This window comes from Xylocopa sonorina, chromosome 7 (assembly GCF_050948175.1).
Source record: "Xylocopa sonorina isolate GNS202 chromosome 7, iyXylSono1_principal, whole genome shotgun sequence".
NCBI lineage: Eukaryota > Metazoa > Arthropoda > Insecta > Hymenoptera > Apidae > Xylocopa > Xylocopa sonorina.
This window is the reverse complement of record NC_135199.1, coordinates 2,003,038-2,147,216: the sequence shown is the minus strand read 5'-3', so window position 1 is coordinate 2,147,216 and position 144,179 is coordinate 2,003,038. Positions and strand designations below refer to the sequence as shown.

The window sequence follows — 144,179 nt, the reverse complement described above, 5'->3', positions numbered from 1 at the left end:
GAGAGATTCACCACTGTTTCTACTGCCACCACTACCACCACCACCACCACCACCACCACCACCACCACCAGCACGGCCACCACCACCAGCACCACCACCACTGCTGTTGCTACTTTTCTTCGGAGCACTCGCGGGGAATCGGAACGCGCAACGTCCGCGTACTTACGCTCGCGAAAGCTGGCTCGTGCACACTGCCACGGCGAACACGAGCGGTGCGTGTCGCGTTCGCCACCGCGCACACACGTTCCTCGGCACCGTGCGCCCGCGAGTATGTACACCTGGATAAGGGAGCCGCTATATTTACTATCCACGATCGGTGATTCTTGCACCGAGCCTCTCGATATAGACGATCGTGGCCAACCACGACGACACGGATAAGAGAGAGAGAGAGAGAGAAAGTAAAACCGCTAACGAGACGTCGACGAACGAACGAATGAACGCACGCACGCTCGCGCGCGCGCGAGCGGGCGACACTCTGCCCGACGAGAGATGTGGTGGCCGCGAGAAAATTCGGTATCCCTCGTGGCCGCGGGTGAGTACGTCGTCGGGACACCCGTGGGTACGGTTCAACCACCGTCTCCGGGATGAGGCGCGAGAAAGCGTGGGTGTCGTTCGATACAGAAAGATGACGGACGAAGACCCGGTGGACCCGGTGAGATTTGGTAAATTTTTCGGTCGTCGATCGTTAATTGGCAATCACCCGGGTTCGAATCTGATCAGAGGCTCGATTTCAGGTGGTGCTGCTCGATTCGATGGAATCGTACGATCCGGCGTGGGTCGCGCAATGTCGTGATGCGTGACGACGGTATCTATTACTAGTTAGGCGATCGGGGGTAGTCCGGCGAATCGGTGGGGTTATCTGTTAGGTCGGATGGTGCCGGTGCGGCGTCCGAGAAACTACTGAACGAGTGCCGCGGTTCTCTTCTCCGGCTCGGTTCGGGCACGCTCCTCGGTTCGCTCTCGTAGAGAGATCGACACACCAGTACACGGGCCGGCAGCAGCCGAGAGTGAAACCAATACCAGCGCGCGGGGATCGACTCGACTCGCTACTCACACGGTCCCGCAGCATCCATCCCATCCCGTCCGGGTGGTTGTAGTAGTAGCCGTCGTCCCGTGTCGTCCCGTTTCGTCTCGTCTCGTCCCGTTCCGCTTCGTACCGTGTCGTCCCGATTCCATCCCATCCCAGAGCGACGCAGCACGCGACAGATCTGGATGCTCGCTCGCTCTCGTCCACTACCTCGCCACCACGACCACCACGCGCCTCTTCTTCTCCCTCTCTTCTATCTTCCCCCCCCCTCCTCCTCCTTCTCCTCCTCCTCCTCTTCCTCCTCCTCCTCTTCCTCCTCCTCCTCCTCCTCCTCCTCCTCCTCCTCCTCCACCTCTTCCTCCACCTCTTCCTCCACCTCCTCCCTTATATATACCGGGACTCTCTTATCTCTCTTTTTCGCTCACCCAGCGCACTCCTTTCTTCCTCTCTTTTTCTGCTCCCTCCGTGTCCCTCTTTCCTTTTCTCGCGCACGACCCGCTCCTCTACCTGTCTATACCTGTGTGCACCGCCTTACCTTCCTCTTGTCCTTCTTTCTCTCGATTTTCCCTTCTTTCGTCCCCTTTTCTCTCCCGTTCTTTTACCGTAACACCTCTTCTGCTCCGACTTTCCTCCTCTTCCTCCACTTCTTCTTCTTCTTCTTCTTCTTCTTCTTCTTCTTCTTCTTCTTCTTCTTCTTCTTCTTCTTCTTCTTCTTCCTCTTCTTCTTCTTCTTCTTCTTCTTCTTCTTCTTCGTCTTCCCTTTCTTTGCTCTTTTCCCGAGCCTTCTTCTTTCGCGTTCGTTCGTACGTCGCAATCCTTTCACAAATTCGACCGGCAAAAGTTAATCGTACACTTCGATTATTCCGAGGCTATTCGTGGCTACTATTTGCCCAGGCCACGGTGGTTTCCTTCCCTTGCCGTAAGGACGAAGGTCTTCGCCGGCTGTCCGGCTAGAGAAAGAGGAAGCCCGTTAACAAGGCCGCGAAGGACGCGCACGCGAACACCTGTGAACTTGACAAGATAGATCGCTCGGAAATCTCCTGTTGCACGTGCGTCCGTGTCACGATTCCTCCGGCTCGTCTCTTCCTTGCCGCTACGCTCCGTTTCCTCTTTCTTCCCTTTCGCCCGTTCCGAACCTGCGCCGATCCTCCGTCTGCCTCGGCCCAGTTCCGACTTATTTACTTCTTCTTACCTTATACCTCGCAAACCTCGCCGTCTCCTTTCCCTACTCCTCGTTTCGAGCCCTACCGATACTCCGCCGTCGTCTCTTTCACCCCCGTTCCGCCGCCTTCACGTGGCTCTTCGTGAACGCGCGATTGCTGCTGGATGAACCGCGACGCGCAATAGTACTCCTTTTCTTCGGCTCCTTCGTTTCTTTTTCATTATTCCGTAGACGGATCAGCGAAAGTCCTATCGAGGCCACTCTGCGTATCCGTACCTGTAAATAACAACAAGGTTGTCCTTTTAATATCCCGCCGAGATCGAACGTTTCCGACTTCCGTTCGATTACGGAAACCGCGTTACCGCGTCGCCACGCGTCGCCACGCGTCGCCTCGCGTTCGACCCTCACCGTGCTGTTTGCGAGTCGAGCACCGGTCGAGCGACACGCCGTCACGGTCTCGGTGCTTTTGTTCGGATCGTTGCCAGATTTCTAAGAATTTCGCGGAACGCGGGGAAGGTGGAACATGATTCGAGGGCGTGGCAGTGTTCTTACAACAGCGGGGTGTTTTCGTTAATCAACGTTTATCGTGAGGTTCCCCTATTTTCCCGCAAAATTTTTTAAATTAAACGCACTCGGAGTACGTTCCTTATGTAATTTCACCTCGCGGCTTTCACTTTCCGTATGATAGATTTGATTTATATAACTTTCTGATGATTCTAGTAGATAATTGCATCACTGAACTCTCGGTGCTGTTTACTTTCTTCAGCGTTTTTGCGACCAAAAAAAAAACAATGGAGCTTTGAAACGAAATGGGACGAGGAAGCCAGCGTAGCCAAATAAACGCGGAACCATGCGACAACAACTTGTTGCATGGAACGGGCCATTCGCCACGCAGTCCATTGTCATCGCGGCCAGCGCCAACGATACTTGCTTGGCTCACCGATACCTCAACAATACCCCGCCCCTATCGAGATTAAAAATTTTAGCGTTCTAAATGCGATCTTGTCTAGTTGAACAGCCCGATACTCCATCGGGGCGGACAAAGGGAGCGGGAAAAGATCGTGTACAAAGAAAACAGACGGGCAGGAGAGAAAAATAAACGAGGAGAGGATCACGCGTCGGGTATGCGTTTTTCGAAGATCCCTTAATAGCGAGTTTTTCGGGGAAAACTATCTCATCCGGTCTACGAACCACGCTTCTATGGCGCGTACGAAGATAAAAGGAAGATACCATTCATCGAGGATCGCCTCGCGACATACCTTCGGCCTTCGACATTTACGAGGAGCGTCAAATTTCCAGCGTTGTCGAACATCTCGTAGTTGCTCTGGAAGATAGCGGATAATAGTCGGACGGACGGTTTCTCAGGATTTCTCGTCTCGGCCACGAGTCTCACGGAAATATTTCCCGACCCGATACACAGTTGTGTACTTTACGCGGCGGTGCCACCCTCGGCTGTCGGCTGACCACGGACAACGTTTAACTTCTGTCCCATTGTTCGAGTCACTTAGGGAACATTTACCGCGCGCCTCGTAAATACGGGAGTAGAACACGGCCGATGACGGGTGCCTGAAAAAATGACGAAATGGACGTTGTTGCTACGGCTATCGATAATCGTATCGAGCCTAGAGGACACCTATGCGTGTGTCAGAGATTAGAAGGCGCCACGGTAATCCGCATTCTTCCGTTCACTTCGAAACCGTACTTTCCTTCTACTATTCCTTCGGCTAGTTGACACTTTTCTTGAGATCTTACGTTTTCCTACATTTTCAATAAAAATAAGTCAGACGAATTGTAAGCTATCATTCCGATTGTATAATCAATTGGATAATAAATGGATAATAAATGGATAATAAATTCGCTTTTTACAATGCCTTAATTAGCTTGTCAGGGCAAGATGTATATCATGCAGAATTTATCGCGGAAGTTGCCTTAAAACTAGCCTCCATTGAAATGAAGAGGTAAAAAAGGTTTTATTGAGAATTCGAGTATCCGAGTATCCGTTTTCACATGTACGTTGGCCGTGTCCAAGCGCTATTACCGCTTACGATAGTAATGTTTCATAGGAGATAAACACTTTACGCGCACCCTGTACGCGTACACGTGCCAAGTATTCATCGCGTTGTACAATATAACAATAAAGTATATCTGAGTGAAAGGGAGTACTTATACGCGTAGAAGTTTCCAGATTTAAATAAATCTAATAAACTCATAATCGCGAGACACTACTCGAAATGTCTAATCACAATGAGTGATAGTATAGCGGACGAGCGTAAGAGGCAACGATAAGGTTTATTATTTAAGAACATCGCGTGAATCAGCAGTGGAAATTCACTGAAAAATATCGATACGTTAAATTAACGAGTGATTCTATCTTCTCAATAATATTACACGTATGATGTGTATCCGTGATGAGAACGTGTCAAAATTATACAAAATTACTTTACTTTACTGTTTTATTTCCCCTATGAAAATTCATATGTTCGATTCGTTTGGTTCTCAGCGCGTTGCTCGATCTATTTTAAAATTCAGCCACGCGTTACATTATTGGCTGGGCATATTATTTAAATGAGAAAATTATTCACCATACGTTAAATATCGCTCCGGAGTGTAATATGAAAAATCATCAAACTATTAAAGGGACTTTCTTATAACGGTTAACAAATTACTCGGGTTTTTCACTTTTCCCAATCGCGTGTAGTTAACGACGAAACGAGTAACGATCCCGATTATATCGGCACGATACATTATTGGCAATGTTTCACAAACGTCCATCAAACTATGAGGTAAATTCATTTGTCCGGTGTAATTGATGCCGTCCGAAGCTGACCGTTCACGCGAAACATTAAGTATGTGTAATTGGTCGTAACGTGGGCTGCAATTCAGCGAACTATTAATTCGATCGTTGTAACCTCGATCGGTTCTCCCGCGTACGCTCATTACCGTTGAAACCCACACGTGGTAATTTCAGTCAAATTAACGTCGCGACCTATAGAAACGGCCAGGTTAAGCCGGCCTGCCGCAAATATTTAATGCGAACCTCTCTAGAATGAAACAAGCCGGTCGTAAAAGCTCGGCCATTAATGATACTTCATCAATTCAGAGCTGACGTATCAATTATCCGCATGAAGATTCAACAACGGTAGCCAGTGTTACACTTTCACTTACGAAAATCGTGTCTCTTATACGTATGTGTTTTATTTGCGCATTCAGAAATGTCGCCGTCAGATTGTCGAGTATTCGTGAAATGTTCAACTTCAATTTGACAATTGAGTAATAATTAATGATACGATTAAGCTGTGTTATATTATAACGTGCGTGTATATGTATATATAAGTATATATGCAAAAGGCGTTGAAAAAGGCAAAAAATATTGTAATTCGTACAAGTAAACATACAAGAGATAAAATAATTCAAACTAATAGGATATTTACGAAAGATCTCTTTGGCGCGATCTACAGGTGTACCTGGTGTAAATTACAATTTATAATATGAGGTAAAGCCTAATGAACAGAGATACCGCAGAAATTAGTTAACCCATCGGTAAACCAGAAATTGAAAAATAAAACTAATAAGGTAATAATTCATCTTGTTAACGCGAATTTTTAGCCGACCAATCCCGTTCGTGTTCAACGGATCATGAAATTCTACCACTCGTTCGGTAGATTCTCAAAGAAATTCGTTGCGGTAAGAACCGCGAGGGTCCAGCCAGTGAATAAATGCGGGGATCGCCCAATTAGTCGTTGAACGCGTGTTACCAGTGATTAGACGCGGTCAATTTATAACGCAGCGAATATCTAATTGCACGTGGCTAGTCAACACGGGCCGGGCCGGGCCGGGCCAATAAATATATCCGAATCGATACAAAAAGCAATAAGTAGGCGTAAATATATATTGGCCTAGCTTCCAAGCTAACTCGATTGTACATTCGAGCGAACCTGTCTCGACGCAATCATTAGATCGACGAATAACACTTAACTGAACGTCGCGCGAGAAATCCTCGACAGAGAGAGAGAGAGAGAGAGAGAGAGGGGAGAGTCAGTGTATTATTATGAAATTTCAATTCGCGTAATTATTGCCTCGAAAGCCGATAAGCGAGAGTCGATTCATAAATTACAATCGAGTTCCCTCCACCCATTTCTAACAGCTCGAAACCCACGCGTTCGCGGTTTCAATGCGAGTGAATTATCAAAGAGAAGAAAAAGGAGCAAAGCTTGCGCGGAATTGCGCAACCATCCGAGTCTTGTGGAACCTGGTCACGTTAAATGGGAGTACCATTACGCGTTACTGGCCGGTAATCTATCGAAATTTATATCTGTTTTTTTTTCATTACACGAAAAGCTTAATTTTAGGTGTGTTGATAAATCGATTTGGGAATGGTTTTGATTGAAGGTAGCTAGAATTGCTCGTACTTTAGATTGTTTATGGTATTACAGCGGATCGTTTAATTGGTTTATGATTTCCGAGCTATTAAGTGGAACATTTCGCTTGCACAATTATTTTTTCTTTCAGTAAATTTGCAGGGTAAATGCACACACTTGTGATGGTCTCTTTAAAAACAGCAGGGAAGAATAAGGGAAATGGAAATGGAAAAATTAAACGATAATTGTACAAGCGATGATAATTACTACTCTATTGGATTTAATAGAACTCAGTTTCGATTAACTTCGAAGATTGTCGAAGGAAACAAAGTGCGAGGCGACGCGACATGGTGTCCGTATTGCTACCGAGAGGGGGGGTTTAGCGGAAGAAATAGACGAGGGTAATAAAATAATACGAAGCGAGTACGTGCGGAGAAGCGATCGTGAGCAATCGGCGGCTGATTCTCGATCGTCGGCGATCTTCTTGGTGATCGGTCAAGCGCCACGATTTTATCTCTAACACTGGCTGAAATTTATCGAACCGGACGGCGTTCAGGGTTTTTTTTTTCTTTTTGCACTTAACCGCCTTCGTTCACGCTTAACAGCGAACTGCTCTTCATTAGACGCGTCGTTCTGTGTCAAACCAAGCGGCGGCAATTACATCGAGTGGGGCTATTTTAACGCAAAAACGGTAAGAGAAAAAGAAACGTACGCTTCGGATGTTTCATTTTGCCTCCAGCTTGCACACCGATTGGTACAGTATAAACTTCCGAGAGCTTGCACCTGTGCTTAATTCTGTGGTTCGTCGTGGCATATTCAATTCTTTGTTGATAATGTGTAGTAAAATTTGTGACCGTTCGAGGGACTTAATTTGGTCCTTACAGTACAGCGAAATTTTAGGGTCAAGATCTTGGAACGTCTTGGGATGAGACGAGTCAAATTGTAAAGTGTAATTGAGCGATCTTGTGAAAAATAACTTGAAACGTCAAGAGGTTCGGAAATTAAGAATCCAAGTTTGAAGATTGGAGATATATTCAAAGAAAAATGTCTATGTAGATATAAAATTTTATTTTACGAGAATTCGAAATCATGCGTGGCATTCCTTACAATTGATACTTTGCGACAGTAGCGATCTTGCAAATACATACACTTTGGAGCACGGTTCCAATTTTGACGAAAAGCAAATTTCGAATTGAGCAGACTGACTTATGTCATAACATTTGTGTCGAGCTACAATGAGATAAATTGTGCGCGAGTGCACCCACAGTTTAAAAATTTATTTTTAGCTTTGGTCGCTCCAAGAATGCCTGCGTATCCTACGTTAGATTAAACAGGAAAATACGAGCCAAAATAGAAATGAGGCTATTTAAAAAAAGAAACCAATGCATTCCGATATACAAATGGAACTTAAAACCCTTTTGACAGTACGTGCGATACAAGTAAATGTGGTGGAAGCAGTCTATATTTGAAGCATAACAATTAGTGCGCTATTAAAAATACTGAAAATACTGCGATACTAAACTATCGTTTTGAATTTTTAATGTATCGCTAATATAATTTTAATATGTATCCTTATATGGACTTTTTTTTTTTTTAAATAGTCGACATCATACTTGAAATTGATAGACATGTCAATAGTTGGTGTTGGAATACCTTGAAGAAAGCGTTATTACCTTTGACATGGTTTTGATAATTAAAAGAACATATAACTAAAAAATGTATTTTGCCGAAAATAACAAAATGAAATTCGCCCAACGTGGGGCTCGAACCCACGACCCTGAGATTAAGAGTCTCATGCTCTACCGACTGAGCTAGTCGGGCCATTGGAATCCGTTTTTAAGAAATTTTTTCTAAATTAACTGTTCCGTTAAATATATTCTTTTTACTGAAATGTTAAAGGAAATCTTATACCCGTATACTACCAAATAAAATTACAGTACATGCACGTATTTGCTCTTGAAAATCCTCGAACAATAACGTCGTCTACCATTAGAAATAATCCCTAGAACGAACGAGGGGAAACACCCCCTCGTTAACTGTTCTAGGTAAATGTGCAGAGTATAAGATGATCTACAGTCGGCTTGGTCGGGTCCGTCTCGATGAAGTGGTTAACAAGGATTTCGAGATTGGAAAATGAGGACGGTAAGCGGCGTCGTTACCGGTTATCTGGTAGTTGCTTAAGGAGCAGTTGCACAGTTGCTTATGGCTTGTCTGTTTGTTTGGCTCGTGTAACGTTGACCGAACTTCTGAACTGAGATCGGTTACACATGGTCGTTTTACAACAGACCAGATTTCCCTCTCTCAAGTTTTAGTGGCTGCAATTCTACGCCAATTTTCAGTGAAAGGCCAACGCCGACGAATATAACTACGGTCGGAGCGACGATGGTCCTCCTCCAGCTGGGCCGCGAGGCTCGTAACTCGTAATTTACCGGTGGTACCGATGAGAATTTATTCTAGGCCGGCTGCAACCGTTGTTCCGGTTTACGCGTTCAAGCTTGCTCGCTATTCTAATTCAGGTAGGAGGAACGTTTTATTGCGGTATCACGCCAGGTGGATTACCGTTAAGGAAACATTTAACGTGTCCGAGCCCTGTTTGTTTGACGATCGTTCAATAAAGCTGCCAAGGGCTATCGTCTAGGTAAGAAGGCGCGAACAACACTGCCTTCGTCGCTATTGTCCGTTTTCTATTTACGAAAGGAACCGATGTATGCATTGCACGTTAATAACGGTATTCCCCGATCGTAGCTGAATTTCATCGCTTGTCGGCTCTGTTTCGATTAGTTTGTTGACCGAATAACTTGGAACGTCAGGACAGGATTTCTCGCGTTTATTAGAAACGAGAGATGGCTGAACCTGCTGTTACCATACTGCTCACCGTACCATGTAATAACGGTGGGTGGCAGGTCGGTCTCTACTAACTTTGTTCGACAGGTAATCCTTTTATTATGGCTTCACGGCCATTTAATTGAAGGGGATCATTGTTCTACGCGGTATAATGAGCCTGTAGATTTTCGGCAGGATGATGTTATAATCATCCGTGGGGCAGCGGCGTTTGAACAAGGGCGTGACCAGGCTGCACCGGCAAAAGAATCAGCTACGAAAGAACAGACAGACCAATGGCGTGGCATTTGTTACGCTTAGTCGCGCGCAACTTTTAATTCTTATGCGTCGTTAACTCCAGACTTGACACTGGCTGTTCGTAACCTCGCGATAAACACACGTGTAAACACGCATAAATTTTACATAACATTTTTTCATGAAAAATTTACATAATAAACATAAAAAAATACTCATAAAGTACGAAGGAATTTACCTAAACAGATTTGCGTGAAATGATTATCGTCCTGATTCAAATCGCTTAATTTTTATGAAAAAGATTACCCTCGTCCCCCTTTTGTACGCCGTTACGACCTAATCCGTTGAATTTCTATCAAATATTCCGTGTTCGTCCCGTTCGCAGACGTCTCAATCAACTTGGCAACGCCACCGACCGGTCGAGCCTATCGATCGATCGTCGAAACTCGAACCGCGACCCATCGAACGTTCCGCGCCATTGGGACCGTCCGATTTTATAGTTTAATAATAGAGCGGCGCTGAAGAGTGTTTGCTTATCGCATCCCTGATTTTCGGTCGAAGACACGGGACGCCGTCGTCGTACGGCTTATAGGATAGAGGACCGCCAAGGAACGGGGACGAAGGTACGAAGAAAACGAGCAAACCGTGACCGAGAGGGTGAGAGAGCGAGAGAGATATGGGTCCAGGGAAAAAAGCATCATGGTAAAATAAGAGAAAGCCAATAGGGAGAGAAGAGCGGCATGGATCACGTGCAAAGAGGGTGGGTTGACTTGTGCGAAGCTGCTTAGCCAGGCTATGCCTCCCACCTGCGGCTCCATCTCCCTCGTCTACCGCGGCAGACACGAATAATCGAAGCATAATTTCAGCCCGTGGGCTGCCTCCTCGCGTATTTCGGACGTACCCTTTTTTATATCCCTATGTGCAAAACCTCTTTACTATACTATGGACAGCGTACCCTATCAGATTGCCGGGATTAGCCTATGCAAAAGTTGCAATTAGCAAGTCGCGGTGTTTTTTTCCCCCACGTCGTTATGCGCCGTTTTCTGATGCCTCTTTTTCGGATTCCCTACGATATCCTGTCGTTCACGGAATTAAGTATTAATGCGCGCCAAGATAACATATTGTATAAGAAGAGGATTTGAACAAATTACTGGTTAAATATGTATATTGATACAAACGTGCGTAAATCCGTCGACGGATGTGCTTGGTGAACCGTGTTACAGAAAAATGTATAAACGAATCAATTGATTAGTGTTCCAATGTTCCAATTTACGATATCAATTCGCATACAAATCAGAAATGTAAGGCTCACAGAAATGTAAAGTGCGGTATGAAATATTGACTCTTCTTAGGTGGTAATACGTAAGAAGATTTTTCGGTATTAAAAAATTTGAAAATCGTTTTCCACCAGGTCTCGTGGCAAAGAAGTCGTGGAAGAAGGTGATCAACGGAATTCTAGTTTCCCATATCTTATCATAGTAACAGAATTAGACTATGTAAATGTTCGAACTGCACCCTATCAGAACGGCAAGATTAAAGGCTACGAGCCTCTTTTTCAGCACGATTAGACACGCTAGTTCTGCGTTGTATTCGGCAGGAAACATTCGGCCAACGCATACTTCTAACTAATAGTTTCCGTTTGATATAATTAGTGAATTATTCAAATTGGTATACAATATGCGCAACAGAGTATCCTCGCCGCGCAGCTCAGCTGACTAAAATAATACGTTCTTTTACATAAGAGTAAAAGCTATTAAAAGTTTTCGTGCGTTAATCTCCTTTTACCCATAGCATAATTACAGGCGATTTAATCTCTGGCACGTTCATCGGTCAATTTATTTTTAGTAAAGATGAATTATCTAAGCCAAAAGTTCGATAACCGGGATTACCGGTCGCGTGTTTTCAGAAATTCGTCTTTCTACGATATTAGAAGCAATTTTAGCTCCCTACAATAATGACGTAATATATGGAAAATGACGTGACTAGAGTCGCAATTTTTTAACTAGAAATTGCTCGCCGTACGATCTTACGGAATCACATAATCTACTGCACATAATTTATAACGGCCACAGTAATATCATCCTGACTTCTTTACGACGTCGATCATCACTTTACAAGGTAAGCTAAGCTAAGCTAAGCCAAGCTAAGCCAAGCTAAGCTCATGCTCGATATTCAACTAGGAAAAGGAGGTGCCTTCGTAACGTTGTAGCAACGCGTAGGACAATAACTCATGAAACAGCGTCACGCATTTAGATTGAAACATTAAAGTGAAACACGTATAGCTGCAGAAAAAGTGCAACAAAAGTGTTGGATGCGCGGAAACGTGGGGCATGCCTGCACGCTCCTCTAGAATTTAATGTCGCTAGCCAAAGAGCATGGGACATTTTACGCCCAATGTTATTCATCACCGACTGAATAAAAATTAACGAGAAACCAGCGTCCGTGCGTATCATCGCTGCTCGATGATCGATTCGCGATACACCCTGTGTATAGAAAGAAGATCGTAGCACGGTTTCGGTGTACCGTATAGGTATAACAAACGATTATCATAATAACCGCTATTATACGTAAAGGGATTTTTATCAAACGCGGGCCATGCATCGAATCGTTTTGTCGGTCGGGGAATAAGGGAAAGCGAATTAATAATACAGTCGAATGAAAAATATGGTTCCGTCTACGGTTATTTCATTATGAAAATTCGCAAAATCCCCGGCCGTCTCGGCATTGCCCGGTTTACGGCCTTCCTATAAAAACGGTGCCGCGTTTCGGTTCAAAGTAAACCCGTGAACCAGGCGCAAACGCTTCTCGATGTACGAGGTGACAATTTGCATATTTAATCATTAATCGATGCGCAAGCTTACAATTTGCATACCTAACGATTTCGAAACTATCGAAATACCTTGTAATTACGGTTACCAAGAACGGAAAGAAATGCACGCGTGTATAAAAAAAAAAGAAAATAATAAAAAAGAGGAGGAGAAGGAGAAGAGAAAAGTCGATCGAGATGCCTTTCAATCGTTTGTACGATTGTTTCTCAGAGAGTCGACGTGATGGCCAACTGTTTTTGCCCCCGGAGTCGGATTGGAAAAGAAAATGTTTTCAAGGGTCGACGAAATATTAAAATTGAACATCAAACAGATCATATCGAGTATGTACAGATAACTATAAAAGTTTTCATCTTTTTTAAAAGTGTCTAGAAGTATCGAGAATTCATTCGATCAATTATTATGAAGTTAAATACTAATATTGAAAAATTGTTCGCATACATGACCGCATAAATTCATTTTGGGGGAATTAAATTTCTTTATCACCCGTTTCTTCGTTTATGATTATTGCGCCTCGATTACGAGGTGATTACACGGGAAAGTTCAGTGTGCTGCGATCCTAAAGTTTTCGAAGGAACTCTAAAATCTCTTCTCTTCTTCGATTAACTCTGGAAGTTTGTTGGCATTTGTGTCACGATAGTATAGTTCATTTACACAAGTATTTTGATCGTTTTGTCAAGTGTCCGATATACTACAACCTCTATCATACCGAACAAATAAGATAATGACCGCGTAATATATGCTATTTATATGGCACTTGGAATATCTTTTTGAATCACCGTTCTGTCATTAATATCTTGTTATTAGCCTGCAGGATGAACGTTACGCATAATGATATAAGATTGTATCATGTAATCACGGTTATCATTATAGTTGTAATCATATCGAAACTGAACGAAACGTATCAATTTTATTCCACAATGATTTTACATTTTTCGTATTATTATTATCGTTTCAAGTTGCGATAGAAGAAAAGAGATCGAATCAACTTGAAAATACCAAGCATTAAAATTAAAGCAATTAAATTCATCCCTTGAAAGGGGTAGACATCCCAGATGAAAACACGAATGGACGTAATATTTTGTACGGGCGTTGGCTGGTAAAAACTGGTCGTCCCCGAAAGCTCACGGGAAACCGAACCACCCGTGGTCATGGTAAGTCGAGTGCAACTGCAGGGTATATGTGTATATATAGTCACCTGTTTGACCGATTAGTTTCATCCATCATACGGCATAAAGGAAGTCGGAGGCTGAACAATATCTGATTTCGTGCCCACGACCTGTGTGGCGTTCTCCCGATTGTGGTGGGGCCTCTCGAGCTTCCCTTCCTTGGACAGAGAACGTAACCCCCTTTGTGGACCGCACGACCCTACCGCTAACCCTCCTCGAAGGGTACGACCGTAGGAGAATCGGCGCGCGACAACCTGCCCTTTTTACGACGCCTTGGCTCCCTCCTATTCAATAACCTTGTCCATGGATGATCGTGTAAACAGCCGCGTAAAACACGTGGGACGCACAATGAAACACCTTTATAGCGCGTTGTTCGTAGACCACAATTTTTCCTGGCCGTCGTAAACGACCGAACAATGCAAACAGGAAGAGTTCCACCGTCTATCTGAATTGCTAACGTCCTGCCAGGCTATTAGATTCGACGATGATAATTCCGTGGAAAATTACAGTTTTCAATCCGTAATGGCGGACTGAACGAGTTTGCATTTCGATTAAATCCGTCTGCGGCTTTAATCAAATCTCCGCGTGACGCTGCCGGAACAGATTTCTAGTTAGGATATTAATACGATGCTCGCCGACGTAGGGGCTTTATGTGACTTCGCTTACCCGTAATATGATTAAAGATCGCAACCTGATTAGGATCGTAGTAACAGGGTTAAGACGGTCTTTTGTGTTTCGAAAGATTCATATCCGAAGCAAATGAAACTAATATTTAATATGAAAGTTGCACAAAAAGGTAAATAGGTTATTTGGAAGCGTTTTAGAGAAAACGAGGCCAAATATAATACCAGATAAGCTTCCACAAATCCTAACGCGGTTCAATTCGAAGGAATTTAGGGCGGAAGGACCGAGTGGCACGATCCCAGCGAGAGAACAACAATTCCCTTGCCAACCCTTTCCACCGTGATTAATGTATGCAAAGATAACGCGTTCTGGAACAAGCCCGTTCCACGGATCGGTTGGAACGAGGAACCGAGACAAGCGAACGCAATTTCTCTGACGAGTTCACTTTTAACCACTGCTCACGATTGATAAAGTGTCCGTAGGCCTCTCGAATACCCTCCAGTTAAAGCAATAATGAATTTCGCCGATGCCACTCAATTGAAAATAATTTCAGCTTCTCCATCATCGTACGAGGTTTCCCGACGTTTTTTTTTTTCTTTTAGCGCTCTCGTTTAACATGTTACCGAAAGTAAAATATTATTCAAAGTAAATGTAAAACGCCTGGTTGGTGTACGGCAAACGGCAAACGGCAAACGGCGAACGGCGGTAAACACGAGATGACAAAAAGTAGGAGGAATCCACCTACAGAGAACGAGCGAGGAGAGCATTAAGTTTCAAATTCCAGGCTAACCGTGGCTTCGGGAACACCTCGTGGAGGGAAGACAATTCCCGTGGCAACCCTTTCAGCATGATTAATGCGCGTGAAGATAGCGCGTTCGAGCGCCAAGCCTCTATATCCCCGTGGGGGCGGGTATTAGTTTAAGGGAAAGAAAAAGAGGGACGCGTCGGAGGGATGGAGAGAAATAAAAGTTCTCACATCCGACCTCTTTCATTATAAATGCCCCTGTGTGTTTATTGTCCCTGGGCGAAACTCTCTAGGTGTGCTCCGAGGAACCCGTAAACTCTTTCACGGGCGTTCTTTGGGGGCTGGGTCCCCCGAAAACCGTAGGACGCCTTACCTTTTTACAAGATACACGCGGACCGATTTTCAGCATCGGGCTATAGATGCTGCTCAAAGATAAGAAACGTGTACGCCGATTTCTCGGATCGGGGATCGTAAGTCTGCTGCACTGTACATACCTGTGCAGCCTCGTGTCTAATGAAGCCACGGAATTTGGATCTACTTTACGAGCCGGTCTGAACATCTATACCGAGCCGGTCCCGTTGCAAGCCGTACGGTGATAGTCGCAGCTTCGAGGGTAGAGTTATCGCTACTTGCGGTGTAATGAGATGGACGTTTGCCTTGATGGCAGAAATTTAGTATTATGCCGTTCGACGGGTTCTTCACCTTTCGGATTGATCTTCGTTTTACCAGTAACCGGATGCGTTCTTTCAAACTTACATTGATACATTAACGAGAGTTGGTCAACTTTTTAATCCTCTCTTAATGTACGGAGGAGCCAGGTAATGAAGCGATCCTTCAACGTTCCCATGGCGAACTTACCGAAATTAAGATTCATGCCACCGCGAAGGAGTTCGTGACCGGTTGAGTAGCCAGGAAATCTCAGCTGAACGCTCTTCGAGATTGATTAATTGAAGGTTAAGGGTTTCGGGGCGTTAAGTGGTTCACTGAAATGTTTCTATGGGCTGACGACGGTGGGAGCCATAAGAGGCCGCGCGTGGTTTCAAAGTAGCCGTACGAAAGGACAAAGGAAAGAGGAGGAGAAGAATACGACCTCGACCAGTTGCCGCTTCTTTCGTGTCAAAACACGGCGCTAATACATCATTAAAAGAACGCGCCCCTAGCGTGTCGGCCTAGCGCCACTGAGAGGGCTACAAGGACACTTTATAATCGATTGGCTTTGTTTCGATGGATGCTACGCTCCTCTTATCATACGTTATTTATTGCTCGTCGATTTGAATACACGAGGTGCTCTTTCATTCGGTCCGCACGTTCGTTAATTTCCTTCCCATCTAGAGAGAGAGAGAGAGAGAGAGAGAGCTGTTCCGAATATAGAACAAGTTCAGCTAACTCCGAGTTTCACTGTTGAAGAACAGTAGAAAAAATATAGGATATTCGAATGTAATCATGCAAATTTTTCGACGGTTCCTCGCTTACTTGTATTCAGCGCAGGGAACAGGAATAAATCTCAGTTCGGGGAGTGCGTATAATGCGACTAAACTGTGAACACCGTCGACATCGTGGATCGGTGGTTACCGGTGGGTATGAATTAATATTATTTATTAGACTGCGATCTCAAATAACGGTTCACAGATATACATCTTGATTTATGGCAGTTACGCTAATTCAGTTAATAGAACACGGTATTGACTGGGAACCGTCGACGGCAGGCAGCATTAATCTTTATCCAGTGTGTTGATACACTTAATATAATTCGAATAGCGCCGTAATCACTGTTATAAATTCTTCCTATTTTCAATGCAAATTTCATACCGTTATCTAAATTAACCCTAAATTAACCCTAAACTCACCAATCATAATACATGTACACGCCATAAACGCGGCTACTATTTCCTAATAACCTTACTATCTCTTCTATCTCTGTTCCACCCTCTAATTCTGATTATTATACGGTATACATTAGAGATTATGGAGCGAAATCTATTTCGACTATTCGATCGAGAGAAGAGAATAACCGCCGAGAAATGAATCCCGCCCCGAGAACTCCCCCGCGTCACCGTACATTATAATATCGTGATATACGCCGCAGCAGATCGATACGGACGAAATACGGCTGTTTATCCATTTAAATATCGATCTTAAACACAGAGGGCGAGTTCGAAGGGGGAGGGCCGCCGGTCAATAAGGTAAATGACAAATTGATGCACTGTTAAATTGGCGGGCGAGCCGGTGCGTCCGTTGCAGGTAGATGCATTCGGAGATACACTCGTAACTTCTAGGTACGCGAGCCTGGGCTCGGACCCGCGCCGAATTTGCGACGCCTTCAGGCACGATCGTTATACATCGCAGTTTCTAAATTAGTCTCAACTCACTCTGATTAAGCACCGGCGCGGCAGGCCCTAACCGATCGAGCGCCCGCTCCGCTCCGATCGTCGATTTATCGCAGCTTGATCGTAAAAAGTTCACCATCACCCGCTCCGTCTCTCTCTCTCTCTCTCTCTCTCTCTCTCTCTCTCTCTCTCTCTCTCGGGACAGGAACAATATTTGACTTTTTTTAAAAGGAAAGTTCTGCGTCTAATCGATCCTCGACGAGTGCCATTTTCCGTCTCCGTCTCCGTCTCCCATTTCTCCGGCGTACGGGCAACAATCAGAAAAGAAGAATAGAGGGGAGCAGTCTTTTATTTTTGTTTTATTAAATACACTCATATCTGCCGGCGCCGTTTCATCGTGGCGTGGTATGTAGCATTTACGCATCGATCGAAGAAAAATCCGGCGGCGATGTTACACTTTTAACGAGCGTTCGCATGAGGAAATAGGCGCAAAAAGCGCACGACGATGGCCACGGATCCGGTGCAATTATACGCGATTCCTGAACGGCATTCCATGATAACATGGAGCTACCGCGGATCAACAATTTATGACAGTTCGATGAATACTTATTAAGGGCGAGTCCACTCGGTTATCGATTACTACAATTAGCGAGCATCAATTTAACATACCCTTACCTATTCACGTGTTATTATTTAGATAACAGCAATGTTGCCGTTAAACGCTTCGAAGTTCATAACATTGATACACGCGGAGGATACGAAGAAGGAATCTCAGAGATGGTTATTTGGGTAACGTCTACGAATGTACCTAGAATTTTTCTTCAGTTTGTAAACGAATTCTGATTACACAGAAGTATGTAGTATGCATGTGTATGTGTAGTGGAAAAATTTGATCGATTAACAAGAATATTATATCGGTCTGATGTCACCTATCGATGTTATTTCTAGGTTTCTTAGCAAGAACCACGGTCAACATATCGTAACCCCTTCAATCAGGGATTTATCACGAGTGTATCGATGCTTATTATTACGGTCATTAAGTTACCACAAGTTGGTCCCCGCGATCATTTGCATGAGATGAAGAGACTGATCGTTCCGGCTTCCTTAGAGCGCTGATTCCACGGTGCCAGTGGACAACATATTATTAATAAATATCGGCGAAATTGGTGTAACATGTCTCGTGATTTCCGATCGTAACCGTCCACAGTCAAATTACCGAGAGATTAAGTGACAAATTAATATCCGAAATTCGCACAGGGTATATATTTATTATTATATATATTTGATTTCGTTAAATCGACACTCGCACGGAGAGCCTTGGCCGGCTCACATTTTTCAAGTCGTCGTTGTAATTATGTCATAAATGCGCTCGGAACGTTTCCGGGAATAAATATTTTGCAAACTTGTTTGTATAGAAATTTATTTTTTTAATTGCTGGCATCGAGCTACCTAATATAGATTCTTATAAATGTACGTACGAATAGTGAATAGAAGTGAGCTTAAAGAGAACGAAGAAGAGCACTTAATCTGGAATCATTTCGAAGCTTATGCAATATCCTTTGGTATCAATTCTTCCAATAAAAAATTATTTATGAATGCTCGCCGCCATACTTTATCTTCGCAGCAATATCAACGGGCAGAAAAAGATGAAATCTGATTTATTATGTATTTACGTATTTTTTAAAAGCGGATTGTGTAAATTCACTATTATCCACGAGTACTCGTGCCCTCAGATAGAGGCACGCCGTTCGTCCTGATTTCAAGCAGCCGTCGCGCATCCTCGTCGTCAATTTGCCTTGGTGTATCACGCCATTAGCGGCAATTAAGCAGAAATCGGTGCGGGAAACGCGGAACACTCGACTCCGTAATCCACCACCCTCTCTCGTTACGTAATCCCGTATGCGAGCATCATCTCCCCCTCTTCGTGTGCCTGGTCGTTCGTGTGACACACAATCGCGTTTATTCTGTGATGTTTCCAAAGAGGCGACGCCCGCAAAAAATATCCTAAGGACTTGCTCCGTCTCCCCTCGTGGTCCCCGATTGACATGTAACATTCCGCAAAGGAGCCTGCGCCTCTTCTAATTCGCGCAGTCTCCACTGCGACGTAGTCGCGTCGGCACTTTCACGCTCTAAAAATAGTAATCCGCGCAGTGAGCTAATCCCATTGAATTCGCGCGAACGGTTAAACGCGACGGAATTCACGTTGGCCAGCGGGTGTAATGACATCTGGTCGAGAGACCGCGGCGACAAGGAAAACATTTCCCGTATAAAGCGCGTTGAATCATTCAGGCCGAGCTACGGCTGGTCTTTAAATATAGGTGATATCGTTGGATGTCGAGAACCGTTTTAACGAGCCAAAACTGAGCGTTCGAGAATTATTAGTAATTCGCGAATTTCCCGCAACTTCGTCAATTTTGAGGATATGAAATTTCTCAGATATTTCTCAGAATTCGTCGCGCCTGTTATTTCTTCGTTTGATTAGACTATCAACGCGATGCGCTTAAGCCGCGTTGCCTAACCCTCGTACAACCAGCGATGATGGTACGCTCGTCCTCTGGACAAACAGACCGATTACGCGCTCGTTAGACATCGTCCCTTCTTTTTTCTTTTCTTCCCCCCCCCCCCCCCCCTCTTTGTTGCTGTTAATTCACTGCGAAAACAGCGCGATAAAAACTTATTGACGTTAGATTCGAAGGAGAGAACCGAGAAGGAGAAACGATTCATTCACGTGGAGCCGGTCTGAATGGCTTCGCGCGCCATTCGGATTACAGTTTAATGCCTAACCTTGGTGGATGTCGTGTATTTTTGGACGATCGAAATAGTAACACGATTACCTTGCCTATCTCGGATACGGAACACGAATCGCGATGCCCGAACGATCGGAGGAAAGATACGTACGTATCTACGCGCGGTACGTGCACCGAGAGGACCATTTACATGAAGATCATGCGTTGTCAACGAGTGACCAAGGTTGGAGACGTTCTTTTACGACGCACGACGGAGAAAGGAAAGATGGACACAGTTCGGGGGTTTCTACTGAAAATATATTCCCGAGGGGAGAGTGCATCGAGCTGTAATTAATTTTTTACACACACACACACGCGCGCGCGCGCATTTATTTATTTATTTATTTATTTTTTTTTTTTTTTGCTTTTCTTCGGCTCTCCTGCGTGGCGACCTTAGCGTTTCAAATACAGCAAGGTTGTAATTAATACAACGAGACGTTTGATAATCAGTGTTACCATTAACTGGGACGTAAGCTTACATTTGAATATTTAAGCATGGAAAATTTACCGATAGAGTCAATAATAAATTTTGCAGTTGTGCAGATATAAAAAGTTTCTTTACGTGCAATCTTTACGTAAGGAATAAAAATTGAAAAGAATGTCACTAATAAAAATTGTCATCTTCTGCGTTTACGCTATTTTTCTACGAGAAACGAAAGGGCGGGCGACATAGTTTACGATCCTACCGTTTCACACAGAGAGCGAACCAGCGTCTTAGCAAAGCACATAATTTCCAGTACTATTCGTGTCCCCTACTGTTTTCCACGCATTTGTTCTCCACAAACTGTCACACTAAATGGTTTCTACGATACATTCCTGGAAAAAACTTTGGCTCTATTTCGTGCGATATAATAAGACACTACATGAATATTTAAGCTAGGACAATATAAATATTATTTTCAGAATCCTCCAACGATAATATAATACATTGAAGTTGGATATATGAAATAAGAGAGAAAAAGACACACTCTTACAAAATGACGTGTCACGTGCCCCTGACAAGCAACAAATGTTGCGCTACTCCATATATTCGTAATGCATATCACACAGGATGACTCGATGCCGTGCATTATTCGCTTGTGCAACGCGAATCCACCGTCTAATGAGAATATCGTGTCTGATAGATTATTTTATGGGATAAGCTCCTTAGCAAACCGAATTAAGGTGTGCGTTTTAGTTGGTGATGCTGTTAAATCCTTCCTGTAATCCCCGAGATTTAGACAAGACTCTCCTGCGAATTATGGTTTCAAATTCCCGCGTAACTCTGACAACAAGTTCTTTAATAAATATTCAGCGGTTGGTAACCTGACAAATTTTGTCATTAAATAATTTCACCATAGTTTCACATGAAATAATTTCTGAAATCGTTAGCCTGATGAAGTTATTTGAATCGAACGTTTTTACCTGAAAGCAAACATGCGTAAGTATTATATATGAGTCTTCGAATGCTCGCGTATTAGATTGCACGCGTCTAATCACCATTTAGAACGACGACACACGCGATAACACGAATTGAGCAAACATTAATGAGCTGACCGATATTCTGAATAATTAAACGCGCATCAATTGTAGATCTAGTTTCGCGATTTTGCAAGATCGTTCAACTCCAAACCTAATTCAATTGGAAGAAAAGCAATGACGAATATAAAATCAAGTTTAGTTAAAATACAAGCTACGAGCAATTATTGTAACTTGGCATTTTCTCGAATTCAGAAGAGATTATATAGAAAATAGGTAAAAAATGTAGTTAAGCATATTTACCAGGTAACAAACACCAACAAACCCGTTCCCTGTATAATATTCAAGCGAACGTGTTCAATTTTAAAGGAGAACAGACTCTATCTTCCATGAGGCCTAAACTTGTCGGGGCTCATTGAGCCGAGGTGCATGTAAATTTATTCCATTGAGGTGTGGTGCGACGTGCTGCACATATATCGTGCATGGACAGCGACGCTTCGTCTTGCCGCCTCCGCGTAAGTTATGTACCCGCCCGGTCGGTCATCCACGTCAGGCCCCTCACGGGCCTCCGGACCACTTTCGCTTTTGGCGTTCCGTTGCCGTCCACGAAAGAATAATTTCGATCAGTCACCAGTCCGTCGGCTTATACGCGTCTCGTTAGAGGCCTCTTTCTCCCCTTGACGTTAATATCTTTCTTCTGCGTCCTCGTATTTCAACGCGTGTGTTGTTTCTCCTCTAATGGTGAATTATGATGAATATCGAACACCGAAAGTGATGGACTCTCATAATACGTCTACGTATTCATCATATTCGGTACGAAAATCTTGAAAACATCCTTCGCAGTTCAATTTCGCAACACACGTACATAAATCGTGCGTTGCAAAACGGTGTCTTGCAAAACTACCCCGCAAAGCAGTTTCTATCGTTCGTGGTATATCGAGACCAGATTTTTCTCATTTCACAATCGTCGCGTTCCGGTATTATCAATGTCGCCTCGGCTGACAATAAACTAACTTCCAGTGTCAACACCCAGCATCTCTCCATTCACGATGACCACGCGTGATTTACATCTATTACAAGAGGAAGAAGCGACACAAAGTTCATATTTTGAAGAGAAAATTTCGTATTCACGATTCTCGGCTGTACGACGTCCTCGTGTTGTCCACGTAAGCAGTAATTCAACGTTAAGCCAGGATTAGTAGTTTCTGGATTTTCGAAATTCTACGCTAATCTCTGCGAGAATGGAAACTTTCCCAATAAAGCTAGAACTTTACGCGCCGCGCAGGAAGGTTGAAGCTCATTCAGTGAGATTCGGAAATAAATTGCATTGTTCATAGCTGAAGGAAGCCTGGAACGACGTAAGTACTAATTTCTGTACCCTATGCATACGTATGCTGCAAATCTCTCTCAAATAGTCCTCTTTCGAAATTCTTTCAGACACCTATCAAATTACGTAGAAGAAACGGTGCATGTTCGTGGCGTACAGTGACGTATGTATGAAAATCAATAATCGTCGGCGCCACATGGCGACCATTCGTTGACGCGGTGTGCGTGTGTGTGTGTTGTCCTGACCCGCTGGCTAGTTGAATTCTTTGATCTTCCTCGAAGGATCTGCGCAGCTTTTAAACGGTCCTCGCGAGCCGTAAAACCCGACACTGAAATCTGAAACGTGGCCCAAAGATCGATGGCGGACATCGTCGGACAGCGCGATGTGTAGGTGACGAAAAAGAAGTAAAACAGGGGGATTTGTGCGGGCTCCGTTTCGCGCCGGAAGTGGTGGGTGCAACCAACAACAGATCTGGGGGCGAAATTCGAGAGTGGTGGTGGATTCCTTTTTCGTAGATTTTTACTGTTTTTACGTTACACGCTCGTACACACCGTATTCACAGCAACACTGTGTAGATCTACCGGGTTGATACCACCACCGATTTATTGGCATTCTTAAAGCGGGAAAACGACCTCCTTCGTATAACCGTTTCACAGGTGTAAACGGCCGTTCTGTTTCGTCGCGATTGTAATTACGACGGAATCGAACTTAACTCCACGCGAATGTTACAATAGAATATGTACTGCAAACAGTCCTTCTTTTATTTCTTCCATCGTACTTTGTTCGACCGAGACATCGGTGATTTACAATTCAATGAAACTGTTTCGCGAGCTTGTAACTAGCCAAGGGATAACGTAAGAAATTGAATAAACTGAAGCAACAAAGATTTAATAACGAGTCGGGGATATTGTAGGGGTATATGTATTTATAGATGATAAATTTTCTCCAATTTTGTAACGTTGTAACGAGAGTATGTTCTCGCAAGTAAAGCAATGGGGATACGTCTACTCTGTAAACACAGTTTCGTTCCATTGCTGTTGCTATAAGTAGCAATTTATAGCTATAACCCTTTATACGTTACGAACCCACGTACCCGCTCGGTCCTCGAGCAACCACTCAATATGCGTTGCGATCCTACCTACCTATGTAAGTATAGGTCCGCGAACCACCATTCAATAACATAACAGTACAAACGGTAGTAACAAAGTGCTTCTGTACTTTACACTTCAGAAATTTCCTTTGCATCGCAATTTAGCAATCATTGCGGATACACTCGCATTACATACGTTTAATACATATGTACGAAGGCTTAAATGTTATTACCCGTTTTATCGAAATGTCAAAAAAATGTGAGATAGTGGCGTGTTGGACGGTTCATTGTACGGATTAAGTGAATTACGTTCGCGATGACAGATTATTCGGGTACCGGTTAAAAAGCGAGAAAAATGTTCAACAGGAAACGTTTACTTCGATGCAAATCACCGTCGGGAACGACCGGTCGTTCAGAGAGATGGAACCTGTAAGTATTTCTAAACGCGTAATGCCAGAGTAACAATTTGACTAAATTGTATTACGCAAACCGATCGTTACGTAACGATCCAGTTAGAAAATTGCAATTCCCAATGTTGAAATTATAAAAGGACAATCGCACCTAATTAATCGATCGTACTATAATCACCAACTCTTTTTCCCGCAGACCGCTTATATAATATTTATAAACCTTTTCTCCATGATCGAAATAAATAATATCTATAATTTTCGAATCGTAATTCCATTGAGAAATTATTCGTAGCGAACACTACACTTTCACAGTAATTTCCTTGAAATGATAATATTATCACAAAATATCTATGATAAGAAGGAGCCGAAGATTCCCCCGGCATGAAATTATGCTACCGGTTTTACCTATGATTGATAAGAAATTCTTGCGCAAGTTCGATGGCAAGTTAAAAAAGTTGCAACGAGTTAATATGATATTGCATTGAATCTGACATAATTTCTGCGCGACGACGTTCACCGACAAGGTATCGAAGTATAATTAACGAGCTTATCAAAAGTTTCTACGACTGGAACTGTCTTATACATTACTCAAGGGGACGTTTTCCAGGTTTTCATCCTTGGTTCGGATGCAAATGCTCCGCTAATCTTAACTGCTTTAATTGATTTTTCACTGGTACCTGTTACATTCTAACTGTGATAATAAATTATCGACATTTACGTTTAGTTTCCGAGGACCCTTGATTTCATTAATCCAGAATACAAAATCGATCTGTTACTCGGAAAACACTCGACTTACTCTGTATAACTTGCAACTCGAGAAAAGGTATTCGCGAATAATATACTTGCGAGGGACAATACGCAACATAGGCACGCTGTACGATCTATTAATGCGCGTGTTTCTTGAAATTCAATTATTCAAGAGATTGGGACCAGATTGTGCCAAAGAGATAAAACGGATATAGTTTGTACATCCATTACTATCATTAGTTTTTTTCAACGGCGTACACGCGCGTATATCCTGGCCGATAAGAGTGAGTTACGATGCCGATTTCGTCGTGCCGGAACAGAACGACAAAAGGGCCCACTAGCTTTGGTTGATCTGTTATTCGTGCGCGCGTACCGCAAACGCATATTCAGTATTTACTCATTTACATATTTACAAGGTGCACTTAAGCCGCACGGATGAGGTGCACGTGAGTACGATAAGTATCGTGCTCCACTATTACGTGGGTGTATCGCGGCGGGGTCCCCACGTTCGCGTGCGCGCGAGGAAGTACCCTTCGATAACTCGACACGCTGATTGGATCTGCTCGGAAACCTGCCGCATACCTTTAGACACGCTTGGCTATTTTCATATTTTTCACCTTCACAGTCGTTCGATTAGACGCCAGCAACGTTCCAGCGTTTGGACTTAAAAAAAAAAAAATAAAAATAAAAGAAAAAAGAGGAAAACAACGACGACATGCCGGAAGGGAGATCGAACAAGAGTACCTTGATCCCTTGAAAAACATCAGTGGTGAAAATGAATTTCGCTGGGAATGCAGCAAAGTTGGTGAATGTCGAACTACGTCCTTTGAAATTGGGTCGATTACATTAGAAATTTTGATTACGAAAGTTAAATGAGAATTGGAAAAGTTTGTCAATGTTCGATCGAGTCGTAGTCAGGGAAGAACAATTATCCCAAGACGCGGGGCAAGAACCTACGGAGAACCCATTGATCGACAATACTCCCTTATGCGTGGAGAGAACGCGTTCGATTCTAGTCGCGAATCGGCCCTGATACACAGAAGTTCTAACAGTTATACATTTTCCACGAGCGAAGTACCACGAAGCGCAAATTCTGAGAGAGCCTGTTCGAGGCGAGTAAATAATCGGATGGTTCGATCCGTCCATGAAAGCGGACTGTTATTGGGTAAGTGGATTCGTTCGTGTCGATTCGAAAGGTATAATTTTCGCCGTTGGTGCACGCCACGATTGTCTACGGAGCTGTATTGCCTCGGATCCCTTTAGTACCACCTGTTTAGCTGGTATGCGGCTCAATTAATCCGAATGCAGCCTGGAAATGGTCATTGCGTCTTGGTTTGCCCGATATTTATCCACTGATACGCACGGACACGGTGGTAGGGAAAACCGGTCCGATATTAAACATTTATTTGCGCGAACGATCTAGCCGCGGCTCCTCCGCTCCTCGGCTCTGCCCTGACATACCGGATACCTGCTGGTTGCGATTCCAGAAATCGCGTTTTCGCACAATCCATCATACCTACCGAGTTATTCTTCTTGAGCCTGCAGTTTCAGAAATTATTGCTTCCGAAGAATATTAAGGAATGTTACAATAGCGATAAAGCTTCTTTCCTGTCATATCGGTTGAAAATCGTCGACGCTGCTGCTCAACGATCGATGCTCGATAGGCCAATTAAACCAGTCATTTAAAATGTTCCGATCCACACGTAAATTCGTATATCTTTATTTTCATCGTGTAATGCATGACCGCGCACCGTTATATTTAAGGAATAAAATACGAACACCGAATCTAGAAGGAATTCAAGCAGACGCACGCGAGGGACACGATGAAACGAAAGTGCTCCGATAAGTACAGATATGTAAATTAATTTTAAAGTCGCTTGTTGAAAAACAGCCGCGGGTAACAGTGGCATAATGTGACGTTTATAAGTTTAATCTCCGTGGCCTATTTCTGTGACCGTACGACGTGCAGCGGCGATCACGGTGTGTTTACCTTCACGTAATCGTCCGCATGTTCTATGAAAACTTGAATTACGTAAATTAAGAGAGGAAAGACATGTCGCGCGCTTAAAAACTTTCAGATAAAATAAAATGAAGCGTTCGAAAAAGAAAACCGTTTAATTCCCTCGATAACCGCGGCTATATCAGTCTTGCGACAGTAATTTCTGCAAAATTATGCCGTGTTCGGCCGCGAGACTGGAATTAAGTAATTCCTATGCAAATTAACATAGGATATCCCTGTACGAACCCTTAAATCGCAATTCAAACAAAAATCTAATTCTTGATTAACAATTACGGAATGGAAAAAAGTATAACCGTAGGATCTTCTTATGCAATTGTATTTCATAAAATTAAATTGGGAATACGTTGGAAATTATGCAACATTAATAACCAAATAATAAAATGATTATTGATGGCGAATAGTAAATGAAAAGGAACGTTTATGCGCAATATTCCCATATTACAAATTACATGCGCCCAGCTGTGTATCTAATATAGACTACATAGTCCGTACCATTTTATTTCTATTGCTACGAATATGTGATAAATATTAAAAGGTTTTTCCTCTTTCATTGCGAGTAGGACAAGGTTCAAGTTAACCGGGATCTCATGAGAATCTATTTCTATTTTGCTTATATAGTATCTGCAGAAAATTAGCCTCTAATTTTGTTGATTACCTTCGATTTTCAAGATAGATAACTGTCGGCCTTGATTGTGCATATCCACGATCGCACATGAAACCGCGCTCCAGAAATGCTATCATGCATGAATCCCGTAGAGGAAACGCAACATTATATAAAAATTACATTATATAGAAATAATATACGCATCAAGAAAGTCACGAACAATGTTATCTGAGACACTAAAAAGCAACGAGACTTGACTGATACTTCGATTAAATGTAGGTCATGTATCGAAGAATTGGTCAAGTAAAATAGGAACTAATGCCATTTGAATATCTCAGGCTGTTTCATAAACGCGTTTAACATGCATCTACATATGTATGTAGGTAGGTCAAAGGAACTTCCACTTTTGCAATTGCATGAAATTGCACAAGAAATATTACTCCGTGTGGTTTCTATCTCTCTTCTATATTTTCGACAAATTCTCGCATATGATGGGAATTAACTGATAGGAATTGATTCGCGATTGCTTAATTAAATTTGGTTAAGAAGTTTTTGGTTAAGAAGCATTCCAATTTTTCCGCCATTATTGCGCGCAGAGAATCCACGATTCCAATTACCCACAAATGAAGACACTTTTCCTACGGACTTGGTAGTTTACGGCTGGTAAAGCGGAGACGAAACTATTTCGAGAAAACATTAACGTGATCGTAGATTACGTTACGACGAGCCAATGTTGCGAGAACGCATGGGAATAATTGCAGAAGTGTACATTTCGCATACGGTATACACCGATGTCACGCAAAGAGAGTTAATTCTGGCCAAGATAGGAGACGCCACGCAAAAAGTACCAACTGTCGAACATTAATTCGAGGGCAATCAGGCGACTCGCTCATTAGCGCCAGGCTACAAGTAAGAATCAGTCAGCGGCTGTCCCACGGCGTATCTTGGCTCTCTGTTCTCCACTGTAAACCATGCCACCGTGTTTGTACAATGCAATAACTCGGGCAGGCCTTAATTGAAATCACGAAAAGCTAACAGCACCGTATCTATCGGGTAAATATTGTTCCGTCATTGTCCCCTAACATTGTTCCTTGTAACACGGAAAACCTGCTTTGCGCAGTGATAACGATTGCGTGGATCATGGGAATATTGTCGTAGCAAAACAGTGTTGCACCATCTACGGCTGAAAAAAGTAATATTGTTTTGTACTTAATTAGTAGAAAGTATATTAAACGGATACAAGTTGACTTGGCCAGTCTCTGGAAACAGTTAATCTAGTAGGGAAATTTTCTCGTTGAACAATCGACCGAGATCAAAATGTGAAATGTGTCTATTTATTGGTTGAAATCAGGTAAAATAGATACCCTACTTTGATAAATTCATCATCTTTAAATGATCAAATGATAAGGAATTTTTTTAGTCCTCTTTTATCCTATTCTATAATCGTTCGCAGTTATCTGATTGTTATTAAAAATATTTTCAAATGTTGCTAAATAAACAATTTCTACAAAATAAATTTTTTCATATTAAAAAGAAAAAGTAAATCAGATGATAATTAATTACTTTTATAGAACATTTACAAAAATAAACAGATTTGTCAAAAGTCTACATTAATGTAATATAAAAACGGAAATTGACGATATAAAAATAGAAGAAAGTTCAATAAATTAAAGCGCGCCTTGAATGCCTGTGATCGGGCAACCCATACTACGTTGCTGTATGGTGAATTACCAAATGTATGGAGCAACTTTCGTCGATCGAAGTTTACAAGCATCTCATGAAACTGTTCAAATTAAATAGAAATGCTTTTTTATTTCAATGGACATTGTGCGAAATTTTATCTCATAATTCTATAATGATTTCTATGATCTACATAATACTATGTACATAGTATTTGTATTGAAAAATTTCTCTAAATATTACGTCTTTGTACTTTTCCACATTACATACCCACTATTAAATTGAAACGTATCTCATTTTCGATTACAGACGATAAACTATGAATAATTTTTCCATAATATTTTACTTCGTATAATGCATACTAGTTACGGATAAAATAAAACTAGCTAGAATCCTATAAAGATATAATGACTTAATCGTACATACGTAAAAGTGTTAATAATATACTTGTGCACACTTTTTCAATGAGAAAATTGTTCCTTACTATGGCCAATAAGACTTTTAAACAAAAGCGTTAAACAACCTTAAGCTACCTTCAACGAAATTAGAAATTCTCGAAAGCGAAAGCTTTAACGTGTTCACATGATTATGATAACTTCGTCGCTCATTCACTTTCTTACTCGCGCTAAATCACTGCTGTTGCCAAAGTTCCATCTAATTAATTACTCTTTCCAGTCTCGCGAGTTAAAATGTCACAGCCGAAGCATGCGAAACCAACGTGTAAGCGATAATTTCTAAATCTTCATCAGACACGGAACAGAAACATTAATTGCAAATGTACGAAATACACATTTGAAAGTATTCCAACGAAGTCAACCTTTTTTTTTCTTTTTTTTGCTTGGTCATTCATCTAAGCACATCCGGGATAAAATAATTCGTATATCACGACGATATGCTAACTATCCATAGTGTTTCCTACTCTCTAACCATGATGAAAGTGTAATTATCCGATATCGTGGAAAAAAGCTGGACTAAAGTCATAAAGATCATAAATGCAGTAAATGCGTATAGGGGAGAAAAGGTGATAATAGTTAAACAATCGGAGCACAGCATAATGTTTTCAAGATCTGATGGTTTTCGCCTCGGAATAGATGACGTAAAGGAGGGAAGAGAGAGAGAGAGAGAGAGAGAGAGAGAGAGAGAGAGAGAGAGAGAGAGAGAGACCGAAAGCCATGGCCAGTTTTAAGACGAAGCTCGAATCTAGCAAATCGGGCCAGCGACCGCGTGAGTCTCGTGTGCGGAACTTGGCGTACGTGCAATTCGAACAAATTACGATGGCGTTCGCTTACTCACCGACGACGTCGCGACGCACCGTGGTGGGAGAAGGAGACGTAACGATGGGCCATCGTGGAGAAAGGAAAACAGGAGAGCGCCGCGTCGAGCTTCTCACAGTCGGCATTCAACTTACTTCGTTGAGAAGAGGCGCGTGCTTCGGCGACGGTGCGTGCGAACAGTGCTCGTATTCACTTATCGTTAATATTAATCAGCCTTAATTCTTCAATCGGATCAAACGAACTTCGCGCGACAAATGAGCAACGATGATGCAAAGTTGCATTCACGGGGGATGACGACCCCCCGTGCACATTATGCACGTCGCGGCAAACTTAAAATTCATCCCCGTCCCCTGTTTTTTTCACCCCTAAGAACTGCATACGAATCAGAAGTACGTGTGTGTGAACATTTGCAACAATGACGATGATGATTAAGATACCGGCTGTACCGCTTATCGATATTTATTTGTCTTCCTTATCTTCCTATTATATGTCGCTACTTGATTGTTTGGCTCCCTATCTACTTTCTCGTTACATAGTAATGAACAGTCAGCGAGAGTTGCCAATTGGCAAAATGAAAAGTTCGATTAGAAAACGTGAAATAATAGAAACGTTTTCACTACTCATGGCACAGTTGAATTATTTAAATATCATTAACTAATTTTCAACTTCCTCAATGATCGCTTCAAGATATCAGATCGATTAAAGCGAAACTTTCGTGACTTATCCAAGAGTCTAGCAATTACTCGTACCATCACCGATTACAAGCTCTACAGTTTTAATTAGGTTTTATAAAAGTAAAGAAATATGTCCCTCGTTGCAACTCCTATTTATAAATAACTAGCTCTAATATATTAATTTCCGCTTCCTTCGCTAGCACTGGCACGAAACTTCTTGAAGCAGGTGTAATCCAGTGCCAGAAGCAATTACCTTGTCTAAAAAGTTTTCTTATCGTTATCAGGGCCTCCTTATTAGTTCTGATAACGTAGATTCCGGTCTGTTATTAAAACGTTTCAACGAACTTAACTTCGTTTCACCTGTTCGAGGCGCCAGGTAACCACCTGGCACGACAAACGACCACCTCTAAGCTATCCGAGTTTCCGCTTGACATATCTCCATAGGTGGCTAAACTCGATAGGACCGATACCATCCTGCTCGCGTTATTCATTCGGTTCGTTTCTTTTTTTTCTTTTCTTCTTTTTTCTTTGCTGTTTCTTATTTTAAACCTATGCTCCGTACTGGCTTGCAATTAATCGTGGAAAATATTCCGGGAAATAACCGATAGGCCGATAAATCGACTCGATCAAGAGAAGTTAAACGAAAAACCTGGCTAACGAGAACCGAAGAAATGTCTGCTGTCCAAAGCTGCCTATAAAAGAGCAAGTTAAATTAATGATCGTATATTTGTATACTCATCGCAATCAAAACCGAGATGGGCAGATATTATTATTACGCGCAGTATGCAATCTCGTTCCACCTTGATGCGGCCCGTGCAGATAAAATCGAAATTCTACGTGGTGCAACTATAATTGCATTGATAGCAAACTGGCCATTCCCTTTTAATTCTTTCCGCCTGTCAGTATTACTGATTGGTTACTATTTGTCCAATGAAAATGTTTTCAATGCACGTGTGCCACGACAAGAGCCAACTCCTTGCGGGCACTCTACGTACGCAACGTGTATAACACCGAATGTCACGGTGTAGCCAGGCAAGGCAGAATTTCGAATTCTACGTTGTTAAGTACGTGTTAAGAAACACTGAAAGATCACGTGGAAAAATGAATATGTATCTAGAAGTAAAGTATATCGTTAGACACGTGGTACACCTCCATTATTCAATTCTTATTCATTATTCAATTACTTATCAGGCCTATCAGAAACCCGTTCAATCAATTGAATGTCCTGCTATGTACGCCTCGCGCCGATCGCACTGTGTATCACAAAAACTACCGATCGGCAGACGAACGTCTCGAGTTTCCGGCTAACGGGATGCCAGGAGCCCTGCTATCTCTATATTCTTTATCAATGGATTAGCATAATTTGCCACGCGATAGAGATCCTTTGGATCTGGTGGGAACAATTACAACACAGTCGAGGCACGATGCACAGCGCGATTGGAAAAAATAAACCGGTCATGGTGCGTCCGTCGATCGCGAATCGAAAAGAAACAGCGTCACCGTGGGCACGTAGTTTGCGTTAGATACACAAGGCTCATGCCGACGATTTACGATTGCCACCGACGATCGCCGATAAACCGGTCACGCTTAAACTTATTTTCCCCAGTCGGCCAGATACGCATACGCGGCACTATACAGGCACTATACAGGAACGCGGACCACGCGGAAGTCCCCTGTTCTCCATCGGATCGAATAAATATGTATAATGGCTCCCCGCGCCGCGAACTTCCATAACGAGCATGATGCCACTTCTGCCGCCAATAGCCAGGAACTTGTCACTCGTTACAGGGGAGAGCCGCTAATTAACTTCCAGGAACGTCGGGTTTTGTCGTCGCGTCAATGCGTAACGTCATAATTCCCGCGCGACAAGTATTCGATGCAACGAAAGAACATAGGCGGGGCTGAACGACCGCTGTTCCTTTTGCAAGTTCGTAACAACGGGGTTCATACAATCCGGACGCTCCGGTCGACTCGTCGATTGCTCGTCGAATTGAAAATGCAAATAGTACCTACTTTCCAGTTTTCATGGCTAGTTGCGATCGGACAAACTTGTTGCCGCGAGAGATTATAACGTATTAGATACCGATTGCAGGGAAATGTATCTAATAGTTGAATCGACTCGATTCGCGTCCAAGGATACAGCAATACAGGACGCGATAACAAGAAGGAGATTAAACAACTAGGGGGACAGCAAAAATGAAATGTTCTAAGCTTCGCATTTATTTAACGAAAAAACCAATCCAATCTCGGCCGTTTCCTATAATCGTGTTTTGATGGACGCGTTCACCCAACGAACGATAGACTTTTCAATCTGGTAACCGTGTAACTAAACGATAAAGACGTTTCATCGGATAATCCTCTAATTATTACCAAATACACGGATCGAAAATGGAAGGAAGAGAAAGAAAGAGGCGGGATGGATAATTCTACGTGTGTAGAATTCCCCACGCACGGCAATCAAAGCCAGGGGATATCTGGCCGAGAAATCTATCAAATTCCACGTCGACTCGCTCGACTCGGTGGGTAGTGTCGGCTACTAAATCCGTCAGTGGATATCCGTCAAATCGAACGGGAAAACGTGTTATTAAAGAAACACTTGGAGGCAAAGTCGCCGCACCGACTACGGAGCAGGCTAGAAATCCTATTAAGCGTCGTGCACGAGCTGTCTGTCTGTCTCCTAACGATCTTTTCAGAAAAATAATCGTCGGAGGGATCCGTCGCCTAAACCGTGCGCAGCCGGTTAACGAAGATGATCGAGGAGAGGACGAGGAGCTGGTTTTCCGGTACGTCGATCCTTAGGTGCTGCTTGTAGAGATCGCGGGGTAGCCAGGAAGAGCATCGCTCGTTCCAAGTATGTACAGAAGTACACTTAACGCGTAACCGGCGGCGGGCACAACAGACGAAAGAGACGGTGGCACGCCGGTGGCGCGAGCGAAAGAGCGCGATAGGGGGTGTCGAGGAGGGAGGGCGGATCGAGAGAAAGGAGTAACTCCTATCTTCTCGCGGCACAGTTCAACTGCGAAGGTCGGTCAATGGCCAACGCCAGCTAACAGCCAGCTAAAGTGGGGAGAAGAAAGATCAAAGGGGAGGAAAGGAGAGCGACGGTAAACCCCGAACGACCGAGGGAGACCGACGTATAGAACTCGAATGGTACCAGAATATCATTACGTTCAATTGCTATACGGAGACATCCAGCGACCAGATGGTACATGTCAATGCACGTGCGTCCGGAGAAAAAAGGGTTGACACTGGCTACCAGTCCGGCCGCTGTAACAAGATTATTCGAGTTCGCGTCAACACGAACCACCGCGGTGGATTCCTGCTCGTCTGGAACGCGGAAATTTCTTTTTCCACGGCAAAACATTACCGGACGACCGGACCTGATGATCCCCACCGATCTCAAACAAATTGCTATTTTATACTGTTCGATTGGCAGAACGACCCCTGGATCGTTACCAGCGGAGGTGCTCTTCTAATGATAATAGAATTTCTTACTGGCAGGCGTAAGATACAGAAGAAGATGTAATTTACGGTAAAAGAGATGTACAAGTTCTTGCCTCAAACTGGCTGTAAACTGCAAGGATGACTGTCGCTAATAGGCCATTATTCTTCATTTCGATACAATATGGAGTGCAACGGGGATGACGCGTACAGCAAACTACTCCTTCGATGAATATATTCCTTTTACCCCTTTGGATAGGGTTTTTCCCTTAATTTTAATAAAGAAAACAACGACGAGGGGGTATTCGTACGGACGAGAAAGAAAAAGTCATTTTCCTTATTTGCCCTTCTGTTTGCCGAATATACAATATTTTCAAACCGATTACGATGTTTGACAGTAATAAAAAAGATTCGCAGAAATATTCCCGTGGACCGTAGTCATTTTCGCGTTTAACCAGAACATCTGCTTGCCTTTAACCGGTCTAATAAAATTCATCTCACATTTATGAGAACTTAACTTCTCCATTTCTCTTTTATACCGTGCATCCACTTCTAAAGCAGACGTCAGGAAGAACGTAACACCTACGGATCATTTTTTACGCGACGCAATCAATGGTAATTGCATGTTACGTAGCGTAATTAAAATAGGCTTATACCGACCGTCGATACCGCTTTATTTAATCGATTCTCCGGTGGAAATCAAAAACTACGTCAACGGGGACTAAAAAAGACTTTGCTGTTACCAGCGGCTACCTCTTCCGGCATTACAGGTTTCATTAGATATGCACGATGTTACGAGACTATTGACAAAAAAAAAAAAAAAAAGAAAAAAAGAAAAATCTATTTAATTATTCTACGATAGAGGCAGTGGAATAATTAAGGATGTTTTAATTATCGGCATAACAGATCGAATGATATTAACGAACAGTGTCGGATTAACGTCGTATATTAAGCCTGTCTCGAAATCCATCGCTGTTCAAAGACGGCACTGGTAAAGAGTTCCGCGAACAGTTTGCGAAACTCGAAGCTTCTCATTATCATAATCACATTTGCCGTGTCCTAAATCGAAAATTCACCGCCGCGTCGATCCTACGTGACCCATTCCGTACAAAGGAATAACTTTGCTACTCGTAAAAGTTGAACATTCCTTCTTAGAACTGGAAATTATTTACTGCGCTCCTCCTCAAGAAACCGTGTTGGTCTAGAACAGCGACGGCGAACCCCTTTGTAACCGTTGGTCTAGAATATACAGGTGGGAATTTTACCAATTTCTCCGATTCTTTCCTAATCGATCGTCTCGGTGAAGAAAAATTCCATTGAAAGGCAACAAACTCCTCGCGCTCCCTCGCGCGACATTTAATCAATGAATTATGCGATGTACTACCGCAAATATTGGTATCGTCAATTACTCGCGCACAATGCTGTCCGTCTATTCCGTTTCCACGAACAACAAAACGGCTTTACGTAACAGGAACGCCGCAGTTTCACTTAATCACGCGTCGCAAAGCAGGCCAAGTTATTTCATTGATCGTTTCCCGTAATGTACACCAGCGTCGCGTGTTCTCATTGATTAAACACCAGAGGGAAACGGCAGCAACGAACGCTCTGTAACGATCAGTACCAAACCGCGACGACTGGTTATCTGATATAATAATTTTCAGACTCGACCAAGTATCTCAGCTCGCTTAGAGACAAATACGAAGAAGCAGTGGCAATTCGGATTTCGACAAACAGCTCCAATCTTTATCCTCGTCGCATTATTGGGAACTTTATTCAACTGTATACAACTCTATTCATTTTTATATTAACGTGTACCCGTAGTTTGAAATTAATTGACTCTAAACTCTGTAGACTCTTTCAATTTCTTTCGGTGATAATTGCGACGCGTAAACTTAGGTAAGTATCAACGGAGAACTTTTTCTGCCGGTTATCCAGCTGTACTTACGAGCAGTACTGGTTTGCGAGAATTCCTCGGGGAAATAAACTTTCCTGAATGGATGCTTCTTCTTCCTCTTCTTCTTACACCGTGTCAACGTTCCCCGTTGTTGTCTGGTAACAGAAGAATGAAATAATGTAGTTCGTTAGTCGGTAAACAGCAGCTACGCTCGTGGCTCTAACAATCTTAGTAAAGTGGTGGCAAAACGGAGAAAGTAGTTGAGAAAAATTGTATTCGTAATTCAATCAATGAATCATATGCCTCGCTTATTCACCAGTAACACTAAAATCGGATAATATAATACACGTAATTGCGTCACGTTTACTTGTTACGAAATTGCAATAAAGCTTGAATTTATACTCGTTGCGTTGTGTGCCACGTGAAACATTGACTTTCGACTCCGCGAGCAGGTCGACGATGATGTTACAGCGCCAATTGCTGATAATTAGCAAATAGATAGTTGAGACAGACGGGTGTAGGCTCGAGTGAACCTACTATCTATGGTTTATTAGCTAAGCCTAGGTTCGAGCCTGATGTTTTCTTTTATTCGGAATTCGCGATTCAGGCCGCAACCCGATACGGCCGCGATATTCTAACCACAATAACAGATTTAACCGGAGAAACCGATTACGTTTACCAAAAAGGGTAGCTAGTACAGCAAATCTTCTATTTTACGGTATTAGAATGTGTATCAACGTAGGGAAAAAAGGGATCACGTGAAAGAATTATGTCAGAACGTTGGCTGACGGCAGTACGGCCGGCTAATCCTACTTTCGATGCCGCTTAATTTACGTAATCGACATCGGGCCTAGAAGCGGACGGCATTAAAACGTCATTAGTTCGATTCCGATCTCGTAAACTATGACTTTTTCTCATTATCTATCGCTCGTCGCTTCGCCATGGGACTAAGCCGCGTGATTATTAATAGACTATTCGTCGACGGAAGTGTTAGTCAGAAGCGCGACTGCGATTTCATGGAAATTATAAGAGCGGCCCTGAAAAAGAATAATGGAAACGGAAAAGATCCTAGCAGCAATTAATTACTACTTGGGAAACTTTTATTATTATAAGTAAATTATGATTATAAAAATTGTTGTAAGCAATATCTTATATAAATACGGAAGCACAATGAGCGGCTCCCTTTTTCCTTCAAATCGAAACTAGAACCTTACCATATTAGGCATCGAACTTATTTATTTCGTAGAAATTGATTTGAAGTTAATGGAAGTAAACGACCATTTAATCTCGTGAATCCGAATTAAGTATTCATGCGTGATATGAAAACGTTCCGATTACCCTGTAAATGAAGTACATGCACGGCACATTTATACAAAATTGCCTGCCAGTAGCAGCACTTGGTGATGATTTGCAAGCCCAGCAAACAGGATTTTCAAGACTCTCGATATTAGTTCCGACGACGCTCGCTAATTCATTAAGCCCGCTATAAAAAGGGTTTTGCTCGTTTTTCACGCATACACCGCAAGTTAGAGGAACGAAACAGGACACTAAGTAAGCACACATTCTTGTGTGCTTACGTCCATGCGAGCCGCGCTAATAAAACTTCTCCGTGAAATGTTTTGCTTTACGAGGAATCGAGTGAATAGTCCTTTCATTGAGTGAATGCCACGATTGTCAGTTAATGCAGTTTTTGACTTGTTCGGATATTATTTTTTCCCCAGCGAAAAACCCGATTAAACCTCATTAACGTTCCCGTGCTGCTCGTAGAGAATTGTATTCTTAGTACATTTTAATAGTAATTTTACTATATGTATAATATTGGGATATTGAATTCCAGTATACAGGGTAAACCGTTCCAGTCAAGTGGAATCTGTTTTGAAGATTCTTCAAAAAACAGAACGTTAAACTATTCTATCCTAACTGAACCAGAAAATCTATAGTTAAGAGATGTTTCATTGATTAAGCCGTTTAATTTATCCACTATTATGATAACGAAGGATCGTTCGAAGGTTTCGATCCAGTTACGTAACCACATACCAGAAGTAGTTACACGAGCTTGTTGAATTAACGTGAACGACAACGCAAAGGAAAGTTCAGATTCGCTAAAAGCAACGATCATCACTGACCGATGCGTAAACGAAAAAGGATATTCCACGGACGATAATAAGTACGCTTCGTATCAACTGTTAATTGCTCCCGAGCAAGACGAATGCGTTCAATTATTTCACGAGACGAAAGGGACATTCTCCCGATGAAATTCAACCTGAACGTGAACAAGTACGAAAAATGTATATTAATAGTCGTATAAATCACATTGAAATGGTGGCGCCTTCGGAAAATTTGCCACCAGCCACAATAATTCTTAAGCGGTATTTAATCGAGTGAAAAACTCACGCCGCTTTATTTAATGAGTAATTTAATCCTACCAGGCCTTAGAGCGGCAATCGAAACCGGCTGATCGCGATCGATTGACCAACAGCGACAGCCTCGCGCAAGCATGTATCGCTATACGCAATGCAATTGTGACAACAGATTACATAGCTATAAATATCGTACGTACACGGACCAAAAATACTTGGAATATTTAGCAGTATTCGAAGCAAGAAAATTCGAAAGTAAAATATCGTTGTTAGCACATTGTACGATCGCAATTTGCATTCTCTTGTCTTCAATTCGAGATACTAGGTATGCCTAGCTCGACGATCTCGGAGATAGAACGAACGTTCTCCAATTGTATTATATCTGCAGACAAAACGCTTCTCGTAACAAGCGTCGTCGAAAGAAAGCTTAAATCTCGAGAGAAAAGTCTACTCGTACGCATAGCACGTATATTGTACATTTCGCTCGACTGTAGGGCCTTATAAACATATCCCTGGCTCGGTTGCGAAATGAATTTGTCGCTTCGACACGTAGAAATACAACCATCTAATGAAATATGTATCAGCTCATTAGACGCGTTAAGTGGTCGCCAGGGATATTTTTTGATTTACATTTTTCAGCCGTTTCTCATACGAACGTTCTACTTATTTTTTTTTCTTTTTTTTTCTTCTTTTTGGTCTTCAGAACAGGCAGAACGCCCCGTAACTTTTATCCGACTTTACGATCCGCCGCTGCAACATTTTTGCCATTTAGTCAAGAATTGTACGAAGCTGTCCGATAAGAGAAGATCTAGGCTTTCCTGTAAAAAGTCTGACAGCGGCGAGACGTTCCCGACGAAGCCCGACAAAGACGGTTGCATGTAATTATGACCGGCAATGAGCTACGCTGAAGAATGCGATCCAACTATTCCCGATCCTATCCACGAAAAGAATATCCCATCCATCACGGTATATACCTACACTCCACACCGAAACCACTCGAGGCTTTCACGCAGTGTGAACAAAGGCTCGGAGATCAAGATTCTTGTCAAGATCTATCCAGACGGACGGACGCATCAGAATGTTCTTAAGTGGTCTCTTGACCTCGCGCTTCTATAACTTTACATACGTATGTGCATGCGGATCCAACTCGGCTCCTCCCTACGAATTCGGCGGCGAAACGAAGCGTTAATCGCGTATCGGTTTGCCAACGAGGGAAACCCGAGCGAAACCGAGGCGCACTGGAGAACGGCGAACAGTGGAGAACGTCTAACCTTCGGACGTGCTCGAACGGATTCGAATTTTTGCGATAGATGAATTTTTAACGTTTGCGAACGACAAGAATGATTTATTACTCGTCACTAACGCAATTTAGTTTCAAGATTATCCTTCCGTCTTAATAATAACCACAATAATATGTATCGCGAAATCATTCGTTCGAAAAGGAAAATTGGACCGGTGTTAAAAGTCCGGTGTTGAATTCCAGACTAATTTCACCAACTACTTTATATTATTACTGCTAAATCATAATTGCACGATTATCAAATAACGCGCTCGTAAATGGAAGCAATGAACTGTTCTTGCCCGTAAAGCAAATAGGATTTTCAGGTATCGAATATCGAGCTGATACTACGTCGGTGACTAACGATTAACGAACTTTCACAATTGATAACCGATAAAGTAGTCACCCTCGTGCATATGGGCGTGCTGTTGCCTTCCCAACGAACGTTCCAATTATTCGAGAATTACTGCATCTCCGGTAACCCGTTCGCTGCATCGAAAAGCGACTCCATTTCTCTCGGACAATGTCGCGCTAACCAGACATTCGCTGGTCATCGAACGTAGCGCTGCATCGAAACGCAGTATACCTGAGGGCTATCTCAAAGTACCAAGCTTATCTAGGAAACAGGTATCGGCATTTTTGCCATTGATTGGTCGTGTCGCCAGGTTGGCGTGAATTACACCTGCGTCTATGTCATCCTAGACAAGTTGACCGAAAAAAATAACCCATACACACTCGTGAGTTACCGCAGATAACACAGGCACTGGCAATAGTAAATGGGTCAGTCACCTTCGTAGATATACATACCGGCTGTTATATAAATCTTAAAACCGCAATGCAAGGCAACGCAACGCAACGTAACGCAACGCAACGCAACGCAACGCAACACTACTATAAAGACTTGTATCGTTGCGACTTATTTTATCGTCGTATAAAATTCTGATGGAACAGATCGAACTGGAATCCAGTCCAAATTTCAATGCCCTAATCCTTTATCTGGAACTATTATTATTGTTCAGTAGTTTCCTATGTCTACGAAAAATTTCCAATCAGCCAATAGCGGCAATGTTTAAGAGTGTGATCGCGTGGTATTTTATAAGTTACCTTGTTTACATCGACAGTATTTTTCAGTGTAACTATGATATATAATCTGGTCATGAGGCTACCGTGAAAACCGGCCTAAACGTGTACACGTGTACACAAGGTCAGATCCTTTTGCTTACTCAACTGGTTTCATTGCGATCGTTATATTAAAAGGGATGATAAACTTGGTAAGTAGACGTAAATTGAAGGTCGCGAAGATATTATTATTCAGGGGAACGTTGCGCAATGCTTTAATTATTGTAGATATAGTAGATAGAATTTTTGTAGTTAATTTGGCAAATAGAATAGAATAACGAGTGGGTTTTTACTAGCTGTTCGATGAAACGAACTTTCGCGAAACAAAAGTTTAATCCTTCAACTGTGCGCGAGTCTGAACGAGGACAAATGTTTCGATAAAAGGTATTTAAAGGTCGTACTTTCAGCCGCGACCACTAAGTGATTCATTCCGTAGGATAATCGATTCGCGTCACTTCCTACAACTCAATGCAGATAAGTTTAATAACCTCGTCTGATAAATACAAATGGCAGCGCAAAGTTACGGTTGCATACCCGATAGACAAGTATTAACCTATTTTAAACACCGCTCAATTGTTGGCTCAGCATCAGTCTAGACAGTGGCAAAGATTACGCAACATTTAATAAGGAAATCAATGATCTATAGATCCGTTAACGTTTGCACCGACGCATTCTTCTGTCTATCGTATAATACTTATGGTAGGTATCTAAGTTACGTTTCGACTTCCATCAAAATTCGTACGATTTCCTGATAGAAATAATCCAAACGTTCGTTTCCGTCAGGAACGTAAATACGCAGACCGTTCTTTAATTAATAACGCAGCCCCGTAAATCGTTCGAATAAATAGCCGCACGCTTATAATACACGGAAGAAACTCATTCCACGACCAAAATTATCCAGCGGGCAGCTTGCCATTTGTCCAAATTTCCCGTTGGTCATTTAAAGTCGATCCACTCGATCTACGAAGATATATCACGATCGTCGTCGTAACCTAACCTAATTAAACCCGAATAAACCTAATTAAATGAAACCCGCAGGAAATGGCTAGAAACTAACAAATATTTATATCCATAATATAATTATATCCATCTGAGCATATCGTCACGAGGCAGAACGGTCACGAGGAGCTATTTTGAAAGCTCCATTTTAATCCCTCTTTTTTCTCCCGGCTGGTTTTATTCACGCCTGCACGGCGCATAACAATTCAAAATTAGCCCGATCTTGAAATATTAAATCGTCGTCGTTGAGAAAATCCGATATTGAAATTGAGCCAGCCGACACGTAGTAAATGCGCGTATTATCATAAAGCTAAGCATCAGAAGATTGGCGACGCGAGGAGCGTTCTTTTATTCGGTCGAAACCAGCCTTTGGCCGGCGACAAAGGCGACGAAACTGGAAAGGAATAAACGAACGACGTGGCTTGCTCGTCCGTCTGATTCTCGTAGCACTTAAATCACAGTGTAAGAAGATTACAATCAGCGTACACGACTACTTTGACCGTGTGGCGCAGTCGAAAACTCGACACAATGGGCCCGTTCTACGAGGAATAGGTTACCGATCAAGAACAACCTCTACAAAAAGGACGTGATTATACGAGATTGACGCCACACCCAGATCTCGAAATATAGCAGAGCTTTGCCTGCCGTCCCCTAATAAAACTTAATTGAAAGGCATCCCCGCCGTTTTATTTACCGCGTCAAGTATTTTTTAATGGACACGTATACCTCTACGTAACGGCTCTGGGCCTTCGCTATCCACTATCAAATTGATGTTAATAACGATAGTAAATTGGCCCACGAAATGTCTAATGCATAATTGTGAAATCAATTTTAATTAACAAATTAATCGAGTACAAGCGAATAAATGGATGTGATTTATATTTATATGATAATCGTTGTGCTTCGACAAAAATTGAAACTGAAAATGCATTTCGATGCGGGTATTTTGATGAGCGTAAATATTCGCAGGTACCGTTACAAGGCATTACGTGAAAGGAAGATCGAAATAAAATGATTAAAAATACGAGGTACTTGTACGTACACGGTGCTCCGATATTTAACACTTGAAACCTACCAAACTGGAGTAATATTTATGAATATCTATATACAAAAATATAAATGAAATATTGCACAAGTTTCCCACCTATCTTGCGCGAAAGCCTGAACAAATGCTAATTAATGGATTCATCCTCCCAATGGAACGCCATCAGTTTCCATTGTATCGTACAATTTCTAATCCGTCGCTGGCAGCAAGCATGAAATTTGTTGATTGCGCTGACATCGCGATACGGACACAGAAATTCAACTTGGCGTACTTGTTACACGCTATTTCGCACTAATTCAAAATACTTGAAGGGAGTAAATGGGAAGTCTATTGTTCGGTGACTTATGTTTGCTAGCCGTGTTGCATTGTGCATTATATCATCGCGCTGTTTGCTTTATATCACAATGAAAATGCCTCGCTGTAAAACGCATTGCCGCTACGGCAATAAAATATAGTTCATCTTCGAGGAAAGTACCTCCCGTCTAACTGTATCACTTACTAGACCATCTCTTTGTCTTTAACGTCTGCGACGCGCGATGATTCATGTTTTCATAACGAACGGCATTAAATTATGCAAAACTGCGCGACAGCTGTCAGAACAAGTAAACAAAAATATATTTAACTGCAAATGAAAAAGCTAAACTCGTGAAAGCCGAATATTCTCAACGAAGTAGTTGACGCACGGATACTCGATCGAGGCTTGTAGAAACTCGTCTGGAGCGTGTAGACTCTCGCTGCTTTCACTTTCAGGTTTTAGTACGCGTAAACGCGAAACATTCGATAGCCAAAAAGTAAACGAAAAGCAGAAACCCCGAACGCGCATCGACGCGTGCACAGAGATGTACCCTCGGTTCACGTTTGCGGGCATAGCCCCTTCGTATATATATATATATATATATATATATATATATATATATATATATATATATATATATATATATATATATATGATTCGAACGAAGGATTGCGAGGGGATCGTTAGTCAAGACGGATCAACGAGGACGATCCCCTCGCGGGAATAATGGTTTCGGCTGGGGTTTCCATCGGAGCGGAGCCGGACGAGTTCGTTCATGGTCCGGCGAAGTCGGCGACCAGAGTAGAAACGTGTAATCGCGTTTATTCGGCAACAACGTTCGACAGTCACCGGTCGACTTTGCCGCGCGTAAGCCGGCCCCGCCGTACCGAAATGTCGCAGGCGATATTCGTGAAAGTCATTTACATCGTTGCTCCGTACCCGGGCCGGGTACTCGGTGACGTCAACTTCGATTACAGCCAAATTCAATGGCAAGGTCTTTGGCCTGGCCACCTCCTCGTGGCGCCAACGATGATGAAGAGAGGGCGAGAAAAGACCGCCGCCGATACGAACGACGTATTTTATCGTTATCCTTGCCCGGCAGACTTCACGGGGATATAATAGCGTGCATTATGTGCAAAAATTGCAGACCGTTGCAGCAGGTTTCGAAAAACACTCGTTTCGAAAAGAAAACAACTTTCATTCTACTTCACGTATCGCTGCTACTACTGTGCCGTTGAGTTCGGTAGGTATAATAACGCGATAAACCATATTAACCGTATTAACTGTTTTTCGCGCATCACTTACGCGACGTAGTAAATTTCAATAAAAAATTGCAACCATTTTGCATTTCAATGTTCCAAAATTACAAAAACACATACATGCATACCAAACGCGTAACCCGAACACACGAGTGGAAATCACCATGCGCCGGCATAATTGTGCACACGGGTTCTTCGCACACAAGCTCGAAGAAGGACTTTATTACGAAGACAATTGAAAGCTATTTACGAGGCAGCGTGATTTAAGAAGCGCAAACGAGGCGGACCGGGAGGGATTCTCCACGCGCGGCGGCGACAATCCGTGGTATAATTTCGCGTGTTCGCTGCACGCGAACGAAAAACTTGCTTATCTAATATCTCTCCGGGTGAACCCGCGACCAAACGCAGGAATGCATCTCGTGTTTCGTATGTACAATGCGTCGTCCCGTGCCAGCGAAGAATAACGCTGGCGCGAATGAAGATAAAAGGGGAAAATAGAGGAACGAGACAGGGAGGGGGGCGAGAAGGGGAAGGAAAAGAAAAAGAAAAATTAAACAGAGAGAAGAAGAGGGAGAAAAAAAGATGAAAATGTATGGAAGAACGAGAATGAAACGTACCGCTGGATAATTCTGGAGGTCGGAGTTAAAAGCGTGGGCGAGGATCAAGATAAATCATTTACATGCGCTTTTATACCGTGCCGCGTGTTTACACGCCTACGTGACCAGTGTATTAACGATACTTTAACGAATATACGCGGAAAACCGCGCAGATAGCGCATCGCAAGTTTTCGAAACGTGCCACGCGCTAATGAATAAGACGTGTAAGACTTGACAACTTTTATTCTATTCGGCTGACAGGCCTGTTAATAAAGTTACGCGATCGAGATGTCTAGCCGGCTGATAACGTATGACGAACTTAATGGGTTGTTATTAACGTGTAAGTTAAGTAGGAGTGATCGAACTAACCGTCTGCGCGAAACATTCGATAGCGCATTCGGAGACGCTTATTCGTCGAAACGTGACAAATTAACCAGTTCGACGTAAATTATTAGTAGGTATTATTTATGTTTCGCATTGCAACCGATACATGCTACGGAACATGTGATAGTTCGGATCAATATTTCTGGGGGAGATTATATTTGAGCGGCACAGTTGGCAATTTTTTTTGGCGCAGCTGGAATTTTTCAGAGCCTTAAGGTAGTTATAGGTTAGTAGTTGTGTGAAGACGCCACCGATCAGTTTGTATCGGGAAGACATCGTAGGTATGTAAATAGAGTCGCGCGCAAAACGAATAGATCGATCGAAATCGGTGTACACCTTCGCCGGTATCACTAAAACATTTTCAACGGTATGTAATAACACACGATGATCCTCTGATCGAAGATTAAATTATACAGACAATACGGTTTAAGTATATAGCTCGCGGATTGTTCAACACCTTAGCTGCTGGTGTAGCTCCGAGCGTCGAATTTACTCGGCGTTGCTTCCATAATTATTTACGATTAAATGAATTGTATAGTATATTATTATGCGCCGTTTGAAAATCGAACGCCTTTGTTCGTTTTCCGGATTATTGTGGTTCGGTTTTCGTGATCCGAGCTGAGGCTCTGCTCAACCCGTTAAGGGTGCAATCGAGATAATCGATGCCATACCTCCCACAAGATTGTTGCGTGCCGCGCGGGTAGTACCGAGAACGCATCGCGAAACAGCTCTTGGATTCTGAACTAAGCATTTGCCTGTAATTTTTTCGACCGATCTTAAGGAATTACATGAAGTAATCGTTACGAAGGCTAGACATTTAACTTATATCGCATCGTATACAGGGAAAGAAAAAGATTAATTTCTCCATGGAAATTATTTGAATAACCTGACTGCCGAGCAACCCCGATTTCTCTCTAGTGGGCAACATTAGAGCGTGGACGATAAGAAAGGGTTGAATGCGAGGAAATGAGCCTTGAATTATAGTTTTCACGTAATAGATACACTCGACCGCGAGGAAGTTGTGCATTAAACGCGGTAAAAGTAATGAGGAATTACTTTGGAACGGGCGTGTCGGGAACTGGTTTCCAATCTGATTGAGAGTAATGCTGCGTCGGCGAGTGCCGTTTTATGAATGAAAAGCCCGACTGCCTACCGTTAGTAACTGTCTCCGCTGTTTCGATTGTTAGAAAAATCGCAATGCCAACCGGCCGTGTTCGAACGAACCTTTTTTGGCTCGCCGAAAAAGGAACGGCGGAATTGTTATCGGAAATCGGTGCTCGTTCAGTCGTAAACCGTTAACGAGATCGCGATATTTTACGCATCCTTCGTAAACCGTAAATTACACCCGTATTAATCCGTTTCCACAAGATTTTCTTCTATTAGTCTCCTCTTAATTAAAACGATTTTACGGGCAAACATGGAACGACTCTCTTTCTTTCCTTCGATCGTTAAATCGTGAAATATTTCGGTATTTTATTAAAGGAAAAACCGCCGTTTGAAAGGTGCGGACGCTCGGACGAAAAAGCGATAAAGCGATAATGCGAAGCATGCTCTCTCGGAGCATTTATTTATTTATTTATTTTTATCAATGCATTATAAATAATGAAGAGATAAGAATTTCCAACATTTATTTCCGATTTAATGCTTTTTTAATCACTCACTGCTTATCGTGAAACGAAACGATCGTTATTCATTTTGTTCTCTCGAATTCGGATCGGATAATAATTATAACGTGAAGAAGAGAAACAAAAGAAAACGCTTCAAAAACGCGCATCACATTTTTTAATTCCCTCGTCCCTTCCCTCGTTCAGGTTCATCGACGGTTCATTCAACGTATTCGTTTCATTGAAAGATAAGAATTACATTATACGTACGGATGCAACGCAGCGTTAGGTGAACGGACAGCACCTTTCTTCCTCCGTGTGATTATGATCAAACCGTGCGGCCGGTTTTAGCGTGCATGTTTGGCAACTTGACAAACCTCTGCATATAATGCATAATAAAAGGGTCAGTGACATTCATATAGGCACGATCGCTCGTAAAAACTTTTCGCATTTTCGACGGGGGAAGGGGGCGCGAATTCCTTCGTCGCTGGTAATGGTCTAATAAAAATGCGCTGGTTTCAGGCACGCAATCGCGGTTACTACTTGGAAACGACGTTGGAGGAACTCTCACTTCTAACCCGGTTTTGTAGGACAAATATAATTGATCGAGTTGTGTAACGGGCACGCGAAGCTCGGTTCAAACTGACTCCGAGTCACTCCAACATTTATTATGATAAGACGCCGTGCACCATCTTTCGCTCGGTACACCATTTTACATCCGCGTGTTTGCAGTTATACACAATGTACCACCTTCCGGATGAGTAATTTTAGTCGCGGCGGACTATCGATCAACGTGTCCCAGCTGAATCTCTGATTGAACGCGCGATAATGGAACGTACGAAGAGCGTAACATTGGTTAATGGATATTTGTCCGATATCAAGTTTACGTGTCCAGATAAGTATATCGAAAAGATAAGATTTGCATAAAGTGTTAGAATCGTACGGACATCATACTATATATACTACGTTATATTAAAATTCGTTTTAAAAAAAATTCATCTGTTTGACTGGTAAAGAAGTAAAAATAATAAATAGGAAATTGTTCGGATAACCGAATGTACCAAATTGAATGCTTCCCAATCACCGACATTCATCAATGTACTGCACACTTTTCTGCACTACATGCTGTACATTCTATATGATAATTACAGAAATTAAATTTTGATCATTTCAGTCACTCTAACAGAAACGGCTTATATCGCGTGGTAATGAAGCAAAGAGGAAAGAGTGATCATTTTTTCTTCGAACTGTTTTAATAAAGCACGTAGCGTATTCTAGATCGTACGATAGTTGGTAATTAGTTCTTAGATTGTCGGTCACATTTATATGCAGCACGTGGTGCACGATGTCTTCGTTTGTATCAATAATTGCTCAATTGAGTTAGATAATTGGCTTAATCAGCTGCAATTTGTTTAATTAATTAGTGCAGAGTACAATCATAACAAATTAACGATCCCACCTCGCGAAATATACGAGCTGATCGCGAAGCGTGTAATTAGTTTGTAATCCATTAATCTACTCTAACAAACTATTTCATAGTGATTCAAATGAAGGACTAGTCGAATAAAAAGTGAATAAAATAAATAATATTATTAGAATATTCGATTCCTCGGTGCGTAACTATTATAGATTTTAACATATCATACAATACCTCTAACACGTAACAGTATTTAATTTAATCTGCACTTAAACTTTTATCTACAGTAGCAAATTGAAGCTTAATCGGGTAGTAATTTCAATACTTAGATAAAAGCGAAGGAAACTGTGTCAAACGGTGCGTCAGATATGTGCTAACAAGAACGAAAAACATAGAGGTACGATGCAAGTCCTTTATTATCGTCGAGGCAAAGTGCACGAAATAAGATAGTGAAGCTAGCACAATAATCGCTTACTACCAGCACGTATTTCCACGACATTTCACGTTACTTTCCCTGTCGTGGACTCGAAGAGGCGTGTTTCTCTCGTTAGTATTTTCTCTTGTCCTGACGTGTATTATTCCCAACGACATCGACAATGAATGGAATTGCACCCGAACGATTCCCGCCAAGAAAGGATTACACGGTACGTCTACTTGTCCAACTCGACGTACCTCTCAGCCAATAGTGATTCCTTTCTTTCATATTTGCGGCACATTAGCATACACTTACTAATAAGTAAGCTACGAGGCATGTAACACACCGAGAATACGAATCTTTCACTTCGATTTTGTTGTCCAATATGCCATTTGACGATCTTAACGTTTGATCAAAACCGAAATGTAAACTCGTATACCTATTTATAGAAATCCGATACCCGTTAACAAGATTTTTTAGCTTCGTTTTAAAACAAATTTATTTCACATTTCTAAGTCGTACATATTATAGAAGAATAAGATGAAGGATAAGCGAAATTTAATCTACAAGAAAAGTAATTTTCAAGGATATGCTTTTTTTTCTAACTGGTATTCAAGCTAAAATTGTCAAACCGCGAAGTCAAGAAATCGTCAAATTACAGATAAAAGTAAGTAACTTTTTTATGAACGAAGTTAGTTTGCTCGTTTTAGCTTCCACGTGTCGATATTGTATAATAACGGCGTACATGTTTGTTGTTTTTAAAGTAAAAATTGAAAGGAAGCTTTAAGTGATAAATGAACGTGATAGCATCGGTTAAAGAGGGAGGATATTACTTTCCGTTCGCTATACGAGTTTTACATAGTTATTTTAAAACTAATTTCCCCACTTTATTACCCTCTGGAATGAGTTTCCCTTTCAAAGTAATTACTTTGAGAAATGTAATAGTTCGCCAAAATAGCCTTAACATGTTCATTTCCCCAAGTTTACGCTACATTATACACACGGAAGGCATTAACCGTAACGTACAAATAATTGCACTGATGATACTTAACGATGTAGCGGAGAGAGAGAGGGAGAGAGAGAGAGAGAGAGAGAGAGAGAGAGAGAGAGAGAGAGAGAGAGAGAGAGAGCAAACATATGAAGCTGTTTGCGCTTTACATTGTCTCGCGCGTTGCAATATGGACATTTGTAAATTACCGTTATTAAAAAGCAATTAGCAAACTCGTAAGTTATCAAATTACGCAAATTATGCGTCACTGCGAAATAAATTCCTCGAGCAAAGGATTCCTTTGCATATATAAGAAAATTCATGTCGATACTTAGGAAATCAATGATATAATCGTACTATGCTGTTACTTAGATGCGTTAGAAATATATTTTTATGTAAGGCATAACAGGCAAAACTTTACAATCAAAAAGCAAAATTACATAATCCCAGCACAGCGACCTCCAACTATGCAACGTGTATCAGGTTGAAAAATAAGCGAGTTGGACGACCTCTCTGTGTCGTTGAACACACGGTGTGCACCATGGAACAATGAAGTCATTATTCATTACGAACTTTACACCGAAACAATTGACTTTCACAGGGAAGTTGCCTTGGATCCGCGAACACGTGCTTGCAACTTCGTTGTATCTTCCGATCTAAGGATTGATCTCCAGCTTGAAGAAATTGGCAGCCCATTTATGCAATTAACGTCTGCATTTTTATGGCAGATAATTAGAAACTAATTAATAGCAACCGCGCCAGGGAATAATAGCATTTTCCCACGCATGATTGCAATCTTCAAATCCTTAGAAGAAGATCACGGCCATTAAATCCAGGCCGTGGAATATTTTGTTCACGGACGAATCGTGGTGGGAATTGCACGATTACGCGTTGTATAATATAACTTCAGCTGCACTTCATATTAACATTGATAAATGTGACAACGTTGTACAACAGAAACAAAACTGCTCCATACGCTTTCGTATATTATTTCTCCATAAATCTTAAGGAAACCTTTTTTTTTTTGGAAAGGGAGCAAAAACATTTAGGTTCCCAAGCATTGTTCTTCTACCGTTCAACTTTTGTTTTTCCGCTTCCATTGCGACACTGCCTTCTGCGATACGCATTTCATCGTGTTCTGAACATTTTTATTCAAATCTGCTACATTACAAGGGACACAATTTGTACAATATAATCGATTCGTTCGATTCGATCAAGTTAAATCAATCGATTAAGATTTTATATATTTCTATTTCTGGTTACGTATAGTATACGATAAATTTCTAATTTCTATAATAGTATTTATAATTCGTCCCTATATAAGTAAATTGCATCAATTTGATACAAAGCGTAATTAAGAAAGAATTTACTAACCTTCGAGTCCTATCTAGCGATAGCTTTCACTTATATTAAGATGCCGCTTTTTATAGCGGTCCGTTGCTTAGCATCAAGCTTTTTACTAAAAAAAAAAAAAAGCCGAAAACAAGTTACTACCTTGATGTAATTAACATTCTGTAAACTACACCATTCAACACATTATAAAACGGGATCTTGCATGCGCGTATAGTCAATTCCCGTTACGGTTGCTGGGATTAATCGTCAATTAGATTAACTTTTAACTTGAATCATTTATTCGCGAATAATATTAAACGCGCACAAACATTCTGCGCAACAAATCTCGTTGTTTACATCTTAAATATCGTATTATGCAGTGCAAGCAAATTTTTTTATGTAAAATTTGTTTTTTTCCGACTCCGGCATAATTGTCAAACAACTCAATGCGTACTTAAATCAATCCCAGTCGAATGTAACGGGCAAGATAAATTACGCGTAGAGTGAAAATGTAAAATTTGCATAAAGTACTCGCTTCTTAAAACACCACGTTGCGTAGTAGACATGTCTATACATTTGTATCACCTTGCAAGCGTATTACTTTTTTCTCCTGTAATAAACGAAACGCCCAAAAGTATGCCAAGGCGAAATAAATAAAGAACCAGAATATAACGCGTACCGATATGCTCGTTAATATTGTACATGTACATTGTCGTACATACTGTATTAGGCAGTTGGTAAATATAAATATTCGACAGATGGTGGAAATAATAGTCGAAGTCGAACTAACAAAAAAGCATATCGTATAGAAAGTATTTAAACTTTCAAAACCCTGTTTTACTCGTGTTCTTGGCGATAAAACCAACAAAATTAACATAATACTTAATTTAACGCACGATATTTGAACTTGTAACTACGACAAGTATTATTATCTGTAACGATAACGATGTAAAGGACGAATCAAAGAGATAGAGAAACATTATCATAAGATTAGAACGCACGATAGGGTAGGAGGAAAAGTTTCGTTGCTCACCGATCTCATACGAGGTATTCCCTTTAATTCAAACAAATGGTACCCATCAGGAGGTATAACGGGATTCCTGGTGACCGATACCACAAGATTTTCCCCAAGAGAAGCACTCGCGTGTCGCGAAATCGCGTTGTTTTTCTCGCGCGACGAAAAGGGACGGCAGATTCAACGATCTACCTGCCGCGGTAAATGGATGTCACGCACGTGGCTTCGCAGTTTCACAGTTTCACAAACACTCAGCGGTGGTCCCGCTTTCACTAAAGGGCTCGTTGCCCTTCACGATTCGTGGAACTCGTATCCTCGTGAACGAACTTCGTTGGACCAGTCGAAAAATCCGGTCGTCGAAACGAACAGAATCGACTCATGGTGCTTATCAAGTTCACGAAAAAGCGTCACCGAAACGTTCAACGCGCTCATTATTTCATTTGGTTACGTAACACCAGAAACTCTCGCCAACGAACGGTGGACAAGTTCGTTCGCACGGCAAATGTGAACTCGAACCACGGCTACGCCATTGATCGGGGAGAGAAGAGGGAAAAAAAGGAGGAAAAAATTGTTCCTCGAGCGGTTCACCTAATTTCTCCCGGACGACGTCGATGTTACGACCTTCGAGAGACGAGTGCAACAGCCTTCCCCGATGACGTCTGTATCGGTGTCACAATTGGCACGTGGTGCGAAACGAACTGTCGAGGCTGGATTCTATCAACGTTTATCAACGATCGAACGTTGCTGCGTGGACACGAGTCGTCGTGTAACACGTGGTCGATCGGTCGGCATGCGGGGCGCCGATGGGCGTACGCGAGCTACGTTTAACACTCGAGCGTCGGAAACGGACTAAACGATACGGGGTACCGAATCGATTCCCGATCCATCGCCGCGTAAACGAGTTGCCGCGATTGGAAGCTGGTACGTGAGGGGCAGATCAGAACGGAAATCGTGATGCCGCGATTCCATCGCGGTATCCTCGCCGGCATCGTGCATTCCTCCTGTTGCATCCCGTTGCTGCGCCCTCGATCGAACCGTATACAGACGTCTGATACCTCGCGATGTAATCGCGCGATTCGGAGCTAATTACGTATATGGATCCGATGGGACACGAGGCGAGCTAACAGGCGGTCCAGCGTGTTCGCTCGTCGTGGTCCACCGATCCGGAGAAATTCCTCGATCGGGCTTACGCGATCCTCCGCTGCATGAAAGTGCCACAAATCGCGTCAGTTTGATGTACGTGAAACAGTGAAGAGGAGAAACAGAACAGAGTTGGGTGTGTGGGTGTATGCGTCTACCTTGGAAGAAGCAGAGGAGGAGGAGGAGGAGAGAGAGAGAGAGAGATGGGGAAGGAGAGAGAGAGAGAGAAAGAGAGAGAGAGAGAGAGAGAGAGAGAGAGACGAGACAAGACAGGGTGAAATGTGTTTACGGATACGGTACGTCGAAGCGATCGTAGAAAGGAATTGCGTTAAACGGAGCGTGAGGGATCGCGCAAACAGTCCGCACACGACTATCGATGCCAGGTGACGTTTGATTAGAATAAGGTCTTATCAGCGTGAGCGTGCACGAGGTACTGAACCAAGGCACGAGGTATCCAGTGCCGGCCCCTCTTTGCCGTACGGAAGAAGTGGAGGGACAGACAGGTGCTCCAGCTTCTGTCTGTTCGCCTGTCTGCCCGCGTGTCCGCCCGCCCGGCGCGTTTACTCCGCCGTTTAGGCCCCGTTCACACTCCCCGTGTTCGCGCGCGATCTTGCGCGATCTTGCGCGATACCGAATGCATTTGAACGATGCGTTTGAACATCGAATTAAGCGTTCCCGCGTCTTGATGAAAATTCCAACGGACCGATCGGAGATAGAGCTCCGATTGGCCTGACGTCATACGCTATCTACTTTCGAACGCAATCCTCTAAACATTCACTAGCTTTCAACCAATTCAAGTGGATCCTAGTTGGACGAGTTTTGGAATTTTCAAATTTCTTGCGACGATAACTATTCAAGAGATTCACACCGTACGCGGACGGTTTCAATCGCCTCTTTAAATATTGAACTAATTACGCGATCTATAATACCATATATGTATGCGTCGTTGAACAACAAAGTAGTTATCAAAGTCTTTTTATAAGTGAGGCTTTCATCGTCGTATCGTGTCAAATGACACGTTTACGTGTCATTTCATGTAGACTCCTCTACAACCAGAAATAGATTTATTCGAACAACTTTCTCTACCTCGATTTTATGCATTTCTACCATGAAACTTATGTCAAAGACTATTTTTATAAATCATTAATATCACAGTCCTTTTCTGTGTATCCGAATCTTAATATCTTCAATTAAGTTTTATGATTTTCGATCAATCAAATATCTAGTTATAGTGCCCAATTACAAAATAATTTTTAAAACGAAGCATCAATTTCTTCTGCACCATATCGTGTATATATTAGATTCATTGAATCCTTGCTTCTACAAAGAGATGAATAAATCTTATATCCTTGTGACACGTCCTCATTAATATCACAGTAGCTCTTCATTAATACTATTACCAGATCGTCTAATCATATCATCTACTTCCTTCACTTGACGCTGTCTAATTAACAAAACGAAGGTAATTTCTGCACCACTTGTTTGCTTTTATTTCTCAATTAATCAATCAAAAATTGAACAGAAAAATATATATTAGTTCAAATAGCCACGTTATAAAATCCCCGATATAATTATACCCTTTACTGTCGGAGCTTTCCCTTTATTAAATACAAACGATCCTCAATTAAAGCCTGATTGAACGTCTATTTTATTATTCTCTATCATCTTCTGACAGATGTATCGCGTCGAAAGATTTTAAAAATATCATTGATCGATTCGCTAATACGGAATATTCATGTATAGCAAGAGCATACATGAGTTAGCAAGAGTTAAGAAGCAAGATTAAAACGAAAATGCTAATTTTGATAGAGATATGATTAATCCCTGCGTGTTGCTGTCAATAAATCGCTGATTAAATGTTTGGTATTTCCTGATAGAAAGTCTAACATAGAAGATGAACGTACACATATCTTATTCTCTTATTAAGAAATTAAACCTGATGGATCAACGGTCTCTCCGTATTTGATCTCCTAGCAACATTCTTTTATAAAAATTACATTTAATAACATATACAATATAATGATTATTATACAGAATAATTACGCTTCAGTTACATTTCAATTGCTTTGACTTTAATAATTGCATACTTTCATTTAGAATGTCTAATGAAAGTTAGTTATATTACGTAACTTGAAATTTTATTATAATTTTTCAATCAAAATGTATAAAATTACCAAAGTTGTAAAGAATCTCGAAAGAAATGGAAAAATTTAATTTTGTAGCTAATACATGTTGTAAATTTTAATTATAGTAAATTTTAATTAGATTTTAATAAAATGTAAGAAAGTACAATAATAATAATAATAATAATAATAATAATAATAATAATAATAATAATAATAATAATAATAAGAAGAAGAAGAAGAAGAAGAAGAAGAAGAAGAAGAAGAAGAACAAGAACAAGAACAAGAACAAGAACAAGAACAAGAACAAGAACAAGAACAAGAACAAGAACAAGAACAAGAACAAGAACAAGAACAAGAACAAGAACAAGAACAAGAACAAGAACAAGAACAAGAACAACAACAACAACAACAACAACAACAACAACAACAACAACAACAACAACAAGAACAACAACAACAACAACAATAATGATAATAACAATAATGATCGAGAACATATCTTACTATATATTAATATATATAGATATCAATTAAAATTTTTATTTATAAATACATATTTTTCTAATACATGCACTTAAATATAATATATGCTTTATAATATATATCCTAAATTACATTTTTAATTAATGTTGTAAAGAGAGGTAATTAGTGTTCAAAACTTTATATTTTTATTATCCATTGTATTTCTAGAGATTCGTTCTGAAAATTTCCAGCAGAGGGCAAAGTCTGCCGATTGCAGAAATTCCCCAACATTTACTATGTAACATTAGCAAAAAAAAATTGAGCTTTATATTTGTATTGATTCTTTCTAATTTGACTATAAATGATTTGTAATACCTAGACATTAAATTCACAAACTTTTTATTGTTGTCCATATTATCTTTAAATAACACTAGAATATACATGTTTGAATACTAACTTAAAATTGTTTTATTCGTGCATCCTTTATTATATTGTTATCACACAGTTAAAATGATTACATGATGCGTGTAGTAATGTTAAAATATGTTTCAATACATTATATCATGCTTGAAATTGTATTTTTTATTCTCCTTTGTCTTTATCTAGGGATATTTTAAGATAATATCACGAAATATAATATTTCGAGATACAAAAATTTATTGTACTTAATAAAATAAATATTAAACATTAATTGTCGAAAATATAAAAATTATTGTCAGGTCAAACTAATTTTCAATTAAATATAATGTTTCTGTCGAACAATAAAGTATATAAAATCCTAATGTGCAAAGAAGCAGCAGTAAGGGTAAGGGTGGCGTTCCCACGTGGAGTTATCCGTTAATTATAAATGTTTCAAACTTTACATTTATCAACAATGTTGTGATTTTTTAAATTGAATTTTATAATACAAATAATAGGGGAACTCTTACCCTATTTTATTTATACTCTGTACGAATTGATGGTGTACAAAGTTTGAATTACTTAAAGAAATGGAGCAATTTGTGTGATATTTACTCTGGAAGAGAATAATTATTAATTTTGTACATAATATAAATTTTGCACTTATATAAATATTTATTCAATAATGAATCGAGTATTTATATAATTTATTTAACTGAAATAAATTAAGATAAAAACTTTAAAAAATATATATACGGGGCTGTAAAATTATAAATAACAATAATACGAAAACTATTTAAGGAATTCATTTTTACAATCATAAGAACTAAATATTATACTGGATATTTTTAATGCACAATGTTCAAGTAATATAAAAAGAAAACAAAATGCAATCTTTCAATAAAATACCATCCTTTGGGGATGATACTTTGGGTGCCTGTATTCAGGCTGAGATGAAAAATATAGATATATTTAATAATAGAAGTGATATGGATAAATATTTTGAGGATAATGCATTCCTTACTAAAGTATCAGTAAGATATAATAAATCAAATAATATTCATGCAGTTAATGAGTTAAGTGAAATATTGCATGGTTCAGCTGATGCACAATCTACTTTAAATGAAAATAATTTGAAACATAAGGAACTTATAACGGATAATGTTACGAAATCAAAATTTACTACCAAAACTAGTCAAACGAACAGGTCAAAAATGAAAATGGTTGTTGCTTCAAGAAAGAATTTCGTATTGTCCAAACATAATAAAGAAAATGTTAATCTTAATGTTAATTATATAGAAAGCAATATTTCTTTAAATACAAATATATTACAAAAACAATGTAATAGATCTGAATTCTCAGCATTACATATTGATAATAGCAATGTGAAAAGTAATGCTATGTATAGCACAACTATTGATGCAACCAATGTAAAATCATCAAATGATAGTTCTGCTACAAGCACAGTGGAGAAATCTTCAAAAGAAATGTCTTCTATTTCTGTTATTCCAACCCAAGATCGATGTAATCTAGCTTCTTGGGGTTTACCGCCAAACATTCTTAAGGTAATACAATTGAACAATCTGTCCTTTTATAACGTGAAGTATAAACGTATGTAAATCTAGAACTTCATTACTTTCTTAACTTGGTTTTGATGAAATTCAGAATTAATAGTAACATGTTACAGAAATATGAAGCACGTGGTGTAACTACTATGTTTACTTGGCAAGTCGAATGCTTGTCAAATCATAAAGTTATTGAAGAGATGTGTAACCTTGTATACTCTGCACCAACATCTGCTGGAAAGACATTGGTAGCTGAGATTCTGATGATAAAGACTGTATTAGAGAGGCAGAAGAAAGTGATTTTTATCTTACCATTTGTTTCTGTAGTTAGAGAAAAAATGTATTACTTTCAGGTAAGATCTCATGTGTGTAAGTGAACAATTCTAAACACAATACACATAGACACTATGGATATTAAGAGAAACATATATTTTTATAAATATGACTAAATTTCCTATGAATATTCATAAACAGTTGTAGTTTATTTGTGTGTTCATTATTTAGAACTATAATCTTTTAGGACTTATTGTCTGATAGCGGAGTTCGAGTTGAAGGTTTCATGGGTGGTGCTGTACCCCGTGGAGGATTTGCAGCAACTCATGTTGCAATAGCAACCATTGAGAAAGCAAATTCATTAATAAATCGCCTAATGGAAGAAAATGAACTACTTAATTTAGGAGCAGTAATTATAGATGAATTACATCTTGTTGGCGACCCTAATCGTGGATATCTCCTCGAATTACTCCTAACTAAATTGAAATTTATGACTTTTAGGTAATTAATATATGCCTATTTCCTTTTAGTAGAAGAAATTTAAATTGTTAAAATTGGTATAAAAGTTTCTATTTGTATTTCTATTGTTGCAGAGATAAAAACATTAATATACAATTAATTGGTATGTCTGCTACACTTCCAAATTTATCCCTTTTAGCAAAGTGGTTAGATGCAGAATTGTACAAAACAGAATTTAGACCAGTACCTTTAAATGAACAGTGCAAGGTATTTTATAGTGCACTTTTAATTAGAGTGTATCTTATCGACAATATTTGTATAGTTTGGAATACAGTCTTTGATATTTTCAGATAGGCAAAAATATTTATGATAATAAATTATGTCTTATTAGACGATTAACACCAATGCCAGAATTAACTATGGATTCTGATGATATTCTTCATTTGTGCGTTGAAACAATATCCGACGGACATAGTGTATTAATCTTTTGTCCAACAAAAAATTGGTGTGAAACATTAGCTCAACAAATAGCTACTGCATTTTGTAGGCTAGGTTTGATCAACATTTTCAATTTTTTCTTCAGAATTTAGTGTGTAATTATATCACTAATCCTTTCTATATTTACATGACTTTAGGACGAGAAGATACACAATTAGGTAAAACCTTAAGGCAACAACTAGACTCCCAATTAATCTCTGAAACATTAGAACAATTGAAACGTAGCCCAACAGGTTTAGATAACGTATTAGAGAGTACAATTTCATTTGGAACAGCTTTTCACCATGCTGGTCTCACTATGGATGAACGCGATATTATAGAAGGATCGTTTAGGTTCCTATTTTTGATAAATTTTAAATATGAATATTTAAAAAACCTGAAGTAAATAACAAATTGTTGTAGATCTGGATCTTTAAGAGTTCTCGTTGCAACATCGACATTAAGTAGTGGTGTAAATTTACCCGCTAGAAGGGTAATTATTAGAACTCTAATGTTTGGTGGCAAACTACTGGATAGTCTCACCTATAGGCAAATGATTGGACGAGCAGGTAGAATGGGAAAAGATACAGCAGGTAAAGTAAATGAATGAAATAATTAAATACTATTCATGGAAAGAGAATTAATGAAATAAAATGTAAATTAAATGCTATCTGCACAGGAGAAAGTATACTTATTTGCAAATCGAGTGAGCAAAAGGGAGCTGAAACATTATTATCAGCTTCCCTAAAACCAATCGAGTCTTGCCTTGAGGATTCGGGACCTTTGATTCGAGCCCTTTTAGAAGCTATCGCTAGCGAGGTGGTGTATACTCCTTCAGATCTTGAATTGTACACCAAGTGTACTTTAGTCAGTTTGACCGGTGAACACCACTCCAAAGATCCTTCGTATGAAGCAATCAAATTTTTAATAGACAATGAATTTCTATTGTACGTGTATAAATGAAAATTGTTTTGATAAAAATTTCAAAATGATAATTTCGTACGCGATATTGTGTAGATTACAAAAGACTGAGGAAGGACATAGGTGGGTAGCTACAGCTTTTGGAAAAGCATGCTTGGCAGCTTCTATACCACCTAGAGAAGGTCTACTTTTACTCGAAGCTCTTCAGAAAGCAAGACGATGTTTCGTTTTGGATACAGAATTACATGTGGTGTATCTGGTGACACCGATCAATTCCGGAAGTCAAATAGGGACTATCGATTGGATGACGTTCTTTGAACTATGGAAAATGCTGTCGGAAAGTGAACGTAGAGTTGGGCAACTTGTTGGTGTTGAAGAACGATATTTAACATCAGCTATCAAAGGCATCGTGCGGCCGGGAAAATTAGTGAATTGTTTTACAACATATACTTTTTCTAAGGATGTGACAATGTTATAAAAATTTAAATTAAAATTATTTTCAGCTTGGTATATGTAGAAGATTTTATACTGCATTAGCTTTACACGACTTAGTTCGTGAAGTTCCTTTGAATACGGTCTGTAAAAAGTATGGTTGCTGCCGTGGACTTCTTCAAAGTTTGCAACAATCTGCCTCCACATTTGCTGGTAACATTTTTAGTTGTACTTTTTGTGCGAAAAAATATTTCACAGATTACATAATATTATTGTATTTTCAAATAATTTTCAGGAATGGTCACTCAGTTTTGTAAACAATTGGGTTGGGACTGTATGGAATTACTAGTTTCACAATTTCAGACACGATTACAGTTCGGTGTTTGTAGAGAATTATTAGATTTATTACGTTTACCAATGTTGAATGGATTGCGTGCTAGAAGTCTTTACAAACACGGCATCACGTCTGTAGCAGATCTAGCTGTTGCTGATGAACTTGATGTCGAACGTGCGCTTCATAAAGCGGTTCCATTCGAAAGGTATATCATAAAAATCTATTGGTAATGATATAACGTACAAATCATACTAATGTGTAAAAAGAACGGTGGTTGTTAAAATTACATTTTAGCGAGAAGGAACAGGAAGGTGAACATGAATCGGAAGCAGTAAAACGAAATAAAATGAGATCGGTATTCGTCACTGGAAAAGATGGTTTAACACCTCATGAAGCTGCAGTTATGCTAGTTCGCGAAGCCAGAACATTAGTGCAGGTAAGCATTTCTTATAGTATTGAAACTAAAGTAGCATCTACACTGCTCGATTCAACTACATATTTCTAGATGATTCCGAAATTTAACAATTTTGTATATTAATTTGTAGAACGAACTAGGTTTACAAGATATATCATGGAAAAAAAATGAACAATCTGTAATCACCAATGAATCAAACTCCGATGTGAATTTATTGGTAAGACAAGGTACTTTGCAACCTTTAGAACGTGCAAATGTTCACATACAACTTGAAAGTACATACAATAATTCTGCAAGTAAAATTAATTCAAGCAAAGAAACAATTCAAGATAAACGTAAGAGTAATTCATCTATAACGATAGATCAAAGTGTTAATAAAGATATAAATTCAATTGGTAGAGAAGAAGAAATATTGAATTCTGAATGTGTTAACCATGAAAAATTTAAACTTTATACGAACGTCACAGAGAATGTTAAGTGTTTAATAATAGATAAAACTATAGGTAAGGATACGAATTCTGTCAATATAGAAAAAAAATCATTGAAACTGAAGGATAAATTTTGTAAAAATGAAAAGTCCAAAATTTATGCAAATCTCGCGGAAAATGCTAAAGGTTCCAAGTGTGACTTAGTAAACGTACCACAAGACATAAAAAACGACGGTGTAAAACTTACTGATCAATTATTGCAAATAGATATTCCAGATTTCATAGATTCCCCAGCTGAGAAGTTATTTTTCGATTTCTTTGAAGATAGCAGTCCTAAAATAATACACGATTCTCAAAAAAGACGAAATAGTGAATCATTGATCAATTTTAAAGACAGTAAAAAGAATCGTACGCATAATTTTTCTACCAAACATTCGGTTGATGATGTTCAAAATGTACAGAATACTAGTAGACATACTAGTGACATTCAGAATACTAGTGACATTCCCGCAAAGAAGATAAGAATGTCAAATGAAATAGATGTAGCACAATCAATTTGCGGAAATACAATTAGGCGTTTACCTAATTTTGAGAACGGTGTGATGTCGTCAGTTTCGAGAAGTCCTAGTCTATTCGACGAAAGCTTAAATCTCGACACGCAGATTTGTAATGTTCTTGAACAAAATGTTGTTGATTCTCTGCATTTCTCTGAATTCGAGAATTCTAAATTATCTGAACGAAAAGTAACAACAGAAAATAAAATGAACGTAACATTACTAGCTAATCACACTGTTCACGACGAGACAGAAGCGAAAAGAGGCACAAACGAGGAAACCGTGAACAAGAATTCCATAAATTTAATTACTTCAAAAACGAAGAACAGTGCACTTTCGTGGAAAGATGATTCGTGGAACGAACCACAGAAATTAACGGAGAAGTTAAGTAAAATTAAAGAAAAAAGTAACGAAGATACATTAGCAGTTAAATGTGGCATTAGAAACATAAAAAACACAAATATACAACATACTGTAGAAGCTGCTGGAATAAGTAACTCTACACCAGAAATGAAAAGGAACCAAGACATAAAGTTTGAAACATCTATGAATACTCCCGATAATGTGAAAAAAATATCGCAAAGGCGTAGATTCAAAGATATACCGGTTGTAAAATCACCCATAACAAATGTCATTGTTTTCAGTAAAAATCGCGCACCATCATTAGATTCGAATAAATCTGATTCGGACGATATTGTTATTGCTTCACAAAATATGAATTCACCTGTAACTAGTGTCAGAATACGGAGTATATTGGATTCGGCAAGAAACCAGAGAATACAGACCCAAAAGGTACTCGATCAAATGTCTGATGATAAAAGATACGCAACTCCTTGTTCAGAAACACTACAAGTTAAGAAACGTAAAATTAAGCCAAAATTAAATGACATACTAGCTGAAAATTTATTGATTAGTAAAAAATATAGTACGGATAGCGTAGTATCGAATTCAGATGATGACACGCCGATAAAATCAGTAAAAGTTGTACAAAAATCTAAAATTGCAACGAAGAAGGATCAGAAGACCCCTAAAATGTGCATACAAGCGAACGAACTTGTAGACAACTTAAATGAAGGAACTAATTGGAATACATTAAACGTTATAAAAGTTGGTAGTGATAGAGGTACGTTTAATCTATTTAAACGTGAAGTAATGCAAAAACGATATGTTGCTTTAGCTTTGAATTGTGAATTGTACAATGATGAAGCAAGTAATATAGGTTTTAAAATCATTAGTTCTACTATGACCGAAAAGAAAAAGAGATCTAAAAAGGTAGAAAATTATGTACATGTGGATAAAAAATTATGCGGTGCTGCTATTGCATGGGCAAAAAATATTGCATATTATATATCTTTCTGTAACGAATCAGGTACTAACTATTATGTTATTGCCTACATTTTTCTTAACGGTTTTTAAAATGATAGGTTTTCAGATTTAAAAATATCAGGCAAAGAACAAATGAAATTATTAAAAGAATTGCTTTCCAATAGTCTTTTGTACGTAAAATGTTTTGCAACCAAAGAAACATTCAAAACTTTGTACCAGTGCTGTGATATTATTGCAAATTGTAAATTTTTAGATCCAAAAGTAGCAAATTGGTTGTACGATGGTAATATTTATGAAAATAATTTTAATGATATGGTAAATACAATGTCTTTACAAATGAAGTTATTTATCATGTTATACTATAATTTCAGCATATTTAACAAATTATTTAAATTGTTTAAATAGGTGAAAGAGTATTTTCCGCAAGGAAATTTCATAACTAAAAAGATAGGTGCGTGTTACGATACAGGACCTGGATTGGATACCAAAAGTGCAATACCAGGAGAATTTAGAGCATCTGCAGAATCTGTACTTACATGGCACGTAACAGATACACTTTTAGATAAATTAGAAGAATTAAGTCCAACACTATTATATACATTTAAAGGTAAAAGGTGTTACTAAAGCATGTTTTATTAATAATTCGTTATTTTTATTTCTTAAAATAAATTTTAAACATACTTTTATAGATATTGAAATGAAAATTGTGACTGTATTAGCTTGCATGGAATTAACCGGTTTAGGTGTGTCCTTAAAGTCACTGCAAGATTTATCTTGCGTGATCCGTGATGAAATGACATCATTAGAAGAACGAGCTTATAAATTATCTGGGAAAAAATTTAATTTTTCGTCATCTAAAGAAGTCGGAGAGGTTTGTCCTGTCTACATGTATGTAGAAAGGAAGAATCACGTAAATTTAATTTCTAAATTTCGTATGGCTTAGGTTTTAGGTTTGTACAAAGGGAAAAAAATAAGTGTTAATAAAGCAGTATTGGGACAGTGTGATCATCCAATATCTAGTCTTGTTATGTCCTGGCGTAAATTAAATGTGACTCAATCAAAGGTGTGTGTAATAATAACAATAAGGAAACAAGTGACATATGTAGAATAATGTACTAAATGAAAGTTTTCCAAATTAAAATTTTTAGATTGTCTATCCAATATTGAATCTCGCTCAACACAGTTCTCGTATTCATGGTAACTGTGTCACATGCACATTAACCGGTAGAATTTCAATGCACGAGCCAAACTTACAAAATGTACCAAGGGATTTCAGTTCCGAGGACAACAGCTTTACAATAAGTGTTCGAATGGCATTTACACCAGCTGTAGGCAATGTTATGCTAGCAGCAGACTACTGTCAGCTTGAATTAAGAATACTTGCCCATTTTTCAAGAGATGCAACATTGTGCGACATTATGCGAAAGCCGGGAGATATTTTTAAGAACATTGCAGCCAAATGGAATCACGTATCAGAGAGTCAGGTAATTTTATATATTTAATTTTTTCTAAAGTATATGCATTAAAAGATAGCGAACATTTGAGTGAACATTTTTTATTAAAAGGTAGACGATAAAATGCGCCAACATACGAAACAGTTGTGTTATGGGATGATCTATGGTATGGGAGTAAAAACGCTTGCCGAAAATTTGTCAGTGGATGAAGAGAGAGCTAAAGAATTCTTAAACTCTTTTATGAGTGCATATCCAGGTATATCAAAATGGTTGACCGATGTAATAAATGAAGCGCGTATGAATGGATATATAACAACTATTTTGGAAAGACGTAGAATGTTTCCGGGATTGGCAAGTACAAATCCGACGGAAAAATGTAAATATTATTTTCACACATTTTCGAACAAGATATTCAAACATAAACTTAGATAACTAAGTTTTTATCGTTTTTCTTATAATATAGCACAAGCAGAACGTCAAGCAGTGAATACTAAAGTTCAAGGTTCAGCAGCGGATATTGCAAAAAAAGCAATGGTGAATATTGAAGAAAGAATGCGATTTGAATTTCCATCTTCGGCAACCATTATGTCTACCGTCAACTGTACTCGAAAATTAAGGAGTAGAAGTAGAGAATCACAACAAAGAGGTGGATATTTAGTGTTACAACTTCACGATGAACTTTTGTACGAGGCAAGTATTCGATAAAACTACACTTTTTCCTTTTGACGTCATACATTGTACGAAACGAAATTTTTTCGTTTTAGGTTAATATAAATGACTTAAAACAAGTTGCGAAGATAGTAAAGGAATCAATGGAAGAAGTATGTCAACTCGCAGTACCATTGCCTGTCAAACTCAAAGTTGGACCTGCATGGGGGGATCTTTCTGAATACAATACTTGTTAATCTATTAAATTGCAATGTAAGATATTATTTTTATATTTACACTTTTATACACTAATTTAATTGATCATGCGCCTTAAATTTTTACTCCGTACAAAAATTTCCAATTTTTCGCAATTGTGTTTTTGCATACATTCGAGATATGAATCATATGTATATATCTACGTCTTTTTTACTATATTTATTATAGAATATGAAATGAATTGTATATTTAAATCAGATAAATAATTGTATATATAAAACAAAAATAAAGACAAACAATTTTAAGTAGAAAATAATTTTTACGATTTTAACACTACATTATACAAACAGTATTAATCTATCCAGCAAAGAAAGTTATAGGATATTATGTATATATATATTTTTAATTAATAATTTAGTTTTTGTACTTTTACATAAGAATATTATTATTGTTATAAAAGTGCACATTTAGTTGTATAATACCATTACATTGTAACAATAAATAAGAATCTTCGTTATTCAACATTTTCTATTAATATACATACAATTATTTTATAAGTATTATGTTCTATCATAAAAATATGTATTAAATTGTATCACAGGGAGGTGCAAGTGATTGATGTAATTTTGTTACTGCTGTTTGTACTATTTGTTGAAAAGTTTCATCCTCTTTACTGGTTACTTCCAAATTTAATAAATCAATATGTGCCTTCTTCCCATCAACTGTCACATACAATTTCTCCCCCTTGAAGATCTTGGGGACAGAATCTTCACCAAACATTTCTTGAAGCATCTCTATCAAACATTCCTTAAAATGCATACGATCCATTTTCGTAGGCGCAGGTAGCACTTTCGGTGGCTGTTCCATCATCTCAGCTTGCAATATCGCGGTCAGAACAGAATCTGCATACATATCGTTCACAGGTGTCGCTATCCATTCCATGGTTACAATTTTTCCATCAATTGTGACATCGACATTTTTAAATACGCGCAATTTCTTGTCATCTACAACCTCTAAATTTCCAGCAATTTGTGTCAGAAGGTGTTTCAATACTGGTAACGATGCTGAGAAGTATATACTTTGCCTTTGAATAACTTGACTCATACTCATGTCTGTATATTTTGATAAATCACAAGGTGTTAACATATGATAATTGAAGTTTCTTTTAACTAAAACTCCAGACAATATTTGTCCAGGTTTTGGTGTTTCCATTGCTAGCGTGCCCATTACTTTAGCAGTTTTTTCTCCTCTGAAGTATAATTCAACAGCAACTGTGTTTCTAGGATTATGTATCTCCATTGTTGTATTTGGATCGTCTTCATACTCTCTTTGCAATGCAGCCTTTAATCTGCCCATTTCATTTTGTTCTCCATGAACAAGTACAACGTGAGGTGGTTTTAATATACGTATAAATTCTGAGGTTTGTTGATAGTCTGTGTGTGCTGAGAATGATATGTAGTCAACAGACATTTTCAGTGGCAACTTTTGTCCAGACATGGTTGTAATCTCTTCGGGTTCTGATAAAATTGCTTTTGCCAATGTGCCTTCTACACAATAACCAGCAATTATAACACCATTTTTTGCATCTGTACACCAAGATTCAAATAATTCCCTCGATAAACCACTTTGCATCATGCCAGGAGATGCCATTACTACACATGGTCCGATATCTTCAAAATGGTCAATTCCTTTTAAATTTGAAATATGTCTAAATACAAAAGGATTGTTGATGGCTATTTGCCTCCTAATTTTATCATTCATCGCATTCACATAGGTCTGATAAACAGCCATACATTTCTTGGCTAAAGAAGAAGCATAGTATATAGGGATCTCATGAAGTTCTGGATGTTGACTCCAATATTCATCCAAAATAAGCAAAAGTTCTTGCGCTCTGCCTAATGCAAACACTGGTATTAAGCACCTTCCACCTCTATTAACAATTTCATGAACTAGATTTGTAAATCTTCCTTCACGATCTTCTCTTTTCTCGTGTATATGTGTACCATAAGTGGATTCAGTAATTAAAACGTCTGGATGAATATTTGGAATTTCAGCAGCCATTAAATGTCTATCTTCTTGTCGACTAAAATCTCCAGTATATAAAATTTTTACACCTGCTATTTCTATCATAAACATAGCAGCACCTAATACATGACCAGCATTGTAAGCCCAAAACTTGACTCCAAACACATCTTTTTCCTCATGGAAATTGATAGTTTCTATTTTATCCATACTAGTTTCTAGATCAGATTCGGTATACAACATTTGTTCTGTTGCAATGTTGCTTACTTTAATATAATCTGACAAGAGCCAACGGTAAATGGCTTTAGTGGCATGAGTCATAAAACATCTACCTTTGAAACTGGTCTTTTGTAAAAACCAAGGTAAAGCTCCGCAATGATCCAGATGAAAATGAGAAATCAATAATAGATCAATTTCATCTGCTTCTACCAAGTCCACGAATGGTAATGCATCCATGCCAGACAAACCAGGATGTATACCACAGTCTAACATAATTTTTTTTCCCTTAAATTCTAACATAATACATGATCTGCCTACTTCTTGACCAGCTCCAAGTGGTCTAATTGACAACAGATCACTTTCTTCGGCTGGCACTTGTGTTTCTGGCTTTCTTTTCGCAGACATTTCTTTATTAATTTACGATTTTCTATCGTTCAATAATACACAATGAAAACAAATTAATATTGTCAAAATCTCATTTCTCTCTCGCTTAAAATTATATTTTCATGTGTTATTTAAAACAACAATGTTATATAACACGACACGCATCTTTTCTTACATTTATAAATATTGTACGAACATATTTAATCGTTGTGTCACAAAGAAAAAATGAATCTTTTGTGACTGCAGTGTGTACCATGTAACTTTATTTGAAGGTTAGAAAATTGTTTTTCCAATTTATAATAGTCAACACATATAAGAAAGATGTTTCCAGTGAAATTAATTGAAACTTGCTAATCTCTTTTCGCAATTTGCATTTTATAAGTAAAGTATTTAATTGATATTTCGAGTAATTTACCGTGATTATAAACGTAACCTATGCCATTGTATATGTACAGAACAATTCAACGCACAGTTTTCAACGCTATACTATGTTATACGAAGAAGCGTAAGTACATATAAAATGTCATAGAAATTTCTTGCGTATATATAAAATTACCTACGTGTACACATATTTTATTGTTAAAAATGTTTTGACAAATGACTTTTTAATAGAAACATAAACGTCGACATTTTTATAAATAAATTATTATTTCACTATCAATAAAACGTACATGTATTGATATCAAATTTTTCAAAACTAAATAAATTTCATCTACTTTAATATTTAAAAGAATCACATTCAGTTTTTCAACTTAAGAATTTTAGAATTTTATTTAATTTATGATCGATACATTGGTAATTATGTTATTAAATTTAAAATGACAAATAAACGACTTGATACCTATGCCCACTTATTAAATATGGAGACACATATATTTATATGTTATTGTAAACAACAATATGTTATGTATATCATTCTAAGATATAAAAATTGAAATTAATAAAATATGTGTACTGATGTGAAACTGATAACAAATGGAAAAAGTAAGTTCGATATACATATTCTTTTTGATTCTGGCGTCGAAATCAAAGAGGCTGACTGCACAATGTTAAGTACGAAAGATATATTTCTACCTTAACAATCGCCAATTTGAATTTTCCATTTTCTCGGTATGAGTGCAATCAATGCTCCACTAAAGTGTTCAGCTTCTACAAGACTGTAGGCAGAAAATTTTACCAATCAGGACAATAACTTAGATATTTCAATAGACGAAAGTACACTGAATATTATACGAATATTATATACCCTATAACAGTAGTTCTCAACCAGTAGTCTACGTACCAATATTGATAAGTACACGAAATGTAGACAGATTAAAAAATCGAGATTGAGAAACTGTGGCTCTATACTTTACACTATAAGTAGTAGATGGCGTATGTACAAAGATATTCGATTCAATTTTAAAATATCGCGCCAGAGAACTGAACTCATTATAAAATATAATAATATATAATATAATATTTTTGCAAACATTTGGAAATGCAACCAAGCTTTTAATCATTGCGATAATATATTTCAACTATATTATTTATATAATTCTGTATGATGATAATTCGGAGCTAAAATATAAATTAATTCTGTTTGTATCAATGCGTTCTAGAATTACTCGTGTACACAAGAAACTACGTTTATTATTGTTAGTTAATGAATCGTTAATCTTATTATATACGCGTACACTTGATTTATAGGCATTAAAAATTATTAATTTGTTTCAAATTTCACATAATTTCCACTCACAACACGAGGGCGCGACACATTTACCCGCAATTCAACAGGGACCAATTCGTTCTGCCACCAACAGATGACACTGTAAACGTGAATAGGAAGGCGCGGAAATTTGATTAGTACAAGACACATAGTTCGTTAAGAAATTAAAGAACCGGTCTCGTGCAATTTTTCAAAAACATGTATCATGTAAATGTATTATATATTTTAAACTTTTTATAAGACCTTCTTATAAGAAAATTATGAATATTTTCATTTTTTAAGAATGCTTTGAAAGTAAAGTGTTATAAAATATTTAAAATATTCATTTCATTTGTTTATAATATATTATTTGTCAATTATTATTTGTGAAAAGGTGCAAGAATATTATTTAACAAAGTAGGGATTTATTAAAGCAAATAGTTTTCATTTTTGTTTTTATGCATATTTCCATTCCATCAGAATCGGTTTTGCATTTAATTTTCAGTCAAGCCATGTCGACTCGGAAACGTGATAACTTTCACATTCATGTTTCTATCAACAGTCGATGACGTAGTAACAATTTAGCAAGGTAGAGCGTAGATTATATTAGCGGCTTAACGGATTATTGCTCTCGATAACGCAATAATTGTCGAACAGTTCTAACTGTATCTTCCTGCTAACGGTATTTAAGTGCGTTCCTGCCTGCAGGAATAAAGTTCACATTCTGATATGAGTACGTAACATCGAAATATTTATCGAATTGTGCGAATCTTCTTTTTATTTTGCATTACTCTAGTGATGTGCTACCAACTTCGCATTTGATTATATAATTCTCTTGCTGTATCTTAGCTAATATAAATTCTAGGTAGTACATCTAATGCCAGGTTAGTCTAACAGGGTTTACGGGTACGTGTACACAATTGCCGCGAATTAATTCGAATTCTAGAATATCTCTATGATAATATAAAATTAATATTATTCAATAACTTTCAGAGAATCGGTTTCATTCTCTAATGCCCTTACCCCGATGGGCATTTATTGTTTTTCATAAATAATATAATTTAATATTAATTTTATTAAAGGTAACGCCTATTAGAGATAAGAACATTACTTTATCTACATTTTCTACTTGTGAATCATCATTTACAAAATGTTTCCTTGTTCTTTTCTTTCGTAGTACATACTACTCTTGACATTACTTAACAAAAATTTTAAAGATATTTTTATCACATTATTCGAGTATGTATACGTATACCATGTAAAGATAATGATACTGGCTTATTAATCGATGTTGATAAATAATAACTGTATCTTTATCTTCTCTTTAATGATACGTATCGCATATTATGTTTATCGCGTTCGTGGAAATCCTTCATTATATTATTCTCAACGCGAAAATACTTGTTTAAGTTTTATACTAAAACTTCTGGCTTGCATGACGTGATGTGAGTGGAAATTGTAGCGTGTCTGACGAAACTGGAATGATAAAAGTTACAAGACCAGTCTAACGCCGCTTCACTTTAAAATAGCACGCACAGTTACGGCTCTACAATCGAACCGTTTAAAAGCGCAGTTATAATATAAAGTTTCTTTTTTGTCTTTCCTTTTTTTTTAATATGTCTCGTGTTCGGCTAACTTTAGCAACAATTATCCTTGCATCAGGTTTACACTCTCAAGTGGGAAACGCAGAATTCAGCGTAGAATTGGTGCAAGTGGTGAGTGTACAATTTGTTTATTTAACACAAAATTAAACTAATTTCATTTCTCTCCATTTATTCGTAACTTCAATACTTATTTCATAACTGTAAATTGCGTTCAATGTTCACTTTAAAGTTTAAAATTATATATGTACTTGTATTATCCGAATAATTTCGTAATAGCTTTTAATGTTCAGTTTTAATATGACATTTAAAAAATTACTAATAATTTCTTAACAGTGATAATAAAACTGCAAAAGCAATAATATGTAACAAATGTGGGTAGGAAAATAAATAATTGTTCGTATCAAAATGAATGGAAAGCATAGTTTTATGTATAGCTTTATATAAAATTCCTAATCACAATTTAAGAATTGTTAATTCTACCAGTTATTCAGGCATGGAGAAAGAACACCACGTGCAAAAGAAATGTGGTCTCAAGATCCATCGGCTTACGAACCGTGGGGCCTTGCTCAACTGACAAACGTAAGCAACGAACACTTTGTTCTGACAAAGGGAGTATTATGCAATAGGTTATAAAAGTGAATGGAACGATGCCATTTTCTTTTGCAGGAAGGAAAAATGAGAGAATATCGAATTGGAAAAATGCTAAGGAAACGCTATGATCAATTTTTAGAAGACGTCTATCATCCTAGCGATATATACGCGTACAGTTCAAATCACGATCGAACGAAAATGTCTCTTCAATTGGTGTTAGCTGGCCTTTATCATCCGACTGCAGTGCAAATGTGGAATGCAAATTTATCCTGGATGCCTATACCAACGCATTATATGCCAGAGAAAGTAGACGTACTCCTGAAACCCGAATTCTCTCCGCTGTAAATGTTTTTTCTTTCTTGTTGATAACAGTCTGTTCGCGTTATAAAAATCATAAAAAGCGTAGTGAAAGTGTTCAATCGGTGGAAAAAATAATTGGTTCGATACTTTTCATATTTACGAGCTATAATCTTTGCAGATTTAATCAAGCCGTGGAGGAAGCAAGAAACGCCGAGGAGATTCTCGAAAGAGTATTACCTTATAGAGATTTATTCAAGTTCTTTAGTGAAATAACTGGTACAAATATAACTAATACGAGCCAAATAAGCGAAACATACAACGGGTTGGTAGCACAGGTATAACAAATTATTTGCATATACATATATTATATAAAAAATATATTATTTATAGGAAAATATATTATTTAACATTTTTAATTATAATTTGAATGTACAATACCAAGGAAGAATTTTACATTAATTGATGTAACTTTCGTAGAAAACCATGAATCTTTCACTGCCAGATTGGTACACCGATGACATTTATGAAAAGCTTCAAAATGTCATGAAGATTGAGTACAGTATCCGTTCGCTTACGCCGTATTTGAAACGATTAAACGGTGGACTGATTATCAAAAAGTTTATTGACAATATTAAGGTAAACGAGAAACGTGATAGACCAAGAAAAATTTACTTGTATAGCGGACATGAAGTGAATATCGCAGCATTCGTGAGGGCGCATAATTTTACTGAACCCGAGTTACCATCTTATGGATGCGCAATTATAGTTGAGAAACTGAAGGATCAGAATGGCAACAGTTACATCAGGGTAATTACTCGTGACAATCTATCGATCAATATATGGCAGAGTTCAAACGTGTCACAATAAAAAAAAGATCAATTTTTGTTCGTATCGTTAAACTTTTATATTTTCAGCTGTTACTTTGGACCGGTGTTACAGAAGAATTGAAAATTTATAAGCTTCCGGAATGTGAAGAAATATGTCCAATCGAAAAATACTTGGATTTTGTGAAAGAAATACTTCCGTCGGATGAAGAAGTAAACCATAAGTGGGATTATTTATCGAAAGAAGAATTGCGACAATTATATGCAGAACAAGTCGAAGTAAATTAAATTATGGTTTATTCATTAGTTTATTCAAGTAAATACTTCATTCACGCCGGTGCAATATGAATTGTGGACTCACGACATTCATGACAGTGTGGGGAAAATACAAACTTATTTAAAACATGTGACATTTCCATAAATTGACAACGGTATGTGTAAGAATAAAGAATGAGTGAACATTAATGTTAAACTTTAAATTTAAGCGTTTATGCTTCTAAGATATCTCATTCTTTTTCTATCTATATTTCTCTTCTCCTATTCTATCATTATCAAGAATTGGCCCACGTTGAGAGTCAATAAATTATTTTATAAAGCATCGTATTGTATGTATAACTTGATACATCGATCGTCCAAAAGATCAACAAATTTCGTTATGTCATTATTTTTCAAGAAATGATAAAACGAAAGTACGATTTGTAACCGTAAACCAATGTAAAGTTCAAAGTAAATTGCAATTGACTTAAATCTAGTACGTAGTTCTTAGCATGATATCGTTTTATAGAGACCGGTCTCTCGAAAACGTTATCAAATATCCAGGTTCACCAACGAAGAGATGACTACGCAGGGATGACAACTCTATGGCCCTAATCCCATCCACCCTACGTCACATATATATGATCTCGGTACGGAAGGTGAAATCAAAATTTATAATAGATTCTCCAAAATTTATTGATGATTTCTAGGAATTAAAGTATAGATTTATAAATTGACTTTACCAACACTTTTTAAAAATTAAAGCGTTCCTTTCTAAACTCTACTAGTCTTATCTCAAGTGACTCGATACATACTAAACTCTATCCTACTCACAAATCATGTATCACGGAGACGAAGTTCGCAATCACTCAAATGTACCAGTAACTTCGGTATTATGTAATAGGCTAATCGCATCGACTTGAACTGCGAACGGTTTATGATACGATTTACGTCCGATTATTGAAACTCTTTCGGCCCGGTACGGGTGTTTGCGGGTACCGTCGAGAATTCAACGAAGCTTAGCATTAGGATCCATTGTTTACTGACATGAAATGACCACGCAGAGACCATTCCGCAACGGCTAATAGGATAGGAAGTATGCGAAACATCTCTGCCGTGAGTGCGTCCATTATACTAGATTTGTTACCCTAAACTCTCGATGAGCTTCGAAAGCAACACCGGCTTAATCCAATTCCAAAGATCGTACAGCACGACAATAAATCGGTTGAGTTTTAAGTGCATGTAGAACGACACTTGCGTTAGTATGTTCACTAACCGTGGGCGAGTATGCAATATGATAATTTATTAGTATCAAGCGAAGGTGAACTGATTAACGCGAGAACGATTAAAAGTTCTATCTTGATGAGCAAGGATTTTAAAAGGAAAAAAGGTTTTTTCACTCCAGGTGGAAGAAAATGTATTTCTTTATAATTTCTTCTCTTTTTTCCTTCTCTCATTTCTCGCTCTCGCTCTTTACAACTCAATCTGTTACACCATCTGTGAATCAATGTAAAATCCAATATCGATAATACAACAATAATTGGATATCATATAAAGTACCAAGTGATTGGGTCGAGTAAGAGAGTGAGATATGAATGAAAAGTATCTGGACCGAGTAATAACTTGTTTGAACGAAAATGCATGATAATATCAGGATCTGGAGTCCAATGTGATAAAAAATCGACACGTAATAGGAATACGCGAATATCTGTATGGAACTGTGATTGAGATAGCTATAGGTGAAAAGAATAGATAGGTGGAAAGAATCAACGTTGAAGAGCGGAACAAACGTCAAAGAACCATTTAATAAGTGCTCCAATACGTATTTCGTTTGTTATCACTCATATATGTAATAATAAGGAGTTGATCGCGGTCCGCTTCATCAAAATCTTAGAGATGTAAGCACGAATACCTCACCGGACCCTTTGTTACGATTCGTCGGTTTCCGCATTCCCTACATGTTCACCAAAACCTTCTTTCAGTCCTACGACCAAAGAACGACTGAATTTATATATGTAACACATATACACAATCGTTACCAGGACGATTTTTATCCTAGAATAGCTTATAATTTATAAGTTTTATCTAAATTAAAACTGTACTTGATCTCTTATAAGATAATTATCTATATTTATGGAAACCTTGTTGCTATAAATGTTAAAATATGTTTTATTTGTATTAAAATGATTAGTATTAAGTCTAGTTTTAATTCCAACTATTCTCTGCTAAAATGGTAATTTTCGCAATAAATTGTCTATGATTGAAATCTTATTCCATGCTGAATCGGTAAGATTGATATTGACAACAAAGTGGTAAAGAAGAGATAATTCTGGTTTCTATTTCGTGTCTATTTTAACTTAATATATATTTATTTTATATTAACACATACATTAAGAGGAAACTTTTATACTAATAAGATTTACAAATTATTGTGGTGTAATTCTGATTGCATAATTAAAAGAAACAAAAGATAGTTGCAAGAAAGTACAATTTTAACGAAATTTTAATACATTACTCGATCAAAAACAACTAACTGATCTATAAATAACTTTACCGTCGATCGGTCCAAACTTTGAATTACCTTCAGTTGGTCACAGTAAATTCTACAATCGTACTTTTTACTCTACCTACCAATGCCCTCTTCTAGACATTTGTTCTATTATATTACGTTTATGATACGAATAATGTTAAAAACTTTCTAGCCTTTAAGTCTGACAGAATCCTCACCTTTCTGACAACTATACTATCAATAATTTAACTATCCGATGTTGCGAAGATACAAAAATCGACAAGAATGATGCTACAAAGTAGTTATATACTCCATTGTTTAAAAACGATTAAGCAGAATAGGAGTTAAATAGACTAAAAGGTTGAAGTTGAAATAGACTGAAAGTTGACGAAGAAGAAGCGTGAATTTTAACATTTCTCGTTCACTCTAGGAATTTCAACACATAGATAGATAGATACATAGATACATAGATAGGTACATAAATTTTCAGAGTCAGTTTCGTGTAACTATCGAATTTCAATCGTAATGTATCATGTTTTTCCCCTGTGGTATTCATATGTTTTCCATGTTGGCCCGTTCCGCTCGGGTCAGGTCGCGAAGAATCAAACACGCTCTACCGGGTCGAAGGCTCGGGTGTGTATGCACACCCGGCTTAACTGCAAATGATCATAATACATACAAACAAGCGCAAACGAGCGTTTGAGCGGTAGAGAATAGTCAGAATTGTCATTAAGCCCGGAGGATGGTCCCCCGTTGGGACCCCTGGGATCATCCGGTTGCGCCTACACGAGCGTCCACGTCCGACCGAATCCAGTCACACTGACACCGCACACAGAGAGATCGTTCGATTCCCTCGATTCTTGCCTCGACCCCGACAGATCTGATATCATCCACCGCCATCCCCTGGGTTCTCACTCATCTGCCGACAAAAGAGCATCTGCGCGATCCGATCTGTAATGCCGCTGCAACCTGTTCACAAGTAGCTTGGCCTCGTGCACAGCATGAATTCATTATCAGTCTAGTATAAACATATTGCCACTGAATTCGGGAACAGGGAGGTGCTGTCAGTGGCGGAAGCAACGCGCTACCAATCCGACTGGTGCCTCCTACCTATTATCCGTCCTCCCATCGGGCCACCCATCCGTTCCACGGCTTACCATTCTTTCATACGTCAATCAGCTTATGGAAAATTCTGACTTAGTCAATTTCAGCCAGGGCATCACTCCTATCTGGATAGTGGAAGAAGATGCCTCTCTAATTACCTTCCTTGAACTCTTTCTTGGGTAAATACTTTTAATTCTATAAGAATTAGAATTAATAATTTTATTTTTTAATCAATAGAATGGTAGTCTCGCTTTTTATTCAAATTCTCTAGATGCCCTATCCCTTAGTTCATTCTACACCCTAAGCTTTAAAACTTTTCTCTTACGCGTTGGTCACCCTTAAAAAACACTCACCCCTCGTACGTACGAACACAGTGACAGCTGCCACTCAGTCAGTTTGACGTGCACAGGCATTTCCGAAAATTTAAATGCAGAAGCTCCCACTGTTATATGTATTTCAACAAATGTAAACTTCCTAATAATCTTTACGCCTCTACTTATATTACAAATAAACAACCCTCTATATCTCAAATCGTGTAAATAAATTTTTTTTTATTGAAACTCGTACTTTTCTAACACGAAGAGTTGCAAAAGATTTTTTTTTTATATATTGGTAGTATATATATATATATATATATATATATATATATATATATATATATATATTATTTGGTAGTTCCAATTAATAATACCGGTTTTAAAATTTCAAGTATTTGCTACGAAATCTTTTGCAACTCTTTAAATAAATCCATAATTAATTCAATCGCTAACAGAGACCAATACTGGATATAAAACCATTGTGCTCATTGAAAACTTAATGCTACACTAAAAACAACACGATACTAACGCGATAACGATCCGGCACCTAACGCAAGTATTTCTGAAGTACCGAATCGTAAGTTTCGCTCGTCAAATCAGAATCGTCAGTTATAGAAACGCTCGCCAGCCGCTCCTCTAATTTATGATCCCGACTTGTTGGTAACGAATTTCCAACTACGAGTCGCCGGAATTGAAATCAAAGCGTCTCCGACGGATAAAAATTGTTGCTAGACGTAGCTAATATAGCAGACACACGTACGAAGGTGTACGTACGTAGTAGGTACTCGTATGCATGTGGTCAATGGCAGGCTGTGCTGTGCATGCAGGACTGCGGTGGCAGGTGACGGCGTGTTGTGAACTGCATAATGAATAATGCCAAAGCCGAACCACAAGCCGTTCCTGTCCTTCCACTTGGCTGACTGAATGACAGCCAGTCTAGGAAAAACCGCTGATTGGCTGTACATGTTACTGGCTCTCGTGCCTGTCACATTCTCTGTGTCTACCTATGTGGGGCTCGATCGAAATCAAGCTGCACGCCGAGACTGATTTTCGTGTTACCAGTTGAAGACGAGTTTGTTCGATTCCTTGTTTATTTCCTACCGTTCTCTATCCCGTTGCCAATACGTACAGCGTTCTGTCGATGATTACCGGCGAAGTTCACCGGTATTATTGAAAAGTGTGCAGCTTGATCTTTTCGGGAACGTTGACAATGATTATTATTTTTGATTTACGTTGACTTATCTTTATCGAGGCTAATATAGTTTTGAATGGAAGAAAGTAAAGAAATTTTTCTAAGGAATCGCAATGATACGGAGACGATAATGAGTACATATTTTATTAAATGCACGAAATGAATTCACAAAGTGCAAGAAGATATTTATAAACAAAGGTGCAACCACGATGCACGCCGTTTCTAAAGTTTTCCTAGCACTTTCGCGTATACGGTGCCACATCTGAAGCTGTATGGCCGATGTGATGTTGTTACTGCCACGATATAAATTATAATTAGTGGAGCCCGTAATACCCTTTGAATAAATAATCAACGAGTAGCAGCAACTACCCGTACGCTCGCCTCCATTTAAGTCAAGGTCTCGGAACTCATTTCTTGTCACACCTTTATGCTCCCGGTAAACATAAATTTACACAGTGGTCGCATCTCGAAAAGCAAATAGCTGCTGTTACGTCGATAATCTGAAAAGAAACGTTTCCCCATAAAATTACATTCGCAACACCATGGGGATCTTTTAAGCAAGTAAAATTCATTGAATAGATTCATAGAATTGCTGATTAAAATTGCAAATGTAAATTAACGCTTCGTTTAAAAGATTAGTAAAATTTCTAGCTTGCAACCCTCGGTAACTGTAACGGTGCCTGGAGAATCGAAAACTACTTTAAAGTAATTAGAGGATTGTCAACCCATCCCAACCCATTGCCTGTTCCCATTAGGGATGTTCTTCGAGTGTAGATTCGAGTGGGATGAGCGAGGAAAATCCTAGCTCTCGAACCCTCTCGCATCAGAAATCAGACTAAAATTGCAGCTGGATATAATTTTAGGCGATGGAAAATGATTGATCAGTTTTCACACCGAATGTCCGCGACATACATTTGTTATCAAGAAATAGGTATTAGAATTATTATCCTCTGATTTCGTGAAGTCGTAATTATAGAAATATTTCGTTTTCAAAGATTCAATATAAACGTTTCGCACGTAAACTTATGCGTAAAGGAGTTTGAGAGTTATTGAAAATATTGTCAAGTATTTTAAACAATTCTTCCCCATTGCTTGTCCGAGAAAGGTACGATCGATATCACCAGCAGAATATTTCGATATCCTTTGTCTGCCTTCGGTAACAGACGGCGGATAATTTCCGAAAAGGCTTTCGCGGCTGCTCTTTTTCAGAATTCGTCGAATTCGAAATTATACCATGGTCTCAGTTTCCTAGAACGCTCCTTGCACGCAAATTGGGTTCAAGGTGAATACTTAATGCGAAACTGTGGTCGAGCAGGAGTCAAGGTGCAGTGATGGGAGACAGAGAGGAAAAGGTCGTTTGCCGTTCGTCCGAGGTGCCAACTTAGTTAGATCGCCTAACCAGGGGACTTCACACGGTACATCACACGCGATATATGATCGACATTTCCGTACCTATTCCTTAGTTACCTTATTAAATGAAGACGAGGGTGTTCCAATTTAACAATGCTTAAACGACGCGTATCGTTATAGATTTGTTTAAAGTATGAATTAACAAATTAATCTTTCGTTTTGAAAAAGGGCAAAAAATGGTTAAATTACTATAATGTATATTGTTCGACTGGTATTACTCGGTACATTTTCAAGTGGTACGGTAAATACAACCTTGCATCGAAAGAGAATGAAAGAAATCAGAATCGAGGGAACAGTGTATGCGCAGGAGCATAATGTAGAGGAGTAAAGAAAATTTTCTATTTGATTTTATGGCGACATCCTTTTATCGAACACAATACTAAAGGAGCATCTCACATATTAAAGAAGATCCTGCTTCTAAAGCCACGCGATCCGTATTCGGGCGAAATCAGCAGAATATACGATGTAAATGGTACTTCTTATTTAATAGAAAGCAAGTTGTTCCCGTTTTCTAAGTGAATTACAAAATGGAAGGCTGCAGCTCTGTACCTTGGAAGGAATCTATTTCCAAACGTAAACGACTTTTCTCATAAATTAAAAAATGACACAAGAATGCAGTAAAGAAGTGTACCGACATTTGCTCATCGTTCATTCATCAATTTCATACCAACAACAAACTTTATTGTAACTTTGTCTTCGTTTTAAGAAAAAGAAACTCTAGAAATAGAAAGCTCACGTTTTACGGATATTTATTAGTCAATGTTGTAATTATCTGTGACGGTGAATTATCGAAGAAAAGAAAAAGGTAAGAAAATGAGAAGCCTAGTTTCAGAAAACCATCAACATCTCTCAAAGTACCGCATTTAGACGCGTGACACAAAATCCGAGCATGTTTAATCGTCGTTCGTCGTTACCCTCGAGCGACATCCGTCCAAGCTCTTCCGGCCCGACATCCTCCGATAAAACAAAACGATTAACCCCGGGAAACCGGGTGCGAGGTACACTCGCGCACGTGTATATACGGTGTAATTAAAAAAGAAAGAGCGGAGTCCGCGTGAAAGACGTAATAATTGCGAGGGAAGGACGATGCTTATCCTCTAATACAACATTCCGGACGTCCTCCGGTATCGTGGTCACTGCAGTCGCATTAGTTAGGACTAACAACGCTGGCGGACAATCAAAAGCTGATGGGCCATGATTCGCTATGATAATGAACCATGAATACGGCATGAGGCGAGTGAGCTGGGGACGGCAACTCCTCGCTTCGCTCGCTAGCCTCCATACCGTGGCCAATGGTTGGGGTTAAAGGGAGTTGAGGTGGGAATACGAAGGGATGAGAAGAGTCGGGCCACCGATGCGCGGTAATACCTCTGTTGACGCTCGGATTAAAGTCTTTTTCGATCCACACACTAGACCGGTTTCATCGGTATCCTTTCTGTCACGCGTCCTCCAACCAGGCACAGAGTTATCCCTTACATTTTCGATGCAATCCTGCGTTCGGTCCCGGCAATCGAGCGCGATTCGGTGCTCCTCGCGCTTGCCGCGGTGCGACCGATTCATACTCAGAAAAGGAAACCCGTGTGGTAATGAGGGTGAAGCGCGTAATTTCATTTTAATCAAAGTAAGTGTTCTATGATGTACCGATAAATCGTTTAAAAATCCATCCAATCCCCCGACGCAGTTTACAAAGAGGAAGATCCTGAAACCCATTGAAAAAATATATGCATTTATTCGTAAATAAATAAAAAGAATGAAAAAATGTCTGCGCGATGGAAGGAAGAAGCACGAAACAAGGTATTGGCTAAGATTGTAAACCGTGGAAAAGTGCATAAAGCAAGACCGTGAACGCTGTTAGCGATAGAGGCACGTCGGGAGGCTCGGAGTATAGGGGCAAGTTAAGAGTAAAATAAGCAGGCGTAGTTGGGTGAAAAGGAAGAGAAAAGGGGGCCAGACGGAGGAAGAAGAAGGAATATGCGTGCACGCGAAGGTGCGTGCGCTGTATAACCGCGGAGCCACTGTTTCAGCGTTTCACAGAGCGGAGCGGAACCGAATGACTGAGCGAGGGTGCGGACTCGCGTGGCCCGCATTGGCTGCTGAATTATATATGAATGGAGCGTAAGGGCTGTTGCCTAGCAACCGCATACACCACGTTAAGACAAAATGGAGAAGCACGCAGCATCCGTGCGCGGGCTTCGCCTCGTTCTCCCTTTCTCCCTCTCTCTCTCCTAAGTAGAATTCCCCCCCTCTCCCTCTCGCGTTTATCATCCCTCTTACCAGCGAACCAGTTCGCTTCGGTCGGCAATGAAGTTCCAAAGGACATTTTCTTTCTCGATCGACTTTGGATTGCCGTTTATCGTGTCAGGTGTCTGAGTTTAACGGTGACTAAAGAATTATTCTACTTACCCCCTTCGGCGTAATTCGAGCAACCATGCGTTCAGAGACATTTGAACATTTATACTTGTACATTTGTTTCAGTGAAATTAGTTTGAATTGATTTTATTTCGAACGAAATAAAGCAAAGACTAAAGCTCGAGGCATTACGGCTCGTATGTTGTATTAAGGCGGACATAAAATTCGATTCTTATCAATTTCAATTCCTATTGTCTTTATTTCTTTTTTTTTTTTTTTTCTAGCCACTATTTCCGCTGTTTTACATGCGTGCGCATTAAGCTGATAAGTAGACGTATCTTTGACGGGAGCAATGGACGTCCATTAGCAAGCTTTGTACTGATCTCCGTAGCCTCCTACCCCCGCGCTAACTCCACCAACCTCGCTACCCCAACCATTATGTCCCGACTACATCGTACGCGGCGAGCCACGTACTGTTCTTCTTCCCATGAGCGCCATTATTCGTTCCTTCTCCGTAGTTGAAATATGCTTAGGTTGTTCCGTAGTTGCTTCCATGTGGATCTTGATCTCTTACAACGCTCGATATCAACCTATATCGCGGAGGATAAATTATTCCCGCGAATTTCGATTACCAGCTAACAATACACGTTTCTTCGCTATCGTAATTACATTGAAACTTAACACAATGTGCAGTTCATTTGTTATAATTACAACCTTAATTTTACGTATGGAATATAATTTACTATATACTGCGCGTACTATTAGTTAAACTGTACTAGTACACGTGTCGCGTGCGATAGTAAAGGAATAATAATGTACTTAATAATATGTGTACTTAAGTGTGACATCGAAGCGAATATGTCTGACCAATTACGGACCACTTTTATTAATCGATGTAGATGGCAGATGTATTAAATATAATAACATGGTTCCCTCTGTCTGATATCGAGGCAAATGCGTCTAGGCAATTACGAACGACTTCTACTTACTTATATCGGCCGACGCGTCCGACCATTGCGAGGCTCTTCTACTCGCGAGTGACATTAGATAGATGGATATATTATACTTCACGCTGAGATATTAATATTGTTACAATAACTAATAAAATATTTGTCTTTAAATTCTTTCACAAATACCTGTTACAAATATCCGTTGAAATATAATAAATCGGAATATTTTTAATCGAGATTAATGTATTATCTCCTCGTAATTGTTTATTACATATCCTCCTAACGTTACCATTAAAATCTAAGTGCAAAATACGTTCTAATTAATAACTGCAATTTTCCACGTCCGAAGTAAAATAATAATTCACATCTTGAGTTATGACTTGTTGCATATAATAGAATTTTTGATGCAAGGAATTTTAATAATAATTACTCTTGTTATACAGTGTGGTGCCAAGTTTGTAACGCGCTCTGCATATTTTATTGTTTATTAAGCAACCTTACGCTGTGCAATATGTATGTAATTGCGCTGAAATTACTTTGAAAAATATCAGTTCTTAATCGAAACGGGCAAACCCGAACCATGCTGCTTAATTAGAATTTCCGTGAACATATCTTATCATCAACGTTGTGTCATTTGTGAAAGTTTCGAAAATCAATATTACGTTGGTGGAAGATTCATCGTTCGAACAGGGAATGTATTTTCCTCTCCCGCGAGCATCGTCTCTCATCTTTCCTTCTTTGCAATCCATTCGAACTGGTCCTCTCGGAGCAGGAATCTTTTTTCACCTAGAGGATCGCGTGACAGATCACGGCTGCTTTCCGGTGACACATGTAAGAGACTGGTTCCAGTCCCAATACGGTCGAACCAAGCCGATCATCTCAAATTACAAAGGGTATCGGAAACGGATTTATTTCGCCGCCCTCTTTCACTCTGCTATACGCTTAATAGCCCGTCCATAAGCTTCGGATGAATCTCTCTTCGATTCTACCCGCTCCGAGATATTTGACTGAACGCGTAACTATAATAGCTATTCGCGCGTGGCAATTATCATCCTTTCGACATTAAAATTCTTATTGATTTAGTAATATATTTTTAAAGAAGAATTTGGTTACAGAAATGAATAGCGTGCTACGTGTAACGATGTACGAGATACGGGGCATCATAATAATTATTAGATGGCAGGTCCGGGTTAGAAAATGTTTTGCCCACACTCGGATTAAAAGGGTAATAATCAAATATGGTACACTTAATTCTCTTGTATCCCAACATAATTCCACGGAAAATATATTTCTCCCCCAATCTGTGGACCCTATCCATGCTGTTAAATATAATCTGGTACCGCGTTTGTTACTTCTTACTCTTCCATCTCCTCCTCGCAGTATTCAAGCTCCCAGTTTCCTCGTGTAGGCTTTGTGGAGGCAGAACAAGGGGTTAACCTCTTACATTATTCAACCGTTCATTATATATGAATAAATTTTCGAGTAATGCCGAGATAAAGCTGCCAAGTTTTAGGTACCTGCTCCGCTTGAATATTTAGAAGACACTGTCACGCAGTACCGTTATGCTCCGTCTTCTCCTTAACTTTCTGAGATTCATATAGGGCTGGAGTATTCCTCGATACGCATTAAAATGGTTCATCTTGCTCTAATGGACGATAACTTTATTCCGATGTGCGGCTACGCTCACGAAAAAATTAACTTTGCAACTGTGATGAAATGCTTCTTCAAATTTCTTCACGATTACAATCTGCATCGAGCAGACTTCGTATATTTCTTGCACGAGAATGCAGCAAGGCTTTCGAGGCTGTTCGATTCGACGGGGCTGTAATGAAAGTTAACCGTTGAAATGAAATACATGGTTCAGAATAAATCGGTGGCGATTGACGCTGCGAATTTGATCGTCGTAAGAGCTGCATATCGGCCAGTAGGGATGAGTATACATAGATCCATGGCGAGGTCGATACTCGTTACTCTCGACTAATTTAACGCGATAACGTGACAGCAGACGGGTCAATAGGAATTTACAGTGTTTGCCGACGGAAATCAAAGCAGGGCACTTAACTGTGTAGACAGACGAGAGGCGGCGGAGAGAAGCAACCTGATTGCCGCAGGAGAGGGAATACAAGGGGGATGAAAGACGAGAACGAAGATTGGAATCCGTGTAGGACAGACGGAGTTGGAAGAGTCGAAGAGTAAAGGATGGGTTTCGTTCGTGGATCAACGGAGCTAAAAGATAAAAGTATCGGTAAGGTAATAAATTTGACGAAGGGGGACGAAAAACACAGGATGAAAGAAATGAAACGTTGATGTGTCAATGCTTAGTAAAAGGGAATATCAAGGGATGAACGTGGAAAGAGTTGCGACTGCCAGTCAGCAGAACGTTCAAGCTGATTGGACAACTAAGCAGACTGACGAATCGGAGGACAACGTCAGCCACCACTAGCTGCTCGAGCAGCCAGCTACTTCGGAAGCCAGCGTAGTTTTTCTTCTTTTAATGTCACGTCACTACCTAGAAAAGAAACGCGTTAATCTTTCAAGAGTATTGGCTGACCGACCCTTGGCAATTCCCTGGGCAAACCGTTGCCGCTCCAATTGGCCGTTCCTTCCAGTTTTCTATACCGGTCGGCAATCGCTCTCCGTACAGCAAGTTTGGTGTAACGGTGTTTGGTGTAAGAAACGGCGCTTCACAGTTGAACAACTGTTTATACGATAATAACGTGCCATTTGAATCAAGTCGATGGTTGGTTACACGCGATACTTGTCCCTGCTCTTGTTTGTCTCTCTGTTTTTTGCATAAAAGGAGAAACGTGGAGGGAACCGTATGTGGAATACGAGGCAACAAACAGTACAGATACATAATTTTCAAACAGTACAGATACATAAATTTTGATTATAAGTGAACGGGTACGAGGCGATACAAGATGCAGACTTCGCACGGCGGCAAGCGAGAAAGAGCCAAGGAACGTGTTGATAAGACGGCACGAACCAACCGGCTGTATTGTCGGCCGATTTGAAGTGGTTAACAGCAGAAGAGCAGAAGGGGGCGAGACTGCATCAACATAGGGTGGCCGTACGAGTTTTTGTATTATACGGAGATTATCAACCTGTTCGGTTCCATTTCGAGGGTGCACAGGGTGGGAAGATCCTGGACAGAGCGAGCGCGATGAAACACAGAGAGCGAAAGGGGGACGATGGAAAGTTGGAAGGGAGTCGAGGAGGCGGTAGGACGGCGAGGGTCGTTGAGAAGGGGGTTTGTCCCAAGTTGGGGGGTCGCGGATAGAGCATGCAAGCACGCACACGCTGCATTCCCTTGGGACGAGGCCGCTCTTTATGCTCGATATAATACCGCTCTCAAAACATACAGACTTCTCCCGTTCTCTCTTAACGTGTGTAGTCGGGCACACGCCGGGGATCGAGCCGGGGCCACGGTAGGTGGGGTTCCTCCAGCTATATCGTCTCTCCGCGGCACAACAATACGGTGCCTAGAACGGCCGCGTCGCGAGCCTGCACCGGTGAACGCGACCTGCACCGGGGACGGAATCAGCTCTGTAATTGATTTCAGAATCGCGAACAATTCCGACGATTCCGATGAGCTCTCGCAGGTTTAGCTGGAATCGAATTTCCGTATGTTCCGTGGTGGCTGCAGAAGAATTAACGGGTAGTAACGCGAAACGTGTTGATCTTCCTTTAGCAAGTCTTTTCTATTTCTATCATTTTTTCAAATGCGAATTATATGGAATAGTCGATCGCGATTGGTAATACGTGCGAACAATTAGGCCTGAAGCGGCTGCGCTGCTTCGGTTTTTGCTGTGCTGTAAAGATGGAGGAAGAAAGAAGGAAGGAAAAGAGAGGAGAAGAACGTTTCGTCCTAGGCCTGCTAGTGGACTCATCGGTAAGGCTACCTAGCAGGCCCTGCCTTAGACGCTGGGATATTAGGGACAGTTCAGAACTTCTATATATTGGAAACGATGGGTCATCGGGTACTTTCAGGAAAGTGTAAATGGTGCTGTCCCTCTAGTGGCGAGTGCCGCCACAGGCCGAACGACTGTCCACGTGGATGAAAACGAATATTTTCTTATGGAGTAAAACCTGTCATTCCGGTATCTAATGTATCATAGGGACGTATGTTTGCATACATCGTATATTACACATTATCTTTCTTTTTCGTTTCTACGCGCGTTTCACGTGCACCTAATGGACTATCGTTATTTCTTATTAGATCGGTTCGTAACCCCTCTTCTCTTTCAACTTTCATGTTCTTCGATGACCTCTTAACGCTCGACTCGTATCACTTGCACGCGAGTCGTGTTCTCTATTGCGACTAATTACAAGGTGATCTCTAGGTCTTGCGTGTCAAATGCTCGTCACTATTCGTCGAATTTCTATCCCCTTACCTAGTTTTCATCGGTTACGGTGCTCTATTCGCGCTCCCTTCGCAATCTCTCGCAGATTGCTCGACTGTACAATAATTGATCGCGAATTCTCATAGAAATGTTTCTCACCGTATACTGCTTATATTTTTGAACAAAATATTTAAGGAAATATTAAGTTTTAATTTAATTAGAAGTGAAATTTTGTGATGATCTTAAAAATATCCGCGTGTACCGTGGCTGCCGTGGTAGATAGTTGAAAACAGTTTCTTGATTAGTACGACGCGCACATCGCGCGTCTATCGACCAAGAAAACTCAACTTGGCGGTCTTATCCTATTACAGTCAAGCTTGCCACTTTCTAGCTAAGTCGAAGACAAAACCCTCCGTTGCTCCCATTTAGTAATCCCCGACGTTGGACGGGAGTTTACAAGGAATATTTAAGTCTCCGCTAAGCTAGGATTAAGCGAAGGTAAACACTTTGATTAGCGGAGGCCAGCTTTTGTTTTTGTAGCCACGTCGTGTTTTAAATGACACGCCAATTGGGATTTTAAGATTAACTTGGAAACGTCCCCGCAACAATGGTCCGCCGCTGAATAAGAAAAAGAAATTTAGATCTCTTCGTTTCTTTCGATTAGAATTTGTTATTCGCAATCTGCTCGGCACAATTTTAATGAATAAGAAAAGAAGGAAAGAAGAAGAAAAGAAGAAAAGAAGAAGAATTTTCTCTCCTCCTTTAAATATGAATAAATAAATAAATATTGGCAACTTTCAAACAAGAATTTCATTTATTCACGTGTACATTTTCAAATGAAAACACGTATCGAATCTCGGAACGGTTTATGATCTTTCGGTGCGTTTCATTCAGAATGACATTCGAGAACATAAAAAATAGATATAATAATCCCTGTCAATAATTTTAATGCCTATCAGAATGAACGGAGAGGAGAAATTTGCTTATAGTTTAGAAATAACTTGAATCAATTTCCTTTTACGGTGCGAAAGGGCCGAGCTTAATCTTTCGCGCGCAAAACTACAATGTTTTATAATAACGCGGCAAGTAAGACAGCGGCGGTATTAAGGGGGAACAAAGTGCTCTCCGGCGACGACAAAAAAGTTCATATTTTTTCAATTAAGACGGTCGAGCTGGCGAGGGTAGATTCTCGTCAAGGCGAGAGAGGGTCTTTCGACACCATTAGCGCTCTCATAAAGATACGGAAGAACGTCGTCCATGTTACGCGAACTCTTTCCCACTTAAATATGAGATCCGGGATTAGCAGTCCTTGCTTGCTGGTGTAATTGCGTTTAATCCTCTAACTCGAACGGAGCGAATTTTAATTTTTCTCTTTAGCCCAACGTGGAAGAGCTGCTACAATATTACGTAATTGCATAATTCCACGCTCGTGAGTGACTACTATTTTTTCTTTTTGCGATATTGACTAGAACCTGATGTTTGGTACGCTTCGAATGATATTATACTTTACCACATTTTGATATTCCATTGTTCACAGATGGGGAAGAGTAGCTGATGTTCTTACTCTTCTTAATAACGGTGTGTATACATGTTGGGAATATCGAACATTTTTTTTACCAATTCGATGCATGAGACTAGAAACGATTTTCAGTGACTTTGAATTATTAATTATCATCCGACCCGAATTTCTGTTTGCTAAAAGTTTCACGTGAATATTGAATCGTTGTTAGTTGAAAAATAAATAGTTGGAACCGGTTGGATCCATTTTAAATTTCTTCAGATATACTGGCACTGATAAATCACCCATTCCCCGAGAATGATGGTGTATCGTAGTGACATTTGTAACGATGACAACGATGAGAACGCAAAATTATGATCGATTAATAAGTTTTGCTTATAGACTTTTTGAATTAGTTCGGCCGCGGCACCCGGCATAGTTTTATCCGAAGAATCCAAGATAGGCAAGGAAAGATCGGGAACTCGCAAAAAAGCAGTCGGTCGACAGGTAGAACTGTCGGAAGGCGCGAAAAGATAGTCCAGTATCGGTATCCAGTTGGAAGCTGAAGGGCGGTTTTCGGGCGAGTTAGGAAGGTCGAGAGGGGTGATTGTGTTCTGTATCATGTATAATTCACCGACATGGCTCGGGTCTCGCGTCGGCAACTTCTGCGTCCTACCCGTTATATCTGCTGCACCGACCCCGAACCATTCCTAGCTATATACAACCTTTCACTGTCACGATATCTTGGATATTCCCCTCTCTTTTCCTCGTTTCCTTCCATTCCTCCAAGCTATTGCTTTCTTTCGCTCGCCCCATTCCTCGCTGCCCCATTCTTCCATCTGTATACCAGTTTTCGTTCCTTCCTTTCCATCTTCCGTTTTCTATTTCCGCTTGTATGACCATTCTTTTAAGTCTCTTTGGTCAATTTTGCGTGTCACAGGACCGTTTGTGCACGGCGCACCGTCGTGTTTCGCGATGGAAAATTGTCACATAACTTTGATAATTCCGCGACCGGTGCATCATTCATGAGATGGTCATTGTATCGCAATAACTTTTGTGATGAGACCGCGTTGTACTCCAACGCTCTCGGCTGGTCTTGGGAACTATCAAGTTTATTCTTTTTTGCTTCCTTCTCTCTCTCCCTGGGGTAGGAGTCACGCGATGTTGGTTTACGAGTTCAGAATTTCGAATCGTGCAGTATCATTCTGTTCTTGGAGAATATTTTTTCCTTTGCTTATATTGTTTCCTTGTGTGACTCCTACTTACGATAAATAACACTGCGAACCGCTGTCGTGATCGTTCCACTTAACCAGCCATTGTTATGTCATCTTGACAATGAAACCAACTAATTCGTTGATCAATTAAACGGGAAACGTACTCAGCGTCTGAAGCAGTAGTATTCTGTTCCGTATGCTTTCGACCGAGTTATTTGGCAAACGTCGATTTGACGAATTCGCAAACAGCAATCCTGTCCCTGGAACGGACGCTTTCGCTTTAAGTGACTGCCAACGCGGAACGAACGAAACGAAAAATTAAACTAATTAAACCGGGCCTGAAGGTAAATTGGCCGTTTTCCCCAGGCTATTGGGTCATCGAGAACGAGTACGCGCATAGTGCACCGGTTAGAGCCGCACAAGTGTAGCGATAATGTAAACATGATTTGTAACACAAAGGCTACATGGGTTAGGCACGCCTGCCACATGTTCGGGTCTGAGTGCACGAGTGTGTCGCGTAGGCCTGCTAACGCATTGAACGACCCCATATATTCCTCCATCCTTCTGAACGGTGTGTACACAGGCAAACAGGCCTTAGGTACCGAACGGTGTTTACATGCTGTACCAATTAATCAGCAGACACTATAAACTGGTCTCCCTCGCCGGTTTTTTCGTCTCCGTGCCTATTCTGACACACTGGACGCCCAGCAGGTGCACTCTGCACTCTGCGCACTGCGTATTTACAGCCGCTCGAACTTTTCTCTGCACAAGGTATACCGGAGGTGGCCCGAGTGTCGAATGTTTGACACGCTTCTAGCGGAGATTTCGTAACATTCAATTGTTACGCATGCAAGTCTTGAAATAAGCTAAGTCATTTCATTCGATACGCATTCTGGCAAACTCTGTTATTATTGATTAATTGCGTGTTTATAAAAAATAAAAGGATATAGTACAACACCATGGAGAAGTAGCTTTACGCGATATACTCGTCCAAAGTTAAAAGGAATGCATTAACCTAATTAATATGAAGCCATTAATTGGACCTCTTTTTCGAGGTAGAGTCGCGAAAGGCATCGATAAGCATCGTGTATCGTGGCGGCAGCATTATCCATTCCAACAAGACGCATGCGTTGGGGTACGATTTTCTGATTTGGATAAATAATGTTTTTAACGATGTATTCGTGTCCGCGTTAGAAATTTATTATTCTAGACAATATACTTGATAGTGACACGACACGCGACATGTTTTAATTCAGATTCGATTCAATGAAAAAGGATTTCGCACGAGATTGTGTTGTGTGTTCCTATCAGCAGAGAGTTGTACACTGTAGAACAACAGGAACGAAGATTCGAGTAACGAATTTAGTGGATCATTTCAAATTTAAATATTTACAATAAATTTAATTTCTACGTGACATACAACTATTCATCTACATATGAGATTTTTGTGCTTTACCTCGCAATAAAAACACACGCAGGAATGTAATCTTTTAAAGTGGTCAGAATTAAGGGTGCTCGGTGAAAGGAGGGGCCGAAAAGGTAAAGAGATACAAATTTATCAATAACATCAAGGTTTACTTTATTTTACTATAATATTTATAATTGAGTAGGTACTTGGAACAAAGTTGGACACAAAGTATAGTAAATGAGATATGGCACATGATATGTACAGTAGAAAGGAAAATTGTTTTCCTTCGTTTTGTCTTACATTGCGCGCAATTTGGTATGCTTTTAAATACGTTACTTTTCTAGTTGTTCCATTCGTCTTAAGAAAAATTTTACTTCTCGAAGATTTGTTTGTCTTCTTTTTTTTTTTACACGTAATCTACAATCTATTCGCGGCTCACCGATTTATTTTATTTTATTATTCCAAGGATGGTAGTAAAGAGTAGTCGGATCTGAAATGAAAATTATCGTACATCTGTTTAACTAGGTCGACGTATCGATGGTAGATATTTGGAAGCGAACAGAGCCTTTAACTAGTGCGTCGATCATTAGGTAACAATTTACAAAGAGGTTTGCGTTTTTCGATTATATACAAATTCATGGAATGTGTCTACGACGAATAGTCGTAACGGGAGAAGCTTTACGCGAATTAAACGAGGAACGTGATATCTAGCTGGTCGTGTTTCCTAGTCGTCTTAAATAATTCATCAATTTTACATCGCCTCAGAACGTTGCTCCAAGTTGCACGCAACATATTTACATATAAATTCTACAATATCAGGCAATTAAACTAAGGATGCGTGTATGGCCAAGATAGCTCGATGTTCGCGGTCGCGGTTTACATCGCGGTCGATACCTCGATGTCGTTGCTCGCGGTTGAGATTCGCATTGTGGTCGTGGCTCACGTGCCGGGGAACAAGGGATATTTTTCCTTTCATTCTTGCGTACGAACGTTTAGAGAGAAAAAAAAGCTTCCAATCAATGGTCGTGATGCAAACCTCGAACACGAGGAACGAGGAACGTGGTATCGTTGATAGAGTCAGAGCTGGCATCGCAATCCGCGGCTACGAACGACGAGGCATCGTTCGACGCGCGCGTATCCTAATACTTGTATGATATGTCTTTATTATGTTATTATATCGTTCGTCAATTATGCTCTTACTCATAAATGGTGTTCGGATACTTTTACGATACACTTCTGCCAGACCTCGTTATATTTTACATTATTTCTATCCTTTTACCCTTTGCTTACCTTCCGCTTTCTATACAACGATTTCGTGAAAATTAATGAAATATCCTCGAATACTTACAATTACACCCGATTCTTCCTCGACGAAGTTCTTTCAACGATAACAAATTAAGTAGAAACCTTAACTGCGTTCATTACTTTCATCGATGCGCCGCGCGAGATAGGATGTTTCGTAGATCGCACGAACGGTGTCTGTAGCAGATCCTCCTTTTCTACCCTGTAGAGGACGCATCGGAGTTCTTTTACGAACGGAATACGTGGAAATGAAATTTCAATCTCTGCCATTCAGTTTTTAGAATACCCGATTATTCTCTTAATCACAAGAATGAATCGAACAAAGCGAGTAAGATTTGTAAGTTTAACAATTCGTTTTGGTTTCTTTAGATTTCTCATGAACATTCAATCTAATTCTCGATAGTAGTTATTTATACTAATTAGTAGCTCTTGCAATCCTCTATATAATCCCTTTTATAGTCGTACCGTGTGAACGTAATATTTTTTTTTGGTTATATGTAGTTCTGGATTAAGCGGTCGAAATATGGTAGCGTTGTTGTACACAATCATTTTACAAACAAAGAAATAACGCATGTACGTGTATAAATATATGCACAAGAATTACCGATCTCCTACGCACATTGGTATATAAGAACTTTTCGAATGTTTCCTTCGCATTTTTAGAAAATTCTAATTGTGTTTACGTAATGCCAGCATAGGATGATTTGCGCAAGTTATTAAAATTAATTTGTCAATGGTTAAATGAAATAGTCGCTTGTAGCTTTTGAAAAATAAATTTCATCTTCTTGTTTTTCGTTCTCTCTTCGATCGTTCGTTACTACTGTTTACGCATTATAAGAAATCAGGTGGAATTGAAGAAAGAATCGAAGCTTTTATTCAAACAATTGTTTCCTAATTTATTATGAAGCTCGGTCTGTTCGATAGACTTTTATGAATCACCCTACGCATCTGATACGATTATGCTCGTAATTATTGTAAATGTAGATCGTATGTACATTATTAGGTTCGCCACCCGGTTTATCGACGAGTAAAAAGTTCGAGAATATTTCCTTACCGCTAATTCAATGACATACCGGATTGTACATGCATCTCAATATAATGTAGCTTTTTATTAATGACTTTATAAACGTTGCTTCGGAGTACAACTTGGCACGCAGAGTACACGAAAAAGAGGTTCGAGTTCCGTAGGTTTGTAATCGCGTAGATGATGATATCACGAAGCAAACGATACCGTTCAATGATCGTTGCAGCGTCATGGTACATAGCTAAAGACAAACACCCTTGTTATTTCAATATCGTTTATTCTGTTCACTTTCTTATTTCGAGTATTCCCTTCATCAACAACAGAAAACGTGAAAAGTACTCGCGATTTACGTAAGCTTTTTATTGGATCCGTCGGAGATTGCTTTCGTTTTCTCATCGTTTCTTTGTCTCTTTATTTTTTACGTTCGACGATTGTATATATGCAAAATACTTGTGGACTAGAGATTCTGCTTGTTCCATCTTAAATAGGTACGCGATTTTTTCAGAGAAGATCGTCGGATGATCTCGCACGGGAAAAAATGTGTTCACGGCACATGTACCTACTCGCGCCAAACAGCAAGGCTTCTTTTAGATGTACGTTACGATAATAATAACTGTTAAAAAGCATATTGCGATATGATTTGTTACCCTGTCTTCAATGTCTACGGAATGTGTCTTCTGTTCATGCGAACAATCTGACATGTCGGCTTAAAGGAGTTACCGGATAACGAGTTCCTTGGATCGTCGTACGAAATTCTCTTCCTTTGTATTACCTATCAGAACGCCTAACAAGTTCTCGGGAAAGTCTGACACTCGAAAGAATAGCATGCTCTCGTATATCTCGCTCGTCCTGGGGAAAAATTAGCGTCGCTTCTACCACGTATTTCTCCGTTTACGCAGAACGTACGAAAATAGCAACGAAACAAAGTAGATTCAAAGGGAACAGCGAATTTTTGAACATTTGAACGAATGAAATTTCGTTTAGTACCGTGTAAAGTATCTAAACTTTGGTTCTTTCCTTATTTTAACTCCATTCTGGTACATACATATCTGTGGTATTTACAATTCAACAAATGCTAATCTTCTTAGAATCCATGTTGGATTCGCGAACGTGCCGCCTGACATTGATCAACAACACGAGTACCTCGCATTTCTATATCCGACTGTTCCGATTACCATATTTGAAAAGTCATGGAACACTCGCAGATTAACCGGTATCACATCGCGTGTTCCAGACATCGGCTGTTCCACGAAACGTCAGTAAGATCAAACGAAACGTCGACACGGCGTCTCAGATAGCCCTTCCGCGTATTTACTCGAACTCGAAATAAACGAACACCATCTATATACCGTCGAAGCATCGCAGTAATCGCGCGCGATGGAATCGTGCACGGCGAGCACTGTAATTTTCGAAGGTAACAGACAGATCGATAGACGCGAATGAAACTAGCTACCGCTCGGACACCGCGGTTGTCCGTCTTTTATTCGAAAACGATACTCGCGGAACTGGAATCTACCGAAAACGATTAAATCGGTCCCTCGTTTTGAAAGCTGTTTGCCCGAATGTGCCACGTTTGCGACGCTAACGACACGCGGCTACCGTTAGACCGTCTGACGAATACCGTACAAAAATAATTCTCGATCGACGAACGAAAACTACCCCGAATGTAAGTCTGCGACGTTAGACGCGACGATGTTACCCAGACATCAGCAGAATCGTGCCAGACAAAATAACCAGCAATAACGAATACAATAATCATAATAGTAATAATAAACCTCTTTAAACTCTATATTGCACTAGAACCATTTTTTTTCTCCATTACCTTGTGGAATGGCAATAGATCGAATAGACTATTATTCTTCTAGAAAATACCTATCCTCTTACGTATGTACAATTTAAAAATTATTACCTGCCTTTCGCTTTTATATTTTAACTATTACAATGACATATCGCTCTGGTTGCCGTACATCCTCGTGATATTGCTCAGTGCACGCGGATTAGTTGAGTCTGAGTCTCGTTTGGTTTTCTTTCGACGTACCGGTACCCGATCGACCGACCCGCGATCGGTTCTCGTTTGTGCACAATCGTACGAGGATTTCGTTCTTAGATACGCTTTTGCGATTTTTGTTGTCGTAGCCTAGGGACGACGAAATCGGGTAGGAAAGAAAAATATAATCGTGCCCGCGGTCGTGAAATATATATCGAGCAGTTACCAAGAGTCCAAGGATAGCGATTTCTTTTCAGTGTCCGTTGGGCGATCAACCGCGCTCCCAATGCCACGTGAAGGTTCTTCGTTACGCGTTTTAGAATCGTATTGCTCTGCCGTGGAAAATATTGGATTGGTGACTATAACATGTTGAATCGTTTCGAGGTGAAGATAATCGAACGACGTCGTTTTGTACCGCTTTTCCTATCTCGTTTACGCCTCCCCCCCCCCCCCCCCCCCCACCAAACACCCACCCACCCTCTATTGTTGTTTCCATTCGCACGAAAGCAATATTCATTGGTACGCAAGAAGTGCGCGGTCGATCACGAGCGAAGAATATGTACAGATAAAGTTCGTTAATTCATCGACTAATGCTACGGTATTGCTTCAATATGATATGATACAGTCTTTTCACTGATTGTCCAATATCACTACGTAACACATCTTTTTAATCTTTTCTTTTCTTTCTTTTTATTTATTTTCATTTCTCACACTTCCCTCCCCTTTCGCTCTTTTATTCCCGTCGCGCGCTTGTTGCTAATCGATACACTGCACTGGAACGAATCACGTTTGAGAAGAGAGTGGGTAATAAGTTGAAATTACTTGTGACAATATAAATGGAATAGCTCAACCAATAGATTTACGAAATATTAAAGATTTATTAAATATGTTACTTTATGAAACGAATGCTTTGTAATGTAATAATAAGTAGAAAAATTTCATTTCGCGAGCCTTTAAATTTTATTGCCTAGTCTTTAGAAACGTTCAAATGGTATAACCGTAACATTATGCAGGCAGTGGTTAAAAAATGAAAAACATTCGTTCCAGAATCAAGTATGTCGACGTTCAACTCTTGCTCGTGTCACACACATACCGCTTTCTCTCTCTTTTCTTATCGTTTCACTTTTTACATTGCACCGAGTGTCTTTATTAGGATTAATATCACTTATTTCATCGGCGCTACATATCCGCGCGTCAACTTTATAACAATACGTACTTTTATATTTTATGTTTCGAATTGTACTTTCCAAGACGCGTCGACGATTACTCGGCTATTTCGTTGTAATTGTGTTTCTTTTATTCTCGAGAAATCCTCTTCCCCTTCTTTCATTGAGCCACGAGAGAATAGAGGAATTAAATGTTTCTCGATATTTTGGTATCGTAACTTGAAAGTTATTTTGTTATTTTGTTATCCTAACTTCAATGTTGTATACTTTAGAAAATTCCATAAAAGAGAAAACAAATCGTTTATAAATAAATGTAAAATAAGATGCTAGAAAATTTCTGAAATAAATACTGCAAATACCGAAAGTTTGGTCAAACTATTATTCGTGTCTTGTAAATTTTAGGGAGAATTGATAACTTTACAACATAGAATTATGGCCCCACGAACAATTAAAAAATGCGAATTTTTGTGTGCGCTAACATTGGTAATTTTCGATAAAACACGTGATCATGAAATCGGTACCAACGACGATTTTCAGACTACGTTGGTTGGTCTGCGGGTAGCTACGCTCGTAAACTGTTTTATCGCGATCGCAGCTGATATGGTTCGCAAATTCTATCTCACTTTGCAGATGATTTGATCTAAGGTTTCCGCAAGGGTTGTTTTATGTCATTTTATACGATATTCTTATGTAATACCTTATGTAGCGCATCTTCGAGTTTATAACGCCAAACTTTCCCTTAGTACTCTTTTTAAGTACTAGCATTTCGTCTATCAAGACACGAAATACCAGGATCACCAAAAATCTTCGTTTGGATCAATTTCAACATTTTTATCGATATTTCATGATTCTTTTGAGAAACGTTTATATTTATGATATTCTGATTTTTCTACAAGATAGGAAATATTTGGCAACGCGAAAGAAGAATGAAATTTTGCTAAACGATAAACAATCGGGCAACGTATCGCAGGCACTCGGAAATAAATGCATTTGAAGGTAGAAGATGGAAGAGGCTCGCTGAGAGAATCGATGAGCCGAGAATCGTCGTGTTCCGGTGGAAAAATTCGCCGGGAGACGCGTCGAGAACATCACGCGCGCGCGCGATGACCGCAAAAAATTTATATTAAGCCTGTGACAGTCTGACTATCGCTTACTTGGCCACAGCATCGAGCTAGCACATTTGCGATCCACTTGAAACCGAGAAGTCGTACGCGCATCACCTTCACAGACTCCATCGACACCGACAATATACACCGGGTAAGGTGTGTTCTCACATCCACCGGTGGTTATTTTCCGTCCCGCTGCGCGATGGCGCCCTCTACCCTCTCGTGTAGTCCGCTTTTCTTTACGGCCATCCCTGAAACTCGGTCAAGGGTTCTGGTTTAGGCTCGAGACTGGGCAACTGATACGGTCAGTTTTGCTGTCACAAGCCACCCTCGGGTCAATGTTGGGCAGCGAATTTCATACGCTTCTGCTTCTGCCGTTGGTTACAGAACCAGACTCTGACGACATTCTTCTTTAGGTCGAGCTTCTCCGCGATCGCGGCGATCTTCTCGCCGGACGGTCGTGGTTGCACAGCGAAATACGCCTCCAATGATCGTTTCTCCGGCGCTGCTATACTTGTCCTCTTTCTTTTCTTCTCGCCAGCGGGTAACACCGACGGCGCGTCAGGATCCCGCCTCTTGTTCTTTGCCTGTGCCTCCGCCTCCTCCAGCCACGCTTGAAGGATCGGTTTCAACGCAATCATGTTGTTGTGCGACAACGTCAGGGATTCGAATCGACATATCGTCGACTGGGACAGCGCTCCGACGCCTGGTAACTTCAGATTCGCCAGCGCTTTTCCGACGTCGGCTTGCGTCACGCCCAGCTTGATGCGCCTCTGCTTAAACCTTTCGGCGAACGCCTCCAATTCCCGTGGATCCGTGTCCGCATCCGGGTGTAGCCCAGCCGCCGCAGCTGCTGCCGCCGCCGCCGCCATTGCTGGATGATGGTGAGCCGGATGTGGTACGCTACCACCGCCAGTACCGAGATTTCCGTGATGATGGTGATGGCCCATCATGCCGTTCATGCCCCCGTAAACGGAGGGCCCGTGGATACCGGCGTGGTGGCCTGGACCACCGCCCGTGTTCTCCGACATCGGCGTCAGCGTGGTCATCGAGTTTGCTGGGTCCAGCATGTCCAGGCTCTCCATCCCCGGATGGCTCATCTGCAAAAAGATGGTTTACACGTCTTTAGTTCGTACAGTGTTGCGCGTTTGGAAACCTTGTTTTTCCTCGATCCCCTGCTCTGCCTCTTCTCGGATTTATCAAATATTAATCGAGCACTTAATCGGTGGCAGGATGCTAATGATGTGAAATAATACTATTTCAAACATTGAGCAGGAAATATTTTATATTGTATTACTGTATTTTGTTCGTAAGAAAAAGGTAAAAGAGTGAAGCAGTGAAATATTCCAGTTCTAATAATCTAATCTATTCAAAAGATGCGCCACTTAATTATAAATAAAGTGCATTTTTATAGCATGTGGAATGTTTTACGTTTACATTGTTTCGTAATATTTTATTGCAACATTCTCATCAAGTAACTTCCTCGTGAGCGTATCGAAGCGATAACTGCGACAATACAATAACAATGTACAACAATAACAATGTACAATACATAAACCAGAATTGTACGAAATTGATCGCACCTTGTTCTTTTGACAATATCATCGTCTCGAGAGTACAGTAGACCTGCGTAGCGGTTTAAAAAATAAAAATCTTTGCGCGGAAACTATAGAGTAACATGGTTACACGATTGCACCAATTAGCACAGTTAAAAGAGAAGAATGAATGAAATGAACGGGGGGGTTACCGGGTAGGGAAGAGACTAGAATACAGAGATGAAGAGAAAACGTGTACAAACTAGCACGCACAATTATGCAGCACGTGCCGTGGTCGTCGTCGCGAGCTCAGTGTTCGCGACCCCTTGCAAATTATTTATGAGCTCTCTTCATATTTTTCCTCGTAGAAAGTGGCGCATCGCCAGATACCGCTTGTGTACCTTGTTTTCTTCAAGGTATCGCAATATCCACGTTATAATTTCCACATTAAACGAATGAACACGAACCTCGATAAACATCAGCTTTCTTTGAAACAAATTAGGATATTAAGAATGGAAATTGAATTTAAAATTTTTCCAGTTAAATAATACGCTAAACTGTATACTACTATTACGGGAACTCTGTTGCGAAATAACCACGATTCCTCGAAATGGCGATTCAACTTTTGCCCGTGACACTGTCCGAGGCAGAAAGATCGTGAAACAGGAATGATCGCATATAAATCGGCGGAAAATGCTCCGAGTACAGTTCGGATTGGTGGTGCGCGTGAACATACGCCTACGGGACGTTTGCGTAACTTTCCACATAGGGCGTGACTCGAACGCGTAACAACACGCGTTCGTGTGTACGCAACATTTATTCTCACGAGAATATGCAGTAGCTAACTGGATGGCACGGTTTCAGTCCGGGGGTGCTCCGGAATAGCATAGTTACATCAGAAATGCAGGGGGTTTGCGGGTGGCGGCGCGAAAGAGGAAGAAGGAACGCGGAGCTGGAGGAGGACGGTAGCGAATATGGAGTGAGCAAGGGACTAACCCAGGGGCGTATACTGTAGGGCCCCAGAGACCCCCGCAATATTTCATCATTACGCTGACACGACGGTAGGGTTAGTCGACTCTCTCTCTCTCTCTCTCTCCCCTCGTGTCGGTGTGTGTTTCACCTTCTCTGCAATATACGTTTCTGCCTTTCTCTTCTTTACCCTTGCTCCGTTGCACGGCCTATCGCTCGTCACAATTTCTCTCCCTTTCAGCCCACTCTCTTTGCCTCGGCTCGCTCCCCAAAAGCTTGTGCCAATGATACAAAACTCGTTACACGCATTCGTGAACGTATTACGTTCCGCGTTAGGCGAGCCGGTACGAACACCGCTGTTATTGAATTCGTCAGCCTCGCGTATAAAAACAGTCTTTATGGGACACTTGCTGTTTGACCATCTGTATGGGAGGTTCGCGGCTACCAGGACGAGAACGAAATAGAAGGAAAGGGAGGGAGGGAGGGAGGGAGGGAGAGAGAGAGAGAGAGAGTGAGAGAGAGAGAGAGAGAGAGAGAGAGATGTAAGCGGGAGAAGGGTGTTCATGCCACCGCACTGCGGGAAGCCAGAACTGCGATCTATATACACAACCACTTCATCGTGAACGCATACGCTGCAGACTAATAGACGGCCGATTTTCGGCTGGATCGATGAAACTGCTTTTCCATTCGCCGTTTCGTTCAGAGGATCTTTAATCTGTTTGTGTCAACGGAGGTTGACTCTTTTTTTTGGAATCATGGTGCGGATTTATTGATTGAATATTGGTGATTTTTTTTAGGTGGAATTCTTGGAATATTGATATATTGTTAATGTCTATTTTATTGCCACGCCAAGGTAAGTTCCATTTGTACGCGTGTAATCAAATACCGCTATGTGGTTAGGTCGTGGTTAAAGAAATGTGCGGACAGCGTTATAAAACTGTTTCATCGTTGGTACACTTACATTGTTCGATGACATTTTTCTTCAAATATTTCATGTAGCTAATGGAAAGATGATAAATATAACAATACTGCGATCGAATACATTTTCCAGTAACAAAATGCATTTGTTGGAAAATCATGCATAAATAAAAACACGTAAAACGTATATTTTAATCGTACTGTATTTCGTCTATTTTTAAGTGAATCACAATTATTTATTAATAAAATGTATCGTACGCTGCAATGCCCAATTAAATATTTTGAAATATTTTCAGTATTTCATTTTTAAATTGAAAGTTATTACAAATGTATGGTGCACGTCGAATAAGCATCAATGTCCATCTTGTGTAAACTCGATTCTATTAATTTAGATTTAGAAGATACATTTACCGTATATTAATTAGTAGTTACAAGACACTTTTTTATGTATCGAAACGCCAGCGTTGTGCCCGTACTGGGATTGACAGCACGAAAAGGAAATTCTGTAAAAATTGATTGCGTTACGCCCAGTATGTTACGAATCGTCCCGGTGGCGAGATAATATACAAGCAACGCCCCTGCGCTCGGGAAGATCATTCCGGGTCGCTGAGCATTGCTTGCTTCACCCCACTGTCATCCTATCATCCACTCATCGGCCTCGGATTGCTTGTATTAGCATAAAACCCCGAAACGACAAGCAGCAAATTGTAATTGAATTAAGGGGAACACTCGTAGCTTCCCTGCCGATTCTTACCGATCACTTTCTAATCTCTTTCTAGTCTCCGATCATTAGCGGTAGCGGTTAATTGGAATATGGACCGAGCAAATATTGTGTTTTCGAAATCATTTTATCCGAAGACAAAATATACCTGATAGATTTGTCCATCGCTGAAACGCGATACCGAGTATTCAAAGTGATATTTTTTAATATGTTTAATTCACCCGTGTATATCGGGATATGGAGGATATTAATGATTAAAGCGTGAAAATGAAAACCGACGCTCGTATCGTTAGCAATGTTAATAAAGAATCCGTGGAATTGAATTTTTTAATCGGGGGATTAATTATAAATCATAATTAATTGCTACGCGTAATTAATTATTGTCGGTGGTTTTAAGCCACCGTTGAAACTCGTTGCATTTTATAATCGTACGCAGGAGCGCTGAATTTTGTACATCGGCGGCACTGTTCCAGTACAGTTCATTACGATAATTGTTTTATCGATAAATTTCGTCGTTGGTAACAACATCAAGTTTTAATAAAATTATCATGCCTCCGAGACCACTTTCAATTAGCAAGTTTCGTAATTCATTCCAATGCGAACGCAGCTATATCAAATCTTACTTCGTTTTATGATCATTTTTATTGAATCAAAGCGGAAAACATTCTCACGATAAAGTTGTACAACTATAAAAGCAGCAATATCAAATGAAATGCTTTTTCACTGCTTCTTTATTCCTTTTACTTTTTCAAATTTAAGTTAAACAAACATTTCGATTCTTATACAAGAATCGACATTTCTATTGAGACTTAGTATAGAAACTTGTAATCAAAACGAAATTAAACGATGGACTTGAACGAAATAAAAATTTGACACAATAAGACCGCGAAACTTTTCATACCTTTCATTTCATACTTTTTCATACCTTTCATACTACGTATTATAAATTGCAACGTTCGAATCTACACAATTCTCCAAAATCGTTGTACGTTGCTTTCTCCGAACATATATCTTATACATTGTACTCACGCCCTCTCTTAGCGATCATATTCGATCGATCGTTTAAATTCACTGAGACATACCAAAGGAAGGAAGTAAACGAAAATGTTTCGATTCGTAAATGAAACTAAGCAGAAATAAACGAAAATGTAATTGATACGAATATAGTATGCGAAAAATGTAGACTCACAAAGAGGTGTGAATGTACCTGATGATGTGGCCGGTTATTCGGATGGGGGGTTGGCATGTGGGTCCCGTGATGATAGACGGAAACTGGGTCGTGCTTCAGAGGCATTGGGGTGCCAGCGTTGTGTTTTCCCAAATCCGCCGCCAAAGCCTCCGCCCTCGAAAGTAAGCCGTCTTGTAGACCGCTGTTCAGGCCCCCGAATAAGTCACCCTGAAACGTTAAGAGCGACACGTGACACTGATTGAAGAATCAGGGATCATGAGTCAGGCTCGGGTGGGTAACAGAATTCGCGAGGTAGCATTTCGTCTTTTTAAACGAATTTAAATCGCATCGAGAATATCCTGTAACTTTATTCGATAGCGAGATGGATGCATCAACGATTTGCACAGATCTGAATTACAGATGGTGTACGGTACCACCCTTATAGAGGGGACTCGATCGAAGCTTGAGGGAAAGTTTGTTATTCAAGTTTAAGCGCGCATTTCATTTGAGGGATCAAGAACGATTGATTTCACAAAGGGTTTATCGAAATCTCAATGCCGACTTTATGTTTTTCGCGTAACATGTATACGATTTATTTATTTATTATGTATATAACATAGTCCAGTCAGAGGTCACTTCATGTACTCAACATGGCTGCGCGATCGATATTCTAAAAATAGTTTTGACACTGGAAACTTGAATTTAACTTGCGCTGGATCGCTAATTTTCTTTCTGTAGCCATTACAATAATGATAATAATTATTAGAACGGTAATTTTTTTTCGATAATTATATTAGAATATGTATTGGTGTAGGTTATTCGTGTAAATAACCTTCTATTCCAAACTGATTTTAATCAAAATAGAATTGACTTATATATTCGTTAAACACTTTTGAATAAAAGAATAGAATTTTTAGAACTTTTGTACGTTTTTCACTACTCATTCTATATTTTCATCTCGTAGATAGCAATTCATTTCAAAGTATAGGCAATATGATGATTAAATGGGAATATACGTATGTTTGTACGTACGAGGGCAGTACTGGATTACGATTCGCCCAATTAAATTGATGTTATTTCAAAAGTGGCTACGCGTGACCTACGAGGTTTGCTAATCAAATTCGTTTGCCTGTCAAATGTCGCCAGGGATGTTGGACAGGATATTTTAGGGTCGAGATGCTACTAAAACTGTACGAGTACCACGCTCCGTCGGATCTTTTCTATATTCTTAAACGTAAACGTTCATTTATCTCTCCCCCTTTCTTTTTGCACGTTTCACATAATAAAAGTAGTTCTTCGCATGTTCTAAATAAACTTTTTCAAAGAAACGCCATAGAATTACCATAACCCAAACAATTGTAACGTCGTAATAGCTATACATATAGAGCTGTATTAATTGTAATATTCCGTTAAAAAAAAATTACCAGATCAAATAGAAATTTTTCCTGGAAACATTAGCGATATACGCACAGCTAAGGGTGAAAGGGTTAATAGAATCCCTTTTCCCGGAGACGGGGACGTATTAATAACAGTTGCGAAGCGAATTTATGGTTTCGTTTTATCGAGATACGCTTCTATGCCGTGGCAATCGATATTATATGGGACATTTTGCGTCAGTCGCATCTGTCACTTGCGGCACACTGCAAGGTTTGGCTACCGCGCAAGGCATATCGTCACGTTATTCGAGAAAAAAAAAACGAGACGACCATAACACGATGCAATTTCAAACTTTCTTTACAAGTTTTAAAGACTCGATTCGGGTAAATACCAGTGAAAAGTAATAGTAAAGCAAAATCGATACCACGCATTTTACCGTAATTTACGTTCTTTAGGTAATATTATAACTGACTTTTAGATTCAATTATATATGGTATTCCGAGAGAGAGACGTAACGAATATTTAATAACTCATACAATATATAGCGTTATTCCGTGTTTGTTCGAGGATCGGTTTACCAAAATCGTCCAATAGAAATCATTCGACATAGGTTCAAGTATCACATTACCGTTGCAAATTTATTACGTGCATAATTATTAATTTTTGTAGAAGCGTTTTTAAATACGGAATTTGTTAACAAAAAACAATCTGTTTCATTAATTGTCTATTCATAGGAACAAATTATCCTGACAGTTATCGAAATATCAATAGTTTCGTTGAAGATAGCCAGGGTAAAAACGACTCACTATCCACTTATTTCATTATAAACTGTAATGTCCGCATCGACCGATCAATGTTTCATGCGAAAACCACCGCCGTGCTTCAGCGCTTCGATTATTTATGAACTCCTCGTGTCTTCGTCGAGTACGTGTACCGTACCTACTGTCTGTCTGTAGGTTGCTGAACCACCAACGCTTTTTCTAATTCTGAACTTCCTCCCTGTGCTTTTTTGCCGGCGGAACTGCTGCTTATCGGGCATTTTGTTTTCAATCTTCGAAACGATGTACCGCTCTTTACTTGGATGATTGAAGACAACTAGAAATATTTAGGAAAATTCATCCGGAAATAACACACTTTAGCCAAGGTAGTCACTCGCCTTTCATTAGTTTACGTTCTACACGATTGCGTAGAACGTCCGTCACAAATATCTACTTGCTAAAATATATTTGATAAAAATATCTGAAACTTATTTCCCGTATTTACGGATAAACGTACGCGGAATGAGATACTTAACCCATTCGTTCCGTGATAAATGGTGTCGTTGTTCACGAGGACGAATGCTTTAACTAGCCGAAGTTTTAACAGGATGGTAAATCCTAAACTTAAGTTATCCCTTCAAGTGCGGAGAAAGAGCCCTCAATTTGGGGTGAGAATTTTGGTAGCTTCGCCAGTTTCCATGCGAACGTACAGGGTGATCGCTTTGTTGACCGTAATTGTTTGGAATTTTATTTGTAAATTTATTTATGTATCTCTACTTATCAGACTTTACGTGTCGTGTTATTCACAATACAATTTCTATATCGAAAGCGTTCAGCTTTTCTACTTGCAGCATTTCTGATTCTGTATCTCTGGTAGTTGTTGTCTTCAATTATCCAGAGAGAACGTTAAGAAGGGAAGAACGCGAAACAAATGGATGGAATTAGAAGCGATAATTCATCCGTCCTTTCTTCCGTCCAATTCGCTGTACACCCCGTATATATGCGCATTGGCAGTAGTTTCACCAAGCGTTGGTTCGGCGGCCAAAGGGGCAGGGATGAGAAAAGCGACGGCGATGCCCAGCAACGGATACAGATTGCTCTTGTTAGCCGCGTAGTTAGCAGCTCGTGCAGTTGTTTAGCAAACTTTCTACGCGGTCCCCCTCCGAGCCCGATTCAACGGGTCCCCGTGGTTAATAGAGTCATTTTTCCGAGCTGCCTGCGGCCAACCCACCCCGTTAAACACGTCTTCCAGTTTCTCCGGCACGTTAAAGATTAGCCAATTACAATTGAATTATCGCGCCCCAACGGCCGGCCCCGTTATTTATCTGCTCCGGGTAGTTCGCGAGAAAACGGGAATGATTAAGCTCGTAACGTAGCACAAGGTACGTCCTATTATATCAACCGTCTCATTCAACTCGAGCTAATCGAAATGAAATATCGTTACCGTTGCATTTTTTTATGCGTACACGAATACGATCGAAAATGCAAGTAAATTATTTATGACTCTTTTTCTTAGCTACGGTTTCATTTGTATCTTAAATGTAAATTGTTTCGGCACGTGTTTAAATTGTTTAAATTCTTTGCAATCACACAGCGATATCTCCGATACGCTCGCCAGACGTTCATTAAAGTTTCTCACCGCTCTATGGTATCCGTCATTCCATGATGCAATCCGCTCTCATCCATTATGCAGCGTGTTCCGTATTGAAAAAGAGTAAACCGCCATTGTCGGAATGAAATAAAGTGTATAAATAAAATAGCCGGGTCGGAATGCTAATGCGTATGGAACACGTCTCGATACAATTGAACACAACATACACATTCATGACTATATAATGCGCACAGTTCTATTTTCCGCTGCGTCCCAGCAATCGAATAGAGGCGCGAGAGCTTTTGAAATAAAAAGCGGTAAAGAATTCAGTTTGGTGGAATACGGAAATGGACACGGGGAATTGAGTTTTTTGCTTAACTCCGCCGTATCAATCATCAAAATGTTAACGATAAAAATCATTTTTTAATTCTCCCTTTCAATCTTGCCGTTGTACGCGCGAGACCGTTTCAATCAGATAAAATAGGTCTTCCGATATCAATAACTAAATCCGTTTCCCTGTTTCATTCGAACGAAAAGTCTGACCAACTACCCGGAAAAGATAGTCGCGACACGCCTATGTTTGCGGTAGCTAGAATTTGAGAACGGTGCGCGTTGATTAAAAGGATCGGTTACTCGATTCTAAAAGCAGATGCGCCTCGGACCGGCGGCCAATATCGCAAATTAGGACAATTACGTTATTTCCGTCCGATAACCTACATCGCGAAGTAGTCTGACCCATGAATAAATAAAATCTTCCAGAAAATCTGACGTCTGACACGAAAACGAGCAGACTGTACGAATTATCACTTGCATGGCGGAGTGCCGTCTGTCTAGAGTAACCGGGGGAGGCGACATCTCATCCCCCGTGCCGTGACGGCGTCCCAATCAAATTCAGTTTCACTTGCGACACAGACGCGACCCGCAAACTCCGGCGCGGCCGAGCTCCGAGCACCGTCCTTATCGATTTAGAAACGATACAAATTTATAACGCGCTCGATATTTACCCGCTGGATGCTCCCGCCGGTGTCTGTCGTGACGCGCAACCAGTCGCCGCAGCTTTATCCGATACCCACTCGGTAATAATTGATGCCGCGCATTCGATAACGCAATTAACGGTGTATTATTGATGGCTAGCCGAGTGAAACGCCGCCGCGTGTCGTATTGTAAATTACCATTCGATAAATGCGCGCAGATTGCGACATGAAATATTGCGATACGCGAGATTGCGGCGCAAAGTAGTTGCCGGTAGTCTGTCCGGTTGCGACTTGCCTCTGAGCCGGCGCTAGCCACGATGTATTATACCACGCGCACGTTTGTTTATCCTGGTTTATCCTGAACAGCACTATCTGCAGGATTAACCAAACTGGGCTCGTTTCCGTTCGGGTTATCGAACATTGCCGATTTTCGGTTATTCTACTGATCCTACCAGGCTCAAAAATCTTTGCAAACGAAAATTTACATCTGAATCGGCTCGGCGAAATTTTCAAACTACAAACGGGGTAGTATTAGCACACATTTTGGTCAGGAGTCGCGGATGGTTGTTGCACTCGTGAGAAACGCAAGTGACGCGTGGCTCTTTTTACGGCACTCAAACAACTATCTCACGCCACCTCATCGTATATCTAAATAATCAATTTACTACTAGCCATAATCGTAACCACGAGTTAGCGAGTTTATGTCAGCCAAGCCACCGTAACTACGTGGCGGCTCCGTCAAGCATAAATATTATGGAGCATTTCGTATAAAACAACAGAGTTTGGAGTTACTCTCTTTGCCTTCATCCTGCCTTCGTCCCGCCTCTATTTCATTTTAATTGCCCCTCTTGTTCGTTCAACTCGGATCAACTCGATGCGTCAATTAAATTTACGTTCTCTTCTCTCCTCTTCTCTTTTCTTTAATAAGAACTACTGAAAAGAAAGTAATGTTGTACTCACGTTATGCCTCGGTGACCAGGAATTGCACATAATGGAGGCATCTTCCAATATACGACTCTGAAAAATGAAAATTTTCAGTTTTTTAGTGTTTCACTTTCCTCGACGCTACTTAGATTAAAAATATGTGTCTTGTTATGTGCGTTCTAGAAGTAGAACCGATGAATTTATTAATTCTTTAATGGAATTAACATTTACACAGGGATCTATTAATCTATTGAATTTATACTTTTTGATTACCAGAAATGGTAGTAGTAAAGTATAAAGTTTCGAAATTTTTAACTAAAATATTGCAAATTTTTCAACGTTTTCTACTTTAACGTATTTATCTATACGATCAGGCAAATAGAACGTGCGATCAAGTATTTAACCCAAATACATTCGTACATTCACTTGAATGTCCTAAATGTCATTGAACTTCTAGAAATAGGTGTCGACTGCTTAGAAAATCACTCGAAAATGGAAAGCTCGGGAAATTTTACAACGCGACGCTTTGACCCCAATAGTCTGTCTAGACTAGTGGTTTTAAATATTAAGTACTTTTATGAAGCACACGGATCGTTCACCTTTCTATTCTCTATTAACTAACAAATAGCACGTATCCGCGTATAATCAGAAGACTTTTGCGTTACAGAAAAAAGTTGAAGTAAAACTACAAGGGAAACCTAATTTTTTGTTTAAATTTGTAACAAAATTGGCCTTAGGTTCCCTAAAACTGAATGGAAAAAATGAGCTCCTCATATATGTAGTATAAAGGACAAGATGAAGAACGATGTAAGAGATTGCGAGTTTAAGTAGTCTAGAGTAGTTAGCAGACGTGTTTGCGCGGACCGACGCGCAAAGTTGATAAAAATTCACGTGTGTATCAGCGTGGTTTATCTGTCAGCAGGGCTGAATATTCATCTGGTCTGCATATTTTATTTCGGGCAATCGCGTAATATGTATATTTAAAGCGCGCCACTAAGATTGACAGATTCGGGCCATTCCGGCGTCGCGGCGCCGCCGTCACAAAATAAATGAGTCATTTTAGGATCCGCGCTGAACTAGATAATTCAATATCGTTCTTATTAAAGTGTCGGCCAATTTCGTAGGTTTGATCCGTGCCGACGACAATGATCGTGTCATTATTATAGCAGTCGCGTCTGGTACTTGATACTTCATCGACGACAGTCTTTATTAAACTGGCAGATTTTCCAATCGTTTCTGTTATTTCTTTCATGTTAGATTTTACGACATGCATCCACCATATAATTATAATTTTCAATATTTTTCCATAGATGAATCGTCTATTTACGTCAGCATCATACATAACACTGGTACTATAGTACTATTCTCATCGCCACAGTCGTATGTCGATACAAGTGTAAGGACGAACAGATGCTAACAGGGTGCACAAGGCACTGATGTCGCTCCAGACTGGTTGTCTCCAAACTGTCTCTAGACTACTTTACGGAAGTAAGCTGTCCTCGTATAGTCCCTCCAATTTTCTTTTGGTCCCTACGTCTTTGAGCTGTGGCAACGTGAAAGGGAATCGATACAACCGCATATTAATATGATACAACAGTAATCTCAATTTGCTCGCAATCCTAATTTGAACATCCACGGTACGCGAGATATGTAAGTATGCGCTATTTAACGGATCCGTAAGCTGTTTAGAAGCTATTTGCTTAGAATATCATTCGCATCGCACTATACTATTCTGCGGTTTATATCCGAAGCATTGTTTTCCGCACGCATCAGCGAAGCCGAAAATTGTGCCAGGCGAATTATTCAACGCGCTGTGCGCGCGTGTGTCAAAATACTAACGCGTCGATGCATAGGGCTCGGGGATTTTTAAGGGAACCGCGCACACGCGTGTCATCAATCTACACGTGCGTGTTTGTACGGGGAAATGCGTCGTGTGTGCTTTGCTGGAAACTATACACAGCGCATCGAACGCAAATACAAAGCTCGGGCAACACGGATGACACACGGTGATACGTGCACGCAACGTGGCACAGACGCGTGTGTACTCGGAAATTTGCATTGTTGGACATTATTTGAAATACTGCGTGAAATGAAAATGCACAAGATGGAAATTTGTCGAAGGTAAGCTTACGAGCACACTTCAATTTCCCGTAAAATTGGGAATCCTCGTTCCTAGCGTGTGCGCAAGCACTCGCGTAACAAGAGTCGGTGTAGTCGGCAGGCATCGGTTTCGAGCATGAAGAATGGTCTGTGAACCCGTGGCTTATACGCGCGCTCGCGCTCAGCCGCGTGCACAGCGGCCGAGACGAGACACATCCTGGCGACTACCGGCCGAGCAAACAGCCGCAGTCGAAACAGTTTGCCCGGCTAATTGATTTTCCTTGGTATCCACGATTCGGCGTAACCGGTGGATGCAACTGGCCGCGTCGTCCAATATACGGGAGACAACCGATTCGCGTGCGCGCACGCGTCCGGCTCGATAAATCCAATCGGAAACTGCCGTTTGATTATCAACCGGGCTGCGCCCGGCCGATTGTAAATCAACCGCAAAACTCCGCGCCACGGAATTATACGGGGCATCGTCGATCGTTTCGACGATCGATTCGATGTCGTGTATCGCGACCAGGCTCGGCGACCCGTTCGAAGCGCGCATTGGTACGCGCACGGTCTGTTTGTTATGCGGTGAACGGATCGGGGACTCGCCGGGAAAAGGACGAAATCGCACGGTCTAGCGAAAAAACGTTATTCTTTGAATACATCGAACGGAACCAGATTTGATTGTTGCTATGCGAACAAATATTAATAAACACTCGGAACATTTATTGTTCTCTGGTATAGCATATGCAGTACAACAATTACAACAAAGAAAAGTAAAATAAGTTGTTCGTCGGAGGAGGGAAGAATTATGGAACGAACTAAAGAGTGGAAGAGGCGTGCTTCTTCCCCGGAACTTTGACTGATAATTAACTAAATTTACCAAGGGTTGCGAGTCAAAGTGTGAAGTCGTGTTCCAAGTCTTTCTGCACTTCGACGCTCCAGTGCGCTGGTTAATAACAAATGAGCCGAGCTCGCCCCTTCACTTTTGTTATAATCGGAGACACTTGCTCCCTTACAGTTACTGTCTACCGTTCTCTATTATTCAGCACGATTCGTTTGAACCATTCTAAACACCGCTTGGACCTGCTCCTCCGTCTAAATCACGATGTCTCGATTTTCCTTATCATACATTTTTACTGTTAAGTACGAATATACAAGCTCTAAGAACCGAACTGTCCTATCGTAGCAAACGTCGCGCGAATAGATAGACAGATAGCCGTGAGAATTTACGTTCACGTGAATCATTACTATTTCAAGTGAAAAACACAGATCTTGACGAAGCGCGAAGCGTCTAAGAGTCCAACCTAAAGAGAATTTATGAAATTTCGTAATGCAAATTCTGATTCGCAGACGCTCCTTCTGGTCCCCTCTTCAACTCTTTACCCAGCGATTTTTTGCTTTTAATGCGGAATACGATTAAGTAAGTTACCGGCAGGTACATCGTCTCGTTAGATCCCTACCGAGAAACGAATTACTCTAATTCAGAGAATTTCAAACGCGACGTTACACAATTTCCTTCCTCGTCCCCTTCCCCTTTCCTTTTATCGATATTTTCATTTCCCTAATTTCAATTTCTTTCTTCAATTTTTTTTTGTTTTCTTTACCCTTCTAATTATCAACAAATAATAGAACTAACAGTTCTATTATTACTAGTTCCTGAACACGTGCCACTTGATGGTATACTTAACGTAGAAAAATTTGGAAAATTTGTATTATATTTAAGAAAAATCTCGCACTCCCTAACTTGAGAATATTGTGCAGAAATAAAATTCGCTTATATTCTCTTAAAGTTCGTAAAGTTCTTTTAGCGTGCGGTCGGAACTTGGGTCGAACTATGTGGCATTTATATTATATGCGTTATTCTTATTAATGCATAATGTAGCGGTAATAATGTACGGTATTTTTCAATGAGTAATGAACGAACCATACGAGTAATATTCTCTTCAACTATTCACATTTCTATTCTATATTAATTATCTAATTTATTTCTTATTCAATCGCGTGTTACATGATGTGTGCACTCATTATTCATTTTCAGTTAATTCTTCGAGAGATCGATTCGTTTCTTACGTAAAGTCGAAGAGAAATCGGTGCGTGAAACGCAATCAATTTCAATATTCCAACAATTTGTCGTCGAAACAGTTTATCTTTCGTTGTACGTGACTTAATAATATCATGTTAATTCGATGGTCAATAAAATAAGATAAACTGGAATTATCGTTCGAATCGATACGAGAGCCACGTACCGTAATTATTATCCATTACGAATATCGTAATTATTATCCATCACGTGATGCACGAAACCTGAGAGAGACGTCGCGGTTCTCTGCAACGCTGCACGTCAATCGTTACCGTTAGTTGTGCGTGTTATTAGCTGATATTTTTGAAAAACTCCGAGAAATTCCAAAGAATCTTCGTTCTTTCGATATTTTCTCCCGTCTATTTTTCATACGGATAGTACGCAGTCGGTCTGTTATCGAAAATCGTGGCACGATCGTTGAAATAGGAGGTACCTATTGTATACGTATAACGTATAAACAAGCTTATGACCCGCCGCGAAAGTATCATTTTGTATTTCTCGGCTAACAAAGTTGATACCTTTATCGATATGAAATTTTACTTATCGGGTACGTTTTACGGCTACGCTGGTTTATATTACGCTGGCTGTTTAAATTAATACGAACAGAACGATGGAAAACAGATACCGACGAAATGAATTTTACGTATTCATCGCGACATTACTACATGGGTGTATTGTTCCGTTACATTGGTAAAGTTTCTCGTAGAACTTTTCGTGCGTGGTGGCTCGGAATAATCAAAAATTCTTCTTCAGTCGGGGTGGCAACGAAAAGCTGAATAAATAATTTGATTAAACAAATGTTACAGGTGGTACCTTACCGTGCACAGCAGTATGCGATTTGATAATCCATTCATCTTTCGAAAAGGTAAAACTGCTTATCGGGGCGCGAGAGGGTGGCCCCCGGCTGATCCATAAACCATGATGATTCGCTTGATGGTATTTAGAATTAAACCGAAATTGACGGTTGCGAAGCGTAAAAATCAGTGATTTCGTTACTACTATGTATCGGGGGATAGACACGCTCATTGGCTACGTGCTGTTCCGCCCCCGCGGCCCCGCCAATCAGACCAGCCGCTCTCTCTCATCGATCCAGACCATCTACACTATACTCAGCCGCCATGCTCAACTTGCCCATTCCCCTATCCTTCGCCGACCATATACCGATCTGGACTACGACTCGGTGAAACAAAACTCTACGCGCCGCGGAAATTGTTGATCAACGCTACTAGATCAGCCAGGTTGCTCGTATCTTTTGACATCGTGCCGGAAAGAAGTTTTACGCGAGACCTCTTCTTGGAGAAGGATTGCGCTCCAGTCGGTGACAACAGGGTTCACAGTTTACGCTGACTCGTTCCTATTGTCCTTACAGCTCTTGTATTTGACCATTTATATTTTCTAATCTTATTTTATATCGCTCTCTATTTTATTTCCATATTACATATTTTCTGTTTGACTTTTTATTTGTCTCGAGGGATGATCAGTTGCACTCATTGCGGGACTTATGATTGTAAGGTAGGTAAGGCTGCAGGTTAGGTAAAATATTTAAGTTATAGATTATAATAAATAAAGGTGATTGCTAATTTTATCACCAAGAATTTCAATAACATCTCATTTTTTATTTGATTACTGAAATTCAACTGTGGTTGACATTCCATCGATATTGACTACCGAAGTGCAGTGTTGCGGTTCCCAAGAAAATGCTGCCTGGCCTGTAAATTATTCGTTTCTTTAAGATTAAATGGTGCAAAAAATAGTTAAAAAATAAAATGAAATTTTTATATTTCTATTTGAAATTCGTACAATTTACAATTAAGTGTCATATCAAACTTCGTCGAATGAATTTTTATATTTTACTAATAGCCAATTTTTCAAGTAATAATACAACAGAATTAGCTTTAATCGGTTAAAATTACATTCCGTGCACTTAAGTTGAACAAATTTTCATTTCAACTGTAAAATAATAAATTGGAAAGTATTGGATAGCTTTACTATATATTTTACTTTCGTAAAACATTTGATCTGTTAGTCAAATAAAGAAAAAAATTTTGTCGATTATTCTTTCCACAATATTGTGCCGTTTGTTAGGTGAATCATCATGAAGCAGCGAACGTGAGACGTTTCGCAGGAAAGTTTAACAAGCGCAATGAATTGTTCCTAAGTATGATGGAGCGGTACTCTTGCGTAATCGTTTCTCATCCATCATGGGACTAGTCGACAAGAACGGGTGTAGATTTCCCGGACAAAAGGATATATTTCGTTATCGCCCTAATAGTTATTATTGCAGGCTTCGTAACCGAGAGATTGGACGATAACGATATCGACGATTTTCTGAATTACATTAACTATACAGAAGTTACGTTGTCATCGTATACTTTCGTTGTCTTCGGATGAAATCCAAGTCTCTAGTATAATACAATCGGCAGACGATTTTCAATTTCTTTACTCGCTGCATTACCACAATTCACACATTATTATCTCCATGTTAGTTTGTCCTATAATTCGCCGTAATACAGTTTACGAGCATCCATTATTAAAACGAAGTATAAATTGTTACACAGTCTATTACTATTACACGTTGCCCACCGGCATAAAATATGCAGCATTTCAACAGCGTTTCAAGATTTCCAAAACAACCGCGAACTATTCATTAATCGATTGATTTAAATTTTGTATGAGCGAACCTTATCCGTCCAATAAATACGTACATCTGAACACTAACAAACTGGAAGTTTCCTAAAATAAGTAAATATCTTTTATCGATCAAGCTACTTAATTGATAAACAGGAGAAAAGAAAGTTACTCTATGAACGGTGAGAGAAAACAGGCGAGATTGGAAGAAGCGCGCGACAAGAGTCGCCCTACTAATCATCAAAAGTGATTATCTACGTTAGTTCTATCTAGTTAACACGCAGCCTCGTCATTACTGCGGCCGCAGTAACGACCGTATATGGCGATGGCAGAGTTCCTCTAATGGAGGTCCGCTTCTACCTACTCAGCCCCGCGCACCTATCCGCGCAACCCCATCTACGCCATCACCCTCGCGACTAAATTTGCCCTCTCCCTGTTCCTCCCCGATTCATCCTCTATCCTCTTCGCCTCTCCGCTTTTCCTCTTTCGTTCTACGCACGTTCTCCTCTATCCCCTTTCCATCCCACCCCCTCTTCTCTTCTCTTCTCTTCTCTTCTCTTCTCTTCTCTTCTCTTCTCCTCCCTTCTCTTCTCTTCGTCACCCTTTTCTATCCTTATTTACTCCTCACTTTTCGTTCCTTCTTTTTCGACCACGCTATCCGTGTCCCCTCTCGACTCGGAAATGTCCGTCCCTCGGTCTCACGTTTTTTATCCCGTTTTTCCATCGTTGTTCACTTTCTTCGATTTTTTGTTCGCTCGTTTCTTCCCTCTATGCATACGGTACAAGATGACCCACGTGAAGTAGAGCAGTTTCGGAGTTTCGTGTAGAAAAATCATTTCAAACGGTCATCTAATCGAACGGTACAAAGTTTTATTCGAAGTGGACGTTAGTCTTTCAATGTCTTACGGGATACGATTATATGATATCATTTGATTTTAGTTGCCGTAAGTGGTCTTGGAAGAAATAGATGGTTTATCTTTGCTTCGGGTGGTTCATTAATTAAGTATAGTGTTTGAGGTAAAATGAGTTTAAGTTGAAACAGTAAGCAGTGAAATTGAGGAAAGTAATCAGCAGCGAAATACTTATCAACTATCCAGGATTAGATTCATAATAGAACGATGATATTTATGATGTAATTTGAACTGTATCTGATCAAATTTTTGGTAAGGAACGAGATTTCATATAATATCTACTTCGAATGTACGACAGACACATACACATACACGCACATCTCGTGAAATTTCATTAGACAATTCGATTAGCAAGTATAAATTTATATTCCAATATTTTTCATCTTGCCCAAAGTAAACCATCGACTTTGACAAACATCCCTGACGTTTACAGGGAACTCCAAATAAATGAGTTTCTTTTGTCGTATAAAGAATATTTCTGCAATAAGCTTCATATTATATCATATTCGCAATTTCCTTTCGCGCTTCAGCTATTCCATTCTTATTAGCGTTACGGTGTTCCGAGTTCGAAACCTTCCGACGTCTAAAAATCTCGACGTGTTCCGTTTCCAGTGGGATCACCCTATGTAACGAGAGAGCTGTTCGTCAGTCATCCCGCCTCATCCTTGTCCCTTTCAAGCTGGCCGAGTGGTATAGCGACACTTCCGTCTGATTCTCGTCTCGGCTCTCAAGCCCGATGTTCCACGTCATTTCAGTTGGAATGTCACGACCCCCGTTTTCCATTTTCGTTCCACGGTATTATTCGACGATGTAGACTACTTTCCGGACCGCGGTTGCCCCGGGAGCAATTATTGAAACAGAATTTTCTTCCAGCCGCAATCTTGACTCCGTTTCAACTAAATTGGGAAGCCGTGATTCGTTCGACCATCGTTAAGCGTTCGTTATTTCATTGTCGTCTCGTCGATTTTACCTTTTTTTTCTTGAAACGTTAGTATCCGTTTAGCGACCAGGCGAAGATAATGAATCAGATTCAATTTTCAAATGCATTGATTGAAGTTGCATGATGAAATTAGACGTGTTAAGAAAAGCCTTTAACACGTGTCTAATCCTAAACTAAACCGATCGAGTAACCAATTTGATTTTATTAAAGTATAGCATTTAATAACGTAAACCGCTATCGAACGCTGTACTTCAATAAAAATAAATGGAGTTTCCGCTTCGAATCTAATTCTATCGACACTTCACTAAGCGTACTTGACTTTTTGACGAAAAGGTCAAACTTTTATACACGCGTCATACTTGATAGTTATTTTATTGATCTTAGCTACCACCCGGAGCTTCTTGTGCATTCATTTCGTGGCAAAAATCCTGTTGACCCGCGTTGTTAACTTGTTGAATAACTTATATGAAAATCCAGTATTATCGGGTTCTGTCGCGTATTGATCTAGAAAAAAAGAAAAAACAAGTATCCAACATCAGAGAACAATTCGCAAACGTTGAACTCGCTTTTTACAGTTTATCGAGTATTCGCATTGTTACGTTGATTGCCGCAGCGTTGAAAAGAATCTCTGTTGTTGAATTTGCGTGAACAGAGTTTAAAGATTTCATTGTTCGACTCGTACATTGTCATTTCGCGGGAGAATGTCGAGGCCTTTTAATTTCCATTCAATAATTTGTTTTATCAGTGGCTATTCGTCGCTGATGTGTTTGTACGTTTTTATTTCCGATTAATTTCGCTATAATGGCGAGCAAACGAGTTTTTATATCGATACTACGCAAACGGAGTAATCGTAATTGTGGTTGTTGTACAATAAAATACTGTAAAGTATGCGTACACTTGTTGATATTGGTATTTATTGGAAGGAAAAATGAAAGAATAGCAAATATTTTCGGCAAAAGAATCGCGTTTCAGAATGAATGATGAATATAATAAATATGAAATCAGCTTATATATAATTTTCTAATAAAATTGGAAAAATTCGAAGGGAACTCTAAATGTCATCCAACGACTGGTCTTAAAGGGCGATTCGTAACATTCGCATGGACGTGTACGCCAAACATATGCTAACGATAGAAAGCTTGAATATTTCAGGGTCTATACGACGCGGTAGCCACGTACCGAATAATAAGCAAAATCAAATTGGCTGCCGGCCTGCTCATCAATAGTTCATCAGTTTTGTGCAGCCGTTCCGCTCGTTACAGGCTACGAGCTTGTTAGCAGCCCGACGCTTTATCGAGTAATGCTGTTTTCAAGGACGCGGAAAAACCCTATCCGTGCTTCATTTTGTTATCTGCTGTCGATATCACGTATCCTGGAGGCACGTTCCAATCAATGAAACAAGAAGAAGAACTGGTCGAAACTGATCGGTTCTAAAGTGGTCCACGCTCTCCGAGCCGATCGATACGTTCGACGGAAACGAACCGTGTTATTGACCCACTTATATAAAAACAAAATGCTGTCGCCCGATCAGTTGCGAGGCAGAGACGGGCGAGGAATAAATCGAGCGGCTATACGACACGTAAATTCGGTGGGCGCGTAATTGCACTAGTAGTAATGCACTTACTAGTAAGGAAGGATGAGAGCGAACGACAGCGGGCAGCAGGTCGGGCACGTGGCGTGGCACGCGACGACACGTGGCCAGGGACGGCCAACTGTAGCTTGTGTATCGCCGTTGTGTTTCGCTGTATACGCCGAGGTATACGAAACTTTTCGTAACACGAGGCAGGAACCAGCCGAGAGGATGTGTCTTTGCGAGCCACCGACTAGATCCTTCGGGGGTACGGTAGGGCGGCCGAATCTATCCCACCGGGGAGATGAGCGCATTAAGAAAATTGAAACGTCGATTTGTCCTCGAAACTCGGCCTGACGATAATTTCATTAAGACCTACGCCGAGGGGAACCGGAAACCCCGACACGACGGGAGAATACACGCCCGCGGAAGAGATCGCACGGTCGATATTGCTTTAACCAGAGATGATGCTAATCTCAATAGACGTAGCCGCCTTCCACCGGAAGCATCTCCCTCCGCCCGGAGAGGAGAGTCTTCCATTTGTAAAGCGTCATAGCCGGACTGTTTTCTCGTTGCCTTTAAGACCGAGTTAGGGCGGCTGTGATTTATGAGATCGCGGTCTGATAGATAGATATCGTGGCTTGACCGGCTTTCACTTAAATGTGAATCGTCACGATTGCACTCTGATGCGGAACGGGTGCCTGGGACGGTTCCCGGTGATGTTGATCAAGTTACCGCCTGTATATTACCCATTTCACCCGGATAAAGTAGTTTATCCTCGAAATGTTTAACATTTTTCACACGCTCCGAGTGGTTCGAAAAAACTCATAATAAGGGATCGATAAAAGTCGAATAATAGTGTAAAGAGTATCATGGTGTATAAAAAGTATACGTGTCTTTGGGAACCATTGTTTCGATTCTAGGTGTGGTAAGAGGGACAGACGAAGTAACGGCAAACCTATCATTTCGAGACATAATTCTCCAAACGACTAAAAGTATTAAGGGTTATAAGTTAAGTTTTCGTGATTATATATACTTGTTACTATTTCACGGACAATACGGGTATATCTCTTTATGTTTAGAGATTAAATATGAAAAGAAATTAATATTTTATTATTACATACGTGTACTGAATTTAGTTAACTGTTAGAGAGAACTTTCCACAAGTTCATTAACCAAGTGATAATATTATACATAATACATGTACAGTGACTATACGCGTACAAAAGTGAAACGAGTTAGCGCTAATTTTTATTTTTTAGATACAGGAGGGACACGTTCCTTAGTAGGGATCCTTTCCTCGATTGAAAAAAATTCAGTCGAATGAAAAGTCCGATAAGGACAATGTAAAAATAAAAAACGGGTCAGAAAATGGCGGCTAACAACTCTTTTCTACAAACATTGACAACGCCGAATAATTGTCAATAAGCGACACAACAAATATGCTGTTTTGTTTGCAGAGTGACACATATCGGACGTGGATGTTTGCTCTGCCCACGCATTCTGGCCCTTAACCGTGTGTCGTCGTGTTCGAGCAGGTGTCCGTCTGCCCCTCTGGCCCAGCCGCGTTTCCTCCCTTCCACGTCAAGATACAATCGTGACATAAACATATGGTCATAATAATAGACTCTTGATTTTGACGAGGGGCGCTCCCTTTGAGTGTTCCGTGATTGTTTCTCTAGTGCCTAAACGTAAAAGCGTGCGGATGGTCTCGCGTTAGATGGGAAGGGTTTGCTTAATTGGAAAAAAAGTTGATTTCGATCGGAAAAAACTTCACCGACACTTTGCTCGCTGTTCTCTTTCTGACGTTAGTCTCGTCGGAGCTCGAACGATAAGATACGTCTGGTGGTAGTTCCAAATACCATCGTAGCTTCTTTCAGATCGAAAAATAAAATTGCCAGCAAAACGATTAAGGGGTTAACGATATCTTCCCTTAACACTTTGATGTTATATGTTGGAATAACTGGTGGCTCTCCGTAAACCTTTAAATAGTGGTAAGTGTCAAGTGGCTAGTACTTTCACCTAGGCGAGCGGTCACATCCAGAATGGTGGTTATGCTTCGCACGACATAAAATATATCGAGAAACGGTATCCTTATCCGAGAAACGGCACACGTGTGACCCGTATGTATCTCGTTCTACATAGCCAAGGGGATTGGACGTGTACAGGGTGCCGTTCGATCTGCGGGAGGGGGATCGAGCTAACGGAGTAGACACGAGTACGGACCATTCCCCATCCGAACTCCATCGGAACTCGGCAATTCCCGCGTTTAAGAGTTCGGTCACGTACACTTCTACCCCGTGCCTCGAACGCGCACACCATGGAACTGGTTATGTTTTATAATCGTCCACGAGCAACCTGAATATTTTCGCGCGCGTACAAGTATCGCGAACTTCAATCAGTCGAGTGCTGTGATCGTTGCTATGCTTTATGATTGCGGTACAATTGTGGTGATGTTTCGAGTACGAATTTCACTATGTTTCACCTGTTCGTTGGCGTACTAAGTAGTGGAGTAACGAGTAAATTATACGACATATAGACGAGAAGGTTGCATCCAGTTACATTAAAAGTAGAAAAATTTATCACCTCATTTTCGTTTAAATAACTTTCGTCTAAAACTACTTTTATTTTCATATGGTATAGACAACGTTAGAACCTATTACGCACAGCCTGAAATTAATCAAAAGATAGTTAGTAGCGGTCACTTGTCTTTGTACGTTTAAAGACCCCCTGGGAAGGGCCGACAGCTCTTGTAAATCGACGAGTCTTTCGTTTCGTCGTTCGTCGACGACCCTCTAATATATCCTACGCGCCTGTATACAAACGTACTTACGTTGTCCCCTCCAAGTAAACGCAAGACCTACACAAAGGTGCAAAGTGTAGAAGAATGAAGCACCAAGGAAGGAAGAAGGGAAGGAAGAAAGGAAACATCCGTCAGACGTTGGCGGAGTGGCGAACGAAAAAAAGGGAAAAGAGAAAAGAAAAAAGAAGGAAGAAAAGAAGATTACACTCGATGAAAGCGAGAAAAGGGAGAATAAGAAGGGAAAGGGAAGAGAAGGGAAATATACAATTAGCCATAGAGAGACGGAGATACGGAGGGTAAGCGAGAGACGAAGGAGTCTAGGGTGGGTAGACGAAGAAAAGGGGTTGAGGAAGGGGAGGGGGGAAGGCCGGGAACCCACGAAGGGATAAGTATTATTGTAATTATACACTTAGGTTTATTTCCTGCGTGCCCGCCCCAGTAGGGGTTGATAGCATTATATACCGCGGCTCCCTAATAAAAATAATAATAACAGCCTTAAACCGCGGAGGACCGAGCGGAAGTAATATTCGCCCTTTCTACTCTTGGTCTCTATATACCTGTTTTAGACTTGCGATATATGTATTCCACCCTAAAGGCAGGAAACCCTTGTAACACACGGGTATTAATGATTTCGGGTTGCTCGTGCATGTATGTACACGCTCGTGTTGCTACGCGTACGAATGGTTTATCAGATTTAGTACTTTCCGTAAGTGCGGTTTGGTATGATGTAATAAGGTTTATGCGTGGAAAATAGTTCAATCAGATGGAATTAACAGTTGTCTGTAAAATTCTATAAAAGATTTCAATCCGTATAAAGAATAGAAATTTGTGATACCATTTAATTCTCTATGTAACTATATTTTTCTTCAATTGTAAGAGGAAAACTTCGAACAATATTTAGAAGAAAAATGAACTCCGTAATATCGTCTAACCTATGTATTAAACTGCAAGTGGTATAGACACGTTGCATGACTAAACACAATCGTTTATGCGTGTGTCGTTCCATGGTGTATCGATAGAAAGTTCTCATTAGCAGGTACCGTTCGAACGTATGTGCGTGTCAAAACCTCCCCTTCTTTTCTACCTACTATTAACAAGTACCACTTCAAGCCCCTTCTTCGTTCGGCTCACCACCATTTATTTCTTATCCTAATCCGATCCATCCCCCCGGCCATCTGTACTACTTTATTCACCTAAACCTTACTTTTAATGACATTTTGTCATCATAAAACAATTTTTCTAATTCCATTTGACTTTGTATTATTATTGACGTTCGTTAATAGAAAAGAACATGCGCGAGCAGTGAGTTTAGATTCTTTCTAACGTAGATGCCTGGAAAGGGCTGACCAATAAGAAATTATCTACTGATTCAGCGGATGGAGCCAACTCTCGCTCGACGGCCGTGCTATGCCTTTGTATTGACCACTGCTTCGAGATTAGAATTATATAATACTTTGCACCGTAACATATAATGGTATAAACTGTGTTCTAAATAATTGAAAAGGGAAAAAGAAAGAGTTAAATAAGCGTTCATTATGTCGACGTATGAACGGGTGATAAAAGGCTTAAGAAATTTAAGAAAATGCATCTTATTTTCGAGCGAATGGTACTATATTTTGAGTATTATAAGATAGGGTAGTATCGTACTACTTTAACGAAATCTAGCAAAAATAAAGTTTTATCGCTCTTCCTCTCTTCGAGTCTTATTCACCTACTATCGTCTTAAAAAGTTCTCGAACCACGGATTAGATTTCGATGCTTCCGTAACTCCTGAATGTCACTCGAGCTTCACCGGAAAGTAAGGGGAAAAAAGTCATCCAAGTAACAGTGATAACACGGGCCGATTGCCATAAAAAAGGGTCAATTAAGAGCGGCGCTTAAAACCAGAAAGACGAGGACGACGGGCGAAGAATCGCAAAACGTTGGGCGCGACTAATTTCGTCCGTACGTCGATAAACTCTCGCACGCTGAGTCTCTTTCTTTCTGACGATGACTCTTGTCTTCGGTCGCGGTCCATAATTTTCAATTTGTGCAAATTAACGGTTCCTGTTCTCCGCGCGTCTCCATGAAACACGATAAATAAGGGGGCAAGCGAGTAGTAAATATAAATCAGGAGTGATTGGATGTAAGTGGGGAGCGTTATGTGTCCCCAGTGTCCCGTGTGTGGGATCGTCCGCGGCCGTTCTACGGCTGTGGGGTACACACCTACACAACCGGATCGTAGGTGAAGAGGCCGCCGGGTTCGTGAGACGTTGCGCTACTATCCGCCAGCCATGTATACTCTCACCACCGAAGGAACTGACTTTTACACCACTACGTTTACAGTTACCGAACGTCGTGGTGCAGCGCGACTACCATTCGCATCTGTAATATATTATATTATTCCTTCTCTATAAATCACGCCGTCTCTTAAGACGCGTTTACTGCACCGCCTTCAATTTGGGGCTACATGAAATTTATCCGTGCGCGTCCCTGGAATGGAGGCCTACTTTTTTTCGTAGATAAAATCGAATAGACAAGACATCGTGAGCAATCGTAAATGAAGAATAAGCATTAGTGTTGTGCAATTTTAGTCATTATTAGTAATCTGGGACAGCGAAATTTTGAATTGCAATAGAGGATGGTCTAGACAGGTCGATAAACTGGAAATAATGTATCAATTACTTATTGTCTCGACAAAACAATCAGGTAAATTTAGACGAAGGTAAATACGTTATTAATAGAAGGAAGTTTTGACAGAAATTAGATTAAACGTGCCGTGGTCATCGATCGTCGGGAAACTGACGTCAACGTAATCTTAAGTCGATAAATTTGTATAAAGTTCTTTAAATAATCTGCATCTCACTGCGCTTGCAAAACAGGGAAAATTACAATATTTATCAAATTTTATATCCTCTTTCTCTCCCTCCCTAACTCCCTCCCTCCCTTGCACTCTCTGAGCCAAAACCTATTACTCATAAATTTATAGTACATTTATTGACGAAGAATAGAAACGTGTTCAATTCTATTCAATTCCGGAATGAAACACAGGGGAGATTTCAAAGTTTGGTGAATGGGGTCACATTCCAAATTCCATTTAGGAAACCTAATCTTCTATCATGACGGAATAACGAAATGCGTATGAATCAATCAACGCTTAATTCCTCTGTTCGTGCACTATGATATATGTATGTACAGGTAATAGATTTAGATTTTTTAAAACGAAAATAACGAGGAAAAACGTGTTATTTAAATTTCTATAATAAAATCAGCGCGTTCGCTGATTTTACCCGTTCGAATAGTTGAAATCGGTTAAAAGGTAAAAGTTGTAAATTTTCAGCCGTGATTACCAGACGGAAACCGTGACGTTGGATCAACGTTTCCGCGACGAAGGACCATCGATGTACACAACGGAAGAAGTCTCACGTGTCGAAGGATGAAAATAAACGATCAATTCACATGGGTCCGTGGTGGAGGCCACGTAAATATACCAATGATAAGCATCCACGGATGACCTTTTCGAAACACGTCCACCGTTCTCCCCTGGCGCGCACAGGTGCGCACTTGTGAGTAGCACAGGTGTGAACGAAATATCGATTATGCAATCTCATGGCCTGCAGCCCCGTACGAACGGTAGCGCACGAATACGCGTGCATCGTCTCTGCCCTGTACGCCACCGCAGTGGGCATACACCGGCTCGAGGCCGGTCTGTCAAACAGACCTGACGTTAATTATCGCCTTAGTACCGCTCCGGCAAGCCACCACTGTCATCCACTCGACGCATATGCCACTTTTCAGATTTTCTGCGTTGCTATATTACACGCACGTTTTTTTCTGCTCTTAATTCACTTTTCTTTTCACAGATTTCCATCGAATGGTCGACGTGTTACGTATTCGACGCGATGCTTGAAGATGCGCAAGAAATCGGTCGAGGTAACGAGCGATTCGGTTTGGTAGGGGCTTCATAGAGTAACGATTTTATCGTATTTTTATAGTAATCCTTTTCCTATATTCATTCCCCTTTTAATCAACGGATAAATAAACTCTTATTAATCAAACATGTGGCCAATAAAAAAGCTGACGTTTTCTGGAATGTCTCGAAAATAAATCTGGAATATCAAATTTTGAATTAAAAATTAAATGCCATTTCCTTAGTAGTGGTTTTCTCTACTTCCTTCCTCGAATAGAAACCAAAGTTACTTCAGCTACTTTCCTAGTTGGTAGAACGTTTCACATTTGTCCGGCGTCCATTCTCGCAGCTCGTCCTACGGTATAACTTTTCCTCAATCGGGCAATTGAAATTGCACGGATCTCTCTATCTTGTTGGCAAATGAAAATCCGAGAAAGGCAACGTAGCTGGCACATTTTGCAAGTCTGGTCTGTACGTAAGTGTGTATACAGCGAATGTACTTGTACAGTTCATCGCGGGCATAACCAAAGGAACTGGGTGGTACAACTTGACGTCACACGGTATACTCGGTTGCAAAGATTCTCCGCTAGTCCAGGTAGAAATGTACGACTTACTCAAATATTGAATTCCGCGAAAATTCTCGAAAATCAGGCCACTGTGTACACGGTTCTCGTAGAATAGTAGCTTCTGTAGAAAGGCTCGTTATTACACGGGAAGAGCACTGTTCAAATTTCGACTATTAACGAAGCCGGTTCTACGCGGTTTGACTTGTTCACCTTTATCGCTTCGACGTCCTTCCGCGGGATCGTAACGAATGTTTCAATGATCCAACAAAGTAGAACGTCTGGAAGAAGTCGAGCGTCATCGAGGTCGCGCTGAATTCACTTCGAAATGTTGCTGAATTTTTAGTGGACGTGAAGACAAGCCGAACTTCTGTGAATTTTCAATCGTTACTACTATCAGGATTTTCCATTTTAAGAGGAATTCAGTACCGGGCAATAAATAATTCGTATAAATTTTTTTATATTGTACATTACTCTATAATAATAATTATTTAACATCTGATAATAAAGAACTTGTACCAAAATAATAAGACTTCATGTAAATAATGTTAATTAACACCATTTTATACATATGCCGCAAGAATATAACAATAATTAGTTACTGTAATTAATGAACGTTTCGCTAGAGAAATATACACTCAAAATGGTTCATGTATTTTAATTACTGCAATATTATAATTAGAATCTTGAATGGTCTTGAATTGTTCGCTGGTATTGAATGGTTTTTATAGAAACTCAAAGCAATATGTAATCAGAAAAAGAGGAAGAGCCAAATAAAAGCTTGAATTTCGATAGTAATTAAAATGTTTTATAGACAGAATAATGACAAAAAATTATTAGGAAGTACGGGACCAACAACTATTCCTTTGTAACAATGTTTAATCAAATTAATCAACGATCCAGTATTTTATCAAACCCGTGTGTTGGTAATTAAGTGTTAAAAGTTATTGAAAACATTGATCATCAATGTATACGTATTCTAGGAAAGTCCATTTTACTTGGTTTTTAGAGAGAGCTATAATATAACGAAATGAAAAGATGTTTTCACACGATACTGTCATTATTATGCACAGACAATTATTATACCTTTATAAACTCAAAGATTTTATATCTAAAAACGAACTTATCGAGTGTCAATTAAAGCTAATAATCAGTAAATATAATGTAATAAAGTCGGCTCTCTGTCAAATAGCTGTATTGACTTTATTATTTATTGTATTTTCATCGCGTATCGAATCATTTGATAGTTAAGTAATCTCTCTTCACTCAAATCAAATTTAATTGCTTGAGAACCTTTCGATCAATGATGCATTTTAGTTTCTATGCGCATGCGAAATCCATACTAAATAATTTACTATATTTTATTTATCTTTTTACTTATTCTTAGAGTTTGAAAGAATAAATGAATATGTATGTGTGTAATTGCAACTCATATCAATACAATTCAAACGTAATACAAAATTGACGTTCCAGTACGTCAAATTTCCAGTAGAATAGGAAGCACTGTGCACCGGCTTGGCGTTCACGTTTCACACATAAGACTTTCGCCTGTCACAATTACACATCGGTTTGTAACTCAATCGGTTTTCTCACTGCGTGAAAAATAATTGTAAATAAAATTTATCGTACACTTCTTACCATGTTAATTATCATGTCAACCAATCGTTATTCTTAATTTTTAAGGCAGTAATAAGCAAGTGTCGGGCACAAGATTCCTCCTGGTATCCGTTGTTTCGCGGTCTTGGTTGGCCCATCGGAAAGACATCGTTTACTTTCGATGGTTAATGGCCGATGACGCGGTGAATATAGCCAAGCAATCGATAATAGCCGCGGGCAAATCCCACGACAGCCCTTACGGTTATCAGTGCCACATTTTCCAACTGGTATTTCATTCAAATGCAGTAATTATTTGGAATTATTCCTCGAAACGTTGCCGCGGCATCATCTTTCGATAGTGTCGATATTAATGGCAAAGATAAATTCAATTTTATAACGGCGCCGCTAAAAGCAGGGTGACTAGACGTCATTAACATTAAGCAGGGTAGATTACGAGAAAATTATGTTTCGGGTAACACATATGCAGATGATGATGCATCACGGGTTATATCTTACTATAACTGTTCAATTATGCGATATATTATATATAATATATTCATATTATTTGACTTGTCCTTCTACACTGCTTTTCGCAAATAGTGAACAAAACTTCTCACTCGCATTTTAAATAATGTATTATTAGAGCCACGAAGAAAATAAAATAATAATTAAGTTTATTGCAAATGTTAATATCGACTGCATAGTAAGTTCTATCGCTTAAGTAATGGAATAGCTGTTTTAGACCAAATCACATAATATTATGTGATCGAAGATACAGAAATTATTACCAGGCCCATTAAAAATAAATGTAAACGTCGTGTGAACGCACGAAACGTGCAAATTAGAGAAGTTGTTGTTCCATTATATACGAACACCAGGGCTAATTATTAATCATTTTGATTAATATCAGAATCAAGCAGAAGATAGGGAAAACGCGCGAAACGATGGTCATTGAAACGTGAATAATTGCTAGTTGTACGATGAATGCGTAATGGAAGCTGTATTAATTATCATAGATAATTAACGCCACGGACAGGACACACACGCTTCGTGTTTACGAACATTTAACGTTATTAGCGTGCTAACGTTCGTCGCGTAACTTGACGAGAAGACGTGAAGACTACTGAAAATTACTTAAGTACGTGTTCGATCGTACTTTCAGATGATAGTATATATGCTTTCAAACTGTCAACTGATGGATGAATAGGAAATAGGAGGAAATAATGGCAGAGTATAACAATTGAAACTAGCGTTATTATTGTCAAAAATAATACGCTCAATGACCGTTCTATAATTTAAAGACTAAATACGGAAGACATACCCAACTCTAGTATCTCAAACTTTTTGTACGAATTTATCCGTCGTCTAAAACGGCTGGTTCGAAGCGGATGCAGCGGCGAGAATTGGATCGAAATTGACGAATAAAACGTGGAACGAAAGGGTGGCTACGGGAGAGCGGGTGACGCAGGGCGGCGGAAAAAATCGCTGGAAGGAGCGATTACATCGGATCCGCGTTACCTGCCGTAACACTACGGCTGTAATCTCATTCAACCACTCGGCTCGCGGAGACGGTTTTTATCCTATTACGTGACATGAATAAACTAAAAAGCATGAAGTCCGCGACACGGCAAGGCAGAGTGTTCTCGCCCTATGGTACGGAAAGGACCGGTTTGCGGAGAGTGGGTTCCGTGCTCTGCGAGTGGATACGTTCGACGGGACGATTCGACCGACCTGTCGGAAATAAAAGATGGTATGCGCCAACGGCGACGGGACCTGGTTCCGATTGATTCCGTTTGGGTAGCTTACGGTGCTACTTCGCTGTACGGCGCTGGTACGGCCGTGAAACGAGTACCGCCATCGACACGGATGACCGAACGTTCTACCGTCCAACGTTCGCCGATGAATCGCGACGCTTTCAGGGACTGTCGGGAGTCGATGCCACGCGGAGTAGAGCACCCCAGTTGGTCTTGAACCGCATAAAAGCTGGCTTTCCCGTTAACACTGTTCTCGACACTGCTCTACTAATGGTGGTGGGGGGGGGGGGGGGGGGGAGGGGAGAAACTCATGTTATACTAATTTCTTTTAATATGTCAAAAATTATATTACCAGTTGTATGATTAAATTGTTACTCGCGTAAGATAAGGCGTGGAAATTATCCTACAACGAGTCTTAAAGAGATATTCCATCGAGAGGATCGGAACCGTCAGTGTTAGCGGTGGGTAGCCACGTTAAGCGTCGGTAAGATAAACGACGGATGTACGAAATGTGTGATACATGTGACAGAGGAAACCTGCGGCGAATGAAAATGGATGACGCGAACTTTCAATGTCTGTTTTTATCGCGGTCCTACGCTCTCCAAACGTATATTAGACTACTTCTTTCAGCCAGTAACCACCGGCCTTCATGTATAATATAATGTATCGTCCCTTATAGACTTCAATCGCGGTCTTTTGATACACGTGGACCACTCGGACAGATTTCTATTACAACCCGCGACGGAATAATAATAAAACGAGACCGATCGTATGCCGCGATGAAAGCTTAATTAAGCTTTAAATACAATAATAATAACTGTCTGTCGCTTATAATTCGATGCAAGGAGAGTTTAAAATGTGGAATTGGAGATTGATGAAATTTCATGATAAAATTAAGGAGGGATATTGCCTCGTATTTTAAACATGTTAAAACAATCGAGAAATTTAATTATACAACACTTAATATAATAGCATAACTTGGCATTGTTTGACACAATTTTGTGTCCTTACTTGTGCAAGTGAACACATTCGTATCGAATAAGCGATTAATTTGTCGTTATTTTAAGACATGATGATAGGTTCGATCACACGAATGTAAATTTTAGCCAAATTGAACGTAAAAGAGTAAAAGCAATAGCGATTGATCGATGTAAAAAATCTTTTATGTAAACTCTCCCATAAAATATCGAAATCCCGGATATCCACCACCGATCACGGTACAATTGAATCAGCTAGCGAAAGCCCCCTTCGAGAAGGATATCTTTTATTAGAACATCGAATCCTCGTCGGTCCATCCCCTTGGTATCTCGCAACCGCGACGATGACGGATACCGAAAGTGCAAGTAAAGGCGGCATAAAACGATGATTCGATTACTCACCGTGGGATTGGGCATGCAACGTCGCGGCGGTGGCGGCATGGGATCCGGTGCGGGACGATAAGGCGGCGGCGAATACCTTCCCGAAGGGAAACAGCCCGGGGCAGTGATCGGTGCCCCGTGGAGTCCCTTACTCCCCATCATCTTGTCCGGCGAGTACATCATCTTGCAGCCAGTCAAGCCTAAGCTGCCTGGCTCAGACCTAAACCAGTGGTGTACTGGCACCCTCAAACGGAACGATACCAGCAGCAGCGGCCGCGGTTCTGCTTCGCGTCAGTGTTCGCAGTTCGCATCTGTCTGACAAAAATGATCGATGTCCTCTGAACATCTACTATCTAGTCCGCGGTAGTTTCCACCTTCACTTTCACCAGATCGTTCGAACCGAGACGCACAGCCGATACCAAACGACAGGGCACAGTGTTACTTTTTTCTTTCCTCTCTAGTATATACTCGATCTCAACACTCTTCTTGTACCAAGCTACCACCCATCCTTATCCTCAAGCGGATCATCGACTAGTCCGCCGATTTGCCTACGGTCGATCGAAGACATCGCGGTTCCCTTCGCATGTCCGCAAACTACCGCGCGCACAATGGCTGGACTTAGCCGCACGGTTTCGTTCTATATCTGAACCATGGCGACGATCGAACTTTCCTACTCGTCTGGGCGGACGACTCTGTCGATCTCGCGCGACGCACAATAGAAACGTACGTCCGGGGGTGTAGGAGTAGCGCGGTATTTCTCGAACCGCGTGAATAAATAATTTCCTATCGGAGAGCAGCTGATTTCGTACAAGTCCACTGACAACCACCACCAAGGAACCACCACCAAGGTGGTGTGAATAGGAACGGCGAGCGATCGAGCGATCGAACGATACTCGTCGCGATGTCTCGTACCCGATCACTGGACGAACATCCGCTGCCAGTTCCAAATGGAAAAAGAGTCAACTGTCCACCGTTAAGTTGTTGCGATTCAACCACAACCTAGACCACCGTACGTACGCGGATGTTGCCCCGGAGCTGTGCACTTTTTGGCGCTGACTAACCGGCGAAGAGTGTTCAGCGGATGAACTCTTCCACAGGGGGATGGAGGGAATGAACGACGAGGAGGGAAACGACGGGGCAGGGGATGGCCGATGATCCAGGAGATTCGCGGAGCGGCGCGTGCTCACAACCAAAGGGGTTGTTCGCCACGGGGTGAGCCGAGAACAACCGTAACGGAGGGGTAAGTCGCGCATAGGCGGGGTCTATGTTGATCACGCTTGCGCCCCTACCGCGATTCCTGTCGGCCATCTTTACCATTGCTATCGCGCTCGGCATGGGTGTCGCCAACCACGACCACCCGTTAGTCCATCCTTCCTACATTCTACCCACCCTCTTCCCTCCTAACAACCCCAGTTTCCTTCTCCATCCACCGCGGTTCCATCTTCTCTCCCTTTTTTCATCCCCGTCAGCCCCACCAACGTCTGTTACACGCCCTTCCAAGCCAAGCTCGAGCCACCCCCGCGTCTCTGCCGAACCTTGCCCCGCGCAACCTTGTCTCCTCGAAGACGCCTCGTGTTCGTCTACCTACTTTTCTTCCCTCGCGCCGTGCTTTCTCTGCTGCCACCGCGAAATCTCTCGCCCGGCTGTCGCCGCTACTGCCGCTGGATCAGTAGCTGCGTCGTAAACTGATCAGCCGCACAGCCGATCGGTCTTAACACCAAGGTCGCTGCTACTGACGCTATTGCTACCGATTTTGATCCGACACCTCACGCTCGTCATTTATCATACGTGTTTCCAAAAATCGTGCGTATTGTGCCTCGTTTGCGCCGCATTTTTTCTGCATGCAAAACCAACTCATCGAACCGAAACCCCGAGAATTTTTTCATTCGATTGGATCGTAGAATCATATATTACGTTGGAACTAGCATACTGACGATTAAAGTGTCGTAATGAACAGATTAACGTTATACGCATAGTCAGATGACTCTACCTATAGTTCTAAAGGAAACACTAACGGGGTGAGTTGAAATTGACTAATATTAATTGATAATTAACATTTCTTTTAAAATCGTACTAAATCTAACGAAAAATTGTAAAAGGGAAAAAGTGTGGAATATTAATTGATTATTCAATCAATTATATATTTCTGTTTCTCCAAATTAGGTACTCGCTCAATTAAATTTAACAAATCATTTTAGATTGCCGTCTACATAATTAATGTCATATTATCGGGAAGTAAAATTAATAATTACGCGCGTGTTATTCGTATTACATTCATTCGAAATATTGGTATTTTAACAAAGAAAATAGCTAATTTGTTTAATATAATTAAAAGAAAGGTTGAATACATTACGTACGATGGTGTTTAACCCGTGTCGTTTTAAATAATTATTCTATTTAAAACGGATTCCTTTTTTATACGGCGCGTAAACAATGGTATTTGAATGTGTATGATGCGGCTACCGGAAATATATATTAGGATAATTCAATACCGTTACAGGAATTACCTAAAAGAGCCGAGTAGTGTCATCATGAAAATTGTTCATACAATGAAAATTGCATAGTTTTGTACAATTTTTATTAAAGGGTATAAAAAACGTATATACAAAAGTATTTTTCAAGTATCAATTTTGATTGGATGTAATATATATGGCGACGCATGGCAACGATCTTCGCATGTACGTTGAAAATACTGAGAGACAATCGGAAGTATTTTAACGATCAGCTGTGCTGCTATTTGATCGGTCGTGTCTTCGTAGTAAGTGCAGATTTGTGTGAGCTATTTCATAATGAATTTTTAAGGTGTCATGGACCCTTCGTAACCCAGATCCCCTCTGTTGCTCCCACAAGGCTCCAGGACTTTCGTCGATCCAATAAACGAATAAAGCCGTTTCACGCTATTCTTGACTCCCGGATTCCAATCCAACTGACCAACACAAAAGTTGATTTCGCCGTTCTTTTATCTCCGGCTGTTCTTTTCTGGAGATTTTTAAACGTAACACGAACTCTTAGTTGCGAAGTAATACGAACTCTTATAATTTTTCATTTGATAAAGTCGAAGAAAATCACCTGTCAGAAATGTACCATCGGATGAATAATTATACGATACAGTTTTTAATGAAAAGAAAGAAAAAAGAAGTAGAAAAGAAGACAACGCATCCATCTTGCAAGTGAATACTAACCAATCTAAGAAACAGTCTGATTGCAAGAACACAACAGGTTCATCTGTTGTGGACGAAAGGGGACAATCGTTCGTCTGGTGGAAAAAGGAGGATCGAGGAAGAATAGGAAGAGTGGCGGGCAGTGTGGTTGCGCGACTAGGCGGGTCAGCGTAAAGAAGACGAAAAGGACAGGGCAGCGGATACAACACGGGATGTAACCGCGCACGATGGAAGAGGATGCGGTGAAACGTAAAGCGGCGCGGAAAGGCAAGGAATGGGGTATGGGGTGGGTGGTGGGTATGGTTGCGAGTTTGGCGGCAGTCGTTTTCCGAGGGATGTTGGGCGGAAGGTTCCCGCGGGGCCTGTGTTATCGCCTCGGCAGGATGACCAGCCCGCGGTATCAAATATTAAACCTACTTGCACCGGCAGCCTATCCTCGACAAGGTATCCAAACCTTCCCTCCGACCAGATCCCTCCGCGAGCCCCTCGTCCACGTGCCACCACCAGCTCGCCACCGCTGTCTACCATCAAAACCTACGCCTAGTAGGTTTACTGCCACGTCTCGATCTCTCCGGTTCTGTCCGTGATGCTTAGGCTGTTTCCCAAGGTTGCTCGGAGCAACGATGGGACGCGGTACGCGGCCGGCCACCACCGACATCGTCCGTTCCATCTTTCTAAGCTAGAAAAATCGAAGAATGCTAACTCTTCTGCGAGATTCTTCGAATTTCTCATTCTCTTCCCAATAGGCCTGCTGGGAGAAAGAGAAAGGGTGATCCACCACCATGAACGTCCACATTGAGTCCTTGGGACAGCACCTACATTCGTCACTGATTAACAAGTCCGTTACTTTGCAGCACAGTTGCTGCGAAACAGTTTTAGAGGGAGTATATGATCGAACGGTATTTTTCTACATATTTCTGACAAGCTGGTAAACGGAAATGTGTTGCATTTTCCATTAAAAGGGAGTGAACCGAACACGTATAATCATGCCTATTGTCGATTGTAAGCTGCAGCCACAGCCCCGTTCCGATGAAGGTAGTAATTAGATTAGAGGAGTTGTCCGGTGCAGTTGTTCAGAAATGGGGTAAATGAAAGTTAACCTGGAATTACGTGGCACATTATTCCTGTAACTAATGTAATAAGACGGTGTATTCGACGGTCCGTCAGGACGCAATATGGATACATGGTATATTCGTAGAGCGCACGCGTGACTACCCACCGTCAGAACCTGCATTGTCAAATGTAGATTATTCTTATATACCAGACAAAAAATGGACGACTTATTTTTAAATACTCTTATCAGCGATTACTATTGAACACATTAAATTAAATGCGTGAAAATGACACTTGATTACTCTTTTTTGTTTTGTTTTGTTTTTTTTCTTTTTTTTTTTACAATTCAAATTCAAACGCAAGATTATCAAACTCGCAGTGTTACCCCGCGCGAAATTGATATGGTAGTCCTTATGAATTCATGCATGCAATTCGAAAGAAAGAAAAGTATAACAAAAAGGTTGGGGCTGTTTCAAAATTCTCTGCATGCTACACGCTGGTGCTTGAATATTTAAGGGAATAAGTGTATGACGGAAATATGAACATACAAGTACTAGTTCCGCACAATGTACGAAATACCTGCACGTTCGCATACTTGATTTTCACTGAAATTTTCCATCTTAATCGATAATGTTAATACGACTCAACTGCATACGTAAGAATGTTCGTCCATCATTTTTCCGAGAGCATTTCTTTTCCTATCATTCTTTACTATATATTATTCTTTTCCTAACATTCTTTTATTATACATATCATTTTTGCTATATATTATAACATTAATTTAAAAAATTACAAATATACCGGCAAAAATTGTAAGGTCTTATAAAGTAAGTTGAAAATGAACCAGGGGAGTGGATAAAGGGGATGTAAAATGCAGAAACGTAGGTATAATACAATATAATTAAGAATGGTGTATTTGCGAAAAAAATTGATGTATATTGTGAGAAGAAGATCGAAATGAATTTCATGAAACGTTCCGTTATCGGCTCGACGCGGTTCCGTCGTCGATTTAAACTTCGGGATGGCTCGTGCCACTGTCATTTTTCCACCGACGAGGCTTTCACGCATGGCATTCTCTCTTGTTCCCGCTCACTCGATTTCTCATTTATTCAAGCGCCGTTCATTCACCTGCTCCTGAATAAAAAAGTCGAGTAAAGAGTTCCGCGCCATTTTCGTCAACGACAGATTACATTCGTTGCGCAAATCTCGAATCTCTATCGCATACAATAAGAATGACAGTTGATGCAAAGAGGGTAGGTTTTTAACTCCATTTTTCACGCATCGAGAAAAATGTATTATTATCTTACGTTACAGAAATGTTTAAAATGTTTCTTACCGAGATTTAAGGAATAAATAGTTTAATGGTAAATTAATCTACTTACTTTTGGTATAGTTTCTCAGAAACAAATAATCACCCGTGAAACTGCACCATCATGCAGCTCTTTATTGGGCTGATATTCTTCGTAAGTTTGGTCGCAGTTGTTCATAAGTTCAAAACTTATTAAAGTCTTAAGATTTGCCCGTCAGAAGACTTTCTCTCCGTGAGAATCGGATTTACAAAGTTTTTTTTAAAGACAAAACTTTCGATACACTTTATTCAACGTATTTTATTTTAAGTTTCAGTCGCGAGATCACTTTTGTATATTTACATTTAAAACGTGTTCTGTACTATATAAATTATTAATAACTCATAGTATAACTTATTTCTACGTTCGATAAACATTATAAGTAACATATGTTGGTATAGATTACACAATTTATATCATTATACGCTAATATTCTTGAAATAGTAGAAGATTTTAATCAAAACTGTTAATTAGTTTAACTAGAAACTAAATGACTCGTGACAATTTTTAATTTGAAGCGAACACAGGTTGGTCGGACTGTTTTAAAATGAAACGCATTTGGTAGATATTACAAAATGATAATAATCATGGCAATAATGGTATGTTATGACGGGTGTGCATTTGATGGGCGTATTGGTTTCGAGCGTGATTTGTGGCCAATGAAACGACAGCAATAAGGTATTTTCTGTAACGCGCACCACGAACAAAGTAACGAGTGGACCCATGCCCAAGGGACCACGATCTATAGAACATTGATAGGTATTTAAAGTTAAAGTGTTAAACTGAAATATTTGTTTCGTGAAACGAATCGGACGAGTAGGTTGTGTGGCTTTCAAAATCCTCTGACCCAAATACTCGGAAACTATTATGAAGACACTTAAAGAGGTCGATGTTTAAAATGAGCATTTACATGAACGTCTACTGTACAAAGTGACATGCAAAATCTATATCTATCGGAGCTTGCGAATACATGATAAATTCCTCCACGAGGACAAAGCATCCGGGGGAACGATTCCGCGATCGACGCGGCCAGAAAATTGATTCACAACGTGGAATCATGACCCCCGGATACCTGGATTCGTTCGCGTGCGTATAACAACCCGGACGTCGTTGAAAATCTATGAAAATCCAGGGCCAAGTTCCATTCCTGATGCCTGGTGCAATATTAATAAACCGTACCAATCACCGTGGCTCAATTCCACGTTTAAATCCACCGGTATAGGCCATAGATTACAGTAATTGAGGCCGGAAGGTAGCGAAACGAAACGGGGCTGCCTAGAGTGAAACAGAGAGGGAGAATAGAAAAAGGAAAAAAAAAGAAAAAAAAAGAAAAGCAAGAACCGGTAAAGGCAACGGAAGATAGGTAGGACGAGGGGTTCGGCGAAGTCGAAGGGGGAGCGAAGTTGGAAGGAAAGGAACGTGGCGTTCCGGTGGTTCGGAAGACGAAAAGAATCCACGGGAGAAAACGGCCGCGGCGCGGTTCGGCGCGGTTCGGCGTGGTCGGATCTTGGGCCGAGAGGGTGTAGTAGCGGTAGGGCGCGCGCGGAAACGTAGGACCACGTTCCACCATACAATACAGACATCCACGTAGAAGAGCACGTAAAAGGGTGGCCGGGCGTGATCGCGTGTGCGCACGGCCACTCATACATCCTCCTCCCTCGTGGCACACGGTAGCGGCCACGCTTTCACATGTACGATCACGCAGACAGGGATACGGACACACCGACGCATAGATTGCATACTTATGCCGGCGCTGTGCACATAAAGTTAGGGCTGCCGCGCGCTCTCCTTCGCTGCCGCACAAGAATAAGAAACACGGTAGCATACATAAACAAGGAGGTTGGGGATGCAGCAATTTAAAACGTACCCCGGAATTCCTCCCAGCGGGGTCGTAGAGCGGCCCTCTATATTACGAATTCCTCCCTTCCTACCCGTGAACGCCCGCACACCCTCCCTCTCCTACTCCCGCCACCTTTTCCCACCAGCCTCTCGCCGCTTTGTGTGTCCCCTTGCATCTTGCCGGGGAATTTCGGCCGTATAAAGTGGGTCTACGAGCAGCCGTGTGTATTAGCGGCCACCTTTCGGTGGAAATCGAGCCATCCTGCCGAGAAACTGGGTTTCGATAATCTGCAATCTGTAGCCGGTTTCGACGCAAACGTCTGACGTGATCTCGACTTCTATTATTCTTGCCTTCTACGGACAAGAACCGCAGATATAAAAGATACATTTCTACGATCATCTTTGTACATATCTTACGATAAAGATCCCTACTTCTAAACGAGCCGGAACATCCCCATAAATCGATCTCTGCCCCCGAGAACGAGGCGACGATCAATCCGACGAGTGTCACGAACTTAGTTAAAGGGAACACAGGCCTCTTCGAGCCGAGTATCCGGGAAAGTTCCCTCGGAATGGCTAATCAGTTTCTTTTCGTCTCCGACCAACAACGAGCGTGTCCCGAAGTTTCACGCGAGAAGACTTAATCAGGCCGGGAGGGGGGGGGGGGGGTGGCTTCGCCCGGAAAGTTATCCCGTCAGCGTGGAAGTTCGAATCCTTCCGGGTTTAATGCCTATTATGCAGATCAGCGCGCGGCCAACGCGCGGCTAAGTCAAATAGCGTTAACAATGGAGAATCTGCAAGTTGCTTCATCGTTGCGAATCGAGCGATTGGCTGTTTGAACGGCCGGGTGTCGCCTCGGGCGGCACTGTTTGCAGACATAAGGGAGCGTACAGCGCGGGCTGAACGGCCGCGAGACGGGGGAGGGTGGTTCAATTGGTGGCGGCAATCCTGGTAATGTACCCGTGGGGCTCTGTCAAAGTGCTCTCCAGAAGAGAACGATGTTGCATTCAGCATTCGAAAAGTTCATTCTTGTCGAAAGTGTCCTACCGTAGAGGGCACCGAATACTTGGATTTACTTCGGAGTACATCCGATTTCTCTTGGCAACATTAAACGTTTGTGAAAACAAGTAGGCAGCCAGGATATTATACGGAATAGATTGTCAAATATGTCTTTCGACGTTAAGTAAATTTCTTTAAAAAATACAAACGTTTTAAAGGATCACAGAATCTAATTACGCGTTGCTCGAAATAAACCTGTGCAACGTTTAAAACAGCAAAGAGGGTAGCGGCGACAGCAGCGGGCAAGGAGAGCCTAAACCGTGAACCTTTATCAAAGAGGTGGCCGCATCCCCGATAAGTTGTTCGGTCTTTTCACACCTCCATACCCAGGGACTTAAGTTTAAAAACCGGCGGCTAAATAATGTATATCACAGCGGCAACAGCGGACGATAAAACAGTTATAAAAACACCGGCAACTGCGTTAGGATCAATTATTTAAGATGTACAGCTCCGTAAAGAGAGAGTAGACCAGTCGTAAAGGGGGCGGAAGAAAGTAACGCTTCTAGGACGGACCGGAAGTATGGCGGAACGCGAGGGGTCGAGAGGGTGAGGGGTATGCGGTGGGTGAAGTTGGCCATCGCGGGAGTTATAAAGGTTGCAGTTAAAAGTTGCTTGAATTATCAAGGGACTGACTGCCTCGAGACGGCGGCGGCCGTTACTTTTGAGCTGTTGCGTATTGGAATTTGTACGTGAAAGTTTCCGTCACCTTGCCGGCGTGATCAAATTATCGGCTAACGGATAGGAAAAAATCCGATATCGCTCAAGGTGAAATTAGACGAATCAGTTCTCGCGGTTCGTTCGACGAAATTCAGACTAACACCAGAAATATATTATAATGCGCCGATTGGAAATTAGAGCGTCCTTTAGAGATCGGTAATTACCGATTTCATTTGATGTTGCTACTCGCATTCTAATTAAATAACCTAAACAATCGAGGCTTGATTTAGCGCTTGATTTAACTGCCTTGTTGGGAATTTCTAACGATTCCCTTTGAAATACGTTTCTTAAATGATACTGACTTCAAAGCGAACACCAGAAATTGCCAATGCCTTTCACGGCGATTTAATCTGAGCAAGTTTAATGCAATAACTATTAAAATAGTATAAAGCATATTTAATAAGGGTACAGTACTTATGGCTGCTGATTTTGTCGACGAGGATTTCATTAGAGAGGACGCCAACGATTATGACGTTATAATAATAGGAGCGGGGTTAGCCGGGCTTACATGCGCATATAATATCCTGAAGAAAGAAATTGGGTTAGATGTGTTAATCATCGAGGCAAATAGTAATTATTTTTGTTCATTAAAAAAGTACTACCTTTAATTATTTCGCTCATTGTTATTTTTAAGATGAATTTTCATTTACTTTACTTATATCCATCGAATTAGGCGAAATAGGAGGTCGTGTTCTATCAAATAACTTCAGCGACACTTATCACGCTAATTTCTTGCAAAAGCATGTGACAGATCTAGTGAACAGGTTGAATTTAAAAATTGATCGAAGATCTAACGCGAAGGCGAGAAGAAAAATACTTTACACAAAGGGGAAGCCTTTACGAAGCTTACCTAAATTTTATGGAGCCGAAGTTCATCATTTTCTGCGGACTGTAATATCAATTGAACCTTTTCCCCTTATTTCAATATTTTTTTTTTAATGATTTAGTTTGCTTTTTTCTCAGGTTGAAAGGATTGTGTCAAATCCTAGATTTAGCAGCTACGCTGAACACGAAGATGCAAAAGATTTCGCTGAAACAAGCGTTGAACAATTTCTTCGTAAAATCGTGCATTTGCCCTGTGCACGATCATTGTGTCGATCACTTATTTGCAGTACATGCGGTAAATTTGTTTATATACAACATGTAACAGAAATTTCTGAATTAAATTTCATTCTCTCTTTCTGCGCAATTTACCATATGCATGCACACGTGCAATTCTTCGCAGCTATACGAAATCTCCGAAATATATCCACCCTCTGGTTTTTCGTTATGTTGCACGGTGCATCTGGTCTTCTAAATCGATTGAGAACAATGACGGGCGATACTAATCGATATTTTATACACGTATGTACACGTATGGATCCTTTAGAATGTTTATCATAATAATAATAGGCGAAACTTTGTTAAAATTAAATTCATGCCATTTATTAATAGACATTTATACTATAGGGTGGTATGATAAAGATTACGCGTGAGTTATTAAAATTTATTTTACGTCAACAAGGAGAAATAAGACATATAGAACCAGTGAGTAAGATTTCATTCAACGATTACCGAGCGTATGTGTCGACAGGAAAAAATCTCTTTAGGTATTACATCGCAACAATCTTTATCTAATTGACGTACCACATGGAAATATGGCTGATATCATTTTTTTGTAGATGCGAATTCGTAGTTTTAGCGACACCTCCATCGATGCAGAATCGTATCATTATCGAACCGTCTGAATGTACAATAAACAACGAGACGTTATATACACCAGCAGAAAATGTGTTCTTTAATGTTGTTTACGAACAATCAGTGTGCCGTGACAACTCTGTGAAAGACATATTAACCACATGGGACTCTAATAATAATTTAAATATCTTATACGATGCAACTCACGGCAATCGGAGGAAAGTTGTGTTCGCTGGATTTCTTGACGAACCTAATCTCGCGCAAACTCAGAAACACGGGTTGTTCGATACGTTAAGCGATTGTTACAAAAATGACGACTCTCTCAAGTATTTGCAGTATAAAGAATATGATCAGTCATTGATAGATGACGAAGTAAAAGTTGGTTGCCCTATGAGTGCTATGAAACCCACTTCCATCGGTAATCATGTTAATTGCACAGGAAAATCTTATGGAAGGTATGAAACTTCTTAAATATCAATCGAAACGAATTAATACATTCATATAAATACGAAAACAAAAATTTATTAATCATTAACTTATCGCTTTTTAAGGATTTTCTTCGCTTCGAGCGAATATGCTACCAACTGGCCAGGGACCATAGATGGTGCAATTCAGGCGGGTGAAAACACAGCCTACGCCATTTTGTTGCGAATTAGACCACAAGCACTCACGTTCCATGAGATGTCCAAAATCGGGTATTAATAAATTAATAAAACCATAGGTATTTTTTTTTAAACTACAATTCCAACACTTGGTACGAAGTTTACTGTTCAAACTTGAATTGTCATTTTACGTTCAACGCCCCTGCATCTTTTAATTGTTTAATAATTTTAATCTTACAGAAGCACAGATACTGGGGCGAAGGCATCAAGAAGGGATCCACCAGTACCTTTCAAAATATGTATTTTACAATACCTTGGAATACTTGTGAACGTAGCTGTTTTCGTATCATTCTTAAAGGTTGCCTATGATTAATATATCGTAA

The 144,179-nt window shown here is 40.2% G+C and overlaps 4 protein-coding genes and 1 non-coding gene across 7 annotated transcripts; 2 read left to right on the top strand and 3 right to left on the bottom strand.

Moving 5' to 3' along the window:
* Window positions 1-8,295: 8,295 nt before the first annotated feature.
* Trnak-cuu (transfer RNA lysine (anticodon CUU)) lies at window positions 8,296-8,368 on the bottom strand. Its single transcript has one exon. It is a non-coding gene; the product is annotated as a tRNA-Lys (tRNA).
* A 49,419-nt stretch (window positions 8,369-57,787) lies between these two features.
* On the top strand, window positions 57,788-66,588 carry Dnapol-theta (DNA polymerase theta; the record flags this gene model as incomplete). Its single annotated transcript, XM_076898679.1, is given in 22 exon segments — window positions 57,788-58,516; window positions 58,639-58,869; window positions 59,037-59,290; window positions 59,383-59,515; window positions 59,599-59,800; window positions 59,884-60,079; window positions 60,149-60,318; window positions 60,405-60,672; window positions 60,743-61,073; window positions 61,150-61,291; window positions 61,374-61,617; window positions 61,707-61,848; window positions 61,958-62,222; window positions 62,358-64,178; window positions 64,242-64,450; window positions 64,541-64,742; window positions 64,825-65,006; window positions 65,079-65,198; window positions 65,284-65,619; window positions 65,701-65,965; window positions 66,053-66,279; window positions 66,354-66,588. Coding segments are annotated over 22 exon segments (6,810 nt in total), but the record flags the coding sequence as incomplete, so codon positions are not given.
* Window positions 66,589-66,886: 298 nt separating this feature from the next.
* Cpsf73 (cleavage and polyadenylation specificity factor 73) lies at window positions 66,887-69,579 on the bottom strand. Its single transcript, XM_076897866.1, has one exon. It carries the CDS (start codon window positions 69,097-69,099, stop codon window positions 67,039-67,041), a length of 2,061 nt encoding a protein of 686 aa, XP_076753981.1. The 5' UTR covers window positions 69,100-69,579; the 3' UTR covers window positions 66,887-67,038.
* A 1,737-nt stretch (window positions 69,580-71,316) lies between these two features.
* LOC143425362 (venom acid phosphatase Acph-1) lies at window positions 71,317-74,392 on the top strand. 2 transcript variants are annotated; one of them, XM_076898100.1, is made up of 7 exons: window positions 71,317-71,498; window positions 72,428-72,480; window positions 72,853-72,948; window positions 73,036-73,301; window positions 73,439-73,595; window positions 73,738-74,067; window positions 74,175-74,392. In XM_076898100.1, exons 1-7 carry the CDS (start codon window positions 71,495-71,497, stop codon window positions 74,370-74,372), a joined length of 1,104 nt encoding a protein of 367 aa, XP_076754215.1. In that variant the 5' UTR covers window positions 71,317-71,494; the 3' UTR covers window positions 74,373-74,392. The 2 variants fall into 2 exon arrangements, with proteins under 2 accessions (XP_076754215.1, XP_076754214.1); XM_076898099.1 differs by lacking the exon at window positions 71,317-71,498 and having other exon boundaries at window positions 72,367-72,480.
* Window positions 74,393-99,553: 25,161 nt separating this feature from the next.
* Window positions 99,554-132,730, bottom strand: Acj6 (abnormal chemosensory protein 6). Of its 2 annotated transcripts, none has more exons than XM_076897802.1 (4): window positions 132,364-132,730; window positions 110,190-110,246; window positions 104,551-104,757; window positions 99,554-100,318 (listed from the first exon to the last, which is right to left on the bottom strand). In XM_076897802.1, exons 1-4 carry the CDS (start codon window positions 132,523-132,525, stop codon window positions 99,554-99,556), a joined length of 1,191 nt encoding a protein of 396 aa, XP_076753917.1. In that variant the 5' UTR covers window positions 132,526-132,730. The 2 variants fall into 2 exon arrangements, with proteins under 2 accessions (XP_076753917.1, XP_076753918.1); XM_076897803.1 differs by having other exon boundaries at window positions 104,569-104,757.
* Between the last annotated feature and the right edge of the window lie 11,449 nt (window positions 132,731-144,179).

What these genes read in the sequence shown, in the direction of transcription:
- Cpsf73 (XM_076897866.1), bottom strand. Translation starts at nt 69,099, where the DNA reads ATGTCTGCGAAAAGAAAGCCAGAAACACAAGTGCCAGCCGAAGAAAGT.
- LOC143425362 (XM_076898099.1), top strand. Translation starts at nt 72,382, where the DNA reads ATGTCTCGTGTTCGGCTAACTTTAGCAACAATTATCCTTGCATCAGGT. An exon ending in GCCTTGCTCAACTGACAAAC is followed by an intron (nt 72,949 to 73,035) that starts GTAAGCAACGAA and finishes TTTCTTTTGCAG; the next exon opens with GAAGGAAAAATGAGAGAATA. An exon ending in AAACCCGAATTCTCTCCGCT is followed by an intron (nt 73,302 to 73,438) that starts GTAAATGTTTTT and finishes TAATCTTTGCAG; the next exon opens with ATTTAATCAAGCCGTGGAGG.
- Acj6 (XM_076897802.1), bottom strand. Translation starts at nt 132,525, where the DNA reads ATGATGTACTCGCCGGACAAGATGATGGGGAGTAAGGGACTCCACGGG. An exon ending in CCTGGTCACCGAGGCATAAC is followed by an intron (nt 104,758 to 110,189) that starts GTGAGTACAACA and finishes TTAACGTTTCAG; the next exon opens with GGTGACTTATTCGGGGGCCT. An exon ending in AGGTACATTCACACCTCTTT is followed by an intron (nt 100,319 to 104,550) that starts GTGAGTCTACAT and finishes ATCTTTTTGCAG; the next exon opens with ATGAGCCATCCGGGGATGGA.